At 39.1% G+C, this 144,179-nt stretch overlaps 1 protein-coding gene across 1 annotated transcript; it reads right to left on the bottom strand.

Moving 5' to 3' along the window:
• Window positions 1-28,875: 28,875 nt before the first annotated feature.
• Window positions 28,876-30,502, bottom strand: LOC141629156 (uncharacterized). The gene is made up of 2 exons (XM_074442202.1): window positions 30,417-30,502; window positions 28,876-29,725 (listed from the first exon to the last, which is right to left on the bottom strand). Exons 1-2 carry the CDS (start codon window positions 30,500-30,502, stop codon window positions 28,876-28,878), a joined length of 936 nt encoding a protein of 311 aa, XP_074298303.1.
• Between the last annotated feature and the right edge of the window lie 113,677 nt (window positions 30,503-144,179).

Consider the following 144,179-nt stretch of genomic DNA (forward strand, 5'->3'; position numbering starts at 1 on the left):
TCGTTGTTGAACCTAGTATTGTATTCTCTAATGCTTTCTCCTGCCCCCTGGGCGATTCGTCATGTGAGTCTCCTGCGTGCTTCGTGGCTTTCGCCGCTTGCGAACTGTTGAGTAAATGCGTTCACCAATTCAAAGCAAATGTAGATATCGACCTTTTGGGCAGGCTCACAAACCATCGAAGTGGCGGTCTGTTAGGGTGGACCGAATCCTTTGCACATGCAAGCCTCCTTGACTTGCCCTATAGCTTTTACCGTCATCATTTTTCGCTTATCTTGGTGATATGATCAAAGGGATCGATGTGCCGTCGAAGAGAGGCATATTTGGATTTGTGAATCCCTTTGGCATGGCTGTGATGGATATGGTGTCCACGAATGGGGGATCCAGTGTAACGCTTCTGAGCTTTCTCGAGTGGGGTGGTAGCTCGGGACCCTACTCAAAGCATCTCCTTTAGTTCAATCTTGCGATTGGTTATCTTGGTGAAACGGGGCCCGTCTCCAAATTTATGCCTCGCATATTTCCTCCGATCCGGTTTCTTGAAGGTTACGATAGCTCCGGAGCCGGGGGGTTTTAGTAACGATTGTCCCTGCTGCCGCGTTCACTTCTTTGGTTTTACTCGGATCTGCTACGGGTGTCGATCGATTGTTGCGGATGGGTGGGCTTGACGGGGAGGCCACCGTCTGCGTGTCCCTATGCGATTAGCCATTTGCCCGACTATCGGTGTGAGCTATCCTAACCCTCGTGGGGTTATTCTTCCATCTCGACGATCTTGTAGCCAAATCTAATCTTGTTATTAGTTAATTTGTATATCACGCCGATGCTCCCCGTGTCGATCTACCAAAGGAGATCTTCCTTCACTGTCCCACTACTTTGGAGTGACATGATCTTTGTTTTAGGATATCAATCGTGCCCGAGCTCTCTGTCTCTCCTTCTTGCTTCAGCATCTGCTCTCCTTTGGTCTTCTCTCATGTTTTCCATAGCTTTTTGAAGATTTTCCACGCCAGTGAGTAAGATTTGTGTGGGACTAGGTGGCGGAGTGAGGCCTGAACTTGTTGTTCCCTTATCTGACCTGGCCTGGGCCACGACAGCAGGAGTCCTGGGAGGTAGATAGGCATTTGTTGTCGGTATGATTCTTGAGGTGTGTCCGGGAGCCTGCGTGACCACTGTTGATGTTGGATTTTGGGTAGACGGTGGTGGTGGCGATGGTTGCCTGCTCCCTGACACGGCTTCAAATGCTTGCTTTTCCATTTTATATCTAGAATATCAACGATTGACGACCACAATGCCCCACGGTGAGCGCCAAACTGTTTAGGTATTTTTATCCAAGTCGATTAATTAGGGTCAATGTAGTCTTACTCGTTGGTTGGTTGTATGATCGTTCGTATGTCAATAAATAAATAGAAAAATAAAGTGCGTAGCGTAAATTGACACGTAAGATTTGGTGACGCGGAAAACCCAATGTGGGAACAACCGCGGGAGGGACGGTACCCTGCCAAGTATTGCACTATATGAATAGGAGGATGATTACAATCGTGGCACAAAGCTAATCCTGCTGGCCCTAGGCGTCAGGCCTGCAAGATCCTAGACGAACGTATATTTGAGTATGATATGTCGAGGTGTGATCTTGAGTGTGGATGTGTGAATATGGTGTCTTGAATGAATGCCTTCTTGATTTGCTCCTTGGGCTATTTATAGGGCAAGAATCCTAGATATGTCCTATTTCGAATATGGAAAGGGAATATAATTTCCATAAGAACTCTTTCCATACTTGGTCGCCTTTCCCAATTCTGCCTGATCTCCCTAACTTCTCCCTATCTTCTCCCTAACTCCCATTTCCTTAATCCGGACACTCTTCATGATGGGCTCCTGATCTCCCTTGAGCCCATTCCCCCTTTCTCCATCCGCGGGCTTCCTTCCTCCTTATCACTCCTTCCATAGCTTTCATTTTAATAAGTGGGCCTCCTTTGTTGTGCTAATTTTAGTCCAAACAACTCGTATTAGATTTGTGCTAAGGTAGAGTTTCTCTACTCAGTTGACTGTATAATTGATTTAATGCATTGTTGTGATTAATTGATTTGATTAATGCTATTGATTGATTGTTGTTGGTGTATTGGAGTATGGGGTGCTGGTGTTGAAATGGATGTTTATGTTTGCGAGGTGCGTCCTCGACTGAGTGGAGTCACTTGCGGGAGTGGCTTCACGCTCTTGATTGATTCGCCCTCTAAGGAACCTGCCACAGGAGGGGTTGTGCACATTAATGAACAGGGTTATCGCACGTGTGATGAGCGGGGCTTGGCTGGGCAAGGCTATGGTCCCCCACTGGCATGGCTACGCACTTTGTGTGTAGTCAGTTATAAGAGGTGATTGGGAGTTGGAGATGGATTGTGGAACAGCTGTTTGCCGCACTTTTTCTCACTACTACATTGTGATCCTGTAGCAACACTTCGATATTGTTGCATAATGTCGTATAAATGTTGCTTTAAAGTTTATGCAACACTTAATGAAGTGCTACATAAAGTCTTGTTGCATTAGCTCATTGCAACACTTAATGCAACACTTTTCAAACTAAAGCAACACTTTTATAAAGTGTTGCATATGTTATGCTAATGCAACGCTTTTTTCAATTTCAAAGGCAGCATTTTTATTTGCTAATGCAACACTTCTTGTGAAAAAATAGCAACACTTCCTGAACTAATGCAATACTTTTCATGTTGAAAAGCAACACTTATAACAAACAAATGCAACATTTTTATTTTGCAAGCGCAACACTAGTTACGTTCAATAACAACACTTGTAATAAACAAATACAACACTACTACTTTATCCAAAGACAATACTTAATTGTAATTCCCACTGATTGTGCATTCAATTGCAAATCATTCCAAAATTACAATAGATTCGGTCTCAAAATGAATGCCATTACATTTCCAAAAAGAATCAAAAGTAGAACTTAGCAAATGTTTAAGTAGAAAAAATGTAGCAAATGTTTAAATAGAACAAATGAGTAACGATTATTATATTAAAAGTCTTCATTGTTGTACTTTGGACCATATGTATGTTGCCACCCGAACAGAAAATCAACCCACGGCAAAATAATAATAGCTCAAATAATGCAACCTGTAACATAAAAAATGGAACACAATTAGATTTGAGGATCGCGGAATATTTAAATGTATGCCTACAATCATAGCCATCTCAGCCAACAAGTACTGTGAACGTTACTATAAGGTATGCCTAGGCTGCCAAAAGTAAGATCACATTGAATAATAACAAATGCACTTCCTGCCCTCCAATTAATAGAGCTTTTGCAACCTTGGTCAAGCATAAGCCATGTTAAATGTGACAAGCCTAGCCAACAAATCAGAATGTTAAATCTGATCTTTAACCAATTCTAAATGAAAAGGGTACACTTTAACCAAAATGTTCCTACATTAAAAACAAGGGGGCAATTCTCATCAGTAACTCCTCATAGTCATCGGCAAGACTTACGGGAGAAAAGAGAGAAAAATAAAGAATCAGCAATGAAGAAGATATATACATACGTCAAGATAAGTACTCCTTGACAACTTCTGGAGATAGCCTTTCTAAAAACTTTGTTAGTATTTGCTCTCTCATTAACTCTCTTTAGTTTTTAATATCTTTTTCCATGCTTTCTAACTCGGCCTTCCTCTTAAGATATTCTTCTTCCTGTTCTTTGTTTCGTCTGCTCATTTCGTAGTCCATGTCTTTCCGCAAATCTTCACGTAAACTAGTCTTTAGAGACTCCAAAATTTCCCCTGGAACCACATAAGACGTTTGTGTACCATTCACCTCCTTTAACTTTTTATTAGACACGCCCCTGCCAAATAATCTACGACGGCCGTCATATTCCTTGCCCATGACACCCAAAAAGGGGTCTGGTTGGCATTCCCCATCATCAGGTACATACGTCTTCATTTCTGTCTATAATTAGACAGTCACTTGTCAAAAAAATTTATCAAAGCATCATAGTAACTATAAACATGACAAGATTGATTTACTTACTATCTTTATTTCTGTATCGTCATACGACTCTTTGTACTTTTTTCCTGTTTTTATTTCACGAGTATGCTCAAACATCTTAGCAAGAGAAGGTGGCTCTTTGTCTGGATTTTCATTTGTCTGTAAATTGAGCAAAACTTAATTTATGCTTCAGTTAATATTATCTACGGTTCATATAATCGATGATGACCATTAAAATTACTAGTTCCTCGCGTATAATCGCAAAAATTTTTGGGGGCGGTGTGCATATTTTTTTTAGCCAACCAACGATCACGGTTACGAGAGCATCGCCTCTACACATTAGAGCAATTCATAGATATTGAAACATACTAGTGTAATTAAAGACGATATCTATAGCATATTAAGCTAGGCAAAAAAATTTCAGATTAATAAATTCAAGTATAAGGGGTTGAATATCACCTTCTCAGATTTCTTTTTCCATGTGGCAAGTAATTTTAGAAAGTCGTCATCAGGAACTAGGTTAGATCTGTTTCTCCACCTACTTTTATCATCTTTATGCCTGTAGAAATGCTTCTTCTTGAAACGATATTTATGGACTCTCCAAGCATCTCTAACAGTCTTCATCACCTAATCTTTACCTTCATCTGGTACTATATATTTTGTCTGCATAAAATAAAATGATTTCGTATAAGTTTGAAAAAAAAAAAAATAAATGGGCGCATGAATTCAAATAAGTTGTAATTTAAAGGATGCATACCAAGACATATGCCCACAATTTATATTTGTTAGGGACTTTCCGCCAAGAGTCAAAGACTAAAGGTGCATAGGTATAATCTCGAGCTAATGTACCTAAAAAACGAGAAAATTCACCTACAATGTTTTGTTTTTGAACTATGGGACCAATTGGTTGCCCAAACTCATTTAGAATAATGGCCACCCTTTTCTGAAGCGGTCGCGTGTGCACATCGTGTAACATGGTTGGTCCTCTTGTACCGCCTTCCGAGATAGCTAGGAGAAGTATATAAGATAAAACATCATATAATATACAATATTCATATATATATATATATATATATATATATATATATATATATATATATATATATATATATATATATATATATATATATATATATAGGGCGGGAAGTCGGTGCGGCCCAAAGACGGTGCAAACCGTACAAACTAACACTGTCAAAGTCACATCCTTGTATTGAAGGATTGAACGGTCCAAAATAAATGTCCAACAAAGCCACTCCACCCCATCTTTGTCTCTTCTCTTCCACTACCAGCATGCGTCCACTACCTCGGGCTTGACACCGTCTCCGTCGGCGAACACTTTTCACCGGCGGGGAACCTGACCAGAATCATCCCTCCGGCACACTTACAACTGACACACCATTGCACCACCCTCCATGCTCTTCTCATCTTCATTATTAATACCCAATACATATCTCCGGCAACTGAATATCACCGGAGCTACCGGTAGTCAAACACCGGCGGCGGCGAAGACAGATTCTTACTACACTCTCCCGGTCTATTCACATACAGATATGACGTTGACCAATATCTGCCGTCTCACAACCTTGGAACGGTATCCCGGTATTGGGTATCTGCACTTATCTTTCTCTTTTGCATCCTTGTCACAGTTGCTCCTTTATGTCCTTAGTTAAGATAGATGTAATCGTTCATCCGGCGAATGTGGAGGGAATGGAGGCTCATGTGAAGATCTTTCATCAGTACATTATCTTTTAATTTGGGTTTTAGTTTTTATGAATTGAATAATTAGTAGTTTTGGAATTAATATATGGATTGAGGTTGAATTAGTGTAACGAAGATGAATTACCAATAAGGATGGATTATCTGAGTTAAAAGATAGGCTTGTTAGCTGCTTTATATGTCAATGCAATCTTCTTTATGTATCTCTACACACAAAAGGGTGAACCTAAATTATGCATCCATGTGACTGCTATAAGTACTGGAATTCATTTTCAGACAGAGTACAGTTTAGTGAATAAAATGATAACAGAGGAGATAAATGTGGGTTAAAGTGGGTGAAAAAGAGTGAGGAGGCAGAGAAGGTGTTGAACAATGGTTGTGTTGTTGAAGACGATGGTGATCACTGATCACTGATCAAGTGAATTAGTGGATTGTGAGGTAATGATTGGAAAAGGGTAATTATTGTGAGTAAAATTTAACTTGGGTGGAAATTGAAGGTGAAAATACCAACAATTTTAAACAAAATGCATTCTGCAATTTGCAGTACATTGATAACCCTTGTATACATCAAGTGTTCAGAAAGTAATCGGTGGAATCAATTAGAACATACTAAATATAAAATACTATAAATAGTGCTAACTCTGTCGATAGGGTCATAGTCACAGTCCTCCAAATCATCATCGTTACGGCATACCGCCATTCCGTAAACTCTATCTGGGTCTATCCCGATAGAGAAGTTGTAGAATCCATTTTGTATATGAGTATTAGAGGATATGGTATTAAGAAGAGTATTAAGGTTTTTGGCGTAGGCACTATTACTAGTATAGTTTCTATTTGTGTCATTGCAGGAAGGGCAGGCAAGAACAGGCTGAGCAGCTATTAATGTTAGTTGTGCAACTAAAACTAGGAAAACAATGAGGAAAACAATGAGGACTAATTGTACGGGTGTTCTCATTTTGGAGAGAGAATGTTTTTGTTCAAACAAATTTAGGATATGGAGAATGAGTCTAAAGCGTTATTTTGTTATTTTTTCCAAGTGGGTGGCTAACTGCTACAAGTATTAATTTGATGGTTGAATTTTCAAACGGAAACAACAGAGATTGAATGAATGCATGATTGCATGAGAAAGAATTTGAACTTTAGAGATTGAATGTCCCTTGACTATGTGGATACATTTGATCCATCTTAAACAGGGGCGGCCCATAGAATTTGGAGGCCCTGTTCCAAAGTTTTATTTTGAGGCCCCGTTTCAAATCATTTGCACTTTGTATTGTTTGTACTTATATTTGTCGTCTTTTCTTTAAGGGATAATTTAAGAGAGAGCAGAAAAATATCAATTTTACTCAAAGCTTTGGCTAATAAATGTGATAACAAGAGTATTTATTTACATTAGATGGATTGAGCGAAAAATCGTCTTTTCCTTAAATATAATGTTAGATGTGACAGTAATTAATTAATTATAGCATGGGAGATTGGACGATCTTATACAGTAAGACGATATCATCATGTAAGAAAAAAAAACTCATTTGTTAACAATAAATGAATAATCTTGTTATAACTTATAAAAATGAACTTTGTCACGATATGAGACCGTCTTATTTCAAAATTTGTGAAAATCTGAAAGTTAAAGTTTGACAATTAATGAAGTAAAAAATTTCCGAGAGTAGCAACAGAAATATTTTAGGCCATAATCCATTTATACAAATTAATAAAGAAGCCCACAATTACAAACCAAATAAGTGGAAAAAAATGTCGCTCATAAGAATCGATCACGCGATCTCTTACAAAAAGAAAGTGAACTTTACCACTGTACCAACACCTACATCATTAGTTATAATTACAGCAATACAGTGATATAATGAGGCACTTCTCTTTCTTGGGCCCCGGTTCGACGAACCGAATTGAACACCCAACGGGCCGCCCCTGATCTTAAATTTAAGACAGATAATAAAGACGTGAATATCGGAATAAGAAATGTTGAAAAGTCCCTACTACCTACTCAGGTAACTAACTTTTCAGCTGATATTTTCTCCCCACGTAAGACGTAATATGTAAGCTCCATTTCGACGACCTTGACTTGTTGCCCATTCTATCTTTCAGCCACACTCACACCAATTTAGTCTTGAAGAAAAAATAAAATCTTTATAAATAATCAACCATTAGGTGTTAAGGACAAGGTTACATAAGTTGTGTAAATATTTGTATCTAGCAAGCTAAATGAGTGTATCTAATAAGGTAAAGGCTTGTATCTAGCAAACTAAAGGAGTATATCTACCTTGTTAGAGAAGTGTATCTAGCAAAGTAAATAAGTGTATCTATCAATTTGAAAAAGTGTATCTGACTTGCCAGAGATGTGTATATAGTAAGGTAAAAGAGTGTATCCAGCTTACCAGATATGCGTATCTAGTAAGGTAAAGAAGTGTATCTAGCTTACCAGTGATGTGTATTTAGCAATCTAAATGAGTGTATCTAGCAATATAAAGGAGTGTACCGAGTGTATCTAACAAGGTAAAAGAGTGTATCTAACTTACCAGAAGTGTGTATCTAATAAGGTAAAGAAGTGTATCTAGCAAGGTACAATGGTGTATCTTACACATTGTATTATTACTATAATGTGTATCTGGTAGTAATACCATATGTATCTGAGGGTATCTTTTGATATGCCATAGGCCGACCTGAATTACACTCAAGAAGAGTCCTTGCTAGTCACGTCGACCACGAGTGGATTCGAACCTGAGCTCGATTTGTCTAGTTGACACTCTGCATATAAACACACATTTGGAAGTGTTTTAGAAGATTTCCAATGGGTCGAATTTTCAACTCAATCACTAAAAAACTAGCACATTTAGATAATTTCAAGCAGCATGATGAAGGGTAAAAATTGGGTAGCTTAACTTGTATTTCTGAAATGAGGTCAAAAGAATCTTTTATCGATTTTGAGATAATTACGTATTCTATGAAGAAAATGGCATAGGAGTTTAATAAACTCCCACTACTTAGACCACATGTATGTTGCATATGATAATATGCAGTATTCTTTATAGGTTAATTTTTTCAAGGGTTGGAGCCATTTATGACACTCTCCAAATTTTGATGTTTTCCCTTTTCACGGAAAAATGAATTTTGATGTATTCGTTTCTCTATGGGTTAGTTTTTCTAGTTTTGTAGCCATACTAACAATGGGACCAACTCTCCTATTTTTCTTTATTAATACAATAACGGAGTAATTAGGTAGCACAATCATGGATATCTTCATTTTAGTTTTTAAAGAGAAAAATAGTATAATAATAATTTAAAGGAGTGTATCTAATAAGTAAAAGGTATGTATCTAACAAAGTAAATTAGTGTATCAAAGCGTGTCGTGATGTGTCTACCACTGCGAGAGATGTGTATCTATTAAGGTAAGGAAGTGTATCTAGTAAAGTAATTAGTGTATCTAACTTCCGAGAGATGATGTGTCTTAGTGAGGTAAATGAGTGCATTATCTAACTTGTCAGAGATGTGTATCTACCAAGGTAAATATATGTATCTTGCAAGGGAAAAGAGTATATATAGCAAGCTAAAGGTATGTATATGACAACTTAAAAGGGAAAATACTTGCGTCTTCCCGGAGAACGTCCTCCCTACACATAAAGGAGGAGCATCAAAATGAGAATTAAATATTATAAAATCCCCCTTTGAGTGTAGGGAGGACGTCCTCCAAGAGGACCCGAGAATTTCTCCTTAAAAGAGCATATCTAGTAAATTAAAGGTATGTTGGTAATTTAAAGAAGTGTATCTAGTAAATTAATGATATGTATTTAGTTACTTAAAAGAGTGTATCTTACAAACTAAATGTATGTATCTAATAACTTGAGCGTATCTAACAACTTAACATGTGTGTTTCTGATAAAATTCGAACAAAGTATTAAGGGATAAACGTGTACTCTTATTCTGCTTAAAAAGAAAATGAATTTTACAATTAGGAGCGAAATTGTTTTATTTGTCGTCTACTTAATTAATTCTGTACCGGTGTATGTTGCGTGTGTCTTCGTGGTTAATTTGTTGGGATTGGTCGTCTTTCCTCTTATCTATCTTAAAGCTGTGGGTTTGAATTAATAAATTGATCAGAAACTAAGTGATATTGTTGTTTGTTACTAATGTGTGTATAAATCAGTGGGGTGATTAGTAGTGTCTTGGATGAAATTTGCAAACTATTGTAAATAATAAAGATAATAGTGCAGCATCATTCATCATTCTTTCCTGGCATAAACATTTTAGTGGGTTCTTTCCTGGCATGGAAAGTGATAATTCAAATACACCAACGCAGACCACACAAGCAATTCCTCAGGCCATGAAATGACGTCGATGACTATTCCTCTTCCCATACTCATTCACGGCAAACTACCCCCATCATAACCACCATGCACCTTCCTTTAAACCCAATCCAACACTCGTCTCACACAACCATCCAATCACCCGCTAACCACAGTACCATGACAGGCCCATCGCAATTTACGCTAACAACCGCCAACAAGGCTAACCCATATCTGGGCATACTATTGAGGCTAGTGGCTCCGTGACCCGTGTGCTCGCCGGCGTCGGGAGTAGAGCAAGGATCAAGCAGATTAGAATAAGGGAAAGATCACCACACCACCAACAGAGTAAATGAAACCACTACAAAAAAACACCAGAGTTTTTGCTTCGACGATGCCGGATCTGGGTAAGGCGTCGTCATCACCGACATGTGAGGAGAGTGGGGATGAGAATAGATCACTAGATTGGAAGACAGGTTTGAGAAGTGAAGGGATAATAATTTGTTTGTTTTACACCGGCGTCGGCGCCGGCATGGACTTGTCGAATCTCCGGTGGTACGACGGCTCACCGGCGTGCTGGAGTGGTGGGTATAGAGTGTTATGGATGAGGATGTCAGGGGGTTTGGTAATTGGGTCTGTGGGAGATTTAGTTTTAGTGGCTCCGTTAATCTGGGTCGTTGATTTTTTCAATCTGACAGTCTTTAGTTAGTTCGTAAGTTCGCACCCAACTTATAGTTCGCACGAGATCCTATATTTCTATTGATGGGGCATATTCTCACCACCACTGACTGCTCAACACATGAGCAAGGTCAAAGATATCCACAAAGAAGTCAATGACTTAGACAAATTTAACCGACTCGGCTTCGGCTGTCTCTCAGGCCTCGGTTAGGACAACTAGCCAGCCGGGGCACACATCCGCGAACTCATATCCGAGACCCCTCGGCGGTGAGTCAACAGGGCCCGCCGGCCTGCCATGGGTCCCTCGGCCGAGGGTAGATCAGTCTTTCCACCTGTTAGCCACTTGGCCACTTGGCCACTACGTGACAAAAGGTGAAAGTTTATAAATACTCCTCAACTATCATGAGGAAAGGATCCACAATTTAAAGAAGTTAATCACTATTCATCTGGTGAATATCTTCCTTATCTCTACAATACATACTTCGCCAAGTAACCACAACTTACCTCTCTAAGTTACTAACTTGAGCGTCGGAGTGAGTTCGCTCGGCCCAAAGCCGAGCCCTCAGTTTGTTCACTGTTTCAGAAGACCGAAAGGAGAAGCCAACCAAAGACGTCATTCTACAAGCACGGGTGGAATAAATAATCGCTTGGAATCGCACCCGAACAATTGGTGCGTGCTGGTGGGAAGGAGATACTTGAAGCTAGTCACATTCATTCCCAAACAAAAAAAAAAAACAAAACAAAAACCCACCCAAAAAGCTAAGGAGATGTCAAAACAACAAGAGGTATTCGTGAATCGACGAAACCGAGTTCGCCAAGATGATATCGTCCACAATTCTCGGGAGTGCGCAACCCTCCACCCACGGGTAATTCAACCGAGTACGGATGCCAATAATACCAGATACGCCGCCGCTCGCCAACCAGGTCACCATCATGGGACATGTGGTTGATGTAGCAAAACCGAAGCTACTCCTGGACCTCATTGGTAGTACGTCGGCTCACACTGTCACACCGACAAGAGCGGCGGAACCCGTCCAGAGACTGGGCCTTAACGTGACTCCAAGAGACTTAAATGGAGCACTGGAAGAGGCTGGCCCTGTCAAGACGCCGGAGGAGCCCGGAATGCTAGTGGTAGACCTGAGTCCTTCCCGCACTCGCGGAAGGACGGCGTCGCCGCAAAGATCGACGAGGCACCCCCCAGGAGTGAGAGAAGTCCGACTCGCCGAGTCGAATAAGAAGCCCGACTCACCGAGTCGGAGAAGAAGCCCGACTCACCGAGTCGGAGAAGAAGCCCCTACCGCCACGGGGAGAGGAGCCGGACTAGGAATGCGAGGAGCCGATCGCCGCGTGTCGTTCGACACGTGGTCGACAGACCCCTCAATGCCTACGTCCTTGAAACCGCCGTGCCAACCAAGCTAAAGTTCACGGCGTTCACATACAAAGGGGATAGCGACCCCACCGACCATGCCGAGGCCTTTGAGTCGTACATGTCGGTGTGGGAGCAACCCGACGAAGTCTGGTGCCGAGTCTTCCCAACAACCTTGCATGGGATGGCTCAGAGTTGGTACAAGGGGCTGCCCGACGGCTCGGATATCGTTACGCCGACCTAAGGGACGCCTTCTTAGCTCAAGACTCTTGCAATAAAAGGAGGGCCGTGGAGACATCGGACCTCCTGACTATCAAGCAGGAGGGAGGCGAGTCTCTCCGAAGCTATGTAAAGAGATTCGACGCCAAGGTTCAAGCAGATTCGCTTGGTGAACAAGTGAGCCGGAAGCCTTCGCGCTGATGAAAGGCCTCCCAAGGGGAGACTTAAAAAACGAGCTCATCAAGTGCGGCGGCTTGGGCTTAGACGCCGCTAGGAAGATGGCCGACCAGGCCATCAAGGTGGAAGACTATCACAAGACTGGGTAGGCCACGGTGAGGTGGGCACTCGAGTAGAAGAGCCACCGGGAGGACAACCCGGATGAAAGACGCCGTGACAATAATAGGTCACGGTCGATAGATCCGCCCGGAAGCGAGCTCGGCGGGCGCCGGGGAGTTCGGGAACGTACCACCAAAGGCGGTACAGTGATCACCCCCCCGGTTGTATCCGCCGCCGAGGTCTTCGCCCGAGCAAGGGCGAGGGCCGAAATGGGAAAGGCCCCCAAGCCAAAGGGAGACGGTGACACGAGCCGATCTGCGAGTACCACGGCCACACCGGTCACCTTATCGACAACTCGCGGCATCTCGAAGAATGCCATTCAAGAGCTAATCCGGAAGGGGAGCCTCGGAAAGTATGTTGCCAAAGGCCAAAAGACTGAAGCCGGCGGTTCAAATAAGAAATCCGTCTTTGAACGGATAGGAGTAATCCACGTTGTCATCGGGGCAACGAACGGTGGGTCCGCTCACGGGCACAAACGGCATCCGAACGAGCATGTATCGGGCCATCAACTTTGTGCCCAAAACAGCGGTCCCCGCTTCCAACATCCCCGACATGACTATTGGGAAGAAGGACTACGAGGGAGTCATCGCCCCTCACAACGACCCACTTGTAGTCCACTTGGACATATCCAACCACCTGGTCAAGAGGTGCCCGATTGACTGGCGCCTATACGAACATCATATTCGGGAGTGCTTTCTCAACCTCGGTCGAAGGTTGAAGACTTGAGCCCCCGCACTAATCCGCGTTGTATAGCTTTTCCGGCCGACCTGGTACCCCGGGGTTGATCAAACCGCCGGTGATGTTCGGCGAGGGAATGCGGCGAAGAATGTCCTATTCGAGTTCGTAGTCATTGACGGCTAGTCCGCCACAACGTCCTCATAAGCCGCGTCACTCGAGCGAGGCGATGCAAGAATGTCAATCCGGCCCCGACACGATGTATGTCTCGGGACCGGGGAAGCGCATAAGCTCGTCTCCAAGGACGAGAAGGACGAGGTGGTCAACACCCAGATATCCGCCAGAGGGTGCAACATGCAGTCCCTCAAAGTGGCAAAGAAGTCTGGGAAGGGGAAGAACCCATCCTTGCAGCAGGAGGGCGACCCGATGAGTACCGACGTCGGCATGGTTGAAGGAACCCCGACCAACCAAGAAGAGCCGCATCCCGGTGTATGGGAAATAACTACTGACGAGCCCCCTACGGCGAACAGCTCAGGAGCCGGCATCCTTATCACCAGCCCAAACGGGGACGTGTTCAAGCACGCCTTGAAATCTACCTTCTCGGCCTCAGACAACGGATCCGAATACGAGGCGGTGATAAAGGGAGTCGAGTTAGCTAGGGCTGCCGAGGCGGAGCACGTCGTGGTAAAAACATGCTCACTTTTGGTGGCCAACCAAATCAGTGGAGAGTATGAGGCTCGAGATGACGGGATGGTAAGATACCTGGAAAGGGTGAAAGCCGACACCGCCAAATTAAAGTCCTTCCAGATACAGTACATTCCCAGGTCCGACGCTCTCTCAAGACACATCGGCTGACAGACGTGGAGGGTGCGCCTTTGATAAGCCATTGGGGCGGATAATCTCGGGAAAAATTTTGTATAGCGACGGAGGTGCCCGAGACAACTGTGGGCACCCCGACGCATGTTTATTTCTAATGAAGAATGGTCCCAAGTTTTCCATCAAAGTGTTCATTTCCCCATAGTCACTTTGTCAAGAAGGTGTGCGCCGTCATCACCCCAAGAAGTAGACGCTACTAGCGATCACCCCAAGAGGTAGACGCCGCAGAAATCACTCCAAGTGGTAGACGCTACACAGATCACTATCAAGAAGTGCGCCATCGCAGTCACCCCAAGAAGTAGACGCTACGGAAATCACCCCAAGAGGTAGACGCCGCAGCCATCACTCCAGTGGTAAACGCCACTAGCCACTATCAAGAAGCAAAGCGCCGTCATAGTCACCCAAGAAGTAGACGCTAGCGATCACCCCAAGAGGTAGACGCCGCAGAAATCACTCCAAGTGGTAGACGCCACGGTAGTCACTATCAAGAAGCGGCGCCGTCGCATCACCCCAAGAAGTAGACGCTACGGCAGTCATCCCAAGAGGTAGACGCCGCAGCAGTCACTCCAAGAGGTAGACGCCACATTTGGGTCACTACCAAATAAGATTGATACTGCAAAAGCGATCGCATGCCTCAGAACATTAAACACGGTTGAGATACGCATTCTAATCGCTCGGCCATACCGAGGTAGAAATAAAAGAAGCGCTCAATTAATAACGTAAGAAGACAACTCAGACGGAGACAAGAAAAGACCTCGGCCAAGCCAGAGGCAAAATAAGCAAGCTCTTATTAAAAATTATAACAGGTTACAAGGAGAATACAGACGACGGCCGTCCCCATAAGGATAAGCCAAAACACAACCTACCAAAGTTGTACAAAATACAAGGAAAAGAAAGGCAAAAGGTTACAGACATATCATTTAAGCGCCAAAAGATGGCAGGGAGGAAAGGCTTAATAATTGGCCCCGACACCTAAAGCTATCCGAGACGCCGGTGAGCTCGGTGACGACCGCCCGTCTCCCTATGCTCGTTCTTTGCTTGCCATCGGCAGCGTTAGCAAGATCGTCCAATGGGCGACCCAGTGTCTCGGCGAGTCTCGGCTTTCTCGGCGGCGCACCTCGGCGACCTCGGGTTTGCCTTCATCCTCTCGGCTTCCTCTTTGGCCGCCTTAGCCTCCTCAAAGAAGGGCCGCCTTCTCGCGCCGCCGCCCCCTCCTTCTTCACCCTTACCTCCTCCTTGGCTTTTTCCTTCGCCTCTTCCTCCTTAGCTTCGAGCTTGTCATCAAACAGCTCGTCAAATCTGTCCCACGGAAAGGAGCCATCAAGAGGGAAGAGCTCCTCGATCATTTCCCTGGCAGCTTCTTCGGCCAGGTCCCGGTATTGGGCGCACATGTTAGGGAGAAGAACGGTTTGGAGTCTCTCAATGTCCTCCTCCCTTTGGGCAATGATAGCATCCTTGTTCCGGACCACCTTCCCCCCGGACTCGGAACAGTCCCTAAATTCGTTCCTCTGTGTAAGGTAAAGGTCGGCGTGCTTCTGAACGAGGTCACGCATCTCCCGCAGCTTGGCAGCTTCAGCCGCCGCAGCCTCAGCCTTGGCCCTCTTAGCCTCCTTGTTCGCCGCGTCAAGTTTCAGCCTTAGCCGCTCGAGCCGTGGGGCGCCTCGGCCATGGTCTTCTCTTGCTCCATAATGTGGGAGCCAGCTAGCTGAGTCCATTTCGCCGACCTCTTGCCTATTCTCATCCCCCCGCCACAAGCTCGGTGGGAGAAACCTTCGAGGTAGGGGATCGACGGTGACATTCCTATCACCCGCCTTCTCAGTCGCTTCTCCAATTGCCGCACGGTGAGAACGGCGTGCCGCCGACTGATTGATCTACAAAAAGTCAATTAAAACATCCGTGTCAAGTATACATGGGCATATCGGAAAGCTCGCCATCGAACGCCCAATGAACCAAGCTAAGTTCGAGCCATAGGATAGATCGGATCGGCTTGGACTTCTTTGTCGGAGGGCCCATTTCCTTGTCGCCCTCGGTAGTTAAGCAGCATGAAGAAGAAAGCAGGGGTAGACCTTTTCCTCTTAAGGACAAGGGGAGACCCCTCCGCATCGTAGTCCTCCCCATTGGTGATGTCAACGATCTCCACCGTCTCCTTCCGGACCGAAGGGATGGGAGGTGAAGCGGACGTCGCGCCGTCGCCGCCGAAGATTTTGTTTTCCGCGTTCGGCGCGGCATGTTACTAGCAACCCTCGCCTGTGCCGCCTCCACATTCGGGCCTTTGTTTGTTGATCCAGGAGATCATTCGGCGATACCCCGCGATCACGAGCTAGAGCCCTAGGACGCAAATTTGCAACGGTCTTGTCCTTGGCCAGCCCCATTCTCTGGAGAATATCCTCGATGTGTCCGGTCCAAAGTGATCGCAAAGGAAACAAAGCAAAAGTTAAGTAGAAGAAATAAATCGAAATTCGAAAACAGAAACATTAAGAATAGAGATGGGCCTCACACCGACCCCACTCACCTTGTGCCAGGGTAGGTATGAGGCCGACATGGCAGAAAGCAGACTCATCCCGGAGAATGATCTCGCGTGGGGAATCCATTTCTTGGCACCCCATTCTTATCTCGCCTCAAAAAGCCTCATCTCCAGCCTTCTCATCCGCAGTAAGAAGGACCTTCTCACAAGGCGTCCATCTTGAGTTTATTCCGGTGACCCATCTCTCATGCTCCGCCTTAGTCTCGCAGCCGCAAATTAACTTGGTCTTTGGAAGGACGGGGCGGCGGATAGTCATCCAAGCACCTCAACATACACCCACCGATCTTTCCCTTGCAAGAAGAGAGCTTATCAACGGAGACATAACCCGGCTCCATTTGCACGCTGTACCATCCGACGCGACCAGAAACGACTACCGAAGATGGTGAAGCCGACGGAATAGGTTAATCGTTGGGACCTCCCCTTTGAAAAGACAGAGCGGACAAAGCCGACTATGGTCCTAATAGCCAAGGGGTGCGGTTGGGCCACACAAGAACATTCATGGCTCTAATAATAGCCATAACATATTCGTTCAACGGAAATCGGAGCCCGTACTCCAAATGCCGGATGTATACTACTCGTGCAGCCCCGGCGGAGGGCAACAGATGGTTTGACCTTCCCAGGGATAACAATTTTGTATCCCCTGCCGAAGTAGAAATGGCCCTCGAAAAGTGTTTCACGGAACCTTTGGCGAACTTACGGGTCCAAGCACGGTGAGGGCCGACCTTACAAACGTCGCCATGATCCATGACGTACTGCCTCCCCTCATTAGGACGAGTCCTCCCAACGTTATCACCGTCATCGTCACCGTCATCATCATCATCATCATCATCATCATCCTCCCAGTCCTCCAAAACTTTTTGGTCGACCTTTTGGAGAAGGAGACCTAGGACCCCGGACCTTAGCGGGACGGCTACCGTGCCTCCTCTTCATCCAGACGCGACAGGGAACCCCCCGGCGCACGGTTACTAGGTCCGGCCTCAGTAGAAGACATGGTAGCAACAATTATTTAACAAAATAAGAGATCGAGAAAAGTCCGTTTACCTTGAAGAAAAACACTAGCCGAAGTAACGACACTGAAGATTAGAAAAAAGAGAAGCCCTTGGAAATTTAGAGGAAAATTTTAGAGAGAATGAAATTGGTGGCCAATTTCAGGGACTAAGTACCCTATTTATAGAGGAAAGCCCATGAAGAAGGACCAATCAGGGCACAGCCCATGAAACGTCAGCCAATCAGCGAACAAACACGTGTCGACATGCGCAACCACGGAATGTCAATCGTTGCAACATTGAACGTCAATCAATGCAACAAAGGGCTGCCGCCTTCAACACGCCTTCATATCTCTCTCGCTGTTCATCTTCCTCAACAAATTCCTAAGTATCCGTTTTAAACGCCGCCACATGATCAACCAAGCCGTAAAGCACCGCCAGGGGCATCGTAAACAACCGGCACTCTCCACCCTGGTCTCGGCCCAACGTCGTTGCCTTTTTCCACATCGGATGTCCATTACACATCCATGTGGAGAGGGGATATGGTACGGCCTCAGCAGAGCCATGCCGGGGAAGAAGAAGCCGGGGCAGAAAATTTGTCTTACGCAGAATATACGCTCAACATACATCGGAGCCCATACCACGGCATAGACTACGCTGGGGGCAAATTGATGGAGCATATTCTGCACCCGCTGACCAAGTCAACACATTGAGCAAGGTCAAAGATATCCAAAGAAGTCGGCGACTTAGACACTTAATCGACTCAAACTGTCGGCTGTCTCTTGTGCTCGGCTAGGACAACTAGCCAGCCGGGGCACACATCCGCGAACTCATATCCGAGACCCCTCGGCGGTGAGTCAACAGGGCCCGCCGGCCTGCCATGGGTCCCTCGGCCGAGGGTAGATCAGTCTTTCCACCTGTTAGCCACTTGGCCACTTGGCCACTACGTGACAAAAGGTGAAAGTCTATAAATACTCCTCAACTATCATTGAGGAAAGGATCCACAATTTAGCATAAGAATCACTATTCATCTGGTAATATCTTCCTTATCTCTCTACAATACATACTTCGCCAAGTAACCACAACTTACCTCTCTAAGTTACTAACTTGAGCGTCGGAGTGAGTTCGCTCGGTCCAAAGCCGAGCCCTCGCTTGTTCACTGTTTCAGAGACCGAAAGGAGAAGCCAACCAAAGACGTCATTCTACAAGCACGGGTGGTAACAAATAATCGCTTCGGAATCGCACTTAACATCTATATATATATATATATATATATATATATATATATATATATATATATATATATATATATATATATATATATATAGAATCGGGATCCCGTACGAACCAAATTATGGTGCGAACCGTACGAACTGACTTAAAAAACCTTAGAAATACACGCGATCACTCACGCTGTCACGCACTCCACTATTTTGCCATTTCTAACACTCAACTAAATGTGGTCCACATACTCTCTCATCCCTACCAACTACCCCACGGCCTGGATCATCGGCGCCGGACTGTCTTTCCTAGTCTCAATACTCCGACAACTCAACCGACCATGTTCCCATTCTTCTCCGCCATCCCACCATTCCCTAATAGAACCACCACCATGTTCGCATTCTTCTCCTTCTCGTGTATCTTTGAGGACCCACATCTGCCGGAGCTCCGATCAAGCCGATGAGACTCGTCATTTTCTTTTGAACCTGCATACTTTGTCGTTTTCCGCCACATCCCACCATAAGGATGACGATCTTCGCTTTTCTTGTGTTTTTCCTTACCATTTTCTATATTTGGTGATTTAAATCGTAGATCTACTCAAATTGAAGTGGAATTCAAAAAAATAATCAGATTCACCATTTTCTATATTTGGTGACTTGATACTTGCTGTTTTTATCGAATCACTTTCCGCTGCTTTGATTCATGGTTCCTGAATTGGTATTCATTTGTTTCTGTGGAAAGTCTTTTTTCACTGCTTTGATTAATGTTTCCGATTTTTTTGAAGTGAATTAAATCCTCTGCAAAGCTAATACTTGGTTGCAATTTTTGACTGATGTAGTTGTTGAATTATAGAGTGTAAGATTGTGAATTATAGCCTGAACCCTTACGTAGTATTTTTGAGTCTTTGCACTTACTATTTCATGTATAATAATCGAAATAAACCCTTCAGCATGCCTGTTTTGTATAACAATAGAATGCCAACCACATAAAGCTATAGGACTACAGACGCAATCTTGCCCTTTGTGTTAACAACAGTGGGTAGATATATTTATTTGCGTTTCATGTATATTTCTTGCGATATTTAGCTCTCTATATAGTGTGATACTTTGAGGGTTCTTGAGTAATATAATTCACCAAGGGATGCAAATATAAAAGGTAAAAAGGAACAAAATCCGACTATTCTTGTGATATAACCTTCCTTGGGTCAATTGAGTCTGGCATTCTCAGTTCTCAGTTCTGGACATTCGTGGAGTGATTCATAACTTCATTCTGCTCTTCATTCAGCAACAGAGTGATTCACCAGGACTTGTTAGTTTATCGATGTCAGGGTGGTGCGATCGGAGCCGCTGTTCCGTGGTTGTTGTCGATTTGGTGGTCCCACGGTGATCTTACTGGATGAGCAGGTACGAGTCTCAAGCGGTGGTGAAATGGGCTTGTGGTGGTAGGAGATGGTGAAGTAGAGTAATGGATCTGGCTTGCTCTCTTGGTGGTCGGACTTGTTGATGAGGCAAAGTCGGAGGTTGCTGGTTTGTTGGTTCTAGAGAGGAGCAAGAGAGGGATCGCAGGGCGGTGCTCATGGTGTGAATGACGGAGATGGATGGAGGTTATTATGTATTATCCATGTTATCTCGGTCGTAATCACTAGGCTAAGGCGTCTTCAGTGGTGCAAATTTGTTCTATATATACTGAATAAGGACTGTTCTGGAATGCAGTGATACACAGTCCTTCAGGACCAGAAACAACATCACAGTATGAGCACTCTTCAATCCCGGCTACCGTCAAGAAAATATTCAACTTAAAGAATTTCCTAACCAAGAGAGATTCTTGGGCTGGTACTTTTGAATCTGTCATTAACAGAACCAATCCAAGAACTGATTGCCCAGGTATGCATTCAAATTAATCTGAAACAGATTTCTGAGAAATTCTTGAGTTGTGAAAGTGTTGCTGAATCTAATACGACAACTCATCATATACTGCATGCTGAATTATGTGTATCAGCCATGAAGATGGAGCATCAGGTGTCGAGTTAGGTGCCGAAATGGTGGTGTTAGTTGTATCTGGTGGTTGTTTGAAAAACTCGGATTAGGTGGCATGATTGTTTTGGGTGAGGTGGCTTGATGGTGGTATTTTTGGTGGTAGTGGTGATGGCGGTGACGGTGATGGTGTTGGGGGCTGTGATGACGGTAGTGCTGGTGGTGGTGCGTGTTGGTGGCGGCGGTAGTGGTGGCGGTGGTGGTGGTTGGTGGTGGTGGTGCGTGTTGGTGGAAGTAGTGTTTTGGGGCAGTGATGGTTGTTGGGGCAGTGGATACACAAAATACAACCATAGATACACATGGTATTACTACGGGATACATATACGTATCCCGTATTAATACCATGCGTATCTAGTAGTATGGCCGTAGATACACAAATGGATTTTGTGTATCCGGAAGTACTAACATGTGTATCTGGAAGTATGAACTTATGTATCTGAACCATGTGTATCCGTAGTAATACAATGTGTATCTGACTTTAATGACATGTGTACCCGTAAAAACTAGTGTTAAAAAAGTGTGAAATTGCATTTATAATTTAGTGTGAAAAAAAAGTGTATCTACTTGTATTATAAAATGTATCTGAATAAGAGGTGTATCTGGCAAGGATATAAAGTGTATCCTAAAAAAAAAAAAAAAAAAAAACTGGTTTTAAGCTAGTTCGTACGGTTCAGACACGTTAATGTAGTTCGACTCGAACCCCCCCTATATATATATATATATATATATATATATATATATATATATATATATATATATATATATATATATATATATATATATATATAGATTTAGGATCATATTGGAACCACCTTCCCATGAGAACCTTGTGTTCAGAACCTTTGTACCAAAGGTACAACAATATTATACTAAAGGTTCGGAACTTTTATACAAAAGGTACATAAGATAAAACAAAGTCATGAGTAATGGTTCATTTGTACTAGCTTAGATCAAGCAGGGTTCCGCTCCCCTCAAATAGCTTATTGACCCAAAATCATTAAATTTAAAGATAAGTACCAAATAAAACATGAATGCGTACCCTGCAAATAAAATTCTAAATTATTCTCATTCAACCTCGTTTTCGAAGTAAGCTACACAACAATACCTAATATGCTCACTCCAAAATGGTGTTTTTCACTTCTCTTTTCTAAAAATTATCTCACAGGAAGTGCATCATGGGCTAGATTATTAGAATTTCGTGTATATAAAGCTGATACACCCGTTAAATGTTGTGGGAGTATGGCCTTAAATATGGCATATGATAGGTCGATTTATCGCTTGAAGCAGAACGTAGTAGTGCACTGTACATTCCAAAATGAATATTTAATCAACTTGAACAAACAAAACTAGCAACTCAAGCAACGTTGAATGAAGAAGAAAAAGACTAGTCAAGTTTATAATCAAAATTCAAAGGTTGTTTTTGGTACAAAGGTTCTGAACCTTTGGTATAAAAGATCTGAACCTTTAGTACAAAGGTTTTGAACATGAGGTTCTCATGGTTCTTATGGGAAAAGGGTTCTCATAGGATCTCCCTATATATATATATATATATATATATATATATATATATATATATATATATATATATATATATAGGGAGAATGCACATGGTGCCCTTGAGGTTTGCCATTTTGCACGATATACCCAAAATTTTGATCCGGAAAACTTTAAGAGGTCATAACTCGTGTTTAAGAAATCGGAATGTGACGGGTTTTTTTTTTCATATCGATCGTCTTTTCGAGAACTACGATTTGTAAAAAAAATAGTCGTATTTGGATCCCGTGGCTAGGAGTTTTAGTATGTCAAAGTTTTTTTGACCGAATTAACTTTGAGTAACCATATCTCTTGGTAACGAATTCCAAACTTGAATTTTTTTTTTAAATCGTAGTTCTCGAAAAGACGATTGATTTGAAAAAAAACCTCGTCACATTTCGATTTCTTAAACACGAGTTATAATCTCTTAAAGTTTTCCGGATCAAAATTTTGGGTATATCGTGCAAAAGGGCAAACCTCAAGGGCACCATGTGCATTTTCCCATGTATGTATATATATATATATATATATATATATATATATATATATATATATATATATATATATATATTATTTAAACAAAACGTACAAGAAACAAATATTAATTTACAAAGCTAATTCAAGATCTCGGCTATCCAAGTTTATTTCCACACTCTCATCTTCGTGGATCTTCCTCTTCATCGCTATGTGACGTATCGAGTTCTCTCCTTCACTACTAGTATCGATTAATGCATCTCCTCCAAAACATTCTGCTATAAGTTGATCTCGTTCCAATTGAGATGAATTTTCATAGTGAACTGCATGTTTTGTTTTGAAATAGTTGAGTGAAAAAAATAAATAGATTAACTTAGGATAATTAAATCTTTAAATGATTATTACCTCCCATGTTATTATCTCCCTCAGTAGGGGTGAAATGTGATGGTTGATGAAAATCAGTACTCCTTTCTTCGTCTCTTTGCAACTGATTTCTCTTCAAGATCAACTCAGCCATAGTCATCCCTCTAACATCATTTTTCGGGTTAAGGTTTACATTAGATGCATCGTCGTGCCTTTGACGTGCCTGATCTTTGTCAAAGGGAAGCTGGAGCTCAAACCCTTGTTGGTGTTTGTTAGCTAGACCTTGATTTCTCACTCTGCTATAATTGGAGTATCTCGTCACTGATCCAGGAGGTATATATTATGCACGTTGTTGACTACCAGACTTAGAAACCTGCATATTCAAAAATAGGTGGACATAAAAAACCTGTATATCCCAGCAGAACGAATGACAGATATCAAAACTTTCGACAGGCAGAGTGATTCTCAACAAGAGAAACAGGGTTCGTCATATTTAGATTCATCAAACACATTTCACCAACAGCTTGACCTATTGACTGCTGAACAATATGGCTACGTTGTGCCACGAACACCTCATAACTTAATGGGGTGCCAGATGGCGTGCCATTTTTCCAGGATAATGCTTCTGGTGAAGGGATATTCATCGACTACTCCCAATTTAGTTATGCCGGCTGTTTCCTCTAGCATTCAGAACTAGAGAATCATCTACAAATCCACGCGCAAAGATCGACATAAATGATACCGTGAACTTCAAGTCTGCACCTGCTTAACTAAAACAATTTTGCTGTGTAACTCAGGATCAGTAGCAGAAAGCACAGTCCGCAATGGTAAAAGAAAAGAAAGTACATGAGATTATGAGAACCATGATGACAAGAAATTTTAGCAACTTTTGGTAATAATTTTGGCAGAGTTCATCAAATTAGATAAACTTTGTTCATCTTCTATATACAATGTTGCTCCAATAGCTCGTTTCCTTGGAGACTCCTGCCTATGGCGGGCAAAGAGGTTGGTTGTAAAGAGCCTTGCCCATGTTTTTACCGGAAAAAGATCACCGCTTTTGCATTGCCTACTTCATCAACAACAATCGTGTTCCTGTTTGTCAAATCACTTTATATCTAAAGTGAACAGGATAATGGGCCCCTTATGCACCGCTCTACAATTAAAATGAAATACAAGCAGGTGAATTGTACAAATGAAAAAAAAAATACACAAGCAACAAGAAAGAATACAGCTCTTAACTTTGGCAAAACCAGCAATTAGGGACTTTTAACAAGGTTGCCAATGTTTTACCTACGCCTTTTCCTAAAAATACGACAGTAAGAGATGAAAAATGTATAATTAGCATGTCATCGATGTTCTATTTGTTGAAGGCATAGCCACCATAAAACTCCGTCTATATCAGCCAGATCAAACCAATGGATGAAATATTATGCAGTCAACAAGAACAGATCTCTTGACATGGGTTGATATTAACATTTGTGGCAAAAATATCAACACTTTGTTAGCGGTTAGAAGAATGGACTAGCAGAACATCCACTGACCTCAACACCCAACTGGAGTCAAAAGGGAGCAGAAGGAATTGAAAGCAAAGCTTATTATCAACAATTATATACTTCGTAACTGCCAAGTCTCAGGCCATGGGATAGATAATCTTCCTTTTTGAAAATAAAGATACAAGGGACTGCGGGATTAGGTCTTAGGACTAAGCATAATGAGACTGCAGCAAATTAAATATAAATGATCTTACCGAAGAGATAGATGCATACTAGAGAAAATGAGTTCAAGTATCATAAAAATCCTATATTTAATGCTCACAAGTCACATGTATATAAAGATATAACTAATGAGAGTACTGAATAACTGAAAAATGGGAAGATAAAAAGGAATGAAGGAATCAGTAGTTTGTAAATCTGAACTCCAAGTTAGTAGAATTCTTGCTTATCATCACCACTAACATGAAACACGTATAGGGTTAATCCTTGGCAACTTTAAATCAGACATCACCGTAGGGGATGAGGCCATCTCGAACATGTATTATTTGCCTTCATAATCAAGCTTTTCAAATTGAAACCATTAAGAAACATCCAGTAAGAACTGCTAACACCAAATCATAAACAACTACATGAAATACCAGAGGGGATAGGCACCTATCATTGCTATTGATTTGATTATTCACTTATTGTAATTTATTATCAAGAACAAAAGTTAATTAATTTGTCATAACGCCCTTTATACAAAATTATTCACTTATTGTAATTTATTAGCAAGAAAGACTACTAACAGTAACTCGAAAATGAGCACAGGCCTTGCACATTTTTCACTCGGGTTTTTCGACCCCAATACAAGGAATAATGTTGGAATTCAGTTTCACAATGATGCATGGAATATGTTGCACATCTATTTCACATCCTCATCAACACTAACTACTTACAGAGTCATATAAATCAAGAAGTGCATGACAATACTGACATATCAATTACCTTTTTAGGAACATCCGCATGTACATGATCATCCTCTGCCTCATTGTTAGTAGGAAAATAATCCAGATCATCTTTGTCGGAATGACATGTTCTTCCTGATCTATTTTGTTTTCGTCTTTTACTTTTGCTACTTTCCACCAGGCTTGTCGACGACTGTACCAGATTCCGTAACCCAAGCTTTTCCAACCTTACCTGATTTTGAGCAATTCTTGCAATTCGAACTCTCTCATATTCATTCAAGCGTAATTGTTGATCGACTTTTCCCATTTTCAGGCTTGATATACTTCAATTGCATTCAAGTTTCCACAAAAAAAAGCATCAGACAAACAATAAAATTTATTTTTCAGGCTTGATATATTTCAATTGCATTCAAGTTTCCACAAAAAAAAGCATCAGACAAACAATCAAATTTATTATAAATGAAACTGCAAAATATCACATAAATTAGCACACAATAATCAAATACGACACACTACAAATGTATAAATACTAGATTGACACTACTCATAATTCCTCATCGTTACGTTCTTCCTCAGCTTGCATCCAATCCCATAAGGTGTCATCATTTTCACATCACAAGATTTAAATCAAACAAATTATTAATGTTACCCAAGACAAGATAGCATCAACAACCGTAGGATCTATATCTTCTCTTGACAATCTGATATTCTCTTGAGGTTCCACATGCCCATCACGCATTATAAGGTCATTATTAGGTTCTTCATTTTTAATGTTATAATCAAATATGTCTCTTGGAACCTTAGTCATGACATACTGCAACCCATCTACAATCGGATCGCCACATAAAATACTTGATGCACTTGGGATGGCATTACAAACGGATCATCCATCGAACAATATTTGTTTACATTAACACAAGTCATCCCATATTCGTCTTTCTCCACTTGATACCACTCACAACGAAACAAAACAACAAAGAACTTAGACCAATAGTTGAGCTCAATTATGTCTAGAATTGCACCATAATACGTAACATCCCCGTCAACAGGATTTTTGTCTTTAGAGCTAGCAAAACTTGAAGTTAAAGCAGAGAGAGTTACTCCACTATTTTGTGTTTTGCATCTGGCATCGCGTGATTTCGTATAAAAGTCATAACCATTCGCATAATATCCCTTAAACCTTTTAGTCGTAGGAGCAGGGTCCTTTAGCAAGCCAAAACATTTGGTCGAAATACCGGTTTGGGTCGCCTTTTCTTTCAACTAGTTTGGGAAATCATGACTATGATGCCGTGCACGTTTCCATTTACTTTTCCTTCGTGATGATTTCACAACCGCTTCATGTTCTCTACATAAATTCACAAATTAAAAATTAAAAGCAGACATATATTAATTAATGCCTATAAGATAATGTTAGTAATCAAATTATATGTTAAATTTACTTACTTTATGCATTGTTCAACCTCTTGACTATCTGAGTTGAATAATACGTAACGATGCGCCTGTGCAGCTACTTTGTCGTCCAGAGTAAACACCCGTCCATTTCTTTGTTTTTTTCCTCCCAAAGGATGACCACAACTTGTAAAAATTGACTTTGTCAAGTACTTGTGTTTTCATTAGCCGACATGTCAACCGTGTTTCTATTATCTCTTGTCTTGCCTCGTCCACGCATCGAGAGCCAAAATTCATGCATTCCTCAATCAAATAACCTTCTGCAATAGATCCTTCCGACGACCTCTATTTTCGCACATATGATTTCAATTTGCATAAATATCTTTCAATGAAATACATCCTCTCCCTTCGCACAGACCCCAAGCCTAATTTCCTCTACTAGGTGAATGGGCAGATGTACCATGATGTTGAAGAAGCTTGGGTGAAATATTTTTTCTAAGTCACATAATATTTGGATAATTTCAGATTCTAAGTAATCAAGTTCTTGTTGATTTAGGACTTTACTGTACAGTTTCCGGAAAAAAATTCCTAATCTAATCAAAGGAACAGCCACATGCCTGGGAAGGCACCTTCTCACAGCAACTTGAAGTAAGTAATGTAAAATGATGTGAGCATCATGACTTTTATATCCTGAAACTTTCCTTTGCGCTAAATTCACACATCGCGAAATATTAGAGCCGAAGCCATAAGGAAGTTTTGCTCCCTTCAAAGCACGACAGAAGATATCCTTTTCTTTTGTAGACATGGAATAAGATGCCTTTGGGAAAAAGACATGTCTTTGGTCTTCTGACAATTGAGGCTGTAGATCCTCTTTAATACCCATATCTAATAGGTCAAAACGAGCATTTGGGTGATCCTTACTCTTACCAGATATATCCAATAAAGTTCCCAGTACATTGTCAAAAAGATTTTTTTCAATGTGCATTACGTCTAGGTTATGCCGACATTTATTGTGTTTCCAGTAAGGCAATTAAAAAAATATAGACTTCTTCTTCCATGGGCAATCACTTTTGTTCTTTTGCTTTTCTTTCTTCCCAAAAGAATTCACAAAATCAGACAACTCTTCTAATACATAAATCCTGTCAGGGGTCTGGGAGGGGGTCTTTCTTCAAATTTACCATTAAAAGACTTCTTATCATGGCGCAAAGGATCATTAGCATCTAAAAATCTGCGACCACCCATATAACACATTTTTTTTTTGCTATGCTTCAGATATAAGGAGTCGGTTTCATGGTTACAACTTGGACATGCAAACTTCCCTTTTATTTTCCATCCCGATAACATTGAATTACCCGGAAAATCACTAATTGTCCATGTCAAAGTAGCATGTAACTTAAATGTTTCATTCCTAAATTTATCATATGTCTCGAGCCCTACATTCCATAAATCTTTCAATTCCTCAATTAAAGGCTGTAAGTATACGTCAATGTTATTCCCTGGACCCTCGGGACCGGGAATGAGCAGTGATAGCATAAAATATTCCGGTTTCATGAACATCCAAGATGGCAAATTGTAATTGACCAACACAACGGGCCATGTACTGTGACATACACTCATAGTTCGAAATGGATTGAACCCATCAGAAGCCAAACCTAACCTTACATATCTAGGTTCATTAGCAAATAAAGGGTATAGCTTAATCAAATTCCTTCCAAGTGACCCGTCGCCAGGTGTCTTAGATACCCATCTTTAGGACGTTTATCGCATGCCATGTCATAGCTTCAGTTTCGAACTCATATATACTCTTTGCAACCTAGGTTCTAGTGGAAAATGCCATAATACCTTTGCAGGTATTTGACGATTATTCTTAGTGTTTGAAGTCTTATTAGATGAATTCGCTTCGCATTTTTTCCACTTAGAGGCATGACATTTAACACACTCTTCAGCATTTTCAAACTCTTTCCAAAATAGCATACAATCTTTAGGACACGCACATATTTTTTTATAATCAAGATCCAAATCCCTCACAATATTCTTAGCTTCATTGAAGTTGACCGAAATTTTTGCCTCCGGAACCATGTCTCTTAGCAATTGGAGGAGATCATTGAATGTCACATTACTAATTCCATGAACTGTCTTGTACAAAAATAGTCGAATGACAAAAGACAGTTTTGAAAAATTCTTACAGCCCGGGAATAATTCATGTTGACCCTCTTCTACCAACTTATAAATTTTTTTAGCTTCATCATTCGGACCATTTCGTACGTTAGTGGGACCTTCAAAACAACTTCTAAATCTGTCGTCTAACAATGTGTTGGTATTGTCATTGAAATTTGGTTCTTCATCAAGGGTTTCAACTATGGATTTAGTTGATAAAGGAGACTCTCCATGAAAGGTCCAAACATAATAATTCTCAACAAAACCGAATGCTTTTAAATGATCATACACCTCATGTCTTCGTAACCAATATCGGTTAATACACCTATTACATGGACATCTTATTTGACTCCCATGAACACCCTTAGAAAATGACACATTAAGGAACTCAATGACTCCATTTTCAAACTCAGGCAAACGTCTAGCTATATACATCCAACTTCTATCATTCCTCATCCTCTGAATTCTGGCTTAAATAAGCACAAATCATATACATGTAAAAATAGCAACTGCTTGGAGAATGATAGGAATGATTAGAATTTTAGGCATTAATTTGTTTAAGCATGTAAAAATAATACATTTAGTATTTTAAATTTAAATAATAATTGTCTATGATTGCAAACAAGAAAAGTGGTTCATATATAATTCCAAACAAGAAAAGTGGTTCATATATAAGTCTACACAATGAGGCTTAACCAAAATGGGGACTCCCAACAATGAAATAGTTAACCAATCGTATCATCTTAGATCCTATCTTAACGGGTAGTGCAACAAAAATTAGTCAAACAGAATTACCAGCAATGGTCCAGCATCATATAAGAGCTTAATCCTAAAAATAAGCATGTTACTTGACGATGCTAGCTTTCACATATTTTGCTATACTTACTTAATCTATGAAATGAAAAATCCAAGGATTTAATGACACAAACACAAAAAAATAAGCTAACAAGAAATTTCCACGGAATCCCGAATACTCAGCTATGTCTCAGAAATGGCTATTTTTTCAAAAATTACATCTTTTTCGCCTAAATTAAAGTGGTGCCTTTTAAATGTTCTAAGTTGAATAAGCAATCAATCGAGTTTGTACTGTGTAAGTTACTATTTATACTCCTGGCAAAAAAAAGAAAAAAGAAAACAAAAATTGCCAAAGTAAATACCTGAGAGCAATCAGATAGCATTTCTCGTTGCTTTCTTTGTAGTGCTTAGCCTGATCAATTGAAACACGCAAAGCATAAGAATACATCTAAAGACTACACAACCTCCATAATGACGATCTTTCTTTTACTCTTACACTGATCAATGCTCACATTCAAATTAAATTTCATATCAGAAGAGGATAAATGAGATTGCTCATGCATTGTCAAATACAGAAAACAAATTGTCGATGGCAAACTAAATTGACCAAAATAGTCGTTGACAACTAAAACTATTCATAGTGCTGAAGTAGTTAAAAGTATTCAGGTCATTTTCCTCTCCAACCTACTTACGTCAGGATCGCATACTCTTTCATTCCAAATGAGCCGCTTTTATCCAATGAGTCATGTTGTCATCCAATTGTCCATCCTTAAGACACATATAGTAACAACTAACAAAAATATTCTACTTCAATGAACTGTCATGTTCCGTTTCAACCAACCTGCTAATAATATTAGAGTCACATTTTCATCCAATTAATGAGCTCAGGGTTTTGAGGTGAAACAACTCGTAACAAAATAATGTGTTATGATGATACAAAAAATTGGTTCTCGGTGGATGTGAAGGAGCCTCTTGCTTATATGCAAATGTGTGAGTTATCAAAGCAGCTGAAATGAAACCATCAGATCTTAATGGTCAGCCTACCCTTTTCTTCGGTTTAACTTGAGTGTTTGTGTGTTAATAAATAGTAGGAAGTAACGTGTAGTAATTTCTCAGGTTTGGCTGATCCGTATGTGAAAGGACATCTTGGTCAATACAGATTTAAGATTGAAATACAGAGAAAGACATTGACTCCCAAGTGGCTAGAGGAGTTTAAGGTTCCAATATGTTCCTGGGAAGCGCAGACTTTAATTAGGTTAACTAACCATGATTACATATACTGATAGACAGACACAAGGTTTCGCTTTACTTGACCTACCCACTCTCTTTGCAACCGCCCTCAAGTCGCTCATCAACGCCCACCACGATGTCACTCATCATTAACCCCCGACACCACCGCCGCCACCACCACGTTGTTCATATCCTATATGCTGGTTATTGACTACCGCACTTCCCTCGCCCTTTCCCACCACATCACCAGCCTTTATCACCATTCGAACACCACCGCTCAAACCCAACTTCACTTGACGACAACTTCTGACCTACTCATGAGTGGCTCCATCTTTAAAGTGAGCAGATATTTTTTTTCCTTTTTTTTAAAAGTTTCAATTGTTTTAATTAATTTTCAAAATATATGATATTACTGCATTTGTAAGTAAAATGTCGGATGTTGCGGGATATAACGAAGGTGTTTGATGAATTGCCGAACAAGGATTTTTTTTTCTGATATTTCTGATGGTTATTGTATGTGTTCTTAGCAGGTTCAAGTTCAAGTTAGTAGATGTTTTATACGCAATTAGAGTTAATTTATTGATCTGTAATCTTATTTTCTGCTCAAATCCAATAGGTGGATCCACGAACGGGATTCGAATTTGCATAATTGGAGATGGATATTATAGTAGCAAAGGTGATGTCAATGCCTTTTTGATTGTTTAATTGATTTTCACACATTTTTTAGTGTAGTTGTGGTTGCGATGCTGTAAATTTAACTTGAAATCATCATTGTTTATAGCTATCATTTCCTTTGTTCATATGTATGTCTGAATTCCACTATATGAATATAATAAGGCTTGACTAAGCTATAAAAACATAGCTGACTAATGATCGGTGCCTAAATATTCATTGCGACTATCTTATTCGTAGTAGTATTTTGTTGAATGTTGTTTGCAGTCAAGTAATTCAGGGACTTACTCAGTGAGCATTATGTATTGGATTCTAACATTAGATATACAGGAAAAAAAATATTAGCTTTATTTCCAATCATGTGCAGATAGAAGATCCCCTTACCCTGCCATAGGGGGAACTCAGAAATTTACTGAGGCGTTGAGGCAACAGTATAGTTGTTTCTTAATGGGCAGAGGTACTCAATGATTTGATCTAATAGTGAATGTTAGCAGGGTACGGAGCATAATGGTGAAGAAATGAAAATCAAGGGAGACCAACCAAATTTAACAGGACAAGTGCATCAGACGGGAAAAGCCGAAAGCTTGCTGATACATATGAAGCAATTGACGTGGAGGGGCAAACAGAAGCGGGGATTTGGATACATATATTCATGTCAGTTTGATTTAAAATCCTCTATCATTCATAACATTCAGGAAGAATCTTGTTAGCTAAACAAAGCAAGTACAAACAAAAAAAATGACCACATTAAGTATATTGTGATAATATCAACAAGGAACTATTCCCATCACTATTTAGAAATCACCCGCAACAATGGCCTTCTGTCAATGACCACCAAACATCAAGCACTAAAATTCCATATTTTTCCGTTTCGTATTCAATGAAAACTCAAAAGTTCCCAAAACGAGAGACCATATTAATTATGAGCAGTTGAACACCTAGAGTTAAATGACCATATTAAGTCAAATGTCATAACAAAGAATAAGGAACTACACCATCGAAACACGATACAGAGACAACAATAGGGAAGAAACGAGGGTCAAAGACTGTGAATTGAAAACACATGATTAAGCCTAAATTCAACTGTACTAAAATTGACGAACCTGTAAGGTTTAATTCCATTCAACTCAACAATTAAACATACATGACCATCACAACAACAATGAGAACAACAAAGCATCCAAAACGAGAGAAATGGATTAGATGCAGGAAACAAAATTCGAAAAAAATTAATTAACAGGAATGAAAAGAGATAATTAGATGCAGGAAACAAAATTCGAAAAAAAACAATTCAATAATGAATTTGAACAATGAGAAATGGTAAAAATAATTGAAATTGGATGAGTATCATACCTTTCGACAGAATCCCAATCAATTATACTGATCGACGTTAAAGATGAATCAAAGTTAAGATTGACTTCGCCGTTTACTAGTGAAACAAAGTTGAGATTGAATGAAGTGAATGAAGAAGTTGTGAAGGAATGAATGATTGAAGAATGAAGGAGTGAATGAAAAAATTGGCGCAACGAACGAACGAAAAATTTGGCGGTGGATGAATGAAGAATGTATGAGAACGAACGAAAAAATTTTAGGCGGTGGATGTGAATGAAGATGACGTGTGAATGAAGATGATTGCAATTCCCTAAAAAAAAATTGGCGCAATTTCATTTGGACTGAAAAAATTTTAAGGCCCAAAAAATAAAAATGAAAAAATTTTAGAGGAAATATATACTTATGTGACATAAGTGTTCCTCAAGTGTTGCGACAAAATGCAACACTTGTATAAGAACGTTGCACTTATAGTAATACATTGCAACACTTAATTTAAAGTGATGCCCTATGTAAGTAAAAGCAACATTTTTAAATAAAGCGTTGCTTAATTAACTAAAACTTGCAACACAAACCGTAAGTGTTGCACACGAAATGTTGCATTATGTCTACTTTTGTAGTAGTGTCTTATTTTGATTATGCAGTGAACTGACCCTGTTGTTGTTTTGTAAAATCTGTGGTGATCCATTCGGGGATGGTGAGCAGATTGTGACAAGTGATGATACTCTTTAGCTATGGGGACGAGATGGGGAGTCATCACTTCGAGTCTAGCTTCCGCTGTTACGAGATTACCTGTTTTAGATTTTAGTTGTTTTGAGTAGTAGTAAACATTTCTTTGATTTGGTTTTTGGAACTATGTAAACTTTAACTTATACACTTTAATAAATGTTGCGGAATGGTTTATTTTGATATACTATCCTCGGGCAACCGAGATGGTAACAGTCTCTCATGCTAGGGTGGTCCTTGGTAAGGCACCTTGGTATGTGGGGGTGTTACAAAGTGGTATCCGAGCGACGATTCTGGAACCCAAAACCAATAAACCTAATGAACATTGGGAGTCTAAATAAAATGAAACCGGGGAGAGTTGTTTAGAGCTACCGCAAAGACTTACGAGACTTCCCGAAATCGCATTGAGGCCCTTACAACTTTGAGCCGGTCACGATGGGGTGTCAAGGGATCGTTATCTGTTGTATGCCTTTGTGTATATGTTGGATGAAGTATATTTTGGGTTGACTGAAAGTGATTGGAGTATATTTAATGCGATGTGGGATATGTCTATATGATCATGATGATGTTAATGTTTAGTTTCTTGGTAGTAGCATGTGATTAAGGTCATGCGTGTATATATATATATATATATATATATATATATATATATATATATATATATATATATATATATATATATCAATGTTGTGTTTAATTTACATGTGGATATGATAAAAGTTCACCTATGTACTGGTTTTTAGAAGTATTGAGTTGTTATTGTTTGCCTTGTTCATGTTTAAGTTATTTTGTTAAGGAAAATTGATTTGTATGAAGATCGATTATGGAAGGGTTGTCTTAAAACTGTCATAGGTCGAGTTCTAGAAATGATATTGCCATGATTCTAATTGGAGGTGATAGCTTGTCCTCTTACGATTCTAACGATAGGTCAAATGCCCAAACTAACCAAGTAACGAGTGCGATATGACTGTTTTACGAAAACTGGACGTTGCTGAGAACTGGGCCGGTACTCGGCCAAGTAGGGCCTACTCGACCGAGTAACTTTCATACTTGACCGAGTAACCCATATTCGACTGAGTAATCTTCCTGTGATAATTTTGTTTAGCTTTTGGAGTAGAAAACTCGGCGAGTAGTCTCATTACTCGACCAAGTGTCCTGTACTCGATAGAGTACGTCATGTACCCGACCGAGTACCTCTTTGGGCGGTTGTTTTGCGTCAGCGGCTACGTTCTTACATATATTTTGAATCGTAGGTTATGTGCACACGTATGTTTTGGGTCTTAAAGCATTCTTTTACATATGTGACGGTCTTGATACGTAAGTTACCAGATGCTATGATGTGGGGAATGCCGACTTATGAGGGATATGTGTTGGGTATGGAGGACATGAGTTATATATGGTCATAAGGGATAGTGGAAAAAGAAAGGGAAGATTGATGAGCTTATCGAGGCTGGGAGCATGTTTTTTGAGATTTGGTGAGTGATATAGTTGCGTGTTGAGTAATATAAAAGTAAGTGTATATGGGCAAGGGTGATGTAAGTGTAAAGAAATGTGAGAATACAAAGATTGAGACGAGCGATGCGAATAGTGGTAAATTGGGATCATTTATGTAGGGAGACGGTTAGGATTGTATTGGTTAAGGATATATGTGATGGAAGGTCGTTATAGAGGGATGGAAACGAATGGTGTTTAGTGAGATCGAGTTATGCCGCGATGTGTAGATAGTGGTCGAGTTTGGGGAATTTGGATTATCAAGAGGTGAGCCTAGTGTGTAATTTTTTGGGCAATTAACGGTATGAGGTGAATTTTTGGTTTTCTAGGGATACGAAAAGGAGATACAACTAATTGAAGAGTAACCGTAAGTTGTGTGGACTTGATGGTGACAAGTGTGAGTGAGTAGTATGATGGGAGAGGATCAGTGATTAGAAAGAATGAGAAGATATTGATATGAATTAATGGAATTTGAGTTGTGGAGCAACAAGAAGGTAACTGGATTACTAAAGAATTTGTTAGAAAAAGGAAGGAGATGAATTATTAATTGGTATTATTGGATGGAAGTATGGTGGGAGAACGTTGACCAAAATTATAAAACATGAAAGTAAGGAATCATGAAAATCTACGATAGCATCATGAGAGGATGTGAGTTAATTGTTATATAGGAGTTCAGGACGACATGTTAGCCGTGAGTTTCGAGGTATCAAGGGAGTAAGAAGCTGGTAGAGTGTTTGCACGATATGAGATTTTGGTGGAGAGTTAGGTGACGATCCAATTAAGGATAGAATTGGAAAGAATGTTGAGGTAAATTTTGTTTATGGATTTGATGTTCGTTATTTGGGATGATAACCAAAGAAAGGAAATGAATTGTTATATTTAGAAGTGATAGTAAGAGAGTAGTTGCATGAAAGATGGTGGTGTCATAATGTTGTCACTAGTGGTTAAGGAAGATTTTAAATATGGAAGTTAGCCATTCTAAAGAGGTTGATTTTGTGGAGGCCTGATTGGTATGTATGGATGTGAGGGAGTATAAGATACGGATATAGGAGGTGTTTGCTATTAGTTGGGTTCTTATGATATGGTTATGTTTATCAGGTGATGATAATGGTGTGGATAGGAGGACATGTTATGAAAGGCATGTGAGTTAAGCTCGGGTGAGAGATATCTATTACCAAGTGGAAACTTACGTGATTAGGATTGGCAAGTTAGATTCGATTATGGGTCCATGATGTGTGTAAATGTTTGTGTGAGGTTCTGACCTCACGAGTAATGGTATGGTTTGATAGTTATAAGTCGTTATATGAGTGTCCCGCGTCATATGTTGTGTACGGTAACCTAATAGGATGATATTCAAAAGTGGTAATTTGGGTGAACTTGAATGGCTAGTTATACTTCTATGTGTATGTATGATATCTGTAAGTGATAGTGTGATGTTCCGGCCTCATGAGTAATAGTATTGATGAAATTCATAAGGTTATTATCTGTTTATTCCGTGTAATATGTTGCGTTGTGATCTAGTAAAGCGGTTTTAAGGAAGATTTCTGGTCAAGGAATTTATACCGAGTCAGTGTTTATGGGATTGTATAAGTTGCGACGACGATCAATGTGGTTGTTGTGCCTCGTGTGGCAATCCGGGCACGGTACTTCGTGTTGTGATATGAGTATTTTCGCGCTCCGATGCGGCTGTTGGTGGCGGTGTTGTGATGCCGTCATCGGTTGTGGTGGAGTAGGCGGGATACTGATGAGACAAAGTTTCGAAAGTATATATTAGTTATATATATTGTTGTTTGTTTACTGTTGTTTCCTGTCAGTGTCGGTCTAGGCATATAGATTGTTGCTTTGTTTATTAATGTTTCTTATCAGTTTCGGCTTGGAGTGAGGGTAGAGTATGATATGGAAGGAAGTTGCGTATATTTCCGTTGTTGTCATGGTATAGTGATATTCTGTTTATGGGACACAGTGTCGAGAAGTTGTTAGAGTACTTTCGATCTTGTTTTAGATAAGGCATTGGTTGACATAGTTGTGACAAGAGTTTTGTGGAAGGTGTGTGCGCTGAGCTGGAAGCGGCAAGTGGTTCGTAATATTTATTAGGACAATAAGTATAGGGTGTTGGGAACTAGTATTATGTTAAGTTATGGATGAGTTTTACGGTAATAAACAGGAGAACTTGTGGATCTAGTATGAGTGTGTGTAACAATTTTGGATCGTGAGTTATGATTGTGGAGATAAGTGCAAGTATAAAGAAGTATGTCATTTTGTGGTAATGGTTATACTAAGGATTTTGTGGTATAGGTTAGGTGGTGTGCCAAATGAATTGAGGTATGAGAATGGCTAGAGTAAGAGAGCCTTGGATATAGGAATGGATGTAAGTAGGTGTTGAGGCTATAGGCGGTTATCGGTGACATGCGGTGGTGATGAAGATAATGAGAAGATATAGCTAAGGATCTAGTATTAGTGAGTTACGAGGACGTAACATTTATCCTAAAAGGAGTAGGATGGGACAAAGAGAGTTTGATGGTTGTACATGTTGTAGAATAATTGCAAGTTTGAGTGGGTGTAGAATAAAGTGTGGATTTATGGATTTGTGTTGTGGTTGATTTTATTACAGGTAATGGCAGTGCTTGTAGTAGTATGATGTTTATGAGTGTGAGTAAACTTCCATAGTGGTGATGGATTGGGTGATGATGTTTATGTGTATGAGTAAACTTCGAGGATGAAGTTCGTTTTAAGGGTGGTAGAATATAACTTTCCGTTTGGTGTTGATCTTGTTTGGTTGATTGTCTTGGTATTGAGTTGCTAGTGAGCGTTATGGAAGTAAGACAGAATGCCAACACTTAGGTTGTTGGTATTCGATAGTTTTATGGAGTTCGGTGAGTTATTCTATGGTTGAGGTTACGTCGTGAGCTGCATTGTTAAGATAGATGTTGTTGATTAAGTTAGCGTTGAGGATGTAGGATGAGAGTTGAGTGATGTTGGTTAGCTGAGTGGCATGTATGTATACTATATAGGTATCGGTTTGAACTTCGGGGATGAAGTTCATTTTAAGGAGGGAAAACAGTAATACTACGTTTTTCTAAGTCTGTTACTCGGTCGAATATGGCTTACTCGGCCGAGTAACGCGTCGTGTTTTTCTGGTCAGGCTACTGTCTAGGAATACTCGGCCGAGTATGGGAATACTCGACCAAGTAAGGGATACTCGGTCGAGTATACTCTATACTCGACCGAGTATCCGGTCTGACGGAGATTATTTCCGCGGTTTGATTAAAGATGATTAGAGTTATAAAAACGAGATTTACAGTTTCACTTTTACTTGTTACAAAAATATATACCTACAAACGTAACTCTAATCATCTTTAATCTCTCTCAAGTTAGTTGATTGCTCGTGAGTCTTGTTCGTTCTTCTCTTGCGTCGATTGTGTTGGTAAGCTACTGGTCCTATGAGTTTTGTCAGTTTGTCTTTTAGGGTTCACCCTAGTTTTTTGATTTGGAGGAAAAGGGTTTTTGTGCATGATTGTGATTGGATTGTAGGGTTATTGTCAGGTGGAGATTTCGTAGAGGAGTCGTTCTAGCTTTCTTGATTGACTCGTATCAGATTTATGCTAAGGTAGGGTTTTCCTACTCAGTTGATTGTATAATTGATTTAATGCATTATTGTGACTAATTGATTTTATTAATGCTGTTGATTGATTGTTGTTGGTGGATTGGAGTATGGGGTGTTGGAGTTGAAATGGTTGTTGATGTTTGCGAGGTGCGTCCTCGGCTGAGTGGAGTCACTTGCGGGAGTGGCTTCACGCCCTTGATTTGCCCTCTGAGGAACCCGCCATAGGAGGAGATGTGCACATTAATGAACAGGGTTATCGCTCGTGTGATGAGCGGGGCTTAGGTGGAAAAGATTGCGGTCCCTCACTGGCAGGGCTACACACTTTAGTGTGTAGTCAGTTATGAGAGGTGATTGGGAGTTGGAGATGGATTGTGGAACATCTGTTTACCTTTGTTGCACTTTGTCTTATTTTGATTATGCAGTGAACTCACCCTGTTGTTGTTTTGTAAAATCTGTGGTGATCCATTCGGGGATGGTGAGCAGATTGTGACAGATGATGATCGTCTTTAGCTATGGGATGAGAAGGGGAGTCATCACTTCGAGTCTAGCTTCCGCTGTTGTGAGATTAGTTGTTTTAGATTTCAGTTGTTTTGAGTAGTAGTAAACATTTGTTTGATTTGGTTTTTGGAACTATGTAAACTTTAACTTATATACTTTATTAAATGTTGCGGAATGGTTTCTTTTGATATACTATCCTCGGGCAACCGAGATGGCAACGGTCATTCATGCTAGGGTGGTCCTTGGTAAGGCACCTTGGTATGTGGGGGTGTTATAGTCAATTAAAGATTATGTTACAAGCTTCAACACAGAAAAGGTGGCGATATGAGGCTGCGACACATGCACATCCATTAACGCTTTTCGGTAGGGCTTAGACAAGGATTCAGATTTATACAAAGAGCTGACTATGCACCCTTGTGAAAGATTCGAGGTAGTTCAGCAGTGGGCTACAGCAGCACTAAGGCTGAAAGAAGATATATTATCCAGGAAAGGAAGGCTAGCCTTCGATACAACAAGCAGAAAAATTTCCACGGAAAAAAAGGAGGATAAAACCAAACCCTACAGCAGACCTAATATCAGCAAGGTAGCAGAAAAGTCGCAGCAGGGGGATGGTTCGAAATACCCACCTAGATTAGCCTAATACGGGTTCACTACAAGTATTGAAGGTCTGCTGAAAGCGTTAAGGGACTTAGGCGACCAGGTAAGGTGCCTAAACCACCAAAGGAGGAAAGGCCGAACGACGATAGGGATCGCAGCAAGAGGTGCGAATATCACCAGGATATGGGGCACAAAATGGAAGATTGCTTTATGCTCCAAAAAGAAGTGAGGTTCCAGGTATGGAAAGTGAATCTGGACCACCTCTTATCACGTGGGGGCAGGCAGGACAAGAGGGAAACAACAAATCAGGTACTTCCCTCTACTACACCTATTTGCACTAAGATCATCAACATGATAACATGTGGATTCGAGTTGTCTGGGTTAACTTATTCTGCGGCCAAGAGACAGGCCATAGAAAATAAAGGGGGTCACCCAGAAACGTCATGTAAAGTAAGCCAGAGTGATCTGCCTACCGTCACATTCGACGAGACAGACGCACAAAGCGAAGCAGAACAACATCACGATGTTCTTACCATTACATTATCAATTGGGAATTGCACTGTAAAAAAGGCATTGGTGGACACTAGAAGCTCCATGAACCTCATCATGTTTGAAAATCTCAAGATAATAGGCTTCAATAAGGAGAACCTGACAAAGAAATCTGTACCACTGGTAGGATTCAGCGGCGAGACAACACACTCACTAGGAGAGATAACTATTCCAACTTATCTTCTGGGAGCCAACAAGTTGGTAAGGTACCTGGTTATCGAGGGCCCACCAACCTATAACATCATCTTGGGAAGGTCATGGCTGCACCAAATGAAAGCCATTCCCTTAACATATCATCAATGTCCCAAATTCCCAACCCCGTGGGGGGAAGTCAAGGTGAAGGGAGATCGAGAAGAATCCAGAAGCTGCTATAAGCAGGCCCTTAAGGCCAAAACCAAGCTCCCCTCATAGAAATTACAGAGCCGGTTCACGACGGAGGAACTAGACCAGGTCCACCTGGACGAGGCGCATCCGGATAGAGTAGTGCTAGTTGGAGCAACCTGTACAGGTAAACTTTGAGATCAACTAGTTTAATTTCTTAAAGCTAACATGGACTTCTTTGCCTGGTCTCACAACGATATGGTAGGTATAGATCCATCCATCGTCACGCATAAGTTAAGTGTGAACCCAGGCTGCACCCCAGTGCAGTAGAGAAGAAGGAAGTTTGCAGTAGAACAAAATGCGGTTATCAACAAGGAAGTAGACAGCCTCCTGACAGCAGGAAAAATTAGGAAAGTCAGCTACCCTAAGTGTCTTTCTAATGTAGTGGTGGTGCCCAAAAATAATGGGAAGTGGAGAGTCTGTGTAGACTTCACGGACTTGAATAAAGACTGCCCTAAATATTCTTTCCCACTTCTACATATCGATGCAATGGTGGACGCCATGGCCGGGCATGAAATGCTCACCTTCCTGGATGCCTGGAGTGGTTACAAACAGATCAAGATGCACCCGCAGGATCAAGACAAGACGACGTTCATGTCAGAAAGGGGTATATACTGCTATAATGTAATACCCTTTGGTCTTAAAAATGCTAGTTCCACCTGCCATCGTCTAGTGAACAAGATGTTCAAGTAGCAGATAAAAACAACCATGGAAGTATATATTGACTATATGGTGGTTAAGTCAAAAGAAGTTGGCATGCACATGGAACACTTGTCAGACACCTTCGAAACATTGAGGAAGTATAATATGAAGTTGAACCCATCCAAATGTTCATTCGGGGTGTCCTCGAGAAGATTTCTGGGGTACATAGTGACGCAGAGAGGAATCGAAGCTAGTGTGGAGGAGATCAAGGTGGTGCTCCAATTCGAGTCACCCCAGATGCCCAAAGATGTACAACGGCTAGAAGGAAAAGTGGCCGCATTAAGCAGATTCATCTGACAAGCTTCAGATATATGCAAGTTATTTTACGATATACTAAGAAAGAGCCAGAAGTTTGAATGGACGGAAGGGCATGAGAAACCATTCAAAGAACTAAAGTGCTACCTCAGCACGCCACCAGTATTAGCCAAACCAGAGAAAAAGGAGCCATTGTTCTTGTATTTATCAGTCACAGAAGTGGCAGTAAGCACCGTCGTAGTCAAGGAGCAAGATAGGGTACAACATCCAGTATATTACATCAGTAAGTCTCTGCTTCCTGCAGAGACCTGTACACGTCCTTCGAAAAATTAGGTCTTGCTTTAGTCACTGGTTCATATAAAGTACGTCCATATTTTGAATCTCATACTATCCACGTAGTAACTAATTATCCTCTGAAAAAAATCCTGAGGAAACCTGGTCTATTAGGGAGAATCACCAAATGGTCAGTCCACCTGAGTGGTTATGATTTACAATTTGAACCTCGAACGACAATAAATTCCGAAGCACTAGCAGATTTTGTATCAAATTTCTGCCCTGCTACACAGGCGGAGGCAGAATAGGGGGTATTAACTTTATGCGAAAACCAGGAAAGTGACACCTAGACTTTATACATCGATGGGGCCTCAAATGCCAGGGGAGCTAGCGTGGGGCTGATCCTTCGGTCCCCGAAAGGAGAAATGATGGTCCAGGCAATCCGGTGTGAATTCAAAGCCACCAACAACGAAGTAGAATATGAAGCGCTCATACACGGGATGCAGATGGCGCAGGGAATCAATGTCAAGAACCTGAGGATATACATTGATTCACTACTTATGGTAAACTATGTGAACAATAAATACGTGGCACGTGATTCTAAAATGGTAGCCTACCTGAAAGTAGCCACCAATCAGAAACTGAAATTCCAGTCTTTTAAGATCAATCGGATTCCGAGAGACCAAAATATGGAAGCAAATGCCTTAGCTATGCTAGGGGCTACTTTCAAGCCCACAAAATTATCAAATATAACCATTACCCACGTACTAGCCCCGGCAATACAACAAGAGGTGAAGCAGAATGAACAAGGGAGAACAGCTCAAGCGCAACATATGAACGGAGCTGAAATCCTGGTATCAAAAGAAACAAGTGGGTTCAGATTAGCGAAAAGCTTACATAGAATCGCTGAAAGACGGGAAGCCACTAGAAGACGGGAAAGAGGCTCAGAGTTTCAGGATTAAGGCAACCAAATTTGTGCTAATAGAGAGTGTGCTTTTTAGGAAATCTCTAGCAGGACCATACCTTAGATTCCTGAGCAAAGAGGAAGCCAGTACGGTATGGAAAGATATACACAGTGGCGAATATGGGAATCATGTTGGGGGCAAAAGTCTATCTAACAAAGCCCTAAGACAGGGGTATTACAAGCCTACGATGAGAGAAGATGTCATGGACTACTTCAAACGATGCGACTCGTATCAAAGAGCAGCTCCAGCCATTCACCAACCAGCAGAACCACTGCATCCCATCATCTCACCATGGCCATTCATGATGTGAGGGATGAACATAGTGGGGAAACTACCCAGGGCGCCAGGAAACAGGGTATACATGCTTGCCATGACAGACTATTTCTCAAAGTGGATTGAAGTAGAAGCAATGACTGAGGTAATGGAGTCCCAGGTGATCTCTTTTATAAAACGTAACATCATCTGCAGGTTCGGAATACCATCCGAAATCATATGTGACAATGAATCCCAATTCATATTTGATAACACCGAAGGGTTTTGCTCACGGTGGAACATAACGTTTATAAAATCTGCTCCCTGGTATCCCCAGACAAATAGACAAGCAGAATCCAGCAACAAAATCATAGTAGAAAACCGCAGAAAAAGGCTGGACGAACTTGGGGGCAAGTTGACAGACGAATTGCCACTAGTACTTTAGTCAGATAGGACGAAACCGAAAACAGCATTGGGGCAGACACCATTCTGTCTGGTGTTCGGTGCAGAAGCGGTAATTCTATTAGAATTTCTGGTACCAATGCATAGATACGGATGTCAGACAGCAGAATGGAACAAGATAGAAATGACCAGGAACCTGGACACAGTTGACGAACCGAGAGAATGTGCTTACATACGCATAACATCATACAAACAATCAGTAGTAAGGACGTAGAACATAAATGTCAATGTGAGGACCTTCGCCGTAGGGGACCAAGTGCTAAGAAGGGTGTTCGAAAACCAAGAACCATAAAGCAACAAAGTTTGCTTTCAAATGGGAAGGATCGTATCAGGTTGAAAGCATTGTTGGGAATGGGACATACAGGTTATTGATGACCATGCACGGTCAAATCCTATACAAACCCTGGAACATTCGCCAACTGAAACAGTACTTTGTCTGACAAGGTGCTGGAACTTAGTGTACATATGACCTTTCAACAGTCCGTGAAGCAAAAAAAAAAAAAAAAAAGAAAAAAAAAAAAAGGAAAAAAAAAAGAGGGAGGGGGGGGGTAATATATACTGTACTTATTAAGTTATGGTTAGTTTTTCTTTCATTTTTTATGTTTTTAATTATTTGAACAATTGAGTCGTTTTGAAAGCCAAGTAGTGCAAGCTTTGGCTTCCTGGATCCAGTCGTTGCCCTGTAAAACCATGAGATAGCAGCAAGTAATTTATACTGCTTGGAATTTTTTTGCTTCTTGGAAGAAAGGCTTTGAGTACTAACGTCAGTTGTCTGTCAGGCAGAGTAAATCTTGATGGTCTAATCCCTGCCATGTGGGGTAACCAGACTCGGCAAAGTTAACCATATGGAGGGCGTACGAATTGGAGATGGTAGGGCATGGCGATACAAAGACCACCTGCATCTCAACGTTAATCCCGCATAAAACATAGCTACGTAGAGGGCATTGAGATCCCAGGGCCATATACATAGGTGCGTGCACGCAGTATAACGCTGGAACCACAGGGGATGCAACAGCCCCTGTAAACTAGAAAAGGACAACGAAAAGGTACGCTTTAACTAGCTATCCTATTGATAAAATATTTTACGTCATGGTTAAAATACTTTATCAAACATCCGCATTGTAAAAACTGACCAGGGACTATATGCCTGATACTAGGACAGTCGCTTGGGAAAGCAGGAGGTGGGTTCCCAATCCCAAACTAAGAGGACATACGACCAAGAAGAAAAAAGCAAAGTACGATAAAAGGGGCCTGAGAGCCAGGCCTAAAGTGTTTCAAAATAAAGGCATCTGCTACCCAGAGCAGACACCAAAAGTTCCAGCCTGCACACCGGCAGGCACAAGCGAAAAACAACAAAAATAAAAAAGTTTCTAATTGTCATTACAAAACTTGCACCACACCGGGCCAAGTCGCCAGAAACATGATTAAAAAAATTTAAGAGAGGTCAATCCTCTCAAAAACAGCAGCCTAAATTTTACCCTGCCTCCCATGCTCTACCTGGCCCTCCTGTACAGGTACCTGAACAGCCTCGAGAATTATAGCAGTATCACCACCAGTCTTTTGTGCCAGGACCTCCTCTAAGACATTCGTCCAAGAGATGGCTCCAGAGGTATCCATGGCGAGAATTTCAGGCTCAGGCTCAGCAACCTCAGCCTTGGGGGGCATAGAGCACTCAAGTCCATGCCATTGGGGAAGGCACGGGCAAATTCAGCCTATTCCTCCTCCAAGTTCCAGATGGTGTGCCTCCCCCAGTATATGCCCTGATCCAGTCAATCCTCCCCTTGAAGATAGTGTAGGCTCCAACATTTCTGGCTAGTTCAGCCATCTCCTCAGCACGAGCCTCAGCTTTTGTCATCCCCGTGCTCATAACACAATTAGCCTCCTGCGTCCGGGCCAGCTGGTCGCACGCCACCTCCCTCTCCTTCTTGGTTGCATATAGTTGCTCCCTCACCTTAGCACAGGTAGCCGACATCTCTTTATTTTTCCCCACTACAGCCAGGCATTCAGTCTTGGCCCTCTTCAGCATGTTAAGGAGATATAGATAAGATTGTAGAGCCTAAGGTACACGGAAAGCAATCAGCAAAGAAGCAGCAAGATGCTAGTAAAAGCGAATGAGAGAGAAAGGTAGAGCAGACTTACAACAAAACTATGTTCAGTAGCTAGATCAGCCATCTCCTGGGAGTCTGTTTTGTCAAAGATCTGGGAGCAGGCAGGCATCAAGAAATGCTTCATCAAGGGCTAGTAGGCAATGTGATCCGCATCGCCATATCCAGCAGGAAGGCGAATCAGATGGTCATCATCATGAGGAGGGGAGCCAGGAGCGCGAGAAATAGGGGTGACCACTATCGGTTCAAGTACATGAATGGGAGCAGGTCTTCTTTTCGAAGAGGCAGAAGATGGGGTAAACTTGGCCACCATTTTTCTTGCCTGACGCACCAAGATCTCAGAAGCGCTGGGCCTGGTACTTCCTGCAAATTTCAGGATGCAGGTGAAGAGTCACAGGGACAAGGAAACAAAGGGTCAAGGCTACCAGAATCAACATGGCTAAAGAGGCAGATACTTACCGGAGGACATGGTTTTTTCAGAGGCAGAGGTGACAGGACCAGAGAGCAGGGCATGGAATCTTCTTTGTTCCTCAGGAATGGAGAATAGCTTGGCAACAGAGGTCTCCTCGTCTGCTGACTTTGCAGGGTTCTTGAGTTCTACAGACAAACAAAGGGTAAGGAGCATAAGCAACAAGGGGAACTAGAGAAGGAACGTGAAAATGCACTCACTTTTGGCTCGGATCCAATGCTCAAAAAGGTAATCGACATGCATAGGGATGGAGTCAAGCATGGCATAGAAAAACCCCTTATACCAGCCATTATCCATGCCTTTGGCCACGGATTGGAGGAAGTTCTTTGTCTTATCCATGGCCCTGAAAGTATATTGGCCGTTCCCCAAAGACCGACACTAAAACCTATGAGCCAGATCAGCTAGCCCAATCTCAGCACCCAAATTATTATTCAAGGCGACAGTGGAGAGAATAATCCTCTATGCATATGGAGCAATCTGAGCCATGGGGAGGGAGTTCAAACGAATGAACTCCTGGACCATCGGTGGAAAAGGGAATCTGAGGCCAAGAACGAAGGGGTATGTATACAAACAAATCCAACCCTTGCGCATGCCGTCAGCCTTCTGACCAGGATCGGGGATGTGAATCACCACATCATTCCCCAAACCCAGAAACGCCTTAATCCTAGGGATACCGTATTGAGTAAGGGTGGAATCACAGAAATAGGGTTTTTGGAGGATACATTGGCAAGGAAAGGTCTCATCAGGCGAGAGGTCAATAGGTGCAGCTGAAGGCGAAGACTAGCGGGTTTTAGCCATGGAGAATCGAGAGAAAAGATGAATGATAAGGTACCTGAAAGACAATGGAGTTGTTGCAGCGGCGGCAGCAAGGATAATCGGAGGAGACGTTTGGAGTACTGAAGGTTTTTGGGGATTTGGAGAGTTTTGGGTGATAATTGATGAGAGAGAAGGGGGAGACGAATGATGAGGAGTAAATAAAGGGGATTTGAGATTTAAATGAGGGTTTATAGGGAGTAGTGAGGCGTGTGTGAGAAGTTGCTCAATGATACACTAAAATTTCCTGCTCAATAGTAGAGGACGTCTTTTGCGAAAAATTGGAGGCAAACTGTTAGGCCCAATTTCTAACTATGGGCCGAATTCAGGAGAGTAGGCTCTAAAGTGCGCATCCCACGTGCGATAACAAGTGATGAGGAGTCTGATCTGGGCTGGAGTGTCAGCAGGCCCAAGTACTGTGTATTGGAGCTCTGAATCTCATCAAAGATCGGAGTCTTGAGGAGCAAGCAAAGAACCCTAGCTGAGGAGCTCCCATAAATAAGCAATACAACGTAAGGCCTAAGATTCATTCAGAAATACACAGAAGAAACCGTAGGACGCTAAAAGACGCCATCGTTAGCTTTGCTCTCTACTTGTACTCCAAATTCGATTATAGTGCAAATCTTGGTGGGATTTCGTCTCCCCCCGCACTGTTTCCCACATCGGGTTTTCGCGTCACCAAAATCTCTTGTGTTCATTGTTAATCTTTAGCCAAATATCATACACAAATCACTACAATATATAAATAAATGGTTAACATAAAACCGTAATATGGATTAGGCATTAAGACCACTTTATCCCTAATTGGTAGAAATATACCAAAACACTTATATGTATAGTAATTATAAATGTGTCTTGTGTTGGATTAGTCATGATTAGTAATTATTTTTCTTTACTAGGGTTCGATTTAACCCCGACATGTGTAAGTTACATGATTAAATCCCATTTTGATTAATTATCGAGTAATTGGTTTGGGTTAAATAAAGGACTTGACTTGTTATTTTCTATTTGGGATTGTTGTTGACTTTTGACCCTTGACCGTCAATGGAAGTTGGCTAGGTTGGGAGTTAACTCACCTCATTTACACTAGTTGCCAACTTGAGTTGAACCCGGGAGGGAGAACTTGAGATAGGTGCCTTTAATTTTCGGTTTGAAATCGAGCCTTAGGAGAGCGAGTGGGATGACTGGGAAGATAACGTGAGCTTATTGACCTTAGCTTAAGATAAGGGATTTCAATTCACGAACCCGGGAGGGGGGTGAGTCGGGGATACTAGTCTCATATTATGAGCCCGGGAGAGAGTTAGTAGGTGAATTAGAGGTGTTTTCCCCCTTACACTTCACCTTAACGACTAATTAACGGGAATTATCATAGTAAATGAGCATGTTGGTGGACAAAATCGAATCCTAGGCCTTTATTTGTTGATTAGACCATCACTGTTTCTATTACTTGCTTTCTTACTTTAGTTGTATTAGATAGTTATTAATTTAGTTAATTAGTTTAATATCTTCCAACTTCTTGATTCGAGTAGCTAACTTATAATCTAAGACGAAAGTAGTACTCAAACTTGATCTCCTTGTGGTTCGACCTCCACTACCCTACTACATTAGTTGGGTTATTTGTTTGATTAGGTACGACGACCTCTACCCACTATCATACATCCAATCGGATAGTGATCAGAGGTAACTTCGGCGTTACTCGGTATTACACGATTTATTTGTTGTATTTGCGTGTACTAGGAATTTCGTTGATGTTTATGAAATTATTTTCTGGAATGAATAATTGATTTTTAAGATACCGTGAATTTTTTTTGTAATTAGTTTGGAGCTATAGTATTTGTTTTGGGTTTTATAGTGTTGATACAGTTTTTGCGATTATAGTGATGTTGAACAGTTTTAATTAGATTTAAAATACTAATTCAAATGCTTAATTCACAAAAATTTAGTATGTGGCAGAGACATGGAGTATTATGTTGTGTGTAAAATTTTAGGTCCTGAAACCTTCATTTCGATTTTATAAGTAATTTAGAACTTTTGGCAAAATCGTTCGTTAATTCTGCTGAATCTGACAGCCTGTTTTTAAAAATTATATCTCCAGTTTTTGTTACGAATATGCACAAATGTTAAAAAGAGACTAATATTAATTTAAAACCCAGAGTCTGTACAAAAACTTTCATAAATTTCCGATTTACGGTTTGTTCAGAATAAATTATTTGTGAACAGCTCGCCTGTAAACTGTAATTCTTTCTTTTGCCCAAAGATTATTTCGTAAAATAACTTTCTTTTGTGATACAGTGGCTAATCATTTTCCTCTATATACTTTGGGATGTCTAGTCATGTTTACAATTTTACCTTGCCTTCAAATGTTTTCTTATAGTCATTTTATGAATTAAAATGCTCTGAATGTCGTTTTATGTCAGCTTTTAAAAATGAATTTTAGACCCCTGATATTTTCGTCTTTTGAAGTTGGTTATTAAATTAAAGTTGTAGCTAAGAGCTACAGGAAACCATGAAATTTAGCCTTGTGTTAGGTCGATTTTTCTGTATTTAAATATGAATTTTACAGCACTGATGTTCTGTTTTATAAACTGTTTTATAACTGCGTCTCATTAAGGTCTAAATAATATATATTTACTAAAGTATTTTAACAATTGATGGTTCTAAGTTTTAAATACAGTGATTAATCAAATTATAATCCTTAGACTAATTTTATACTTTTGGAAGTGAAATTTAAGCTTCCTATTTTGAAGAAATAAAAGTGTAGTTCACTTACGAACTTTTGAGATAATATACTTTGAATAAGATACTATCTTTGAGATATTTTTAAGTTTGAAATAATTAAAGGAAGGGAAAAGAGTAATGAACTAAGGCATACAGGTTCTTATACAGCTATATAATTGGGTACCCTTGTGAGAGGTACAGATTGTCGTAGAGTCACGTACATGTACTTAGACTGGGACTACACACTGCGTGGTAAGACGAGCCCTGTTATAGTTTGTTGTCTAGTGATTGGACTTGGAGTTGATCATCTTTGCATGATACTGGGTTTCCGAAACTAGTATAAGATGTTGCGGTGTCAAGGAGTATAGCTAAAGTTATATTCTGGCCTGAACTGAATTGTTTCCCATTCTGTCAATTGAGGACTTTTGGCTTCTTAAGCATACATCACGTTTCTTTTTTAATGTGATATTGGAATCGTATTATTGTTACATATGTTTTTAATATTTCAATCTATTTTTGATATATTATTGCTTCTGTAACATTTATATTGTGTGATGTGGCTGGGAGAACGTCGAGTTACTCCCCACTGATTGTGGCTGTTATGTTTATAACATGACAAATATTTGTTTGGCTGGCGATATCAGTGTGAGCTAGCCAGTAGTTTGCAGATCCAACGATGTTTTTCTACTTTCTTTTATGGATTTAGTTTGAACAGTTTAGAGGAATTTTATTTTCCCCCTTTTTATAAAAGTGGCAATTGTTTAGACTTAACCATTTGTTTTTACTCTTAAGAATTTTCACATTCTCGTTATAATAATACTTAGTTTATTTTATCTTTGTGTTTTTAATTCCAAGTCAAAAATGATTCCGCCATTGTATTGCATTAGATTTAGTAGGGTATTACATTTTGAATTGATTTGATGATATGAAATGGATTTGAAAATGGAAACAATTCATTAATACCAAAGAAGTTTGACATGACTGTAGGAAAACAAATCTTAGACTCGACTCGTACTAAGACTCGAATGCAAATTCTGACTTGTAATTGTCAATCTTGGTTTTGAACTTTTCTCTTTTCTAGAGTCGACTCAGATGTTCGTTTTGAAAATTTGCCCACTTTTGCAACTCTGCTTGACCCGGGAGGAAACTACGCGACTCGGGTTCAAAATTCGACAGGGTTTTGATGCTACTTGTAAAAATGATAGAGGTTTCACTCTATTTAACGACTCGAGATGCAAATGGACTGGATCATATTGGACATGGAAATGAACATTGTGGTTTATTTGTGAAAGGTTCAATTGAATTGGTTCAGGTCTTCGACTCAAATTGGTTTGACCTGAATTAGATGGACTTGACTTACATTTTGACTCATACAAAGACTTGGCTTAGACTCGACCTAGCCTAGACTCAGTGTTACTAACCTGTGCTTGCACCAACATGGACCATAGGTTCGAGAAAAAAAAACACCCTAGTGACCCCAGGGGGCGTTTTTTTGGTTGTTTGACTCGGATCTAGTGGTCGACAGATGTGACTCGAACCCAAGTGCGGACCTGGGTGACCCAACTAGATCATTTAAGACCTCTAAGATGACTTACACATGACTACAACTCTACTATGACACAAGACACAAGACACAAGGCGGGTTCAGGTTTGGATATGGTTTGAAGAAATTGAAAACCGTTTTGGATCGATTTGAAAACAGAGGTTACGATTTAAAATGAGAATTCAAATGGCAGCATGTCGGCTATAAATGGACTGTTTTGGCCGAAAATCCTAGTCTAATTGGGCAGCTTTTCGAGTTAAAAACATGCTATTTTGAAAAATGGCTAGTTTTAAAAAACAGTTTTTGAAATGACACTGGAATTTTCGAAAATTTTGACATAGAAGCCGCATTTAGTACATTGTCCTCATGTTCAATCGTGTATGCAACTAGACTCTAAGTCTCAGTCATTCTTCTACTGGGGGTCTATGCCAATGAAATCACCTTGCCAGTTTAGTCAAGTAGCCCATACCTAGAAGTGTGGAATATGGTAGATCTTGCTTGCGCCAAGTTGATTCCCCACTGAATACAAGCAATGTGCAAGCATTCGCGGCATAGTGGACGTCACCTCCTATCCATCCTCTGACGAGGAGGGATGGCCCAAATCCTAAAGTCACAAGGGTTTATGCATGCAAATGAAACGATCATAACTCTATTCAATTGGCCATCTTTAATAACCCGATTCTAATATTAAAACTTTTATTAACCTTAACGTAGAAATTTTTATTCGACTTAAGTTGGCATAACGTATAAATGATTTTCGCCTCAAAGATACTAATTTATTAAGGCATATTATTTCACCTAACTGGTTTTAGATATTTTGAATCATAAATTTTTGGAGTTTATTTAGTTAGATTATTTTAACAATAGATGGGTATAATCTATTAAGAACATTTGACTATGTAGTATTATAGAGGCACTCCAATAGTACACGACGTAGCATGGTAGAATACACATATGGCATAACATTATTTGTAAACCGCCTTAGGGATTGAAGGATATAAATAGCCACACCATTTATGGTTGTTAATACACACAATTGAGGAAAAATATGAGCGAGCTCGCCATAATTCACATACTACATCGTACTTCCTACTTGAGCCTCATCCATAACGAGGTATGATTTCGGGACATTTATCGATATAGTTAATTAGTTACCTTTGAAACATGATATTAAAAATAATCGGTTATATTAGTTTTATTTAATTTCATTTTATGAATGTTATACCATTTCATGTTATATTTATGTTTTATATCTTATAATGTTTGTTATGATGGTACTTCTGTTATAATGCATAACTGGCCAATTGTAACATTCGGTATACGATTTTTTGTTTGAGATGACATTATTAACAAAATCAAAACTGTGTACACAGTAGGGACGTTAGCTCCATATAAACTATAAGAGGGCGTTGGCTCCATGTTAATTAAATGAGTGTTAACTCTAGGGGCGTTGGCGGCATATGAATTAAAGGAGCGTTGGCTCCATGTGAAATATGTAATGTCTATGTCTTCAGGAATGGTATACAGGCATTAATATGATATGAATATATATCCTTTTTGTATGGTAGTCATATAATTTTTGGGATACCAGGTTGGTCCTTGGGAGGGAATACTGTATTCTGGTAAGTTATTGTATTAGGTGATATATGGTAATAAGGCTTATTAAATAAAGGAATGACATAAGGCCGGTGGAGGCAACTGGAGTCATACTCAGCCTGTGGTTGGCTGATTCTGTTACGTTCACTCTTTTTCTGGTACAAGTATCCGGGAAGGTCAACTGTGACGAATTTCACCGTGAAAATAAAACGTATAAGATGTATAGTTGTAGAGTTATTAGTTTTAGTTTTACAAGTCTATTTATTTTAATTGTATAAGCCTTGTATTTTCCGGAGGGGAAATAGGGCGGTGACGCCCTATGATTCCGCTGCTATATGTCTATTATTAATAAAAAGAGCTATTTAGAGCAACCTGCTTATTTTTCGGGGCGTTACAGCTTGGTATCAGAGCAACCCTGCAACCACGTATTGACCCTTCCGCCATACGTCTAGCGAGGTAAAAGATTTTTGGGCCTAGTACATAAAACTTGAGACAAATAGACTAATATAGAAACCGACTAATAGAGTGAGTGGGTAGATTTTACGAGGATTAGATATTATTGTAAGACTAGAGTTCTTTATACATATTTTTATGAGATGTGTATTTGTAACTTTGTGTGTTCTATTTTACGTAACGTAAATTGCATGAGTTACTTATCTCATATTGTTAGTTATATATATATATTAAGGTAATATGTTAGTCAAGTTTTATTTATTAGAATATGATGGGTTAAGCAAGTTTCTGGACATTTTATTTTTGGGAGTTCTACTCTCTGCCCTTCCACTCATTATATCTTGATATTGTTTTCATGGTTTTAGAGTTTTTAATTTATACTGAAACACTTTCACGAATAACGAAAATTTTTAACTAGTTCAAGTACGTGCTTGGTGTATTTTGTAAATTTAGTGTATATTTTACAAAAAAAATGTTACCTTTCCTTAGAATTAGAAAATGAAATTTTCAATTTTATTTTTCTTTAATTCTGTGCCGTTGTTGGGATGCTAAGACTTGTTATTAAAGACGTCTAATAACCGGTTAAGCGCCTACTAAAGCATAATTTGAGTTCATTTTTAAATTGGATTACTTGAATTCTTGTTCGCAACAGAAATTCATGTTGGAATATGTGTCCTCCGACAATAATGCGATCACAACTGTTGACCATGATGATCACATGTTTAAGTCTCATTATAAAGAATACAATTGGGAAGTAATATTTTACTGTCAACTGGTCCACACATATCGGTAATGATTGGCTGACTAGAGTTTGACATTACTGTCGTGCGACGGTGGTGATCAGTTGATCCCCTAGGTCATACCTAAAGGGCAACACTCTTAATTGATCAATTAATTGATCGTATAATGTTACGAGTCAATTAATTTATTTAAAATTGACTGACGATTTTGGAAGTAATATTTACGTATCTCATTGAAATTTGATTAAATGAGATACGGTCTGAGTAATCGAATTGTATCATTACTCAGATGAAATTATTGTTTAAGGAAACAATTGAATTTGAATGAATTATTATAAATACAATTTATTGTGATTTATAATTGGTAAAATATTTTGGTACTAGTAATTGCGAATTACTGAGTCGATTTTTGTATATGACGTATTTTATTAATACGTTGATTTTTAATATGTTAAAAATACATAACAAATTTATGTAACATATGACATGTGACATAAGACAAATTGACATTTTGACAAAGATAATATGGAGTCCATATTATCTATGAGTACCGAAATTAAGGGAGAATTAGGATAATATTGTGTTTATTATTTGAGTGGTAAACATGATGATTACCCTAATTGACTAGCCATGCATACCTAGTGTCCATTGTGAAGAGCAACTAGAGCATGCATTGGCTCCCTCTACCCCCCCCCCCCCCCTCTTCCACCTGGTTTTTGGAGAGGAAAAACCACTTTGGTTTTTCCTCTTATTTTACCTTTAATACATAAAAATGTAATTGTTGCATTTTTTTTCATTCATTCATTCATCATAAAAATATTTTAGAGAGATAAAATATTTTTCTTCTTTCTCTCCTTTCTCCTAACCGGTTTTATGAGATCAAACCAAATTATTTTGGGTCAATTTTTCCTACAAAATTAATATTGTCTAGTATACATAATATTAATTTTATTAAGAGTGTGCCTTGGGTATTAAGCTTTGGGAGAGATCCTATAGTTGGATCTTAGTTCTTCCATCAAGGAAAGCACAAGAACAAGAGAGAAGGAGATCTCTCTAGTGCCCTAATAAACAGAAAATCCAATGTAAGATAAAGATTTCTTCTTTATTTTGTTTATAGTTTGCATGCATAAGATAACCAATTAATTTTATGATTAAATTAACTTAAAACATATATGAATATGTTGAGTATATAGATCTACTTTTCCTTCAATCGGTATCAAGAGCCTTGGTTGTTTGCATGCAAATCGGTTAAAAGTTTTTCCGAGTTATACGATTAACATATAAAACTTGTTAAATTTGTGTTATTATGATATCACGAAAATCATTATGCATGTTAAAATTTCTGGTCCTAAAATGTTTTTAGGATATTTTGGTTAATTTATGGATTTTTATTGTTCATATTATATAATAATGGCATTAAAATATGATTTTATGAATAAAATGTCATTTTCGGACTAAAATTAGCTAACCTTCGAATATTTCAGTGATTTTTGGATATGTTGTCACATATATTATTTTGAGATGACCTGTAAATTTTCATAATTTTTGGACTTCTTATGCTCGAAAAATGGATTTTTCATTATTAAAATCGGATTTAGATGAAAAATAGGTTAATATGAGATAAATTTCGAATCTGGTCATAGAAATTTAGTATGTTGTCACATGTAATTTTACAAGATGTATGTAAAATAATAGGCTATATTGAAGTCTTTCTGCATGATTTATGATTTTTTGAAGAAAAATAGCATAAATAGTGACTTAATTAGTGAAATATTAATAAAACATACTCTATGACTAAGGAAAAACATAATATGTTGCATTTTATTATCTTTTTCAGATCTAAAATTGAAAAGTTGTTGGATATAATTTTTATCATGTTTTTATGATTATTTTTGTTAAAACCGATAAACCGCAACATTATTTTTCCAGATAAATTTCGAAATTTTTAACCTAAGTTTTTTTAACATTATGAGTGTCTTGGTATTTTTCCAGAATGTTCATGAGTTTAAATTTCAAATTTTGTATTTATTTGAAATTTTGTGATTTATTTGAAGTTTATAGCTTTTTATTATAATTTTTTTTTTGTTTTTTTTGTTTTTTTTGTTTTTTTTTTGACGAGGAGGTTGGATCCTCCTCGGATACAGGACCCCACCCTGCTAGGCGCCTAAACCATGTGAGTTCTTTCCCGCGGGGATTATTCCCTCTCTGGGCGTCAGGTCCCCAGGAAAGTGTTCATCTAGGGAATCGAACCCAGGACCTCGCAATTCCTCCTTAGGAGGCTTTGAGGTTACCCTGGAATTCCACTAGACTCACACATCTTGGAAATATGAGTTAATTGTGGTCAAATTATTAGTGAAGACTAAATTATTAGTGAAGACTAAATTTTGAGTCCTAAGAGGTTAGGCTAATTAACTTATGCATAAATATGAATTTATGTAATTTTGGTGATTATAAAATGTTGAATCACGCAAATCCGTAAAAACCGAGTAATATACGATATTGGCTATTTAAAGGCGATTTAGCATAAAATTGGGCATGTTCATACATATTATAATGCTGCATTTTCTTTATGATTGTCATAATTTTATTTTATGTAATTTTGAATTATGTAATTTTTACTTAGTATGGCCTTAATTTTTAATTGGTATTACCCGAAATGTATGGGAATATCGATTCGGTTGTAATTTTATTGTGATCTCGTATCACTGTCTTGTAATTTAATAGATTTATTTTATTATAGTTACAAATGTATAATAGGAAATTATGTAATTTATTATGTAATTTTATTTATTCCGGAGTTCCCAAAGACGGATTTCTTCAAGATGGCGATACATAAAGACGGTGTTACCTCGAGATGCGTGCCACAACCGAAGTTCAAGGGACCAATGGAGTTGGTTTTCGAATATGTAATAGTTAAATAGTTTTCTATTTTAGGAAGGCCATACTAGGATTTTTTTTATGCTTTGCATTTTATTTATATGTCGCATGCATCGCTAAATCGCCATAACTAAAACATGCATCATCATCTTATCGAGTTAATCGACCGTGTCAAATACAATTATCGTAGTTCACCGCTTTAGTTCACTTAAAACGTGATAGATAATAAATTGACATGACCTCTCGCTAAAACAAATCAATTGAGACATAGCCTTACCAAATAGTAGAAACCATGAAAACCTATTTCGTGAAGGAGTGCACTCGGTCCTACCGGGGTACAAACCTTGTTACGTAGGGGAAGTGGGTGATAAATGTCTATCCACCGAATTTATATTAATAATGGGTATTTCGGCACACCGTGCCCTAAGTTGATATGGGTTTGGATTATGGACACATTTATTCGAAATTTGGGTTGTACTCAACGAAAGTATTCACGACGATTTCCGGATGTGTTTCGGGCTAAAGATAAATATTAATGTAAATTTTATCGACCAAAAGTTCTAAAAGTAGAATCGATTAAAAGGTTAATCCACCGAGTTATGTTAACAAAGGGTATTTCGGCACACCGTGCCCTAAGTTAGTATGAATTTGGGTCTTGGAATCATTTATCTAAGTTGGGTAGAGGTCACTAGATAAATGCAATAAAACTTGTTTAAATTAGTTTTCACGAGTATTATTATTAAAACGACATTTGTTTTACTCCTTCTATTTTGTTTTGCAGACCACTTCTTTTCTCATAACAAATGGCAACACCAACCCCTAACGCCACGCCTCTCGCTAATTCATCATGGCTCCGATCCTTCATGGATCGATTTAAACATGAAACGAATGAGTCAAATTTTTCCGATTGGGATACCCAACTCAAACTAGCCGCCCAAGGTGACGACAAGCTTCGTTACCTAACCGAGGCCTCTCCACCCGAACCTACTACTAGGTCGACCGCCGCCACTAGGTAAGCATATGAGGCTTACCATAAGGAGTCCGCCGCAATGAAAAACGTCTTGATATTTGCGATGGAGGCGGATCTCCAAAGGAGAGCCTTTAAAATGGGCACCGCTAATGAGATTTACTCCAAGCTTGTGACAATGTTTTCACAAACTCCGCGGATCGTCCAATATGAGGCGGCCGCGGCATTATTTGATCTCGACTTCAAAGAGGGCCAAAAGGTTAGCCCTCATGTGCTCAAACTTATGGAGCTAGTCGAGACCTTGAAGATTCAAAAGGTTGAAATCCCCAAAGAACTCATTGTAGATAGGATTCTACACTCCTTATCCAAAGTCAAAGCGTATGTTCAATTCCGGGTGAATTTTAACATGCAACACAAGGATGTGTCTCTTGAAGAATTGCACAAGTTACTTGTGCAAGCCGAAAGGGACATGGGGTTAAATGTGAACCCACCAAAGGATGTGCTTAACATAAGCACTAAGAGCAAGGGGAAGTTCAAGAAGAATGGGAGGAAGGGTAAGAAACAAGCTCCCACTTTCACCAAAGCTAAGGCTAATGATGCTAGCACTTCAAAAATCAAGAAGGGTCCTCTTGATAAATGCCATTATTGTAATGGTGTTGGACATTGGAAAAGAAATTGTTCCAAATACCTTGGTGATATTAAGGCTGGAAAGATTACTCCAATAGGTAAATGACTATCCTTTCTTTTATGTTTCTAATTCAACTATGGTATTGTGATACAAAGTTGTGATAATGTATCTCCCTTTTTATTGTAAATAGGGCCTCCACCAAGCAAAGACAAGGGAAAAGAAAAGCAAGCTTGAGAAATCATTAAGAAGCTAAGAATAGCTTTCATTGGAGCTTTGCTTTTTATTGTCTTATTTTAATCATGTTTTGGATTTTTAGAACCTTTAAGTTTCCGTGTTCGACATGGAAAGGTATTTTGGATAATTGGTTGTAATTTGGATAATGGTGGCTTGGTTTGCAACCCAAGTCACCCGTTTTATCATTTTATCCTTTGTTCTAAAATTCGTATTTAAATGCTTGCTCTTAGAAACATATGTTTATTCACTTAAAATGATCTAATAGACAACTATAATGATGGGATTCATTATATGTCCACATGCTTAAGGCTTGTGTATGATCATTTATAAAGTGATTTTGAGTCTATGAACTCTCTTAAAGGAATGTCAATCACCAAGTACACTTACGAAATCTAAAACTATTAGTCAATCTATGAGATAGTTCTCCTTATACTTCAACATCATTATTTGTGCCTCATATGCTATCTTTGAATCTCTAGTGTATTTATTCTAAAGATAGAGTGGGAGAAAAATGAGGACACAACTCACACCAAGATAAGTTTGTGTACTTGTGTAAATGAGATCTATGCAAGAGAGAATGATTTGAATGAAGGTATATCTATTTATATAGTATACCCAATAGATGAGATCTATGGTCTCAAGTAAGTTCTATATGACTAAAGAGACCAAGTGAAGTAATCATAAGAGTATGTTCTCAAGATAACTACATGAAGAGACCAAAAGAAAGTTTTGGAACAAAATGACTAATATAAAGTCTTAACAAGAGTTTTGTCTAGTTTATGAAAAATTTTGACCAATAGTTTCAACCTTGAGATTTACTTAAGAGCCTAAATGAATCAAAGTAACATCCTAGAAAATAAACAAGATTTATGACTAGAGGTTGCAAGGATTGATATACCGATATCTTCAATAGCCAAGTTTTAACCACGCAGATGTCATTACTTAACCTCATTATGAAATGGTTAAACCTCCTTCCGAAAGGGTATTTCGAAGGACGTGTTCTAGATATTATTTATATTTGAATAATGACATTGCTACACATCATTATGACATGTGTGAGTTAGAGATTAAAATATCTTTTAATAAGGTTAAGATGAGACCACTTCAAAATAGGTATTTTGAATGGATATGATGGGAACATATATGGTTTTATCTTAATAACTTGGCAATGCAATTTATATTTCAATTCTTGAAATGTTTCAATTAAGAAGTAAATTTCGAAACATGTGGAATTGAGTGGGAGTTTAGAAGTTATCATGTGAAGACATGGAATTTAGTGGGATCTATCATCCTTTGAATGTTTACAACTCATTACTCATTATGAATGACGAGCTAATATCTTCTTTCACAAAGAAGTATTTGAGTTTTCAATTCTGGATGATTATGGACTATGATGAATCCAATTACATCAAGAGATATTGGATTAGTATTAAGAAATACACATCGTATCAACATACACATAGGTTATTCATGTAAATGAAAATGGAATTGCCATTAGAAGTCATGGTCGTTCATTGAACCTAAGAGCGGTTGATCACATGATCATTAGTAACTAATGTTTCCGCCATTAGAATAATCATGCACATGTCCAATGGTGAATCATATGCATAAAAGCATGATGATTCATTCGTAAGCCATAATAGAAACGTCATGAATTCTCGAGTAGAATCCGATGAGCGATTTCGGTGTTTGATAGAATGCTCTATTATGTGACAAGAGGTTGCACATATTAATAAAAATCCGAGCACATGTAAGGATTTATGAGAATCCTAAGCCTTTCAAGCTAAAAGGAGAAATAAGAAGTTTGGAAAGATACTTAGTTGAATAAGAAGTTGCACAAAACTAATCTTTCCTGATATGCTAGGACTTATGAGAAGTGCTAGACTAATCATCTTGACAAATTGTTGCAAGACTCTACAAAACATTTACCTAGTACATTGTGTGTGGATGAAGTACTTGATCAGTATAAGTTATATCATTCACCACAAATTCGTTCGTTATGTGATAATCGATAAGGAAGTTCTTTCAAGATAAAGAACCAAAACCAAGGTCGGGAACCTTGATGTGTACTTGGTAAGGTTCATGCTATAAGTGATAACATGAATGTAAAGGATAATACGATTAAGAAGTTGGAACACATGGACACGTAACATGTTAAACTTCTATTGAAATCAACAAGTGTTTACACACTTACGATATGCATCACAAGGTTGTATTCTTGTATTGACTACTCGAGTGTGATGTCGACATTTGTCGTTTGAGTTATTAGTAACTCACCTTATACTTTGTTACATCCAACGGGTTGTAGAGACAATTGAACCCCGTTTAAGTGAACACAGATTAGCATTGTATTTGCCCATAGTTACTTACATGAGGTGACGTCTCGAAGTGACTAGAGTGTGATGCGATTGATGGCAAGTTCAAGTGCCATAGAGTCATGTGAGATGACTAGTCGATCACATAGGCAGACTGTTAGGAACATTTTGTCGGGCCTTATGACCGCTTATAGAGTTCTGGCAAATTTATATAGCCTGGTCGTGGCGAGAGCTGCTATAGTATTCAAATGAGTCGATTCTTTTGACTAAAGACTATTCGCCTAAGATGGCACAGTTTCAGATTAACTTTGATTTGTGTTACTACGACTTTCATAAATGGGGTCAAATGGGCATATTTTGGGTTATGATGGCTGTGGCTAGTTGAAGGTAATGAGTGCGATAGGAATTGTCCACCCCTAGTCAGGGTTATAACAATATCTCAGGGCCACTCGAGGAGTAATGAACTGGAAATGCGTGGCCACGCCCGGAATGTTCCATGGTGGATAAATCCGGTCAATCAGTTATTCTCCATATCGAGGAAACCACTCTCGATATGATCACTTGCAAGTACGACCTGAAAGACACCTTGCATTGAGTGGGAGATAGTAATAGGACAAGAGAATTGGTGACGCACACTTGTCGAGGACAAGTGGGAGATTGTTGGAATATGTGTCCTCCGACAATAATGCGATCACAACTGTTGACCATGATGATCACATGTTTAAGTCTCATTATAAAGAATACAATTGGGAAGTAATATTTTACTGTCAACTGGTCCACACATATTGGTAATGATTGACTGACTAGAGTTTGACATTACTGTCGTGCGACGGTGGTGATCAGTTGATCCCCTAGGTCATACCTGAAGGGCAACACTCTTAATTGATCAATTAATTGATCGTATAACGTTATGAGTCAATTAATTTATTTAAAATTGACGGACGATTTTGGAAGTAATATTTACGTATCTCATTGAAATTTGATTAAATGAGATACGGTCTGAGTAATCGAATTGTATCATTACTCAGATGAAATTATTGTTTAAGGAAACAATTGAATTTGAATGAATTATTATAAATACAATTTATTGTGATTTATAATTGGTAAAATATTTTGGTACTAGTAATTGCGAATTACTGAGTCGATTTTTGTATATGACGTATTTTATTAATACGTTGATTTTTAATATGTTAAAAATACATAACAAATTTATGTAACATATGACATGTGACATAAGACAAATTGACATTTTGACAAAGATAATATGGAGTCCATATTATCTATGAGTACCGAAATTAAGGGAGAATTAGGATAATATTGTGTTTATTATTTGAGTGGTAAACATGATGATTACCCTAATTGACTAGCCATGCATACCTAGTGTCCATTGTGAAGAGCAACTAGAGCATGCATTGGCTCCCTCTACCCCCCCTTCCACCCGGGGTTTGGAGAGGAAAAACCACTTTGGTTTTTCCTCTTATTTTACCTATTATACATAAAAATGTAATTGTTGCATTTTTTTTCATTCATTCATTCATTCATCATAAAAATATTTTAGAGAGATAAAATATTTTTCTTCTTTTTGTCCTTTGTCCTAATCGGTTTTAGGAGATCAAACCAAATTATTTTGGGTCAATTTTTCCTACAAAATTAATATTGTCTAGTATACATAATATTAATTTTATTAAGAGTGTGCCTTGGGTATTAAGCTTTGGGAGAGATCTTATACTTGGATCTTAGTTCTTCCATCAAGGAAAGCACAAGAACAAGAGAGAAGGAGATCTCTCTTGTGCCCTAATAAACCGAAAATCCAATGTAAGATAAAGATTTCTTCTTTATTTTGTTTATAGTTTGCATGCATAAGATCACCAATTAATTTTATGATTAAATTAACTTAAAACATATATGAATATGTTGAGTATATAGATCTACTTTTCCTTCAATTCATGCGTTCCATTATATAAGATATAAATTTTCTACTAATTTCATATATATGATTGAAAGATTTTATTAAATTAAAATCTTGTAACTCTCTTAAGTTTTGAAAAATTGAAGTTTTAACTCTTTCAATTTCTATTTTCAAGATTCGGAACGAAACTTATTTTAAGGAGGGTAGAATATAATAACCCGATTCTAATATTAAAACTTCTATTAACCTTAACGTAGAAATTTGTATTCGACTTAAGTTGGCATAACTTATAAATGATTTTCGCCCCAAAGATACTAATCTATTAAGGTATATTATTTCACCTAACTCGTTTTAGTTATTTTGAAGCGTAAACTTTTAAATTTTATTTAGTTAGATTATTTTAACAATAGATGGGTATAATCTAGTAAGAACATTTGACTACGTAGTATTATAGAGGAACTCCAATCATCACGTAGCATGGTAGAATACACATATGGCATAGCATTATTTGTAAACCGCCTTAGGGATTGAAGGATATAAATAGCCACACCATTTATGGTTGTTAATACACAAAATTGAGGAAAAACAACGACAGCGCTCGCCATAATTGACATACTACTTCGTACTTCCTACTTGATCCTCATCCATAACGAGATATGATTTTGGGACCCTTCGTCGATATAATTAATTAGTTACCTTTGAGATATGATATTAGAAATAATCGATTATATTTTTTTTAATGTTAATTTCATCTTATGATTGTTATACCGTCTCATGTTATATTTATGTCTTATATTCTATACTGTTTGTCATGCGGGTACTTCTGTTATAATGCATAATTGGCCAATTGTAGCATTCGGAATACGATTATTGGTTTGTGATGACATTATTAAGAAAATCGAAACTGTGTACACAGTAGAGGCGTTGGCTCAATGTAAACTATAAGAGGGCGTTGGCTCCATGTTAAGTAAAGGAGTGTTGACACAAGGGGCGTTGGCTGCGTATGAATTAAAGGAGCGTTGGCTCCATGTGAAATAAGTAATGTCTATCTCTTCAGTAATTGTATACCGGCATTAATGTGATATGAATATATATCCTGTTGGTATGGTAGTCATATAATGTTTGGGATACCGGGTTGGTCCTTGGTAGGGAATACGTATTCTGGTAAGTTATTGTATTGGGTGATATATGGTAATAAGGCTAATTGAATAAAGGAATGACATATTGCCGGTGGAGGCAATTGGAGTCATAATCAGCTTGTGGTTGGCTGATTCCGTTACTTTCACTCTTTTTCAGGTACAAATATCCGAGAAGGTCAAGTGTGAGGAATTTCACCTAGGAGGTAAAATGTATAAGATGTATAATTACAGAGTTATTAGTTTTAGTTTTATAAGTGTATTTATTTTAATTGCATAAGCCTTGTATTTTTTGGAGGGGAAATACGACGGTGTCGCCCTATGATTCCGCTGTTGTCTATTGTTAATAAAAATAGCTATTTTGAGCAACCTACTTGTTTTTCGGGGTGTTACACCATCAATTTCCTTTTCAAGTTACACTACTCCCCGGCGGAGTCGCCAAAATGTGGATGTGGGAATTTGTATCCACAAGGGTTTTGTAAAAGGAGTCGCCACCAAGTTTTAAGGAAAACTCAGAAACCGTTTTAGAGAAAAGGATTCGTGTGTGGGTACGTGTTAGGAAGTCCGTTAATATGACATCTAACCCCGTCCGTCGCAATGACAGCTTCTACTTGGCAAAATGATGGCTATATGGATTGAACTATGATCATTTATGAATATGCAACCATTGTTTTAAACCCCTAACATATGAATTCGTTCCTATGTCATTTTAATGCATGAATTATTCTAATTCGTCAAAGTTGCTTTAGCATGTGAGATTTATTGAGCTATTCTTGTAAATAAACAAACAAAGAAGATAGAAGAGTATTTCTTACTCGAGCGGGACAAAGATTAAATAATAGTTAAGGTTAATATACAATAACAATTATTGCAATAAACACAACTCGATTTATATACAGTTGTACTAACTTATTAACAAAACTAGTTACGTTAATAAATGCTAAAAATGACCCATAAAATGCTCTAATAAAACTTAGACATGATGTACATAAAATAAATACAAAAACGAGTTAAAGGAGATGGGAATTGGGACATGGGGTCGTGCATAATATATACATTAAGCATTTTCGAAAACAATAGCAACATTTCAACTAACTGTCGTGTTTTGAAGGTGGAAACGAAGTCCAATATGGGTATTCTTGGACTCATTGGAATCGTGAGTGTGCGTAGTTTGCAGGAATGGTCAAAGGGATGGTCAAGGGTGTAACATCCATTTCTTACCCGGCCAAGGTAATGGGAGGATGTTTCCATCTCGGTTTCCCGAGGCGGTGAATCGGAGTTGCAATTAAGAAACAAGTTAAATAAATAAAAATTTTAATGATTTACAAATGAATAAATAAATGAATAATAAATGTGAACTAGACATCATAAAACTTGTATACCATCTAAGTTATCTATCTATGTTACTCGACTCCAAGTCCGATACTCGTCCTGTCTCCCTGGTGACATCAAACCAACCTGTACTTAACCTGCTCCCCATATAATCGAAAATATCACATAGATCGACAACGGCCACCTCGAAAATAGATGGCAATTTACACAGACACACAACTTGTCAGTTTTAATAAATAAACGTACGACACAACATGATTGTTAAATATGCAACATGCCAAAGATATGAATTAGTTAATACTATACATTCACCACGCCGGTACTGGGACTTGCCCAAACATATCCACAACCACCGGTGCCAGGGACACGCCCACGACACCACACCTCAAAAATAGGTACTCGGAACACGTCCGTGGTACTCAGCTCGAGAGCGACTCGGATCCCCTGCCAGACGTCTTTCCTCAACCACACGAGTCCCTCCGTAACTCAAGTCATTAATGTGCACATCCCTTTTGGAGTGGGAAGCTCCAAGATGGTCTCCCAACCGTCTTACGTCTCCTCAACAACAAGTATCACCACCAATAATTTCCAACCACCACATATATCACTAAATACATACAATATGCCAATATGCCCATTTCACAATGAATATGCATAACTCTTACAAATTGTGCCTTTTTCTCATATATCATGAATGCTAGTCATACCAAATACCCATGTATATCAACAACCACATGTTATAATGCAAATTTAATGACATTATGAAACCAACTCTAATGACTCATTATCATGTTATGAAGAAATCCCAACAATACTAAGAGACTAACAATAATTATCCACAAAAATCATGTCATAATGCAATAACAACACAATAATGACACATGCAACTATTTACACTTATTGAAACCGAGTAGGATTAACCTACCTTTTACGATACTCCATAAGAAACTCGAAACCACCAAGTATCCATCTCATAAAATTTCCCATCCTACATAATTACATATTAGTTATCACAAAATATTCTACCACAACTAATAATACTAATTAACCCTTAATTACCCACTTAGTTACTTATATTACCCATAATGATTACTAATTAATCCACCCACCAAACCCCCTAAATTCTAGGGTTTGTGTCTTAAATAAAAGTGTCTAAATTGAAGAGTAAAGGTAGTATGTCACTCACCAAGTAATAAGGAACAAGGGAAAGTGGTTGAATCTTTCTAATTTTCACCAATAGTTTGTAGATCTTAAATTTTGGATGGAGGAGTTTAGAGAGTGTTTTGTGAAATTTTGAGAGATAAGGGGATAAGGTTTTGTGAGGGAATAAGGGAAAGAAATCTGAAAAAGAGTTTAAAGGATAAGACCTAATCATAAGGCTTACACGCGTAATTAGTGACAGCGACGGGTCAATCAGTCGAGTGTGGCTCCACTCGGTCGAGTGAACCAGCCACTCGGTCGAGTGACTTATTCCAGAAGCTGATATGAACTTCACATGGTCTACTCGGTCGAGTAGACCTACGCTCGGTCGAGTAGGATTCAACTCGGTCGAGTACTCGGCTGTACTCGGTCGAGTGCACTATACAAATATGTTAGGTATTACAAAGGGTTACTCTATGGGTGGTCAAATGGACGGTTTACAGGTGCTTGGGCAGGGGGTCCTTCGAATGTCTTTTGATGGGGATAAAGAGGTCCTTTAGGTCTACAAATTGGTACGGTTTTAGTTTAGAGTGTAAGGATGAATGTGGTTATGTCGGTTATGGCGTATGATGGTGTTAGGTGGCAGTTTCAAGAGCGAGAACATGGGCTGGTCACGAGAATAGGGGGTGATTGTTACAAATTGGCTAAACTACGTTCATTAACATGCTTCCTATCTATGCTACATCATGACTATTAAGCTAAGTGAATTTACTAATGGATTTTACATGCTAAAAAAAGTCATAAAGCTTGATAAACAAACGAATGAAACTAAACCATGCTAATCAATTTACATGCTCATGCTACGAAATGGAAATGATCTTTAAACTAACGTCACTGTCAGATTATAGTAACACATTAGGATGGTGATTTACATGTGAATTACAATGCTAACAATGATAATAAGTGAAAGGCAAAGCATGAGGAAAGGGGAAATTAGCGAAACAAATAAACGATAAAAAAAACATGCTAAAAAGTAAATAAAAGAAAGATGCAAAAGAGTAAAAGGAGTTGTTGCACCCTCAACATACATGTATATGATAGGACGCCTGACTAGGAGTCGATATCAATCTCGAAATGTGCTTAAGTTGACAGAAGTTACGACTTTTAAAATCGGTTTTTCGAAAATAGGATACTTTGTTTACAACGGTCTTTGCTGAAGTCGCTGGAGGGTCAAACTATAAGGAAAATATGAGTGCTTGGACGACCCTTATTCTTGTCTAGGCAAGAAGGGGAATTCCGCGATCCTACAGTGTTTCTACCACCATAAGGAGACTACTCTTCACAAAAGCATTTAGCGATTGAGGATAAAAGTACCCAAGTTTGACACAACTTGGAGGTGATTTGTTGGTATCCTTTTAGACTTAGTAGCTTGGAGAAACAATATCTATGATGGAGTGTGCATCCTTAAATCGCTTCCCTTGTAGATGATTTCCGCCACTCAGATGAGGAAAGTGGCTATTATTTTGTAGATGCATCCATTACTTGTTTTGAGTGCTTAATGCTTGGATGTATCGCCATTTTGGCAAGCCCCACCTTGCCTTGTAAGAAGGCATCTTACCTCATAGATGTCTTGTTGTGAGTTGAAGGGGCAGAGTGAGACCCGCTAATTGTCTCACATCGGCTATATTATTAGAATAGTCTAAATAAAGGTCTAGTTCTAGTCACCTCTTTACTCGGGACGAGTAAAGGTTCGGTTTGGGGATGTCGGATGTGACTCTTAATTGCGCACATTTAGTCCCCTAATTAAACCTATTTTGCATACTAATATAGCATTTCATGGCCATTTTATCCATCAATTCCTTCATATTTTGCTTCTCTAGTGCATTTTATATGTTTTATAGAAAATGAGATAATGAGGCGGAATTCCCGTCTCCCGTGCATACTTGGAAGTTTGATGATAATCTTGGATGGACTAGTGTGAAGGGGAGGCAAGAACAATGACGAACAAAGTAGGAATAAAGAGTATGCAGAGATCATAGGCTTCTAAAGCAAGATGGTGGAAAACTGAACCACGATCCGTGCGTCTTAAGCACAAGATGGGCGGAGTCCCCTGTCCAGATCCGAGCGGCCCGAGCACGAGACGGGCAGATCCAGGACCTTTGATCCGAGTGTCTCCCTAGCAAGACAAGCGGATCCCTTCACAGACTGGCCGTGCTCCAAGTTGATCCGAGCGGATCGTGGTAGGACTAGCTGCGTGATATGTGCATCTCCTTCGGGACTTGCAATTCCCCACTTAAAACTTAGCATTGTTATTTACTAATCCACCCGTGCTTAACCTAATGATGTATTACTATATATACCCCATTTTTAATAATCAAGAAGGGGGTTCCCTTAGATAAAATCAATCTCTCTTAGATTAGATTAGGAGTAGATTAGAATAGATTATACTTCAATCTTTCCACTAATTTCACATTAATCTTTCCTTAATTATTATTCAAATTTATTATTGAGTAATTCAAGTTTATTATTGGGTAATTGAAGATTATTGGGTTATTATTGGAGAATTGACAACTCTTCATCAATCAATCAAGTGTTCTTCTATTATTCTTTCCTTTCCAAATATCCATCTTAAGTTTGGTATAATCTCTTTACTCTTTATTATTTATTTCCTCAATCTCTTATCATGTTTATACTTGTTGTGATGATTGATACCATTAATGATATGTTTTCCATGATAATGAGTGAGTAGTTCTTTAGCTAGGATTAATGGGAAATTAAGGGAAACCAACATGGGGATTGATTCATGCTTAATCTAATATGTCTTCATAATTAATTTGCTTGCTTGTTGTGATTTCAACTTATGCACATGTTATGTTTGATGAAATGCGAGACTATGAATCCTTGCATTTTCTATCCATCACCTATCTTTTCAATGGGGCTTGTAAGCTTATACACCAACTCGAGCTTCATTAGACCATGCATATAGTTGAATAGGAAGGACTAAGTCGACTTTTAGGTGTTGTACAATCTAATCGATTCGGCTCCGGGACCCAAGCCTTCTTAGGGATTGTAAGCTTATACACCAACTCGATCCCATCACAACAATTAAGTGCTTGCATCTAATTGAGAACATGTTTGTATAATCTACTCCCATCAATCCCCTATGATCCCATGACATCCTAGTATCCTTTATTATTTGTCAACACTTTTATTTGCTTGTTATACTTTGTTGCTTGCATTAGAACACAACTACAAACCCAAATCAATCGTGACAGTAGCATAAATTGAGATAGATAGACTTAGAACCCAAAGCACACCATCCCGTGGATCAACCTCGACTTAACCACTAACTAATTGTTTGTTGAGAATATAAATGTGTTTGATGGAGTGAACAACGACTCGCTACCACCATCAAAATGGCGCCATTGCCGGGGACGGTGTTATGTTATTAAGTTCTTGTTTGTTTGTCTATTTTAATTGTGCTTTAGCCTTGAGGAACTTGTTCCTCAAGGATCGCTTTTATCGTTTTATTGTAGTTTCCATGTTTGTAATATTATCTTTATCTTGGCTATAATGATGAACCAAGACTTGGTACATGGAGTATGTGGTGGATTTTTTGAGTATGACTACGGGTATGGGGAGTTTGAAGAGCAAGTCAACACAAACCTACCTTACAACTCATATAATGAAAATCCTAACTACTACCTCAAATTTTCCCACCAAAATCACCACATCCAATATCCACAACAATCACCCTCCCCATACCCACTTTGCAACCAATTCCAAATACCACAATACAACCACCTTCACACCCACCCACAACAAGAAGATGTGCATGAATTTGACATTCAAAGTATGATTCTCCAAATGATGGGAGATCAACAAAACTTCTTCAAACAAGTTCTAGAGGAGAGCCAAAATAGAGACAATGTTCTTCAAAATATTATTACCCATGGTGAGGAGTTGGCAAATTAAATTGCCCAAATGAAGGGAGCCCAAGTGGGTACTCTCCACCAATCCTTCAACATTGTCCATGAATGCGAGTCTGAAGAAGTGACCTTTGATATGGAAGATGCGAAGTGGAAGAGCTAATCCCCTTGAGCTCTTGTGAGTACGAAAGTGTTTTGTTTGATGAAGAAGACATGAGGTTGAGTACGCCAAATACTCTTAGCCTTTGTGAGTATGAGGGTGTGACTTTTGATGTGAACATTGAGATGGTGGAGGATGAATTATTGAAGAAAGATGAAGCCCCCATTTATGATTCTTATGAAGATAGCCATGATGACAAAATCGTGAAGGAAGCTTATGAAGAATATGTGTTTTCCAAGGACCTTCGGAATAGGGAAGAAGAATGGACTTGTGAAATCACCTTACTTGAGGAACCCATCCTTGAGAAATTTGAGATATCATATCATGAAGAAAATGAATACCTCTCCCGTATTGCCTATGAAGACCATTTCACACCCACCATAGAACCTATGATTATTGGAGATGACATGGTGGACCTTCTCCAAAAAGTCAAATCATCATATAAAGGGTACTTGGTGGAAAAGCTCAAGAACAAACTCGCTAATAAACTTACTTGTTGAGGTTTGGCACCCACAATTTCAACTCCTAAAATATCCGGTCATCAAATTTATGAAAATTCTCCTACTACCTTGGAAGGATTGAATAATCAAAGAGCTATCATCATCACCGAAACTAGAAGAGAAGTCAGTAAGTGGAAGTCTCCGGATGAAAATGAACCATACTTCATTGCTCATGTTGACAAGAATCATGGGCTCATTGGGTTGAAGCATTTCAAATACTCAAGTACCAAGGGCAAGGTGAAAGAGAGAATGGACGACAAGTTTTCTTGGCCAAGCTTTATTTTGAGTTGGAGCAAACCATACTTATGCTTATTCGGAGCTTGTTCGCAAGCCTTTGATCTTCTTCTAAGAGCCCTGAGCTCTAAAGACAAAGAATTTTGACATTTCAAACTAGTTTGGTGGATTCCTATCTCAAACCACCATTTGTAATATATTCCTTCCCAGTATCTTTACATTATATAATATTGTATATACATTTATTTTTCTTGCATTTTCCTACATGAGAGTAGTAAGAGAGGGTTGCTTACCCATTTATTTATTGAGCATATTTTCAGAAAAAGATAATAAAGAATCACACAAGGGTGCAATGGAAAGAATTCGAATGAAAGAAATGAGGGATTGACAAAGGACGGCATGAGACGCTCGTCCCGATAGCAAGACGCTCGTCCTGAGTCTTGCTTCAAGCAAAAATCAGCACTGTGTAAGAATCCGTCCGGATTGTGGAGGTGACACTCGTCTCAAAAGAATCCACTCAGATTGGCCTTGGAATGCTCGTCCTGGGAAGTGCTTTGGGAACATTTCTGTACTGGATGAGAATCCGCTTGGATTCTCAACAATCGCTCTTCCCAGCGGATACGCTCGTCTCTCCCATGATACGGTGGTTCCCAACTAGATTTAAAACACCCAAACTCACTGACTTTGAATCCGCGCGTCCTCCCAGCAAGACGCTCGGATTACAGCTTCAAGACGCTTGTCTCATGCACGGGACGCTTGGATTGACACACCTTTTTGCTAAATCCCCGAATTATCCGCCCGAGCCCGGCCCTGGATCGCTCGTCTCCCACCCTATTTCCTTTATATAAACACCCCCACCATCCCTCATTTTCCTTATCTTATCTACTAAAAATCTCACATCATCATCTCTCAACAATCCCCATCACAAAAACACCCAAAACCCTAAATTTCTTAATAAAAAATGATGAACCTAAGAGGCAAGGGCAAGAAATCCGCCGAGGCCGCACCTAAAAACCGCAAGGGTACTTCTTCATCCACCCCAAGGGAGGTAAGGTTCCACTACAATGTGGTGATACAAGGTGTTGAACAACTCGAATACTTCCCCGAGGTAATCTATACTTGCGATGAACACCGCCAAAAATTCATACATTTCCTAGGTAAGCATTACGAGCCCACTCAATTTATTGATACCGTTGTTTTAGAAGTTCTTGGTATAAGGTATCAAACCGAAATTTTCTTCAATGGTTTGGGTCTCGGGAAGTTATTCTATGCTCATGAGGATACCTACCTAAGTCTTACCCTCGAGTTTTTGTGTAGTCTCTGCATCGTCACTAATACTCGGAAAAATGTTTCTTTGGAGTTCCGACTTTGTAATCAAGACCATAGATTAACCCTTGACCAATTTAAAAACATTTTTGGTCTTGAAGTGCCGAGGTAAAACACCGACAAGCCCTCCGACTTCACTGTTAACAAAATTTGGAGAGCCATCTCCGGGAAGGAACTCTACGCCTTCTAAAAATGTTATACCTTTCTCATCCAACATCCGGTGATTCGAATCACCGAGCGCTTTATAGCCGGAACCATCAATGGGAGGCTAGAATAAGGTAGGTGCACCCTTCTTTACTTGACCTTCTTAGAGTCCTACTTAAATGTTCAAGGGACAAGGGCTTACAATTTCAACACGCCCCTTGAGATGCTCACAAGGCTCTTTGATTATGCTCAAGTGAATTCTAACATTAAGTCCTTTGTGATGGGAGGACTAATCACAATATTGGCAAATGATCTTTGCCCCAGGTTTAACCTTCATGGGGCCTATGAGAAGCTCCAAGGGAGCACTTTGATTGACGAAGATGCTATCTTCAACCACCACCGGTGGTGCACTTACAATCAAGCCGGAAGTGTGGAGTGGTTTACAAAGGGATGCACTTCAATTGTCCTCATGGGGTGGAACGTACCACCTATCGAGCCACGGTTGAGTCGGTACTCACCTACACCGAGATACCTCCTCCCCATTGAGATTCACCCCAACCCACCACAAAGAGAAGAAGCACCTCGTCAACCTCGTGAGTTGCCGCAACGGGGTAATGCAACACCATCATATGTGCCCATTCCACCCTACCCGACACCACATGTACAATTCACTCCCCAAGATCCAAGAGCTCCAAACATGAACGATTTAATGAAGCTCATGCAACGTGTCGATCTTGGAGTTTACGATAGAAGGGTTGACAACTACTTGGCTCAATACCCCTCTTACTACAACATGGCTCAACAAGGTTACATCGACCCTGGAGGTCCTCACCCATATTGGGTTCAACAGCACCTTTTATTCCCTAATCAAGGGAACCAAGACGGGAACTTTGGCAACCAAGGTGGAGGATTCTTTGGCCAATGAGGAGGGTGTGACCAAGGAGGCTCTAGCGGGCGTGGATACCGCAATGATGATGATGATGACGAGTTAAAGGGCAGAGGTGTTTACCACACCACCTCTAATTGTATGATACTCTTTCTTTTCCTTTCTCTCATGTATAGTTGTATTGCATTTTCAATTATCTTGCATTTAGTCGCATTTGTATTATATTCGATATTGCATTAGTTATTTCATATAGTATAATTGCATTGTAACATAAATAGATTAGTTTGCATTGTGATATATTTCATATAGTTAGTTGCATTCACAAATGACCAAACCTATTCATTTCTACACTAGAGATAGTGTTTAAATCGGTTTGGGGAGGTTTGATCATAAGTGACCCAAGCATCTACATATAACATGCATCATATAGTGTAGTTTAGATTGCATTCATTTGTTATATATGTCATATAGAATTGCATTTAGTTAGAGCATGTATTCATTCATATCATATCATTGCATTTGTACTTTAATTTCCATAAAAACATTAAAAATCCAACAAATGTATTTCTTTTTCATTCATAGCCCTACATGTACATTGAGGACAATGTCCAAAATAAAGTGGGGGATGGGAATTTATATTCCAAAATACAAAAAAATTGAAAAATTTCGAAAAAAACCCAAAAATATATTCTTCAATTTCATAAAAACAAAATCTATAAAAATTTGAAAATTTCGAAAACCAAAAACATGTTCTTTAATTTAGTTGTGTAGAATTGTATATACTTGTGTTTTTGTTCTCTTCTCACATAGATACAACACTACGTTTGAGGCATTATCAAGGGAATGTGAGGGCCGCTTGGTATGATCGCTCTAATCTCTATTTCCTTTCCATTTATTTTCATTATTCATATGAGGAAGATGGGTTTACATGTCAAGGAGGATGTGGTGTATTTTTTTGTTGCGGTTTGTGTATTTATGTGTTGTTAGGAGTTGCATTTAGTTTACATGACATAATAGTTGATAGAAGCATATGCATTAAAGTTGAGATAGTTGCATCATGGCATGTAGTTGTATGGTTAGAAATGTTTGTGAAAATGCCTATTTGGGAAGTTTGGCAAGTGTATATAAGGCCCTTATAGATAATTTTTCTCCTTAAGACTTTGTTTGCTAGAATACCCTCAAGACACCCTAGGATGTGTCATACTAGTATCTTTTGATCCATGGACTAAGACCTAGTCAAGAGTACCTTGTGGTGTGATAACTCCTTGGCTATCATTTATTCCTAGGTGACCTTTGAAGCCATGCAACCGTCCTTACACTTCTATCATTATATTTTGTCAACAAAAAGGGAATGGGCACAAAAATCTCCAAATTGACTTCAAGTACCAAAATCAAAACAAAAAAAATAATTAAAAAAAAAAGTTTGCAAAATGCATCAATGAAAAGAGGAGCAAAAATAGACTCCTATGCTTCAATAAAAGTACCCTTGCTACAAAATGGGGTTACTTTGAAAAATGTTTAAAAATGCAAAGATTGAAAAACTTGCCAAGTATCAAAATACCAAACACCAAAAATGGCAAAGAAATGTTCTCAAAAAGTCCAATGCCACAAGAAATTGGGGGGAAAAACAAATAAAAATGCAAACTACCATTGTGAAACTCAAAGTACATTGATCTCTTTTTCCATTTGAACCCATTTTTGTTGCATGGTAGAAAGGGGACGACCCTTCTTCTTGTCTAGGCAAGAAGGGGAATTCCGCGATCCTACAGTGTTTCTAACACCATAAGGAGACTACTCTTGACAAAAGCATTTAGCGATTGAGGATAAAAGTACCCTAGTTTGACACAACTTGGAGGTGATTTGTTGGTATCCTTTTAGACTTAGTAGCTCGGAGAAACAATATCTATGATGGAGTGTGCACCCTTAAATCGCTTCCCTTGTAGATGTTTTCCGCCACTCAGATGAGGAAAGTGGCTATTTTTTTGTAGATTCATCCATTACTTGTTTTGAGTGCTTAATGCTTGGATGTATCGCCATTTTGGCAAGCCCCACCTTGCCTTGCAAGAAGACATCTTACCTCATAGATGTCTTGTTGTGAGTTGAAGGGGCGGAGTGAGACCCGCTAATTGTCTCACATCGGCTATATTATTAGAATAGTCTAAATAAAGGTCTAGTTCTAGTCACCTCTTTACTCGGGACGAGTAAAGGTTCGGTTTGGGGATGTCTGATGTGACATTTAATTGCGCACATTTAGTCCCCTAATTGAACCTATTTTGCATACTAATATAACATTTCATGGCCATTTTATCCATCAATTACTTCCTATTTTGCTTCCCTAGTGCATTTTATATGTTTTATAGGAAAGGAGATAATGAGGTGGAATTCCCTTCTCCCGTGCATACTTGGAAGCTTTATGATAATCTTGGATGGACTAGTATGAAGGGAAGGCAAGAACAACGACGAACGAAGTAGGAATAAAGAGTATGCGTAGATCATAAGCTTCTAAAGCAAGATAGTGGAAAACTGAACCACGATCCGTGCGTCCTAAGCACAAGACGGGCGGATTCCACTGTCTAGATCCGAGCGGCCCGAGCACGAGACGAGCAGATCTAGGACCTTTGATCCGAGCGTTTCCCTAGCAAGACGAGCGGATCCCTTCACAGACTGGCCATGCTCCAAGATGATCCGAGCGGATCGTGGTAGGACTAGCTGCGTAATATGCGCATCTCCTTCGGGACTTGCAATTCCCCCCTTAAAACTTAGCATTGTTATTTACTAATCCACCCTTGCTTAACCTAATGATGTACTACTATATATACCTCATTTGTAATAATCAAGAAGGGGGTTCCCTTAGATAAAATCAATCTCTCTTAGATTAGATTAGGAGTTGATTCGAATAGATTATCCTTTAATCTTTCCACAAATTACACATTAATCTTTCCTTAATTATTGTTCAAGTTTATTATTGGGTAATTCAAGTTTATTATTGGTTGATTGAAGATTATTGGAGAATTGACAACTCTTCATCAATCAATCAAGTTTTCTTTTATTATTCTTTCCTTTCCAATTATTCATCTTAAGTTTGGTATAATCTCTTTACTCTTTATTGTTTATTTCCTCAATCTCTTATCATGTTTATACTTGTTGTGATGATTGACACCATTAATGACATGTTTTTCATGATAATGAGTTAGTAGTTCTTTAGCTAGGATTAATGGGAAATTAAGGGAAACCAATATGGGGACTGATTCATGCTTATTCTAATATGTCTTCATAATTAATTTGCTTGCTGCTTGTGATTTTAACTTATGCACATGTTATGTTTGATGAAATACGAGCCTATGAATCCTTGCATTTTCTATCCATCACCTATCTTTTCAATGGGGCTTGTAAGCTTATACACCAACTCGAGCTTCATTAGACCATGCATATAGTTGAATAGGAAGGACTAAGTCGACTTATAGGTGTTGTACAATCTAATTGATTCGGCTCCGGGACCCAAACCTTCTTAGGGATTGTAAGCTTATACAACAACTCGATCCCATCACAACAATAAGTGCTTGCATCTAATTGAGAACATGTTTGTATGATCTACTCCCATGAATCCCCTATGATCCCATGACATCCTAGTATCCTTTATTATTTGTCTACACCTTTACTTGCTTGTTTTACTTTGTTGCTTGCATTAGAACACAACTACAAACCCAAATCAATCGCGACACTAGCATAAATTGAAATAGATAAACTTAGAACCCAAAGCACACCGTCTCGTGGATTGACCTCGACTTAACTAATAAATATTTTTTTGTTGAGAATATAAATGTGTTTGATAGAGTGAACAACGACTCGCTACCACCATCAGTGGCGACTCCGAACATCTTTGCATTGTTTCGATACCTTCATCGAGACGAAACCGAGAGATCTAAAGCGATCCGGTCGAAAGCATTTCTTCGTCCCCGAAAATGGCTTTCAGACCGCTGCATGTCCGCAGACCTGCTTGAAGGCTCCCATGTGTACAGATTCACTCGTAAATAAAGCCTTGAAAAGTCGATTTTTACGCCTGTAATTCAGTCCCAAAATTTCGTCCCTAATCACTGTTATTAAATTAAGTGAAAGTGGGTAAACCGGATTAGTAGGGAATACAAGGAAGCCATGCACCACATTTGAGTTCATATAATGTATTAGACTCGTAAATAAGCCCTGAAAAGTTGAATTTTACGCTTGTAATTCAGTTCCAAATGTCGTCCAAAGTCACTGTTGATGAATTTAGTGAAAGTGGGCATAAAGGATCATTGGCGAATACGAGGAAGGTATGAACCTTATTTGAGGTCATATCATGTGATACACTCCTAAATAAGGCTATGAGAAGTAAATTTTTACGCTTGTAATTTAGGCCCGAAATGTTGTCTAAAGTCAGTGTTGATGAATTTTGTGAAAATGGGCATAGAGGATCATTAGCGAATACAAGGAAGGTATGAACCATATTTGAAATCATATGATGTGTTACACTCCTAAATATGGTCATGAAATGTCAATTTTTACGCCTATAATTGAGTCCTAAAATGTCCTCCACAGTTACTGTTATGGAATTAAGTGAAAATGGGCAGACAGGATCAATAGAGAATACGAGGAATATATACACCACATTTGACGTCATGATGTGATATAGGCGCTGAAAAGCCAATTTTTCGCCCTGTAATTCTGTCCCAAAATGTTGTCTAGAGTCGCTGTTGATAAATTAAGTGAAATTGGGTAGAAAGGTTCATTAGGGAATACAAGAAAGGTATGCCCCAGATTTGAGTTAATATGATGTGATATAATCCTAAATAAGGCTCTCAAAAGTTAGATTTTTCCACGTATAATTCAGTCCCAAAATGTCATCCAGAGCCAATGTTGATGAAATAAGTGAAAATGGTTAGAGAGGATCATTAGTGAATACTAGGAAGGTATTCACCACATTTGATGTCATATGATGCGATACACTCATAAATAAGGTTGTCAAAATTTGAATTTTATGCCTGTAATTAAGTCCCAAAATGTCGTCAATAGACACTGTTAAAAAATTAAGTGAAAATGGGTAGACAGGAAGAGTAGGGAATACGAGGAAACTATTGTAACACCCCGTATTTTATAATAATGTTTTATAATAAAAGTATTTTATTAAATTGATCATTTCAGAATTTAATAATGTATTTTGAACATATATGTTTATCGCGTCCGTTCTCTATTTTATTTTCTCATTTTGACCAACTTTGAATAGGTTAAAATGTTTGGGCACGATTTAACTATTTTAACTTTGAACGTGTTGGAGACAAGGCTTTGTTGGTCTTTTCTTTATGGAGGTTTCCATTAATTGCTAAAAATGTAACTAGGTGTTTCTTTTTTAAGTGTGTTTATGCCAATTGATATAATTAATATGATTTAATGATTGTTTTGTATGATTAAGTACATGTTTGATGATTAATTATCATGAATAATATGTTTCATATGTTTGTGCATGTTTTAATGTCCTAATTATGATGCGTGTGTGGTTTATGCGTTGTTATGGGTGTCATGTGCGCGGCTAGGGTTCACGAGTGAAACCAAAAAGGCGGCTTGACCTGCGGCCAAGAGTGATGCCCAGGGTTATAACTAAAGTTAGTATAACTTTGAAAATATGATTCAAACTTATGGCTGAAGTCAGTACAACCTTTAGTTATGAATCAAGTTATGGCTGTTTGAGGTATAATCTTGGAAATATGAATCAAGTTTATAGCTGGAACTAGTATAACTTTGGACTACGAGTTATGGTTATAGCTGAAACTAACGTAACCCTGAGATTATGACTCAAGGTTATGGTTGGAACTAGTATAACCTTGAGTTTTGTGTCAAGGTTATGGCTTAGGTTAGTATAACCTCAAGTGGTTTGTTGAAAGTTATAGTCTAGGTTAGTGTAACCTCACACCCAGAGTTCATGTTATGACTAATGTTACTATAACCTTGATTGTTTATACTTGCTTCATATGATGTGTTGTATGCAATGTGTTATATCCTTGTGGGTTCATTTGTTGTTGGTTACTCTTGTTCATATGTTGGTGGGACAGTCAGTTAAACTGCTCTACTATGTTGAGTCGTAATGTTATTCTCGCATGTATTGTACGAAAAGTTAAACTATGCATTTGTATGAGTTGGATAGTCAGATAAACTGTTTTACTGAGTTTAGTCGTGATGTGGTTCACGCATGTTGTGTGCAATTGGTTAAACTGTGTATTTGTTCTTGGCTAGTCGAAAAGACGACGGTAGTATCAGTAATATACTCTCGGAATGAATTAGTGCTGCCCTTCGGGGGTTTATTTGGACTATTTTCCGGGGTGGCCAGATTTGTCGGATAAACGTTCTGGGTCCCGAGTGTCATTCGATATACAGTTAATGCATCGAGAGGTCTAGCTAGGTCTTAGGCATATTAGCAGTGATGATACATTATACGTAGTACCGTGGAGGCAGTGGTTGTACGCTCCACAACCGATGGAGGCAGTGATGATATGCTCTAGCGGCGTTCGCTCTATTCGCTATGCTTTGATGCTAGTATTGTGCCTTATATTGTTATAGATCATGTGCTACTTAGATTTGTTGGTGTCCATGTTTACTGGTTTTATATTTCAATTGTTATTGACTGTTGGTTATATTCAATTGTTCTAAAAAAGACTCGGAGAGCATGTAGTTAATCCTGACTGATTGTCAACTCCCTATTCTCTGGTTGTTCAGATTGAATGCTCGTCGCTGTTTGGATGATGTTTTTTGGGAAGCATCGAGGGGCGGAGCGAATAATAAATTAGGAGTTTGTTTTAAATTTTGAGAACCCTTGAATAATGTACTAGATTTGGTTTTGGTTTTAGTATCGATCTGGATTTGGTCGGGTGTTTCCGCCACCTTAACCCTATTATCATTATTATACTATGATAATTCATTTAATATACGTTTTTCCTTTGTTTTATAATCCGGGTTCTTACAGTTGGTATCTGAGCAAACACGCTCCCAACTCTCACGTAGCTAATGACTAAAATAGAATGGCTTAATAAATGAGTGAGAGTAAATGGGGTAGAAACAATGAAGGACATGTTTGATTATGCGTTAATGTTTCATATCATTATTAATTGTGTTACATGTGTTGCTTATGGACCTGTTTGTTTATGTCTTAGTGTGTCGTATTGTTATTAATTGTGATAAATGCGTTGTCTATGTATTTGTTAGTTTATGCCTTAATGATCATCGTTATTAAGTGTATTAAATGTGTTGTTCATGTATGTCTTTTTCGAATATGCTTTGTTGATTTAAAAGAGGTTCCATTTTTAAATATTCCATGCATGTTATGTATCGTGCATTGGGTCATATATTTGTCAAAACTTTTAGTCCTTGATAACCCGAGTTTTACTATTATCGTACTTTCGTTCCTTTTGGATTACTTGGTGGTGTCGTCACTGCTTGAGGTGATTTTGAAGTTTATCGTCTTATGGTTTGGGTCTTGAGGAATGAAGTTGTGATTGATTGTTATTAGGGATGTTCAAGTATGATTGGAAAGAGCATTTATTATTACGAGTTTGGTAACGAATCAGTTTACTTTGGGATTAAAGATTTTTGAGATGAAGTTACCTTTGGGATTAAAGGTTGTTGAGATGAAGTTGACTTTAGGAATGGTGGTTGTTAAGATAAAGTCTCATTTGGGATAAGGGGTTGTTAAGTCCTTTTATGTATTTCAAGAAATCGTTACTGGTGATAAAGGGATGTCATATGTGGCAAAAGATGGGTGGCTGTGGTTTTTTAGTTTCACAAGAAGTGAGCGTCATAATGAGTAGGTTTATCTTATGGTATTATTTGGGAATATCGTGACTTATGCTCTTAACCGTTGGAGTTATTTAATTTTGTCTTGTGTTAAAGGAAAATTTATGTGAGTATTTAAGGATCGAGGATAAATAATGGAAATGAATTGAATGTTATTGTGGAGTTTAGATTGAGCATGTTGGGAATTTTGGAGATTATACTCGTTTTTAATTGGGATACCATATTTGAGGAGTAAGAATCCTTAATGGTAATTAGTGAGTTATGAAAGATTTTATGATTTATCTGTTGAGGAGTTATTTAGTGATCATACCATATTGAGGATTGACTAAGAGGGATGAACTGTAATTTTTGGACTTGTGAGATGTTAATGTTAAAGTGTTCTAGTGTTGAGTTAGTGAATGACCATGTTGACGATGATTATAATGTATCGTGCTGGTCATCTTTTGAGGGTATAGAGATTGCAATGGATTAATTTAGATGGAGTTCTTGAGAGTGGAGGGACTTGAGAGTTGATGGTCGTGAGAATTTATGATCTTGAGAGTTGTTAATATGAGGAATGTAGTGAGTGTAAAGAGGCAATTATATAGAGATTTGTTGGTCCTGAGGTATTATAGATATATGATGAAAAGATATTACGAGACATTGTTACCTTAAGCGATAATTGTATGAGAATTGTAAGACCCTGGTTATCTGTTTTATTCATTTTATCTTAAGGTATCGTCTTTGGGTAGATAAACTAGTTTTTGGAGTCGTCTATTCTTGTCATCCTTGCACGTGTTAACAATACCTCTTCTATTTGAGTCTTCAGACCAAAAGTTTCTTTTTATCTTTGTCCTTTGTCTATTTTATTTATCGTTATCTCTATTTGTTTCTTTATTTCAACTCCAGTTCCTTTCTTCTTTGACTGTTTATAAATTACCCTTTTACATTGATTTTTCATATAGCTTATGGTTCCTAAACTCTGCGTTTTTTTGCTTTGTTGTATTGCACGAAAATGTTTTGTTTTGGTTTGCAAGTTATTTATTCGTTCATCGTAACTTGAAAATTTTTGAACTCTCTTTAAAGCTACTTGTGATCATCTCGTATTGGAAGCTTGAATCCTTTTGGGAATAATGTTATATACTTCGAGTTTGATGTTTGATTATTTGAGGTTGATAACATAGTGACATAGTTGTACGTGAGTATGAAGTGGGACAACGTATAGAGTTTTGGAGAAGGAGTATTAAAGGTGTTAGACAAAGCTTAGAAAGTTGAGGAGGTTATTAAATTTCAGGTTATCTATTTGAGGTTTTATGTTTGGTGGTTATATAGACATTGATGATAAGATTTATATGGTGATATTATTATGCTTTGATGGAAATGCATTATCGATGGCAAGTGTGTTGTTGTACAATAGGTACCAGCTTAACTAAAGGTGTTTGGTTCCTAGGGGGTTTAGGAAAGTCGTGGTCATAAGTGTTCAGAGGAAGTGATTGACTCTTACGAGTGCGACAAATGATTTTGTCATGAGATTGAGGTTGCATAAACTTATGACAGTTTAGTCGAAGTTTGAGGTTTAAGATTGATGACTCTGGATGGTAGATATATATCGAGAATCATCGAGATTTTAAAAGGGTTTTGTAACACCGCCTTCTTACCCGGAAATGGTAATTAGGGAATGTTACCATCTCGGTTTTCCGAGGCAGTGAAATCGGAATTACAACTAACAAACTCTTAATAACATGTTTAGTGATTACATAAATGTAAACAAATGAATAAATGTGAACTATACAAATTACAAGTCGACTACCATCTATGTCATCTACGGTATGCTACTCGACTCCGAGTCCAAGGCGCGACCCAAATCCGGATCACGTCAACAAGCAAACCCGTACTCAACCTGCTCCCCATATGATCGGAAATGTCATATGGATCGACACAGGCCACCCAGGAAATAGGTGACAATTACACAGACACACAACACGTCAGTTTCAATAAATAAAGTGAGACACGACATAAGTGTGTGAATATACAACATGACTATGATATGAATAAAACGCTATCAAACAACCACCGGTGCCAAGGATGTGACACCCCGCGATAAAGCGGAAAATATAACTTATAAATTCAAGCGGAAATTAGGAAATTTTTGAAACTTTTAAAATTTAAAGCGCGGGTTCATCAAAATCCAAAACATAAATAAAGAATGCGGAAATAAAGTTTAAATTATACAAACGTGATAGTCAAGGTGAGGGAAAAGATATCTCTCGAATGACACTACAATAAAAGGTGAGTCTAAACAATCCTAATAAATCGACTAAAAGGCCAAAGTGCTCGCTAGCTCACACATGTCTTCACCCCATGAATGCACCAACTAATAATTGTCATTCATGTAAACATGAACGCCACAGTCAGTGGGGAGTAACTCAAGGTTCTCCCAGCCACAAAATGTCGAAACGAACATAACAAAGAACTAAAATAGGTAAGTCATGTAAGATACTTACAAAAGATATAAATATCAAGTTTAGATTTAAGCATGACAAATAAATGAGATGGAATATGATAGATCAATATTAGCATAATGGAGATTCAACTAATCATGTGAGACAATTAAATAATATGAAAGACAAGAATACGGTCATTTATGCAAAAGTACGCATTTCAAGGAATTACAACATAGATATGAGATTAGAAACCGTAGTCATTATTTGGAAAACAACTTAGCAAACATTGCACGGGACGTGGCTACTAATGTCATATTCATACTTATGGCTTGCATCTCACCATAAGAACGGATGGGAACATCAATCCCGACGATCATATCGCAACTAGAGGGCTTATAGCTCACCCCTAGTATCCGATAGGACCAAGACGAACAACAGACAAATACCAATATATATAACCAAGCAAGACCTTTACTACTCATATATCAATATATAATTCCCCTGGTAGGACGACAATGGTACTCCCAAGACTCAGTCCTAGTCTAAATCGGCGAGACTCTCGGGCGAACGGTCCCCGATTCGACATGCGGCGAAACAGTCCGCATCCAAGACTCGATCGTTTAACGGAAGTCGAGAACCCACAATCGGCAGAACAGTCCGAAAGAGGCGGAAAAATATGAGCTAAACCCACAATCGGCAGAACAGTCCGAAAGAGGCGTAAAGACACGTCAAGCAAAATGTATAGCATAAAGGCATTGTCACCAGAATACGGTATGAGGTGACCCACAATCGGCAGAACAGTCCGAAAGAGGTGGGAAAAACATAAATCAACCAACCCCCGGCAGAACGGCACGAGAGCGGCGTAAACTAATACTTGGCAGAACGGCACAAGTAAGGCGTAAATGTAAACCAAGCATATATGATAATATCATGACATTTCTACAAGAACACGACTCTTACAAGTAATTATTATAATCATCTTTTCATACTTGTAAGATATAAAATAAACATTTCATTTTACAATTATACATGCCGGTTAAATAAAATATAACAAGTAGTAGTGAATAATTTACGTCAAAGAAAATTTACGGATTAAAATGAAGATCCACACAAGTAATTCCTTCATGAGCCTACTACTAAGCATAAGGTTGGCCCAAACTATTTACTCATACAAGTCCAACAAAATAGACATGGTGAGTCCAACTAGAATTTTGTGGTAAGCCCAAAACTTAAGTCATCAAAATTGTGAAGACAACTAGAGTGAAAGCATAAAGAGTCACAAGGTATTCAACCATTTTCATGAACTCGAGTCACCATCCTCTCGCACCAACTATGGGTCGTGGCTTACACCAACAACCCACGGCCAGCCCCTGTTCAGCCCCACCGTGACCCATCCTCCAAAAGCAGTCCAACACACGACACAATCCCTCATCCAAAGCACCCATTCAAGTAAGCGATACAAGAAGCCTTTAAGTATAAAGGAGACGGAAATTTACGACGACAATACGACCTAAAACAGCCGCACTCAGCCCCAAAACAGAATGTAACCCTTCCAAAGTTCGTCCCGACAACCTCTACCGTGACTGTCCCAAAACAGTCCCAAAAGGACCACAAACAAATCACTCCAAAACAGAGTTCAAACAGTCCACACGGGTCAAAATAAGACGGGAGTGTAAGCAAGGTTGAGACGGACATATTTGACGGGTTGTAACATACTACCCCTGCTTCCTTTCCGCCTGTAACATACTACCCCTGCTCCCTTTTCGCTGAGTAAAACAGCCTACTTGGCCACTATAGTAAACGTCCCCAAAACAGCCCACCACTGAGGCGAATTACCGCCCTAAAACAGTCCCATTTCAAGACACTTTAAGACAAAATGTAAAGCCTGAAAACATGAAATTCTCTCCTTTGAATTACCCATTTCGTGCACCATTATCACCATGAAGCTTAAAGACACAAACTTTCTTCACAATAACATGTAAATCTAGTATAAATTTGACATATACTACAATAACACGAAAATTGCACCAAGGTTCATGCTTTCTAATATGTAAGAGTCAAACACAGCAAACAAGCACTCAATACCGACATATAGAGTAAAATTTCGACTACTTGTTGAGTAACCTATCACCGTTACCTGTTTTTGATCTCTGAAAGTCCAAGGAATCGCCCAAGGATGATCTTAAACCCAAAAATGGCACAGAAAAGCTCGAAAACCGCATCCTTTGAAAGACGGACGAAATGAAACATGAAGAAAGTCCGGCTCTTTCTTACATACAGAGGAGGAGAACGAGAAGAGGAAGCTAATGGTGTAAAATTTATTGAATTTGGTTGAGCAATGGGGGAGAAATCGGGGTTCGAAGCTTGGAAGGAAAAATGGCGATTTGTTGTTGATTGTTGTTGTTGCAGTAGGTGACGTGCAAAGGAAGAGAGGAAATGGGGTAGGGGAGGGAATAATAATAATAATAATAATAATAATAATAATAATAATAATAATAATAATAATAATAATAATAATAATAATAATAATAATAATAATAATAATAATAATAATAATAATAATAATAATAATAATAATAATAATAATAATAATAATAATAATAAGTGTAGTGTGTAATAAAGTAGGTGGGGTGTGTGTGTGTCGAAATCGGGTTGGTCCGAATTAATTTAGACCTTATAAGAGAAATGTGACGATCTTTGCTAAACGGAAATATATCTATTACTTAGACGGAATTTATTATTGTTACTATTATTATCCGACTAAAATATATATATTCTTTTATAAACAAGCTTAAAATGTAACCGGTAGAAAATCACGTTTAAAACGAAATTAATTTAATTAAATACTTTAAAACATAAAGTAAAGTAATTGAACGGTTAAATAAATTATAAATGTCAAAATGAGAAATTCATGGGTGTTACAATCACCCCATCTTTTAAAAAGTTTCGTCCTCGAAACTTGAAAGTAGAAATGAAAGGTTACATAAAATGAAACTGGAATTTTGGAATCGGTAACCACAACATTTAAAAGGTTACTTATCGTAAAGATTATAATTCCTTCAAAAGTTTCAAATAAAGTTTTCCGACAGAACCAGATTCTCATCAAAGGAACGAAAGTGCTCTCGTTGCGCATTCAAGAACATCACATTCCAAATCAAAGATAAGGTAAAAAAAATCATATTTATAAATCGAAAATCAAAATACTTTTAAAAACATTAATGAAGAGTTTTCAAAAGTAAAAGTCTCATTCATGGAACGAAATTGCTCTTGTCGTGCACACAAGAACGCTAACTTTCCAAGTCAAAGACAAATTTAAAACAAAAATCTCTCGCCGACAAGTGTAGAACAAGTTATTAAACGTCTCTAATAACGAGTTCTAACATCCGATCAACGTCAAAATCAAAAGAAAAAGATAATCCACTCAAATTTTCTTTTGCAAAAGCCAAAATAGAAATGAAGGTTTCATCTTTAAACTCAAAAGGGAGTTAAATTCCTGGAAATATAATATTAAACTTTGACAAAGGAATCATAAATAGATCAAAGTTAATAGAAATTAGATAAAATTTAAAGAAATATCAGGTTTAGCAATTAAAATCATGATAAAGTAGTCTATATTCCAAGTACAAATAGGAAATTAAACCAATTTTTCATTTTCAAACCTTTAAAATGGGTAAAGGTTTTGCAAAAGTATCATAAACTTTTAACAACGAATCAAAACTGGTAGCCTGAAAATTTAGAAGTTGTATGAAATGAAAAGCAATTTAGACAACATAAATACCAGGTACATTAAGAGAGCTCAAACTTAACTAATCAAAAGAGCTATGATGAATTTCATAGGGATAAGATTCGAAGTCAAATCCAGAAGGATGTAAACGATAGAGTTTTATAGATTACCAACATCAAATTGTAAGGAGTAGCATGATGAAGCGAGGAGATGGGGTATGAACGGTAACACTTATGGTCACAGAAAAAGATGAATTAGACAACAAGGAAATGCCAGGAACTCGAATCTCAAACAACAACATCATCCAAATGGTCTTGAAAGCTCCCTAACCACAAAGCTTATAATCACAACACTTCCAAAGATTTCCTCAAATCACTTATGTTACTTCACCCTAAGCAATTCCATGAAACAAGGCACTCCACTACGAGTGTAATCCCATCACTCCAAATCCTCAAACATCCACAAACAACTTCCATAAGATCAAAGTCACAGTTTCCAACAAAGCTATACTCATATCCAACTAGTGTCAACCAAGGGTTTCCCAAAATGGTAAAATCCTCAATCAAGGATCCTAATTCCAAGCTCTAAATTACCAGAAAAGGTTCCTTAAAAATTCCACAAGGTTCTTATTTCAAAACAAGGTATAACCTGCCAACCCAAAGTCTTCTTTCATGAAAGTCCACTCTATTACACTCTTTTGAGAAAGATGCATAAACACTCAACTTTGCCAAATCAATAGGATCTCGAGTCCTTCTATGTTTTACTTATTACGGATTCCCAAAAGCGGAACTACACTCGACTACAACATCATCCCATCATCTCAAGTACTCAATACCACCGCAAAGTTTCTAAAACCATAGGGTCAACAAAGACTTCTCAACAATGTAGCTTAGTCTCATCTCACTACCTAAGTCTTTCTTACATCAAATCCTTTCAAAACTAGGGTTATGGGTTAACCACAAACAAACTCCTCAAAAGTCAAATTTTCCAACCAAAGTCAACATTCCTCAATAGAAAGAGTACCATCAAAAGGCTTTAAGGGAGGATAAGTAAGGAACAAAGCACAAGTTAGGGTACAAGAATAGCTTTCACGGTAAAACCGAAGAGAATTTAGAAGAAGGATAAGCACCAAGAGACAAGGAAAAAGGTAAGATACCCCAAGAATGAGAAACATCTTCGAGGAAGTAGAAGCATTATTCAAAGGTTGAACAAATCTTCAATCCTTGGTTATAGGCACCAAATCTTGTTCTTCACGTTGGTAGGTTTACGGTAATTATTCCAAGGGCACAACAATTATTAAATGACAATCAACAAACATGTTAGAACCTAACAAAGAGCAAACACATTAAAGACTACCACCTTAGGTCCTTAAGTCTACCCATCTCTCATTCATTATTTATGGTCAAGTTCTTATTTAAGTTCGGGGTACACGTGTGTGCGTCGGGAGCAACATAGGCTCCGATACCAACTGTGACACCCCGTGATAAAGCGGAAAATATAACTTATAAATTCAAGCGGAAATTAGGAAATTTTTGAAACTTTTAAAATTTAAAGCGCGGGTTCATCAAAATCCAAAACATAAATAAAGAATGCGGAAATAAAGTTTAAATTATACAAACGTGATAGTCAAGGTGAGGGAAAACATATCCCTCGAATGACAGTACAATAAAAGGTGAGTCTAAACAATCCTAATAAATCGACAGAAAGGCCAAAGTGCTCGCTAGCTCACACATGTCTTCACCCCATGAATGCACCAACTAATACCTGTCATTCATGTAAACATGAACGCCACAGTCAGTGGGGAGTAACTCAAGGTTCTCCCAGCCACAAAATGTCGAAACGAACATAACAAAGAACTAAAATAGGTAAGTCATGTAAGATACTTACAAAAGATATGAATATCAAGTTTATATTTAAGCATGACAAATAAATGAGATGGAATATGATAGATCAATATTAGCATAATGGAGATTCAACTAATCATGTGAGACAATTAAATAATATGAAAGACAAGAATACGGTCATTTATGCAAAAGTACGCATTTCAAGGAATTACAACATAGATATGAGATTAGAAACCGTAGCCATTATTTCGAAAACCACTTAGCAAACATTGCACGGTACGTGGCTACTAATGTCACATTCATACTTATGGCTTGCATCTCACCATAAGAACGGATGGGAACATCAATCCCGACGATCATATCGCAACTAGAGGGCTTATAGCTCACCCCTAGTATCCGATAGGACCAAGACGAACAACAGACAAATACCAATATCTATAACCAAGCAAGACCTTTACTTCTCATATATCAATATATAATTCCCCCGGTAGGGACGACAATGGTACTCCCAAGACTCGGTCCCTAGTCTAAATCTGGTCGACACTCGGGGCGAGAACGGTCCCCGATTCGACATGCGGCGAACAGTCCGCATCCAAGACTCGATCGACGTAACGGAAGTCGAGAACCCACAATCGCGAAAGTCCGAAAGAGGCGGAAAAATATGAGCTACACCCACAATCGGCGTAAAGTCCGAAAGAGGCGTAAAGACAAGTCAAGCAAAATGTATAGCATAAAGGCATTGTCACCAGAATACGGTATGAGGTGACCCACAATCGGCGGAACAATCCAAAGAGGCGGGAAAAACATAAATCAACCAACCCCCCCGAACGGCACGAGAGCGGCGTAAACTAATACTTGCGTAACGGCACAAGTAAGGCGTAAATGTAAACCAAGCATATATGATAATATCATGACATTTCTACAAGAACACGACTCTTACAAGTAATTATTATAATCATCTTTTCATACTTGTAAGATATAAAATAAACATTTCATTTTACAATTATACATGCCGGTTAAATAAAACATCACAAGTAGTAGTGAATAATTTACGTCAAAGAAAATTTACGGATTAAAATGAAGATCCACACAAGTAATTCCTTCATGAGCCTACTACTAAGCATAAGGTTGGCCCAAACTATTTACTCATACAAGTCCAACAAAATATACATGGTGAGTCCAACTAGAATTTTGTGGTAAGCCCAAAACTTAAGTCATCAAAATTATGAAGACAACTAGAGTGAAAGCATAAAGAGTCACAAGGTATTCAACCATTTTCATGAACTCGAGTCACCATCCTCTCGCACCAACCATGGGTCGTGGCTAACACCAATGTGACCCATGGCGCCCTGTTCAGCCCCACCGTGACCCATCCTCCAAAAGCAGTCCAACACACGACACAATCCCTCATCCAAAGCACCCATTCAAGTAAGCGATACAAGAAGCCTTTAAGTATAAAGGAGACGGAAATTTACGACGACAATACGACTTAAAACAGCCGCACTCAGCCCCAAAACAGAATGTAACCCTTCCAAAGTTCGTCCCGACAACCTCTACCGTGACTGTCCCAAAACAGTCCCAAAAGGACCACAAACAAATCGCTCCAAAACAGAGTTCAAACAGTCCACACGGGTCAAAATAACAAGGGAGTGTAAGCAAGGTTGAGACGGACATATTTGACGGGTTGTAACATACTACCCCTGCTCCCTTTCCGCTGAGTAAAACAGCCTACATGGCCACCATAGTAAACGTCCCCAAAACAGCCCAACACTAAGGTGAATTACCGCCCTAAAACAGTCCCATTTCAAGACACTTTAAGACAAAATGTAAAGCCTGAAAACAAGAAATTCACTCCTTTGAATTACCCATTTCGTGCACCATTATCACCATGAAGCCTAAAGACACAAACTTTCTTCACAATAACATGTAAATCTAGTATAAATTTGACATATACTATAATAACACGAAAATTGCACCAAGGTTCATGCTTTCTAATATGTAAGAGTCAAACACAGCAAACAAGCACTCAATACCGACATATAGAGTAAAATTTCGAATACTTGTCGAGTAACCTATCACCGTTACCTATTTTTGATCTCTGAAAGTCCAAGGAATCGCCCAAGGATGATCTTAAACCCAAAAATGGCACAGAAAAGCTCGAAAACCGCATCCTTTGAAAGACGGACGAAATGAAACATGAAGAAAGGCCGGCTCTTTCTTACATACGGAGGAGGAGAACGAGAAGAGGAAGCTAATGGTGTAAAATTTATTGAATTTGGTTGAGCAATGGGGGAGAAATCGGGGTTCGAAGCTTGGAAGGAAAAATGGCGATTTGTTGTTGATTGTTGTTGTTGCAGTAGGTGACGCGCAAAGGAAGAAAGGAAATGGGGTAGGGTAAAGTGACGGGTAGGGGAGGGAATAAGGTAATTATAAAAATAATAATAATAATAATAATAATAATAATAATAATAATAATAATAATAATAATAATAATAATAATAATAATAATAATAATAATAATAATAATAATAATAATAATAATAATAATAATAATAATAATAATAATAATAATAATAATAATAATAATAATAATAATAATAATAATAATAATAATAATAATAATAATAATAATAATAATAATAATAATAATAATAATAATAATAATAATAAGTGTAGTGTGTAATAAAGTAGGTGGGGGGTGTGTGTGTCGAAATCGGGTTGGTCCGAATTAATTTAGACCTTATAAGAGAAATGTGACGATCTTTGCTAAACGGAAATATATCTATTACTTAGACGGAATTTATTATTGTTACTATTATTATCCGACTAAAATATATATATTCTTTTATAAACAAGCTTAAAATGTAACCGGTAGAAAATCACGTTTAAAACGAAATAAATTTAATTAAATACTTTAAAACATAAAGTAAAGTAATTGAACGGTTAAATAAATTATAAATGTCAAAATGAGAAATTCACGGGTGTTACAAAGGACACACCCACGACACCATAACTCACAAATAGGTACCAGGACACGCCCAGACGTCCCGGGCCCGGAAGCCAACCGGGTCCCCTGCCAGACGTCTTGTCTCAACTACACAAGTCCCTCCAAACTCAAGTCATTAATGTGCCCATCCCTCTTGGAGTAGGAAGCTCTAAGAGGCGACCCGAGCGTGAGACGGTTTCCCAACCGCCTCATGTCTCCTCAACAACAAAAAACCAACCATGTCCTCTAACATACAAAACAACACCAATATGCAAGATACCATATAACTTGCCAATTACCGACTCATTCCATGCAATTAATGATAAATGACTTATTTAGCAAATATACACAATATCGAAACTGAGTAGGATAAACCTATCTTTTAGCATACTCCGTAAGTAATCCGAATAATAATATTCTTCCACAAAACATCACCGAAATAAATAATTAAATACATTTAATTAAATATAATTAAATTACCATTATATACTTTAATATAATTAAATTCAAATCCCGACTCGTACTCACACCCGAACACCCTCTATATCCACGACAACCACCGCCACCTACTACCACCTACTGCTGCCACCGTGGGACACCACCACTGGAAATGGTGGTTCACGGCCAGCGCCTAAAGCCGCAGCAACAACAACAACAACAAAGCAGGACAACAACAACACAAACATTACACACCCGACACCCGTCCTTTAACACCACCATAACCACCAATGCAGCCACCACCGACCACCACAACCGACACCAGCTACCACCGTGTCTCCCCTGACCACGGTGGACCCAACCACCAGCCCTCAACCAAGGCACCAACAATAAGAAGCCGACAACAACGATAACGTACTACACGACACCCTCCCCAAAACAGCCCATTTCCGACAACCTAACGCCACCCATTCCATCACCCATGACCACCACCACAACTCCCCACTCAACCCACAACACAACCACCCACTATCACCCTAGGTCAGTCACGGTAAGAGGGGTAAAAACCCGTCTTAATATGGTATTACCTTACGATCTCGAGGCCGAGGGACAAATCTCCCTTTTCTTTTCTCCCTTTCTCTCTTCTTCTCTCTTCTAAAATCTTGGTGGTGGATTGTTTTTGGACAAGGTGGGTGGATAAGGTGAGTGGAGTAGATATAGGGTCTTTAGTATGGTTGTATATATATATATGTATATATATATATACATATATATATATGTATATATATATATGTATATATATATATGTATATATATATATATATATATATATATATATATATATATATATATATATATATATATATATGTATATATATATATATACATATATATATATATACATGTATCATATATTGTTAAAATTATCATTACTAACTAATTATTATTATTATTATTATTATTATTATTATTATTATTATTTTATAATTCCGTCTCATTCATAACTCGTATAAATGCAATATAATATAATTTATAAAATATATTTACTCATTTACCATTGATTAGCCTTTGACCAAGGTAATAAGATATGGGGTATTACATCCTTCCTCCCTTAAAATGAACTTCGTCCCCGAAGTTCGCCCGACTCTCTCCTTTCTCAAGTCTCATCACTTATTCTCATCCACTCTTTCTCGCCTCACATGCTTGTCTGCCGTATACGTTCTTTTATAAACATCACACTCATCCCTAGGTTCTTTGTTCAACTCTCATTACTTCTTCATATTCTGTACTTTCTCTTTCCTTAATTTCTGAATTGTTACATCCACTCTCCCTAAAAGAGAACATCGTCCTGAAGTTCAACTATCAAACCTCATAGTGTGCTCTCATATGGTCATTACTATATTCCGCAAATGACTATGTTCCAGGTTCAACACTCTCTCTTACTCATTGCAAATCTTTAGTCAAACCTCATGTAGTTATAATTCCATCGATATAATCCCTCATCTCCAAGCCTCTCAAAGGTCAAGTGACAGGTCAAACCCACGGTTCTAATTTATAATGTAATACTACGGATTTTCTTTGGTGACTACTCGACCGAGTAGAGCCTACTCGGCCGAGTAGTGTTGTTGTTGTGGGTTGTTTTGCTTCTGCCGATGAATACTCGGCCGAGTATAGTGAATACTCGACCGAGTAGAGGATACTCGGCCGAGTATAACTTTACTCGACCGAGTATTTGGTCTAGCGAGTGTTATTTTGACGGTTGATTAGGGAGTGTTTAAGATTATTTTTATATCCCGCGTCAGTTTTTAAAACATCATTTCAACTTCATCATTTCTACGTTAACCCTAATCTCTCCCTAATCACTCCCTAATCATCCCATAGCATTGTTGTGTGTGTAATCTTCGGAGTTCTTGCGTATAATTCCTCATTCTACTGTTGGTAAGTTCTATTTCTATGTTATTCGTATTCGTTGGGGTTACTGTGTACATTTGCGGAATTGGGAATATGGGGGTTGTGCAATGTGTAATTGTGTTATATGATTATGGTATAGGAGAAGACTTCGTAGAAGAGCCTTTCTGATTGTTCGAGTTCATTCCACTGTTGATTGCTAAGGTAGGGTTTCCCCACTCAGTTACTGTTCTTTGTTAAGACATGTTTGTTGTGTGATTATTGTTATCTGTTGATCATCGGAGTATGGAGATTGTCGTGACGATGTTGGTGTGAGGGTGTTGTGACGGCTGTGATGTCGTGTGATTGTGATTGTGGTGGAGTCACTTGCGGGAGTGGCTTCACACCCTAGTTCGCTCTCCGTGGAACCCGCCACGGGAGGGGATGTGCACATTAAGGGACAGGGATTGTTTGTCGCTCGTTGAGGAGCTGGACTAGGTGGGATCGGTTGCGGTCACCCACTGGCGGCGAGGATTACCTGTTGCGATGGGTAATCTGGCAGGGCTACACACTTCGGTGTGTAGTCGATTCTGATGTGAGAACGGAAGATTGGGATTGGACGATGATCGATTGATTATTTCGTTTGTTGTCTTATATTGATTGAGTAATACCGACCCCGTTGTTGTTTGTGGAATCTACGGTGATCCATTCGGGGATGGTGGAGGCAAAGCGAGGTATTGCTAGTGTGAGCTTGGGGACATTCATGGAAGTGTTGTCATCACCAGTCATAGCATCACCGTCTGAGTCTTATTTTGATTTCCTTTATTGTCAGACATTGGAGTTGTATTTTGTTGAATCAGTATTTGGATTTGGATGTTGTAAACTTTATACTTTACAGTACTTTAATAAATGTGCTCAGTTCAGACGCTTTTGATATGTACTAACCTCAGGCAACCGAGATGGTAACAAACTTTCATGGTAGGAGGGGGTGTTACAAAGTGGTATCAGAGCTGAAGATTCCGGCACCTAAACAAATGAATTTAATGAACCTAGGGAGTCTAAATAAAATGAACTCGGGGAGAGTTGTTTGGAGCTACCGCAAAGACTCGTGAGACGTCCCGGAGTCGCAAATTGGCCCTCATTAACTCGAGCCGGTAACATGGGGGAAGTGTGATGAGAGTTGGGTTTTATATGTACATGTATGTGAAGATGCATGCTGGTAATAGTTGATAATTGAAAGGGTATGTGTTGAAATTTGTAAGTGTGGTGATTGGAGAAATGGTGGAGGTGACGGGTTTGTGAATGTTTGTTCTGTTGGATTTAGAATATGCATGAATTGTATGTTGGTATGATTATAACGTGGCATTTAAGTTCTTGATGTTATGTATTTGCTGTGGGAATAGTGAGCATGATAGAGGACTTTGTCGTATACTGTCTATTGCGTGACTCTGTAGAAGCGGAAGCAGGTACTCGGCCGAGTAGGAGCACTCGGCCGAGTAACCAAGCACTCGACCGAGTATTGTTGGGCGGTGAGTAGCGGTGGCTATCAGTATGTGATAACTCGACCGAGTAAGTAAGTATACTCGACCGAGTAGTCACTACTCGGCCGAGTGTTGTTTTACTCGACCGAGTGTTGTTTTTGAGTTTTTGACGTTTGCTTCTGGAGTCGAATACTCGACCGAGTATCTAGGATACTCGACCGAGTAGTCGTTACTCGACCGAGTAGTCGTTACTCGACCGAGTATGATTGTATACTCGGCCGAGTGTTCCTTTGGCGGAAGGTTGTTACATTTTGAGCCGTAGGCTTTTGTGTTTACGTTTCCTTGTTTCTTGTCAGCTCAAAATGCCGCCCAAAATAACTCCCGCGCAGATCCAAGCTTTGGAGATTACTCTTGATGAGGTTGCTCGCATGATTGAGCAACAAGAGGCTCTCCTTGAAGCTCTTAAAAATGTGGGAAAGGGGAACGAGAAGTCGATGGATGCTACTCAGCTCAGCATCATCATTGCTCGCTTCAACCCTTCCACATATGATGGGATAGGTGAACCAAATCTACTCGAGAAGTGGCACCGTGAGATCGAAGCTCTCATGGAATTGGTTAAGTGCCCCGAAGACATGATCGTCGAGTAGGTAGTGTACTACCTAAGAGGTGAAGCTGCAGTTTGGTGGCAAAACGTCAAGGAAGATGCTAGAGCTTTTTACCAGGCTGAATGAGCTATTCCTTGGTCTGGGTTGAAGAGTGCTATGAGGGAGCAGTTTGTGCTGGAGCATATCCGACACAATATGAGATCCGACTTTGATTCCTTCACCATGACTGATGAGATGATAGTCACTGACTACTATCATCGGTTCCTGGAGCTATCTCGTTATGTTGAGGACATGCAGCTAGGACAGAGAGGTTTGGCGCTCCGTTTTGAGAGGGGTTTATCTGCTAAGATCGTGAGTCGTATGCCAGCCGGTGTTGCTACTGACCTCAAGGAAGTGTATCTGAGAGCGGGTCAAGCTGAGAGAATGGTAGATCTCTCAAGAGAGATCGATGAGAAGACTGCCGCGGAAAAGAGGAAGGCTGACAATGGAAGCAACAGTCAGTTGACCAACAAGAAGGGGAACTTCAACCATGCTAAGGCTTTTTCCGGTGGAGCTAGTTTCTCGGGAGGATCTCGTGGTTGGGGAAAGAATGGAGGTCGGAGTGTGAGTGACAACTCTAACCTTACATGCTTCAACTGTGGTGGGATAGGCCACAAAAGACGGGAATGCACGAGCTACAAGCCCGGCACTGGTTCAGGAGCTCGGTCAGGGAATTTTTCTCAGGAGCCGACTCAGAGTTTTGCTAGTAACCGACCGGGAGGTTCATGGGGCAACAGAGGTGGACAAGGCAACCAGGGCGGTTACAACCGCAGTGGTGGTGGATCATATCAGCGCCAGAACAACAGCGCCACCCAGGATTCGACAGCCAAGCCAAGTACCTCTAATGCTTCAGTTCAGGGTGGAGGACAGAAAAACAGTGGGAAGCTTTTCATGATGGACAAGCAGGAAGCACAAGATGATGCTCATGTAGTTACCGATACCTTTCTTGTTCATAACGTACCGTCCTTTGTTTTGTTTGATTCAGGGGCTACACACTCTTTTGTGTCTAAGAGTCATGCTGTGTCTATGGGTTTGGGAAGGTTTGAGGTTGTAAAAGATGATGTGTTCATACCTTCGGGGGAGTCTGTGTCGTGTCTCAAATGGTATAAGGGAGTATCCATGGTAGTTGGAGGGGTAGATTTACCAGTAGACCTGTTAGAGTTTCCTATGGGTGGGTTCGAGGTGATTGTCGGGATGGATTGGCTGGGTAAGTATGATGCCAAGATAGATTGTCGGCAAAATAGGGTGTCCTTAGAGGGTCCCACGGGTGTTAGGGTGTCCTATAGAGGGTTTGTGGTAAAGCCTAAGTGTAGGTTTATAGCTGTGATGACTTTAAAGTCAGGTTTATGGAAGAAGTGTCCCTTGATTCTCTGTCATGTGAGAGACCACCGAGTAGAGCCACCGACAGCTTCTGAGATATCTGTGGTGGGAGAGTTCGAAGATGTTTTTCCTGAGGAGATACCGAGTTTGTGTAATACTCCGTACTTATAAGTCTCTGGGTACTCTATCGAGTAGGCCTTACTCTGTCGAGTAAGGGTGAGTTGCGTTTTAAAATAGTTTCTGACCTGTTGGGTACTCGATCGAGTAACTATGATACTCGATCGAGTAAGGGGCACTCGATCGAGTACCTTAGCTACTCGATCGAGTAGCCGGTTTACGGGGAGTTATTTCTCGGGTTTTGTTAATTATGCGATTAAGGTATATAATACTTCCGTCATCATTCTTAAACACTTTTCAAAACATAAATTACTGTCAAGAGAGAAAGCAAAGTACGTTCATCACTTTAATCGCATTGTTAGCAAATCCCGGAGTTTGGAAGGTCGGATGTCACCTTTCGTTATACCGTTGAGATCCTTGCGTCGAGGGTAAGATCTATGTACCGTTTTTATAGTTTTTCCTTAAAGTTGGTTAAACCCTAATATGGGGATTTGGGGGTTTTTGTGTAGATTGTGATTTGGTAGTGTCTATGTGTTTGTATGATAGGAGAAGGTTTTGTAGAAGAGGCTTTTTGATATTTTGTTGATACCGTCCGATTGTTGTGCTTTCGGGTAGGATTTCCTACTCGGTATTAGTCCCATAATGAGATGATTGTTGATGTGTTGAGATTGATTGTTTAATATCGTAATTGTATTGTGATTGTGATTGTGATTGTTTGTCTCTGGTTCTCGAGATGCGTTCTCGGTTGAGTGGGGTCACTTGCGGGAGTGGCTTCACGCCTAGTTTCGCCCTTCGTGGAACCCGCCACGGAAGGGGATGTGCACATTAATGGACGGGGTTATCGCTCGGTATGATGAGCGGGGCTTAGGTGGGAACGGTGCGGTCCCCCCAGCTGGTGGTTCGGTGGACGGTCGGTGATTGAGATTGATGGGACTGGTGTGATTGTGTGTGTGTGTGACGGTGTAAGTCATCATTTATCGTATTGTTGATATATATAAGTTGTGTGATTAGATCGACCCGGTTGTTATTTTGTAAAAACTGCGGTGATCCATTCGGGGATGGTGAGCGATAATTGAGCGGAGTTTGAGTTAATCGGGATAGCCGGGATGTGCCACCGTCTCGACGATAGAAGTTTTCATTTGTAGCTTTACTAGTTTTATAACATTTCGTTAACTCGGTAGAGACAGTTGGTTTTGAGAATATGTATCGTATTTTGGTATTTGGTTTCAGTTGTAACCTTTCACTAAACTTATATTATTTAAAGTTGTTTCGTTATTGTCTTATGAATATCATGCCTCGGGTAACCGAGATGGTGGCATCCTTATACCTGAGTGGTCCTGGTAAGGCACTTGGAGTATGGGGTGTTACAAATGGTATCAGAGCGACGATCCTGAAACCCGTAACCAATAAATCCAATGAATATAGGGAGTCAATTAAAATGAACCTGGGGTAAAGGTTGTAGGAGCTAATGCAAAGACTTGGGAGACGTCCTAAAGTCGCGAACTCGCCCTACAATTTTGAACCGGTCACCATGGGAAATGAGTCAGGATCGCTATGTGTTTATCTTGTGAATTGTGTACCTATATGGTGATGTGTGGCATGAATCAGTGGATGTATGTGTATGGAGAATGGGGAATGTGTAGAAAAGATGGTGATGATGTGATTTCGTGTTTGTTGATTGAAAGCATGATGGTTTACAATGTTGTTTTGAATTGTAGGAAAAGTATATGAGAATGATGAATGATGTGGTAGAAAAAGGAAGTAGTTCATATGTGATAATATGTGATGAATGATGATGTTGCAGGATGGATGATTCGTAATGTGGCATAATAATAACATGTGCATAGGAATGTTGTGTCGTATGCGTATATTTTGTTTGCATAAAGTTGTATGATAAGTTTATGTACTTGTTCACTATTGTTCATGTGTATATGTGGTAAGAAGTGTGTAGCTGTAATGGATGAATTGGTTGGAAGAGATTAAGTAAGGAATTGCATAAGAATATGAAATTCATGTGTGGAGCATGTTTATGTGGGTAATGGATTGCATAATGTTGCAATGTTAGTAACATGTGAATAGGGGATTTTATGTCGTATATTATGTTATTGTGTACGTAAAGTTATAAAATAAAAGCATGTGGGTAAATCGTGATTGACGAGTTAAACAATCTATGTATATGATGAATGTTGTTGCTTGGCTTTTGAAAATAGTAACATATGATTAGGAATACTGGTGTTATGAGTTTTGGATTGGTTTTGTTTGCTTTGTTGTTGTTTAAGTTGTTTGGAAGTAAAAATCAAATAGTTATGTCGTCTGATTATAGCAAAGTTGTCTTTAAACTGTTATAACTCGAGCTGCATAAATGATTTTAATGTGATTCCAATTGGAGGTGATATCCTGTTCTTTTACGATTCTAACGATAGGTCACACGCCCAAAACGACCAAGAAATGAGTGAGTTATGACTGTTTTATGAAAACTGGACAGTGCTGAGAAATGCGTAGGTACTCGATCGAGTAGCCTTGGCACTCGATCGAGTATGGGGGGACTCGATCGAGTACGTTAGTTACTCGATCGAGTTGCCCTGGTAATTTGTTTTACGTGCTTCTGATCTTCACCTACTCGATCGAGTAAGTCACTTACTCGATCGAGTGGGCTGTACTCGATCTAGTGACCCCTGTTTTGGGTCATATGCTTATCTTTTGACTTCGTTGCATATTATGTTTAATTCAAAGATGTTATTTTACTTCTTTATGCATTGTCTTACATGTATGTTGGTCTTGATACGTAAGTTACCCAATCTTATGGTAAAGTGAGTGGCACCTGTGGTGAGTAGGAGTTCGATGGGAGGATATAAGTTATATGTGTTGTGATAGATAGTGGAAAAAGAAAAGGAAGATTGGTATGGTTTATTGAGACATAGAGCATGTTTTGTGAGATGAGATGAGCGATATGTTTGTATGTTGAGTAATGTAAAAGTAAATGAATGTGGGCAAGGGATGATGTGAGTTTATGGAACGTGAGAATGAAAAGATTGAAAAGAGGGACGCAAATGGTGGCAGCTTGAGATGTGTAAAGAATCATGGAGGGGGATGGTTAGGAGTTGTGTGGGTTAAGAATATACATAGTGAAAGTTCGTTTTAAAGGGGTTGAGAAGAGTGGTATATAGTGAACTTTGTGGAGACATGTCGCGAGGTGGATTTGTAGACAGTGAGTGAGTTTGGGGAGATTTGGTTTATTAAGAGGTGGAACCACTGTGGGATTTCCTTGGGCAATTAACGGTATGAAAGGAATTTTAATTTCTAGAGATGTACAAAGGAGATGCAATTGTCAAACAGTAAACGTTGATTCTATGGATGGATTAGTGGCAAGGGTGATTAATGGCATAATAAGAGAATATTTTATGGTAAGAAAGAGTGAGATGATATCGATATGAAATAATGAGATGTGGGTGTTGGAGCAATGAGAAAGTAACCGGAACACTAAAGAGTTAGGTAGAAGGGATAAGGAGTTGAATGGTTAATTGATTTTGTCGAGTGTAAAAGAAAAGAATAAGGGGAGTAAAACTAGGAAAATGTTGACCGGAGTTATGTGACATAAAAGTAAGGAATCGTCGAGATATATGATACTATCAAGAGTAAGTAAGTTAATGATTATACAAAAGTTTCAGGACAACATGATTAATCATGAGTTTCGAGGAATTAAAGGAGTAAGAAGTTGGTAGAATATCTGCATGATATGAGATTTTGAGTAGAGAGTTAGATGATGACACAATTAAGGATAGTATTGGGAAGAATGTTGAGGTAGTGTTGTTGATGGATTTGATGTTCGTTATTTGGGATGCTAACCACAGATAGGAAATAAATCGTGATGTTTAGAGATGAGTGTAAGAGGTTTGATGCCCGGACAGTGGTCGTGTTATGGTTTGTGACTAGTGGTTAAGGGTGACGGTATATTAGAAAAGCAGCAAATCTAAAGAGGTTGATTTTGTAGGGACCAGATTGATAAGTATGGTTATGAAAGAGTATAAGATGTGGTTATATGAGGCGGTTGTTAGTAGTTGAGTATTAATAGAGTGGCTACATTTGGCAGAGGGTGATGGATATGCAAATGGGAGAATATGTTATGAGGTGTATACGAGTTAAGCTCGGGTAAGAGGTAACTTTTATCAGGTGGTAACTTACGTGATCAGGATTGACTGGTTTGATGTGATTACGGGTCTGTGATATATAAATGTTTGTGTGAGGTTTTGACCTCACAAGACGTGGCATGGTGTGATTATCATAAAGTTGTTATTTGAATATTCTGTAATGCATGTTGAGTACGCTAATCTAATTGAATGATATTCAAAAAGGTAATAATTTGAGTGATCGGCATGGTGGCTATACTTGTATGTATTCATGATACATGTCAATCTGTGATATGGTAAGGGGATGATATTCACGAGGTTATTATCTGTTTAATTCATAAAATATGTTGTGTTATGATTTAGTAAAGTGGATTTGAGTAAGTTTTTCTTGTCTGAGAAGTTTTTCTGAGTCAGTATTTATGGGAGTTGTATGCAGTTGTAATGACTATCGATGTGGTTGTGGTGCCTCGGGTGGTGATCCGAGCACGATATTTAGTGTTGTGATGCGGGTATTTTCGCACTGCGGTGTGGCTGTTGGTGGCGGTGTTGTGATGCCGTCACCGGTTGTGGTAGAGTAGGCGGGATAATTATGATTCGAGTTTTGAAAGTACATACCAGTCATACATAGATTGTTGTTTTGTTTGATGTTGCTTCCTGTGAGTTTCGATTTTGTACGAGATAGACGGTTGTTTTGTTATCGATGTTTCTTACCGATTAAGTTTTGGAATGAGGGTAGAGTATGATATGAAAGAGCGTTGTACATGTTTTCGTTGTTGTCATGGTATAGTGACATTCTGTTGATGGGACACAGTTGTGAGAAGTTGTTACAGTAATTTTGATCTTGTTTTAAGATGAGGCATCGGTAGTCATAGTCATGGCAAGTGATTCGTAGAACATGTGTGGTAATGATCTGATATATGCAGGTGGTTCATAATCCTTTGTTGAGACAGTGAGTGTAGGGTGTTGAATAATAAGTGTCGTGTTAAGTTATGTATGACTCTTGGTCGATAGATTTCCGTAAATCCTATCTATAGTCCACCATAATCACAGGATCGTACGAGTGACCATAGTGTTGAGATAAAATAGGTCAATCGGTTCCAACTTACCCGACGTAGAAGGGGTCATATTATGCCTACCGACGAAGAAGGGACTCATTGGAGTTTGACCTATAAAGACCGTTCTCAATTTTAGTTTATACGAGGAAGATCCCATCAACAAAATTATAATTCATTTTAAGTGAACGAATAACTAGCGTCTGTCGTGAATGAATTTATTTGGAAGATGGCTTTAAAACGTGTGACATGAGAATGTCAATGAAAACTAACTCGTGACCTCTATATGTGTCAGTTTTCATGCAATTACTAGGTGGTTTGGTTTTTAGGCGGAATATGATGCATATTATCGTTACGAAAATAAAAATTGAATGCAATACGTAATAAAAATTCCTAGTGTGGCCTATCCTAGTAAAACAAAACATAAAACAACTTTGGAATCCACCGTTGGACCCGAGAAGCTTGTCTTGATGTTCCATCTTGATCCAAGTAGCGGGAGTGAGCTTCCGGTCTCCATCCTTGGTCTTCTCAAAAATTACAATTTAAAATTACAAATATAAACCTATTTACATTCTAATTAAAAACTGTAATTACAAGTGAAAAATCCAAAACGGAGATGCGAGATCTCAAAATACAACCAAGACCGTGTTCCATCATTACGGTAACACGTTCTACTAAGGCCACACTAAGTTACAACCGTTTGCAAAAAAATAAATAAATACGTAATAAAAAGCATTCAAGGCATTCAACAAAACGATAAATAAAAATGCATCAACTAAAAACAAATTCATTCGTGACATAATTCCGTAATTATGTTAAATTTATCCAAACCACCTTTTAATGATTAAAATTCATGTGATAAAACCGCTTCTATCATTTAATTTTAATCCATTATAATCCGTTACTTTAAATACGCTTTAAAATAACTTAATGGTACGTGTGTGAACCGTTTCACAATCATAGCGAGTGTACAATATCCGTATAATGTACATTTTATAGCCAAAAGAAAATTTAAAGCAAAAGGAATAAATTTTCAAAGCTGTCAAAACAGAAATCCCTCGATCCAGGGACACAGGTGCTCGATCGAGGAACGAAAGGGCTCGATCGACTGAACTGCAAGTCGATCGAGAGGGTTGCCAAACAGGAAGTGCTCGATCGACTAAACTGGTGGTCGATCGAGTACTTATATCAGCAAAGCTGCTCGATCGAGTACGAGGACTCCTCGATCGAGCAGTGGGGTTTTGAAAATGGTCGATCGAGTACAGCAAAGCCTCGATCGAGTGAAAACAAGACAGAAAACCACTCGATCGAGTACAAAACTTTCTGAAAACTTCAAACCCTCGAGAAAACAGTTTTGTTGAAGCAAAGCAAATGCAATTTTGATCAAAACCGATTAAAATCAATTTGACAATTGACAAAACATGACACATATTGTTATAATCTCCGTATAAAACAACAATATGCATAAAAACAAAACGAAAAAGATGAAACAACCGTGCATAACATGTCACGGTTTCAAAAATTTCTGCCGTGTATACAAGGCACGGATTTCGAGACAAAACACAACCGTTTCAAAATCGTTTTATGAAAAACACATAGAAAAATTTACGTGGCCTCGCTCTGATACCACTTGAGGGTTAATATCCGTATAATACCCTTTAAATTTAGGACTATAACGTAAATTTAACATGCGAATATCGTCATAAAACATAAATACATTATAGAAACGATAAGGAATTAGAATCAACCTCGGGTCCTTATAGTGCGGCGTAAAGAACAGAAATCAAATGAGATTCCCTCCTAATTGTTGCACCCAAGACCTTGTCCGAGATATGCCCTTGTGCTAGAAACGTGTTCTCCGATTGCCTTGCAATATTGGGAGAACTTGTTGTAAGTTTTCTCGAGATGTGAGATCTCGGTTTCAGAGAAAAACTTTATCTCCAAAACCCTAATTATTTTTCTCTAATGATGATTAGGTTAGAAGGGAGGAGAAACCCTCCCTTTTGTTCCCTCTCACTCGGCAAAACCGAGACCCACACAAGGGAAGTGGGCTTCCACTTCCTCTTGGTTTTAACTCGTGGTCCGGTTCGTTAAATGCTAAAATGTATATGACGGGTTTGTATTATAAACTGTTATCGGTTATCGGAAATTAAGGCATCGGCTAATAATACGGGTTATTTGAATTATTAATACGTGTCCGACAAAAAACGGTATTGTATAATTATATTCAATATACATTTAATTAAATATAAAACGCTTATATTTAATTTTTACGAATTAACTGGTTAATTCGCCTTAGCCCATGATATTTAATCCGTATTAAATATAATATCTCCACATCACATTTTGACTAAATATTAGTCAAATAACTCAGACTAACTGGTTAGTCAAATTTGGCATCTACATATTTTGTATTTTCATACCGTCACATGTCTCGAACGTATCCTATAGGTGTGACTTTTAGGGACCAGTTGATCACCGCCATCTGTATGACAATAACGTCAAACTTATCTAGCAAGCCAACCGTTATTGATAAACGTGGATCAACTGATAATAATACCAAAAGTATGCCCTTTGATCCTTTTAGAGGTTTATAGGTCCTTGCACTAACTGTTAAGGACACCAACCCCAACAAGCTCCCACTTGTCCGTACAAGTGTATGTGCAATGACGTTATCCGCACTAACTGGAGGACACAAGCTCCAACAAACTCCCACTTGTCCGTACAAGTGTATGTGCGATAACCGATTCTCATATTCATTTAAAAATCTCTCCCACTCAATGTAAAACAATTTGCAGATCTGGATCCACAAAGGTCGTATTTTACAATCGATCTGTATCTAGAGTGGTTTCCCCGACTAGAGAGTAACTTAACTGATAAAACGAATCCGTATCCGAGCATGGCCATGCATTTCGATTCTGACTCCTCGAGTGGCCCCGAGAAATATCGAGTACCGATAAAGGCTGAATATTTCCTTCAACTCGACTCCTTCCGATCTAAGCACGACATGAAATGACCAGAAAAAATCTACTTGGCCCCCGTTACGGATGACCGTGAGAAAGAAACCAAAGTCACCCAAAATCTGCCTTAGTCTCAAGAGACAGTCGATAGTCAAAAGAATCGACTCTTAGGATCACCATGGAAGTCCTATCCACGACCGGGCAACGAATGTTATAAAACATTTAGGACTCCACGTCGATGTCACAATAGTGTCCTACGAAATATCCGTATAAATCGCCTTTGTGATTGGTCAGTCAACCGGTTGACTTATGGCTCGTTGAACCCACCATCAACCAACGTCACAAAATAATTGCCAGAGTTATCAGCTCATGTGGGCAATTAAGGACTAAAAAGATATGATGTTTGTTCAGTTCACTTTGCGGTGTTCAAAATTGTCGTACAATTCCACATGAAAAACAAAATATATATATAAAAATTATCAAAACGATGATGTCGTATAGAGTACAAAAGAGAATGAATCTAATCCATAAAAGAGTACTACAACTTAGGAACACGTTTAATTCCCATGGAATTTACATGCCCTTCATGCTTATCTTGTCGTAATGGTTTAGTGAGAGGATCTGCTATGTTATCATCAGTAGCAATCTTTTCTATCACTACTTCCTTTTGCTCCACGTAATCTCGGATTAGATGAGCTTTCCGTTGTACATGTCTAGACTTGTTACTAGACTTTGGCTCCTTAGCTTGGAAGATGGCACCATTATTGTCGCAATAGATGGTGATCGGGTCATTCGAACTAGGCACTACAGATAGCCCATGTAAGAATTGACGCATCCATATCGCTTCCTTTGTAGCTTCGGACGCGGCATAGTACTCGGACTCGGTCGTAGAATCAGAATGTAACAGATTTGTTTGAACTCTTCGGTGATCAGCGCCATTAAGAGTAAAAACGAATCCAGACCGAGATTTCGAGTCATCTCGATCCGTTTGGAAGCTAGCATCTCACAGAATCGGTTGCGCATAGCGTTTGAGAGCCTCCATAAGTCAATGCCCAATCTTTAGTCCTCCGTAGGTACTTAAGAATGTTCTTGACAGCCACCCAATGTGGTTCACCCGGATTTGTTGGAATCGACTTGTCATACTCAATGCATATGCCACGTCCGGACGTGTGCATATCATGGCATACATGATTGATCCTATAGCCGAGGCATAAGGAATCCGTGTCATGCGCTCTTTCTCTTCCGGTGTCTCCGGTGCTCGAGGCGGCTCAAATGCACCCCGGAGTCATAGGAAGGAACCCTTTTGGAGTTAGTCATACTTGAATCTCTCTAGGACTTTGTCTATGTAAGACTCTGATCGAGAGATAACATCCGTCGTGATCTATCTCGATAGATACGGATGCCTAGAATTCTTTGTGCCTCTCCCAGATCTTTCATCCGGAAATGGTTTTTCAACCATACTTTCACCGAAGTTAAGAGAGGTATGTCATTCCCAATCGGGAGTATGTCGTCAACATACAATATTAGGAAGACAATCTTGCTCCCACTCGACTTGATATATAAACATGGTTCCTCGACCGATCGAGTAAATCCATTTTCTTTTATCACTTGGTCGAAGCGATGATTCCAACTCCTTGATGCTTGCTTAAGTCCATAAATGGAACGCTTAAGCTTGCACACTTTCTTAGGATGTCTTTGGATCGATGAAACCTTCGGGTTGTACCATGTACAACTCTTCCTCCAAAAAGCCGTTTAAGAAGGCGGTTTTCACGTCCATTTGCCAAATTTCATAGTCATGAAAAGCGGCAATCGCTAAGATAATCCGGATGGAACGCAGCATGACTACGGGTGCAAAAATCTCATCGTAGTGCAAACCTGGCACTTGGGTGAAACCTTTAGCAACTAGTCGTGCTTTGTAGATATCTTGTTGACCTTCCACAGAATGCTTTATCTTGTAAAGCCATTTGCATTGAAGGGGACGAACCTTAGCAGGTAAGTCAACAAGATCCCACACGTTGTTCTCATACATGGAGTCCATCTCGGATTGCATGGCCTCAAGCCATAGCTTTGAGTCAGAACTGGTCATGGCACCTTTGTAGGTTGCGGGTTCACTACTCGTTAAGAGTAGAACGTCATCTATGTCATGTTCCTCGACCATACCGATGTATCTGTCCGGAGGAATAGAGACTCTTCCCGACCTCCTAGGTTCCTCAGGAATATTTACCGCAGCCGGGATTGAAGGAATCGGTTCCTCCAATGATTGCTCGGTGTTTGGTTCTGGAATCTCCGACAGGTCGAAGGTTCTATCACTCTTTGCATTCTCGAGAAATTCCTTCTCTAAGAATGTCGCACTAGCCGCAACAAAAACGCGTTGTTCGGTTGGCGAATAGAAGTAATGACCAAGTGTTCCTTTAGGATATCCTATAAAGTATGTCTTGACCGATCGCGGGCCGAGCTTATCCTCGTGTCTCCACTTGACATAAGCCTCGCAGCCCCAAACCCGTATAAAGGACAAGTTAGGGATCGTTCCCTTCTATAGTTCATATGGAGTCTTGTCAACAGACTTTAGACGGACTTGTTAAGTATTAGAGCGGTGACGACAAAGAGCATAACCCCATAATGAATCAGGTAAAACCGTGTGACTCATCATGGATCGAACCATATCAAGTAAGGTTCGATTTCTCCGTTCGGACACACCATTCAGCTGAGGTGTTCCAGGTGGAGTTAACTGTAGGGCAATCCCACAATCCTTTAAGTGTTGATCAAACTCGTGAGAAAGATACTCGCCACCACGATCTGAACGTAGTGTTTTAATCTTTCTACCTAATAGGTTCTGTACCCTATTTTGGTATTCTTTGAATTTCTCAAAGGATTCACTTTTGTGCTTCATTAAGTAGACATAGCCATATCTACTTAAATCGTCCGTGAAAGTGATGAAATATCTATAGCCTTCTCGTGCGGTGATTGACATAGGGCCACATACATCCGTGTGTATGAGTCCTAATAGGTCAGCAGCGCGCATTCCAACACCTTTGAAGGAAATACGAGTCATCTTACCGATGAGACATGATTCACACGTGCCAAATGATTGAAAATCAAAGGCCGAGATAGCTCCATGTTTAATGAGCTGTTTTACGCGTTTCTCATTAATGTGTCCCATACGGCAGTGCCATAGATACGTTTGATCTTTGTCACCAACCTTTAACTTCTTATTCATTACGTGTAATATTTCCGTGGTCTGATCTAAAACATAAATTCCGTTCATGGAGAGCGCTTGTCAGAATCATATCGTGTAATGAGAAAATGCAAGTATTATTTTCTATTACAAATGAAAAACCAAGTTTATCAAGTGCAGAAACTGAAATAATGTTTTTCGAAAGACTAGGAACATAATAGCAATCATATAATGACAACTCAAATCCGCTAGGAAGCTGGATCATATATGTCCCCTTTGAGATGGCAGCCACTCTTGCTCCATTCCCAACACGCAGGTCCACCTCACCCTTTACGAGGGGTTCGATGTTTCGGAGCCCCTGCACATGATTACACAGATGAGAACCACAACCAGTATCAAGTACCCAAGTTCCGTAACTTGCGTGGTTAATCTCAATCATATGAATAAAAGTAGAAGAAGAGGAAGACATACCAACAGGTTTAACACGACCTGCCTTTAAGTCCTCATGATAAACAGGACATGTGCGTCTCCAATGCCCAGTCTTGTGGCAATGATGGCATTCCATGTTTTCATTCTTGCTCTTTGTCACGCTTGATGAGGTGCTCGACTCACCAGGCCCACTCTTACCTGAACCCGACTTCTTGAACTTCGCCTTACCTACTGCTAGGTTTGCCTGAGCTTTGCCCTTACCCTTTCCCTTGTTTGTCACAACGAGAACATCCTGTTTCATGCTCCCACTGAACTTCATGTCCTTCTCGGTCTGTACGAGGAGGGAGTGCAGTTCATGGGGAGTTTTCTTCAAATCATTCATATAGTAATTCGCTCTAAATTGCGAATAACCATCGTGGAGTGAGTGAAGAATGCGGTCGATAACAATGTTCTCGCTGATCTTACAATCAAAGGTCTCCAGCTTCTCGACATTCTCAATCATGCTGAGAATGTGTGGGCTAACTGGTTGGCCCTTCTGGAGTCTCGCATCAAAGAAGCGAGTGGTATGCTCATAGGTCACGATTCTCGGTGCTTTCGAGAATTCCTTAGTGAGCGTGGTGAAAATCTTGTTTGCACCATGGGCTATGAAGCGTTTCTGCAAATTGGGTTCCATTGCAAAAATGAGTACGTTTTTAATCGCACCCGCTTCCATACAGAAATCATTAAACTTGGTGATTTCAGCAGCTCTAGCCGTGGGACCTGGGTTTGCCGGGATGGGCTCTAATAGATATTTGAGCTTCCCGTCAGCAGCGGCAGCATTCCGTAATGCCGCCTCCCAGTCCGCGAAGTTGGATCCATCATTCTTCAGTCGAGTAGACTGATTCATCTGATTCATGAAGATCCTAAGCCAGGACTCACGGTCCAATGTGGCACTTGGCATTGGGTTATCAGTAGAACCAGCCATTTGTTATTTGCAGTTTTAATAAAACGTGATCTACACTGAAAAAGGAAGAAAAACAAAACGAAATAAGCAACTCATCGAGGTGATTTAAGTCTATTTTAAAATTCATTTTAAACATGTAGACTCTCGCACTTGCATAATTGATCTCCCTCAAGAATGATACAAGTGATCCCAAGACTCAATTTCTGTAAATTGATAAGCCAACTGTTTAGCTAATTCTTCCGGAAGAACTCTTGGTCGATAGATTTCCGTAAATCCTATCTATAGTCCACCATAATCACAGGATCGTACGAGTGACCATAGTGTTGAGATAAAATAGGTCAATCGGTTCCAACTTACCCGACGTAGAAGGGGTCATATTATGCCTACCGACGAAGAAGGGACTCATTGGAGTTTGACCTATAAAGACCGTTCTCAATTTTAGTTTATACGAGGAAGATCCCATCAACAAAATTATAATTCATTTTAAGTGAACGAATAACTAGCGTCTGTCGTGAATGAATTTATTTGGAAGATGGCTTTAAAACGTGTGACATGAGAATGTCAATGAAAACTAACTCGTGACCTCTATATGTGTCAGTTTTCATGCAATTACTAGGTGGTTTGGTTTTTAGGCGGAATATGATGCATATTATCGTTACGAAAATAAAAATTGAATGCAATACGTAATAAAAATTCCTAGTGTGGCCTATCCTAGTAAAACAAAACATAAAACAACTTTGGAATCCACCGTTGGACCCGAGAAGCTTGTCTTGATGTTCCATCTTGATCCAAGTAGCGGGAGTGAGCTTTAGGTCTCCATCCTTGGTCTTCTCAAAAATTACAATTTAAAATTACAAATATAAACCTATTTACATTCTAATTAAAAACTGTAATTACAAGTGAAAAATCCAAAACGGAGATGCGAGATCTCAAAATACAACCAAGACCGTGTTCCATCATTACGGTAACACGTTCTACTAAGGCCACACTAAGTTACAACCGTTTGCAAAAAAATAAATAAATACGTAATAAAAAGCATTCAAGGCATTCAACAAAACGATAAATAAAAATGCATCAACTAAAAACAAATTCATTCGTGACATAATTCCGTAATTATGTTAAATTTATCCAAACCACCTTTTAATGATTAAAATTCATGTGATAAAACCGCTTCTATCATTTAATTTTAATCCATTATAATCCGTTACTTTAAATACGCTTTAAAATAACTTAATGGTACGTGTGTGAACCGTTTCACGGTCATAGCGAGTGTACAATATCCGTATAAAGTACATATTATAGCCAAAAGAAAATTTAAAGCAAAAGGAATAAATTTTCAAAGTCTGTCAAAACAGTAAATCCCTCGATCCAGGGACACAGGTGCTCGATCGAGGAACGAAAAAGGGCTCGATCGATGAACCGCAAGTCGATCGAGAGGGTTGCCAAACAGAAGTGCTCGATCGACTAAACTGGTGGTCGATCGAGTACTTATATCAACAAAGCCGCTCGATCGAAAGTACGAGGACTCCTCGATCGAGCAAAGTGGGGGTTTTGAAAATGGTCGATCGAGTACAAAGCAAGGACTCGATCGAGTGAAAACAAGAGAAAACCACTCGATCGAGTACAAAACTTTTCGAAAACTTCAAACCCTCGAGAAAACAGTTTTGTTGAAGCAAAGCAAATGCAATTTTGATCAAAACCGATTAAAATCAATTTGACAATTGACAAAACATGACACATATTGTTATAATCTCCGTATAAAACAACAATATGCATAAAAACAAAACGAAAAAGATGAAACAACCGTGCATAACATGTCACGGTTTCAAAAATTTCTGCCGTGTATACAAGGCACGGATTTCGAGACAAAACACAACCGTTTCAAAATCGTTTTATGAAAAACACATAGAAAAATTTACGTGGCCTCGCTCTGATACCACTTGAGGGTTAATATCCGTATAATACCCTTTAAATTTAGGACTATAACGTAAATTTAACATGCGAATATCGTCATAAAACATAAATACATTATAGAAACGATAAGGAATTAGAATCAACCTCGGGTCCTTATAGTGCGGCGTAAAGAACAGAAATCAAATGAGATTCCCTCCTAATTGTTGCACCCAAGACCTTGTCCGAGATATGCCCTTGTGCTAGAAACGTGTTCTCCGATTGCCTTGCAATATTGGGAGAACTTGTTGTGAGTTTTCTCGAGATGTGAGATCTCGGTTTCAGAGAAAAACTTTATCTCCAAAACCCTAATTATTTTTCTCTAATGATGATTAGGTTAGAAGGGAGGAGAAACCCTCCCTTTTGTTCCCTCTCACTCGGCAAAACCGAGACCCACACAAGGGAAGTGGGCTTCCACTTCCTCTTGGTTTTAACTCGTGGTCCGGTTCGTTAAATGCTAAAATGTATATGACGGGTTTGTATTATAAACTGTTATCGGTTATCGGAAATTAAGGCATCAGCTAATAATACGGGTTAGCTGAATTATTAATACGTGTCCGACAAAACAGTATTGTATAATTATATTCAATATACATTTAATTAAATATAAAACGCTTATATTTAATTTTTACGAATTAACTGGTTAATTCGCCTTAGCCCATGATATTTAATCCGTATTAAATATAATATCTCCACATCACATTTTGACTAAATATTAGTCAAATAACTCAGACTAACTGGTTAGTCAAATTTGGCATCTACATGACTGTATTTTCATACCGTCACATCTCTCGAACGTATCCTATAGGTGTGACTTTTAGGGACCAGTTGATCACCGCCATCTGTATGACAATAACGTCAAACTTATCTAGCAAGCCAACCGTTATTGATAAACGTGGATCAACTGATAATAATACCAAAAGTATGCCCTTTGATCCTTTTAGAGGTTTATAGGTCCTTGCACTAACTGTTAAGGACACCAACCCCAACAAGGTGTGTCATGTTGCGGTAATAGGGAACAAGTGAAGTTTTGGGTTAAGCTAAGGATTTTGTGGTATAGGTTAGGTGGTGTGGCGAGTGAAGTGAAGTATGAGAGTTGTTTAAGTAAGAGAGCCTTGGATATGTGCATCGCGAGTGTTTAGATTATAGGTGGTTATCTTTGACATGCGGTGGTGATGAGGATAATGAAAAGATATATCTAGGAATTAGTATTAGCGAGTTACGAGGACGTAACATTTATCTTAAGAGGAGTAGGATGCGATAAACGAGATTTTGATGGGTGTTCATATGGTAATATATTTGGAAGTTTGAGTCTTGATGTCGAATAAAAGGTTGATTCGTGTTGTGGTTAATTTTGTTAAAGGTCATGACTGTGCTTGTAGTAGTTCGATGTTTAGGAGTGTGAGAATATTATATTTCACCAGTGTTGACAGTTGGATGTTGATGTTTATGAGTGTTAGTTAACTTCGAGGACGAAGTTCCTTTTAAGGGTGGTAGAATGTAACATTCCGTTTGATGTCTATGAGTGTCTTGATTTTGGATTTGATAGTGGATGATACTATGGAGCTAGCAGCGTTAGAGGATGGTAGTTGGTTATGTATGGAGTTGGTGTCGTGAGAAATATATATGTGGTGGATACGATATCGTGAGTCATGTTAAGGAAGTAAACATAGTTGGTGGAGTGGGTGTTAAGAGTTCATGTTTTATGTTTGGTCGAGTTCTTGAGTTCTTAGTTATGTTGTTGTGTCTTGGTCGAGTTAGCATGGTTGTTTCATGTATGGGTTGAACTTCGGGGACGAAGTTCTTTTTAAGGAGGGAAGATTGTAATACTCCGTACTTATAAGTCTCTGGGTACTCTATCGAGTAGGCCTTACTCTGTCGAGTAAGGGTGAGTTGCGTTTTAAAATAGTTTCTGACCTGTTGGGTACTCGATCGAGTAACTATGATACTCGATCGAGTAAGGGGGCATTCGATCGAGTACCTTAGTTACTCGATCGAGTAGCCGGTTTACGGGGAGTTATTTCTCGGGTTTTGTTAATTATGAGATTAAGGTATATAATACTTCTGTCATCATTCTTAAACACTTTTCAAAACCTAAATTACTGTCAAGAGAGAAAGCAAAGTACGTTCATCACTTTAATCGCATTTTTAGCAAATCCCGGAGTTTGGAAGGTCGGATGTCACCTTTCGTTATACCGTTGAGATCCTTGCGTCGAGGGTAAGATCTATGTACCGTTTTTATAGTTTTTCCTTAAAGTTGGTTAAACCTTAATATGGGGATTTGGGGGTTTTTGTGTATATTGTGATTTGGTAGTGTCTATGTGTTTGTATGATAGGAGGAGGTTTTGTAGAAGAGGCTTTTTGATACAGCCGTTGATACCGTCTGACTGTTGTGCTTTCCAGGTAGGATTTCCTACTCAGTATTAGTCCCATAATGAGATGATTGTTGATGTGTTGAGATTGATTGTTTAATATCGTAATTGTATTGTGACGGCTGTGATTGTGATTGTTTGTCTCTAGTTCTCGAGATGCGCTCTCGGCTGAGTGGGGTCACTTGCGGGAGTGGCTTCACGCCCTAGTTTCGCCCTTCGTGGAACCCGCCACGGAAGGGGATGTACACATTAATGGACAGGGTTATCGCTCGGTATGATGAGCGGGGCTTAGGTGGGAACGGCTGCGGTCCCCCACTGGCAGGGCTGGTCCAGTGGACAGTCGGTGATTGAGATTGATGGGACTGGTGTGATTGTGTGTGTGTGACGGTGTAAGCTGTCTGTTTATCGTATTGTTGATATATATAAGTTGTGTGATTAGTACTGACCCCGGTTGTTGTTTTGTAAAACCTGCGGTGATCCATTCGGGGATGGTGAGCAGTAATTGAGCAGGTTTGAGTTGAGTACTGGGATAGCTGGGATGTGCCACCGTCTGACGATAGAAGTCTTCCGCTGTAGCTTTACTAGTTTTATAACATTTCAGTTAACTCAGTAGACAGTTGGTTTTGAGAATATGTATCGTATTTTGGTATTTGGTTTCAGTTGTAACCTTTCACTAAACTTATATTATTTAAAGTTGTTTCGTTATTGTCTTATGAATATCATGCCTCGGGTAACCGAGATGGTGGCATCCTTATACCTGAGTGGTCCTGGTAAGGCACTTGGAGTATGGAGGTGTTACAGTTTGCCTCCCAAGAGGGATGTTGATTTCAGCGTGGAGCTTAAGCCGGGAACGGGTCCTATATCTAAACCACCTTACCGTATGGCACCTAAAGAGTTGGCAGAGTTGAAAAAGCAGATACTTGAGTTGCTTGGCAAGGGTTACATTAGGCCTAGTGTGTCACCGTGGGGAGCTCCAGTTCTTTTTGTAAAGAAGAAAGATGGGAGTATGAGACTGTGCATTGATTACAGAGAGCTCAATCGTGTCACAGTGAAGAACAAGTATCCGTTACCTAGGATTGATGATTTGTTTGATCAGCTAAGTGGAGCAGGTGTGTTTTCCAAGATTGATCTGAGGTCGGGATATCACCAGCTGAGGATATCAGATGAGGATATTCCTAAGACAGCGTTCCGATCTCGATATGGTCATTACGAGTACGTGGTGATGCCTTTTGGGTTGACCAATGCACCAGCAGCTTTCATGGATTTGATGAATCGGATCTTTACACCGTTTTTGGACAGGTTTGTGTTTTTTTTCATCGACGACATCTTAGTCTATTCTAAGACTAAGGAAGAGCATGAGGAGCACTTGAGGATAGTCTTGCGGACTTTGAGAGAGAATCAACTATATGCCAAGCTATCTAAGTGCGAGTTCTGGTTAGAGGAAGTGGCTTTTCTAGGCCATGTGATATCTAAGAAGGGGGTCTCTGTGGATCCTAGTAAGATTGAGGCCGTAACCAAGTGGGAATCGCCGAAGAATGTTGCTGAGATTCGGAGTTTCTTAGGCCTTGCTGGCTACTACAGGAGATTCGTGAAAGATTTCTCTACCATAGCGCGGCCTATGACATCTTTGATGAGGAAGGAAGTCAGATTTGTTTGGGATGAGAGTTGTGAGACGGCGTTTCAGACCTTAAAGGAACGCTTGACCACGACCCATATCCTAGCCTTGCCAGAGGGATGTGAGAACTTTGAGGTATATACCGATGCTTCAAACAATGGTCTTGGTTGTGTTTTGATGCAGGAAGGGAAAGTCATAGCTTATGCTTTGAGGCAGCTGAAGCAATATGAGGAGAACTACCCTACTCATGACCTGGAGCTGGGTGCAGTTGTTTTCGCTCTTAAGATTTGGAGGCACTACCTTTATGGAGCAACTTTTAAGGTGTTCTCTGATAATAAGAGTCTAAAATATATCTACACTCAGAAGGAGCTTAACATGCGACAGAGACGGTGCATGGAGCTGATTGGAGATTATGATATGGAGATCATCTATCACGAGGGTAAGGCTAATGTTGTTGCAGATGCACTGAGTAGGAAGAGCGTCCATTCGCAATGTACAGCCATATTTTTGCTGAAGTTGAGGGATGAGATGTCTAGGATGGGGATCTTTATGATACGAAAGGGAGATACCATCGGGGATTTGACGATCGAGCCAGAGTTGTATGAGAACATCAAGAGTAAGCAAGAGCTTGATCCTAAGATTCAGGAGTGGAAGTCAAGGGTAGAGAGTGGAACGGTTTCCAGGTTTTCTATCCATACAGATGGGAGTGTTCGTTTTGATGGGAGATGGTGTGTTCCTGAGGATGCAGAGTTGCGAAGAGTGATCTTGACGGAGGCTCATTGCACTCCCTGTTCAGTTCACCCGGGTGGTGACAAGCTTTACAAAGACCTTAAGAAGACTTTTTGGTGGCCAAACATGAAGAGAGATGTAGCTGAGTTTGTAGCCATATATTTGACCTGTCAAAGGGTCAAGGGTGAACAAAGGAGACCACAAGGTAAAATACAGTCTTGGGAAGTACCCGAGTGGAAGTGGGAGTCGATCTTCATGGACTTCATTGTGGGGTTGCCTAGGTCACAGCAAGGTAACAACATGATTTGGGTGATTGTTGATCGGTTAACCAAGTCATCCCATTTCGTTCCCATGAAAGATACTTGGTCTAAGATGCAGCTGGCATTGGGTTACAAGAGGCATGTGGTTCGGTTACATGGTATACCTAAAGATATCGTTTCTGATCGTGATGTGAGGTTCATATCCATGTTTTGGCAAGAACTGCAAGAGTTGATGGGTACAACTTTGAAGATGAGTACAGCCTTTCATCCGGCAACAGATGGTCAGACGGAACGGACTATCAAGACCTTAGAGGACATGTTGAGGGCATGTGTTATGGAGTTTGGGGGCAGTTGGGAAGATAGGCTTGATCTGATCGAGTTTTCATACAATAACAGTTATCATACGAGCATCAGAATGGCACCTTTTGAAGCTTTGTATGGTCGGAAATACCGAAGTCCAGTTTGTTGGGATGATAGTTCTGAGACAGTGCTTTTAGGGCCACAGCTGGTATAAGATATGGTTGAGCAAGTCCAGTTAATTCGGCAAAAGATGAGAGCAGCTCAAGATCGTCAGAAGAGCTATGCCGATTTACACCGCAGGGACATTGAGTTTGCAGTAGGTGACAAGGTCCTTTTGAAAGTGTCACCTATGCGAGGTGTTATGAGGTTTGGAAAAAAGGGTAAGCTAAGCCAAAAGTTTATAGGTCCTTATGGGATTTTGGACCGTGTTGGCGAGGTAGCTTACAGGTTAGCGTTACCACCAGCTTTGGATAGGGTACACAATGTTTTTCATGTATCTCAACTTCGGAAGTATGTGAGCGATCCGTCGCATATCCTTGAGATGGAGAACATCGAGCTTGATGAATCCTTGTCCTACGCCGAGATTCCTAAGGAGGTTCTTGATCGCAAGGTTCGTAAGACCCGGAATGGTGAGACGGTCTTACTCAAGGTCCTTTGGTCTAATCATAATGTGGAGGAAGCCACATGGGAACCCGAGGAAGCTATGCGAGAACGTTTTCCTACCCTTTTTGATCAGGTATGTTTGGTTACGGGGACGTAACCGTTGTCTTTTTAAGGGGGTAGGAGATGGTCGCGGTCGTGTGTTGTCTTGTTTTGTTTTGAGTCGGGGTAGAGAATTTTATGGTGACTTGTGTAGCTCTTTGGCGTTGTTACATGTGGTTAGTATAGTCTTGTTGCGTTGTGTTGTGCCGTGTTTTAGAGTGGAGTGTGAACTTCGGGACGAAGTTCTTTTTAAGGGGAGAAGACTATAATACTACGGATTTTCTTTGGTGACTACTCGACCGAGTAGAGCCTACTCGGCCGAGTAGTGCTGTTGTTGTGGGTTGTTTTGGTTCTGCCGATGAATACTCGGCCGAGTATAGTAAATACTCGACCGAGTAGAGGATACTCGGCCGAGTATAACTTTAATCGACTGAGTATTCGGTCTGGCGAGTGTTATTTTGACGGTTTGATTAGGGAGTGTTTAAGATTATTTTTATATCCCGCGTCAGTTTTTAAAACATCATTTCAACTTCATCATTTCTACGTTAACCCTAATCTCTCCCTAATCACTCCCTAATCATCCCATAGCATTGTTGTGTGTGTAATCTTCGGAGTTCTTGCGTATAATTCCTCATTCTACCGTTGGTAAGTTCTATTTCTATGTTATTCGTATTCGTTGGGGTTACTGTGTACATTTGCGGAATTGGGAATATGGGGGTTGTGCAATGTGTAATTGTGTTATATGATTATGGTATAGGAGAAGACTTCGTAGAAGAGCCTTTCTGATTGTTCGAGTTCATTCCACTGTTGATTGCTAAGGTAGGGTTTCCTACTCGCGATTCTTCGTTCTTTGTTAAGACATGTTTGTTGTGTGATTATAGTTATCTGTTGATCATCGGAGTATGGAGATTGTCGTGACGATGTTGGTGTGAGGGTGTTGTGACGGCTGTGATGTCATGTGATTGTGATTGTGGTGGAGTCACTTGCGGGAGTGGCTTCACACCCTAGTTCGCCCTCCGTGGAACCCGCCACGGGAGGGGATGTGCACATTAAGGGACAGGGATTGTTTGTCGCTCGTTGAGGAGCTTGACTAGCTGGGATCGGCTGCGGTCACCCACTGGCGGCGAGGATTACCTGTTGCGATGGGTAATCTGGCATGGCTACACACTTCGGTGTGTAGTCGGTTACAGTGTGAGAACGGATGATTGGGATTGGACGATGATCAGTTGATTAGTTCGTTTGTTGTCTTATATTGATTGAGTAATACTGACCCCGTTGTTGTTTGTGGAATCTTCGGTGATCCATTCGGGAATGGTGAGCAGGCTTGGCAGGTATTACTAGTGTGAGCTTGGGGACAGTCATGGGAGTGTTGTCATCACCAGTCATAGCATCACCGTCTGAGTCTTAGTTTGATTTCGTTTATTGTCAGACATTGGAGTTGTATTTTGTTGAATCAGTATTTGGATTTGGATGTTGTAAACTTTATACTTTACAGTACTTTAATAAATGTGCTCAGTTCAGACGCTTTTGATATGTACTAACCTCGGGCACTCGAGACGGTAACACACTTTCATGGTAGGGTGGTCCTGGTAAGGCACCTTGGTATGAGGGGGTGTTACATATAATCCCATAAATAACTCCTCATTCATGTTGGTTATGTATACGTATCTATCACGGGGTATAACTCGATTATTAATACATATCTATATCACGTCAAATCTCATACATTTACATGTATGCACATCAATCACGAATATGCGGACTCCATGAAACAAACAAATAATGCAAAATTTCTCGTTATGTGACTTAACCATAATCAACATTCCCATTTCCGAACATCATGCCACGCATATACCGCGCCAAATCCACCACATGATCACACATGTGTTTCAATATCCATTGCCATCCATCATCAGCAATTCCGCTCACGTCGATTAATACACATCAACCAAGGTTATCATATCCTTTCTTTCATCAATCCACTCATGTCGAATCAAGATTTCCATTCACTTGCAAATTGCCACATCATATAATTAAACGTAAAAAATTCTTAAAATATCACCCATATAAGGTCAACATGCTCATCCAAACACAAAGTCAACTAATATAAACCGCGAAAATAAGGGTATACAATCAATAATTGGTCGAATATAAACAAAACAAGGGTCAAGGCAGGCCACTTGGTCGAGTGTTAGAGGTCACTCGGTCGAGTAGGCGACCACTCGGTCGAGTTCATGATGCACTCAATCGAGTGTCATCTAGGCAGAAGGTTTTCATTCTGAACTCGGTTCCAAAATTTCTTATTTCATCACACAAATGCTAATAGACTCCGGTGGTGACTAATACACCATCAAATAATCAAATTAAAACAAACTCACTGTAACACCCCCATACTCCAAGTGCCTTACCAGGACCACTCAGGTATAAGGATACTACCATCTCGGTTGCCCGAGGTACTGAATATCATAAGACAATAAAGAAACGTACTTTTAAAGTAATTATAGATTAAGTGATTACATGTTCAAACCAAAACTAATAAAAGGAATTACAAGCTTCTCATACGGTCTACAGCTAAAACTATCAAAGCTACTAGACTTCGTCGACACGGAAGACTTCTAACTGCCACGTGATGACTCATCCCAGCTATCCCATACGCGTCATATCACACCTGCTCAATAACTGCTCACCACCCCCGAATGGATCACCACAGTTTTTAAAACATTTAAACGGGGTCAGTACTAATCACACAATTCAATACATATATCAACAATAAGATAAATGACAGATGACTTAATCACACACACACACATGACCAACCAATTCCCATCATCTCAATCCGATCGACATCCACCTGGACCCGACCCGCGATGGGGGACCGCAGCCGTTCCCACCTAAGCCCCGCTCATCATACCGAGCGATAACCCTGTCCATTAATGTGCACATCCCCTTCCGTGGCGGGTTCCACGAAGGGCGAAACTAGGGCGTGAAGCCACTCCCGCAAGTTACTTCACTCAGCCGAGAACGCATCTCGAGAACAAGAGAACAATCAATCACAATCACAATCACAGCCGTCACAATCAATTACTATATCAAACAATCAATCTCAACACATCAACAATCATCCCATTATGGGACTAATACTGAGTAGGAAATCCTACCTGGAAAGCACAACACGCAGACGGTATCTACAGCTGTATCAAAACGGCTCCTCTACGAATTCTCCTCCTATCATACAGCACATAAAGACTACACATCACAAACTACACACCAAAACCCCCAATTCCTAAATTAGGGTTTAACCAATCTTAACAAAACATTATAAAAACTATATTAAAAGCTTACCCTCGACGCAAGGAATCCAACGACACGAAAAACGACAAGAACCGACCGTCTGAACTCCGGGAATTGCTAAGAATGCGATTAGGGAGATGAACTTGTTGCTTTCTCTCTTAAACAGGGATTTAGGTTTTGTAAAAGTGATTTAAAACAATGACGACGAAACTTAAATACCTTAATCGCATAATTAACAAAACCCGAGAAAACTCCCCGTAAAACCGGACACTCGATCGAGTACCCGAGGTACTCGATCGAGTACCCCCTTACTCGATCGAGTGCCCCAGCTACTCGATCGAGTACCCAACAGGTCAGAAACTATTTTATTTCGCAACTTGCTCTTACTCGACAGAGTAAGGGCTACTCGATAGAGTACCCCAAGACTTATAAATACGGAGTATTACAGTCTTCCCTCCTTAAAAGGAACTTCGTCCCCGAAGTTCAACCCATACATAAAAGAACAACCATACAGACTCGACCAAGACACAACAACTTAGCTAAGGACTCAAGAACTCGACCGAACATAGAACACGAACTCTTAACACCCACTCCACCAACTATGTTTACTTCCACAACATGACTCACTATACCGTATCTACCACATATATATCTCTCACGATACCAACTCCATACATAACCAACTACCATCCTCTAATGCTGCTAGCTCCATCATATCATCAACTATCAAATCCAATACCAAGACACTCATAGACATCAAACGGGATGTTACATTCTACCACCCTTAAAAGGAACTTCGTCCTCGAAGTTTACTCACACTCGTAACCTCATCATCCAACTGTCAATACTAGCGAAATATTCTCACACTCCTAAACATCACGCTACTACAAGCACGGTCATGACCTTTAATAAAATCACCCACAACACGAATCGATCTTTTATTCTACATCAAGACTCAACTTCCGAATATATTACCATATGTACAACCATCAAAATCTGTTTTATCGCATCCTACTCCTCTTAAGACAAATGTTACGTCCTCGTGACTCACTAATACCAAACCATATCTATACCTCATTACCCTCTGTACCACCACATGTCAAAGATAACCGTCTATAAACCAAACACTCACCATTCTTATATCCAAGGCTCCCATACATAAACATTTCTCATTCCTCAACTCATTCGGCATAGCACCTAACCTATACCATAAATTCATAGCAAATCACCATACCCACTCTTCATTATTGCTGCCAAACAACATACCTCTTTATGTAAGGCACTTATCTCCCAGAAGCATAACTCACGATCCGCACTCATTACGTACACGCACACTAGATCCTCAAATTCTTTCTTTCATTACCGCAAAATTCATACACAACTTAACATGACACTAATTTCCCCAACACCCTACACTCACTGTCTCAACAAAAGATTATGAACTACCTGCCGCTTTCAGATCATTACCACACATGTTCCACGAATTATTTTCCATTACCATGTCTACCGATGTCTCATCTGAAAACAAGATCAAAATTACCGTAACAACCTCTCACAACCGTGTCCCATCAACAGATTATCACTATCCCATGACAACAACGAAACATATACAACTCTATTTCACATCATACTCTACCTCATTCCCAACTTAACCTGGTAAAGAAAACATGAATAAGCAAGACAACTGTCTATCAAAGACAAACCGACACTCGCAGAGCAACATCAAACAAAACAACAATCTATGTATAATGGTATGTACTTTCAAACTCGAATCATAATCATCCCGCCTACTCCACCACAACCGGTGACGGCATCACAACACCGCCACCAACCGCCACACCGTAGTGCGAAAATACCCGCATCACAGCACTATGTACCGTGCCCGGATCACCACCCGAGGCACCACAACCACACCGATAGACATCACAATCGTATACTATTCCCATAAATACCGACTCAAAGATAACTTCTCGACAAGAAAACTTACTCAAATCCACTTTATTAAATCACCACGCAACATATTATATGGATAAACAGATAAGCATCTCATGAACATCATCTCTACCATTTCACTAATATACATGTGTTATCAATACACATAAAATTATAACTAGCCATGGCCAATCAATCAAATTATTACCTTTTTGGATATCATTCAATTAAATTACCGTGTCCAACATATATACTACGTAACATTCATAAAACAACTTTATAATTATCACACCATACCACTTCTTGTGAAGTCAGAACCTCACACAAACATTTACACATATCATAGACCCGTAATCACAACCAACTAGTCAATCCCGACCACGTAAGTTACCACAAAAAAGGTCACCGCCGCCCGAGTTTAACTCATATGCCCCTCATAACATATTCCCCCATTCGCACAACCATCACTTCCTGCCAAATATAACCATACCTTCACTATTCAACTAATAGCGTCGGCCTCATCTAACCACATCTTATACCCTCTCACAATCATACACAACAATCAGGTCCCTACCAAATCAACCTCTTTAGAATTGCTACCTATCTAATATACCATCACTCTTATCCACTAGTGATAACACCACAATGCCACCGCTGCTCGTATATCAAATCTCTTACACTCATATCAAAATAACATGGTTTTTCTCCTATTTTTGGTTAACATTGCAAATAACGAACATCAAACCCATCCACAAAATTACCTCAACATTATTCCCAATGCTATCTTATTTGTATTGTCATCCAACTCTCCACCAAATATCTCGTATCGTGCCAATACTCCACCAACTTATTACTCCCCTAATTCCTCGAAACTCATTACCAATCATGTTGTCCTGAAACTCCTATATAACCTTTAGCTAACATCCTCGTGATACCATCACATATTTCGATGATTTCTTATCTTTATATCACATAGCTCCGGTGAACATTTTCCTCAGCTTACTTTTATCCTTCTTTTTTCTTTACACTCAATAATACCAATTAATAGTTCAACTCCTTATTCCTTCTAGCTAACTCTTTAGAAATCAGGTTACCCCTTCGTTGCTCCAAAACTTAATTCCATTATTTTCTACCGACATCATCTCACTCTTTCTTACCATGGATCTTCTCTTATTATGCTATCACTCATACTTGCCACTAATCTATCCATAGAACCAACGTTTAATGTTCAAACAATTGCATCTCCCTTTTTACATCTCTAGAAATCAGAATTCATTTAATACCGTTAATTACCCAAGGAAATCACACAAAGAGTTTCATCTTTTAATAAACCAAACCTCCCAAACTCACTCACTGTCTACAAATACACCTCGCGACATGTCTCCACAAAGTTCACTATATATTACCCTTCTCAACCCCTTTAAACGAACTTTCACTACATAAATCCATAACCCACACGACTCCTAACCATTTCCCTCCATAACTCTTTACACATCTCAAGCTGCCACTATCCACATTCTTACTTTCAATCTTTTCATTCTCACGTTCATTATACTCACATCATCCCTTGCCTATATTCACTTATTTTTACATTGCTCAACACACAATCATATCACTCATCCCGTCTCGCACAACGTGCGCCATGCCTCAATAAACTATACCAATCTTCCTTTTCTTTTTCCACCATCTATCGTAATCACATATAACTCATGACCTCCCCACCGAACTCATACTCATCATAGTGCCACTCTTTACATCATAAGCTTGGGTAACTTACGCTTCAGGACCAACACATACGTAAAACAATGCATAAAGAAGTAATACAACACCTTTGAATTAAACATAATATGCAACGAATGTCAAAAGACAAACATATGACCCGAAATACGCATATGACCTGCACAGACCCCACTCGATCGAGTACGTAACCTACTCGATCGAGTTGAGGCTACTCGATCGAGTGCCCAACATGCTCGATCGAGTGCCCCGACTACAGAACCCAAACAGACCTTCGATCTCGACTTACTCGACCGAGTAGCCCGGCTACTCGATCGAGTGACCCAATACTCGATCGAGTGCCCGAGGTACTCGATCGAGTGCCCAAAAACACGATTCTCGGGTCAAAATAACGACAAGTACCCACTGATCGAATTATGGACTCGCGAATACTACCCGCATGTTATCTCACATACCCCAACGTACTATGCATTCATTATTATTTCAACGTTATGATTACAACTACGCATTCAAATATGCGCGACTCCTCATACAATTAACAAAATAATCTACTTCGTGTTATCAAGTGCCACGTTATAAACATCCATCATGCTTTTCATCCAATTCGTTATATAAAACACTTATCATTGAACCTCTATTCTTCATGTTACTACTTACCAAAAGCCAAACACTACCATCTATCATGCTCATATAACATTCAACTTTCTATTACCCGCATGTTTTAAATTTTCATAACTTTTCATAACACAAACCACACCCATACACTACAAATCCTATTCCCATGTTGCTAATACAACAACATTACAAATCCACTTCATCACACATCATCATATAAGAACTACTTTCTTTTTCTACCATATCATTCATCATTCTCATATACTTTTCCAACGATTCCAACCAACATGTAAGCCAACTATCATGCAACATGCTTTCAACAAACCATATACAGCACAATTAACATACACGTCGCACATATACACACGGACTCCACGTTCCCATACCATGTGACTGGCTTAAGTATAATGGGGCCAAGATTTTAAAGTGAGGGCGCCTACTCACCCAAAACCTAGCATCAGTCGGGGCTCCCATTACACATACACCAGGTTCATTTTATTAGACTCCCTATGTTCATTATGTTCATTAGTTACAGGTTCCAAAATCGCCGCTCTGATACCATTTGTAACACCCCCATACTCCAAGTGCCTTACCAGGACCACTCAGGTATAAGGATACTACCATCTCGGTTGCCCGAGGTACTGAATATCACAAGACAATAAAGAAACGTACTTTTAAAGTAATTATAGATTAAGTGATTACATGTTCAAACCAAAACTAATAAAAGGAATTACAAGCTTCTCATACGGTCTCTGCCTAAAACTATCAAAGCTACTAGACTTCGTCCGACACAAATAGGAAGACTTCTAACCGCCACGTGATGACTCATCCAGCTATCCCATACGCGTCATATCACACCGCTCAATAACCGCTCACCACCCCGAATGGATCACCACGAGTTTTTAAAACATTTAAACGGGGTCAAGACTAATCACACAATTCAATACATATATCAACAAGAAGATAAAAAGACAGAACTTTAACTTCAACACACACACACACACACACCAACCAATTCCCATCATCTCAATCCCGATCGTCCACCGGACATTACCGCGCTGGGGGTCCGCAGCCGTTCCCACCTAAGCCCCGCTCATCATACCGAGTGATAACCCTGTCCATTAATGTGCACATCCCCTTCCGTGGCGGGTTCCACGAAGGGCGAAACTAGGGCGTGAAGCCACTCCCGCAAGTGACTCCACTCAGCCGAGAACGCATCTCGAGAACCAGAGAACAATCAATCACAATCACAATCACAGCCGTCACAATCAATTACTATATCAAACAATCAATCTCAACACATCAACAATCATCCCATTATGGGACTAATACTGAGTAGGAAATCCTACCTGGAAAGCACAACACGCAGACGGTATCTACAGCTGTATCAAAACGGCTCCTCTACGAATTCTCCTCCTATCATACAGCACATAAAGACTACACATCACAAACTATACACCAAAACCCCCAATTCCTAAATTAGGGTTTAACCAATCTTAACAAAACATTATAAAAACTATATTAAAAGCTTACCCTCGACGCAAGGAATCCAACGACACGAAAAACGACAAGAACCGACCGTCTGAACTCCGGGAATTGCTAAGAATGCGATTAGGGAGATGAACTTGTTGCTTTCTCTCTTAAACAGGGATTTAGGTTTTGTAAAAGTGATTTAAAACAATGACGACGAAACTTAAATACCTTAATCGCATAATTAACAAAACCCGAGAAAACTCCCCAGTAAATCAGGACACTCGATCGAGTACCCGAGGTACTCGATCGAGTACCCCTTTACTCGATCGAGTGCCCCAGCTACTCGATCGAGTACCCAACAGGTCAGAAACTATTTTATTTCGCAACTTGCTCTTACTCGACAGAGTAAGGGCTACTCGATAGAGTACCCCAAGACTTATAAATACGGAGTATTACACTCACGGCCTTATGACCATTATTAAAACCCAACTAAAACAAAACGGTATACGACATGATATTTCAAAATCTGTTTCAAAAGCATTGCATTCCCCATATACCCGGTGATGGTATCACCATACCATTATCAACAACCACAATAGTCACATTGGTACCCACAACACTTACACTATCTCATGGACACGGCCCTAACCACCTATTATTCTCAAGTAATAATAATAACATCACCCCTCAAATGGACACTAAAACAAGATCACGATGTATACCATGGACGCTTTACCTGACGATTGGGAGGCAATTTTACAAGCAACATCTATACTACCACTCATAGGATCGTAGTCCCACACAATCACTTTCACACTTCATGCATACACACTTAAGTTAAACGGTTACACTCTATAACACGAATGACCAAATACCTCAACAATATGATTGAATCCTCAAGCATTACATGCCACACTCGTACTCTCACGATCGCAAAAACCAAACTTGGTAATACTAAATCCATCATCATATATCTCCATTATTTATCAACCAAAGTCATGTTCAACAATAATATTCCTTAATATGCAACTCATACTTCATTCACTATCCATAAATTCAAACACTCAACAGATATTCAACTTAGATCACACATCACTCATCATCCACGATTACCTCATACAATTATCTTACTCAATTCAAGACACCTTACGCAACCTAAAGTCACACTCTTCTACTCCTAATTTCCAAACATAAATCATACACCTACCTATTTACACGGTTCAAATCCAAATCAAACGAATAACTTACATCAGTCCTAATAAAACAGATGTTTCACATTCATAACTCTCAAGATACAACACCATTCATCACACATTATTAACACTTGCCTCTTTATCCTCATAAGCTCGTCAACTCGCTCCCGTTTCACATCCTCTCAATTATCGCCACGTGCGTCTACACATCTTTACTCATCAAAAACATACAACCCACAAGGTAAACAAGGCATTGGGACCCATATGAGCAAAACAATACATTATTAACAAAGATCGTAATATTACGAAACAATGAAGCTATGTTCTAAGTGCACAATCTAAAATTTAATCACTTACACCATGATAAAAAAATTTTGGGCAAAATTTTAAGGTAAGGTTCTCGATTCAAGACAATACGTAGCATTATTAATAAAATTGAAGTTTTGTTACTCAATTAAATCAAGAAAAACTATAAGACAAGATTTTCAAATTTGCAGACCATGTTTGACATCATTAAAGAACATTTGAATCTTTATAACATAATTAGACAAAAATGGGATATAGAAATCGGATTTGTCGGTATAACTAATATAAATGCCAAAACATGAAACATTTTGTAAGGCAAAACCGCTAGCTTAATACAACACAATACAACATCAACAAGCACTAAATACCAAGAAACAACTGGATCAAGTATTGAGTGCAAGGATCAAAATAATTCGTTTTAAAAATGAAATTTTAAAAGATTTGGACAACATTTTAAGGTGACATTTTGATTCAAAGTGATACATGTTTACCAACAAAGAAAAATCAAAACTTAAGCGCGAGAATATTCTTGAGCATCATTAGTCAACTAAACTAAAATTTTAAACACGAAAAATCAAAACTTACGTTTAAACATTAAGATTTCAAAATTTTCAAGACAAAATTACAAACATATGGCAAGAGAAAGCAATAACACCCAAACTTTAGTCCTTGTTAAACAATCAACCATGCAACAAACACAAAATTAATTATTAACTCGAGATTACATATTTTCGGATTCATAAAATTTTTGGGCGAAATTCAATATAAAATTTTACACTTGACATCATAAATGGTATAAAAAGGTGATTAATATCATGAATCAAACAAAGCATGCAATTAATTGACAAAATTTGGAGGAATAGCGTGGATTTAAACAAAATCAAATTGGAACAAATTAAAAGCAATGAGAAAACCACTCACATTGTTTAATTAGTAAGAATTAAGAGAATAAAATGGAGTAGAAAGTTTAAGACTAAGCAACAAACATCAACAATGGAGTTTTGGAAAAAAAATTAAAGATATTTTGGTACTTTTGTTATGAGAAATATGAAGAAATGCATGAAATAAGGTAATGATACAAATCTCGCGAATTTCACAACCCAGAAAATGGCATTCGGTCGAGTGCTGAGTCCACTCGATCGAGTGACCCACTTCCAGAAATTTTCATGTTTCTGGAAAATGGTCCACTCGGTCGAGTGACTGGTACTCGGTCGAGTACTTGCTCGCACTCGGTTGGGTGCGTCTCTATGGTTTGCAATCTCCGACCAAGAATTACTATTCTTATACTAGCGACTACTTACTAACAACTATTACTAATCACACCCTATTATGGCACTAGTGAAATCCAAACATATATGCGGTATTGAAATGCTAAAGGACGGGGCTAGTGCCCCTCACACACCAACACGTAATAACCACTTTCAAAATATGTTATACACATTATTCTTTTTCATCCAATTTCTAATGTTATCACATACCATATGAACAATTATATCATGCAAGAAGCCTATCAACTAGCTATAACACACATGTAGTTTATGGCTTTGAAACTCATCGTATTCAACCACACAACGCTGATACAAATAAATGCATTTCATATGAAACAATCCTCTACTCATATAAAATATACCTCACTCAAGTAAACATTTCAATTTCACCTTTTTCAACTATCGTATATTATCATACGCCAAACGAAGGGTTATGTCAAGAAAGAAAATAAGTCTATAAACTCGTATCAACACATACAAAACCACGTCATGCGATGACTTGCCAACTTAACATTGCACATATAAAATGACACAACATTGCAATTCACGTTTCTCGACTCATACCCACCCACGTAGTGACCAACCGAAACAATAGGATCTAGTTTTGAAATGAGGGATCCTACTCACCCAAAACCGACCTCCTATTATGCTCAGGTCGGGTTTATTTTATTAGACACACCTACATTCATTTTGGTTCATTGGTTTAGGTTCCGAAATTGTCGCTCTGATACCACATTGTAACAGCCTCTTCTTACCCGGCCAAGGTAATTAGGGAATGTTACCGTCTCGGTTTCCCAAGGCGGTGAAATCGGAATTACAATTAAGAAACTCTTTAAATAAATAACAGGTTTAGTGATTACAAAAATGTAAACAAATGAATAAATGTGAACTATACAAATTACAAGTCGACTACCATCTATGTCATCTGCGCTATGCTACTCGACTCCGAGTCCAAGGCGCGGCCCAAATTCCGATCACGTCAACAAGCAAACCTGTACTCAACATGCTCCCCATATGATTGGAAATATCATATGGATCGACAGAGGCGACAACAAACATAGGTGACAATTACACAGACATACAACACGTCAGTTTCAATAAATAAAGTGCCACACAACACAAGTGTGTGAATATGCAACATGACTATGATATGAATGAAACACTATTAAACAACCACCACGCCGGTAACGGGACACACCCAGACATAACCGCAACCACCGGTGCCAGGGACACGCCCACGACACCACAACTCACAAACAGGTATCGGGACACGCCCAGACGTACCAAGCCCGAAAGCCAACCGGGTCCCCTGCCAGACGTTGTGTCTCAACTACAAGAGTCTCTCCAAGCTCAAGTCATTAATGTGCATATCCCTCCTGGAGTGGGAAGCTCCAAGAGGCGGCCCGAGTGAGAGACGGTTTCCAAACCGCCTCACATCTTCTCAACAACAAATAACCAACCATGTCCTCTGACATACAAAACAACACTAATATGCAAGATACCATATAACATGCCAATTACCGACTCATTTAATACAATTAATGACAAATGACTTATTTAGCAAATATACACAATATCGAAACTGAGTAGGATAAACCTACCTTTTAACATACTCCGTAAGCAATCCGAATAATAATAATCTTCCACAAAACCGTCACCTAAATAAATAATTAAATACATTTAATTACTAACTAATCTAATTAAATTACGAATATATTTTTTAATATAATTAAATTCAAATCCCGACTCGTACTAACACCCGAACTCCCTCCTTAGCCCCGCCAACCACCGCCACCTACTACCACCTACTGCTGCCACCGTCAGCCACAACCATCGGACATGGTGGTCCATGGCCAGTGCCTAAAGCCGTAGCAACAACAACAATAAAGCACGACAAAAATAACACCAACACAACACACCCGACACCCTTCCACTAACACCACCATAACCACCAATGTAGCCACCACCGACCACCACAGCCGATACCAGCCACCAGCGTGGCCTCCCTAGCCCACGGTGGTGTTGGAGCTTATGTCCTCCACAGTTAGTGTGATAACATATATAAAAATCTTATAGGTTCACAAGGGTATACTTAGTATTTTATCAGTTGATTAACGTTTATTAATAACGGTTGGCTTGCTAGAAGTTTGACGTTATTATCATACAGATGGCGGTGATCAACTGGTCCCTAAAAGTCACACCTAAACGATGTGTTTGAGAGATGTGATTATATGAAAATATAATCACATTGATGCCTTATCTGACTAAAAGGTTAGTCCATGTATTTGACTAAAAGGTTAGTCAATGTGATGATGAGACAATTATTTAATACAATTAAATGATATTAGATGAGACGAATTAATTGTTAATTCGTAAATTGAATATAAACTGTTATATTTAATTATTGTATATAATGTTAGCTTAAACGAATTAAGATGTTAATTCGTAATTAAACGTAAACGGTTATATTAAATAAGCAAATTATAAATATGCGATATTTATAGTTAATGTATATATTATACGATATTGTCATAATATATGATGACGGACCGGTATTAAGTGTGTGGACTTATTAATACAGGACGACATAAATGATAATTGATAAATAATACACATTATATACATTTTTTACAACAACCAAAAATAAGAAGATTTTCTCCTTATTTTTGGTGGTTGGTGAAACCGAAAATAGAAGAAAAAAAAGGAAGAAAAATATCTTCCCATTTGACTCCATTTACACGGTTATATGAGGAGGAAAAAGGGGATCATTTTTCTCACTTGTTTTTCCCTTCACACTCTCATCAAAACCCTAAAAATAATTAGTGAAATTAGGGTTCTTTCTAGCAAAAGAGAGGCATTTCTCAAAGCATTTTGGGTGCAACAATTAGGAGAATATCGATCTCGATATTTGTTCTTAGGCCAAATTGCTAGGACCAAAGGTTGATTCTAATCTCTACTCTTTTGTTTATGCAATTTCGTTTATGACTAGCAATTTCATAATTATAATTTCGTTATAATCCGAATTTCTTGATGAAGTATACAGATATTTCCCACAAGTAGTATCAGAGCATAAGTCACGAAATTATTTTATATGATTTTCATAAATGAATTTAAACAAAAATTTGAAAAAAAAAAGGGGGTTCGGCCGTTTTAAAAAAAATTTCTGCCGAGACAAATTTTTTTTTTTTATGATGTTTTTGTTTCCATTTGATTTATTGATATTGTTGTTTTAAGATGTTAAGATGATAATATGATAAATTTGTAGATGTTTTGATTTAATTAGAATTAAATTGAAATGTAAATGGAAATAGTTTTGCTTTATGATGTTCATTTGTTTTGCTATATAGTTTTTGGCATACATGGTTTTAAATTGTTGTTTAGAATCATGATTCATTAATTTAATAATGTTCAAATCAATTGTGATGAATCTAATATTTGGATATTCGATTTAATCATAATTTAGATATTCATTTTAAGAAGTTAAATTGAATCATCTAGTTTGGATCTATATTAAATTAAAAGTTGATGATTATGCCAATCGTGTTATTATAGAAATATTAAACAAATTTGTTCATCTAAAAGGGTATGTTTTTCGAAAAGAAAAAAAAAAGTTTTTTTTTTTCGATATTGAGGGCTAAATGCCGAGTAAAAGAAAAAAAATCTGTTTTTGGTTTTTTTGGGCAAAATGCCGAGAGAAAAGAGAAAAGAAAATTCTGTTTTTTTTGTTTTTTTTAATGCCGTGTTTTTTTTTAAATAAATAAAAAAAACAGTTTCGGTTTTTGTTAGTTTTTGGCCAATAATTATTATACATTAAATTTATAATGTATGATTGTTTGTTGTGAAAAGGTTCACAAATTTTAGATACCTAATTATTTTAAAGAGGTTTAAAATAATGTTGGATTAATTCATATCACTAGTTAATGTGAATTAAGATTGGAATTTTTGTGAGTAATTGAGGAATTGTCACATAATTTTAATATTTTTAAAATAGGTGGTTTGGATAAATTACTCTACATAATTAAGGAATTATGTCTTGAATGGTTAATTTATAGTTGATGCATTTTTATTTAGTTGTATGAATTCTTGAATGGTTTAATTTACGTATTTTTGCAATCGATTGTAATTTTGTATTACCTAGTGTGGCCTTAGTTAATTATGTTTTCGTAATGATGGAAACATAATTTTAATGTAATTTGGAGATGTCGAATCTCCTTTTGGTTTTCTTTAGTATTATGTTTTTAAAATTAGAATGTAAATAGGTTTATTTTGCAATTTTAATTGTAATTTTGAGAAGACTAAAGATGGAGATTGGATTGCTCACTCCCGCTACATGGACCAAGATGGAACATCAAGACAAGCTTCTCGGGTCCTAAGAAGGATTCCAAAGCTGTATTTATGTTCATTTTGGTAGATAGGCCACACTAGGACTTTATTTTGTTTTACGTTTTTCATTCTCGTTGCTTTTCATTCGCATGATAATTAGTGCATCATATTCCGCCTATACCAAACCACCTACTACTTATATGCATGAAAATTGACTCATATAGATTGAATGTTAGTTATCATGGACATAAAGATGTCACACCTTTTAAGCCATCATCTTAGTTTATTCATTCTCGCATGCTAGATATTAGTTCACTTAAAATGAATTAAAATAAAGTTGATGGGATCTTCCTCTAAAACTAAAATTGAGACTAGTCTTTATAAGGCCAAACAACTATGAATCCCTTCTTCGTCGGTAGGCATATAGGACCTTACTCTCCATGTGACCCCTTCTATGTTGGGTAAGTAGTTTGTGTTGACTTATTTTACCTCAACACTATAATCCGAAGAGTTTCTCGATTATGATGGACTATAGATAGAATTTACAGAAAAATATCAACGAAGAATTCTAACAGTAGAATTAGCCAAGAGGTTGGCTTATCAATTTATAGATAATTGAGTCTTGGGATCATTTATATAATTCTTGAGGGAGGTCAATTGTATAAATGCTTGAGTCTTCGCTTATAACAGTTTTGCATTAGACTTAAATCATAACGATGAGTATGCTTATTATGTTTTTATTCTTCTTTTCGCAGTGTAGAATTCGTTTTATATTGATAATACTGCTTACAACAAATGGCTGGAAATAACGAAATCCCTATGCCAAGTGCCACACTTTCACGCGAGTCCAGGCTCAAAACTTTCATGGACCACATGAATCAGTCCACACGACTGAATAATGATGGGTCCAACTTTGTGGACAGGGAGGCATCATTATGGAATGCTGTCATTGCTGACGGTAAGCTCAAGTACTTAACTGAGCCAATACCGCCAAACCCAGGCCCTAATGCAAGAGCTAACGAATCAATTGCTTATAGTGACTTCGTCATGGAAGCGGGTGCGATAAAGAACGTACTCATTTTTGCAATGGAAACCAATTTGCAAAGACGCTTCATTGCCCAAGGTGCAAACAAGATTTTCACCACGCTCACTAATGAGTTCTCAAAAGCACCGAGAATCGTTACTTATGAGCATACCTGTCGCTTCTTTGATGCAAAACTCCAGAAGGGCCAACCGGTTAGCCCACACATTCTTAACATGATTGAGAATGTCGAGAAACTGGAGGCACTTGATTGCAAAATCAGTGAGAGCATAGTCATTAATCGTATGCTTCATTCACTTCATGATGGTTTTGCCCTCTTCAGGGCAAATTACTACATGAATGACATGAAGAAAAGTCTTCATGAGCTACACTCACTTCTCGTACAGACCGAGAAGGATATGAAATTGAGTGGGAGCATGAAGCAAGATGTTCTCATGATTTCCAACAAGAATAAGGGTAAGGGCAAAGCTCACGGTGACCTAACTGTAGGAAAGTCAAAGTTTAAAAAGTCAGGAAACGGTAAGAGTGGGCCTGGTGAGACTAGTGGCTCACAAGGCAAGGCAAAGACCAAGGACGGTAACTTTGAATGCCACCATTGTCACAAGACTGGACATTGGAGGAGGAACTGTCCCGTGTACCGTGAGGACATAAAAGCAGGCTGCGTGTAACACCCCCTCATACCAAGGTACCTTACCAGGACTACCCCAACATGAAAGGTTGTTACCATCTCGGTTGCCCGAGGTTAGTATATATCAAAAGCAACAGTCCAAACACATTTATTAATGTACGGTAGTTATAAAAGTTACATAGTCTCCAAAATCTAATAAACGAATTATCCAAATGGCAACAACTACCAAAACAATAACTAAGGCTCATGGTGGTGTCATCTAATCCAGCGTGGTGACTCTCCCATAATCGCCTAAGCTCAATAAATGTATCACTGTCACAATCGCTCACCATCCCCGAATGGATCACCGCAGTTTTACAAAACAACAACACGGGGTCGACTACTCAATCAATATAAGACAAAAACAATACAACCGGTGATCACCGATTTCACACACAAGAACCGACGACACACCGAAGTGTGTAGCCCGCCGATTACCCATCGCAACGGGTAATCCTCGCCGCCGATGGGTGACCGCAGCCCATCCCCACCTAGTCCAGCTCATCAACGAGCGACTAACAATCCCTGTCCCTTAATGTGCACATCCCCTCCCGTGACGGGTTCCACGGAGGGCGAACTAGGGTGTGAGGCCACTCCCGCAAGTGACTCCACCACAATCACACAACACCACAGCATCTCAGTTGTCACAACACCACTACCGTCACAACACAACCACATCACCACCGTCACCACATCACCCATACTCCGATGATCAGCAGATAATAACAATTACAACACAAGCACAGTCTTAAATCAATTAACAGAATCGAGTAGGGAAACCCTACCTTTTCGCAATCCGCTTACGCTGCAATCAACCATACAAATGCATAACAATTACCACATCGTCACCTACAACAACAATCATATAGTTCCAATCACTAACTGCAAAACCCCATTTCCCCCAATTCATGAACAAAGACAAACCCTATAATTAATCATCAACAACATAGGGATAAAGACTTACCGGCGAAAGAAACAAAGGATGAATGCACTTGCTATGATCACACACACACACACACACACACACACACACACACACACACAAGGGGAGATTTGCAACTACCAAAACAATAACTAAGGCTCATGGTGATGTCATCTAATCCAGCGTGGTGACTCTCCCATAACTGCCCTAAGCTCAATAAATGTATCACCTGTCACAATCTGCTCACCATCCCCGAATGGATCACCGCAGGTTTTACAAAACAACAACACGGGGTCAGTACTACTCAATCAATATAAGATAGCAAACAATACAACCAGCTGATCACCGATTTCACACACAGTAACCGACTACACACCAAAGTGTGTAGCCCTGCCAGATTACCCATCGCAACAGGTAATCCTCGCCGCCAGTGGGTGACCGCAGCCCATCCCCACCTAGTCCAGCTCATCAACGAGCGACTAACAATCCCTGTCCCTTAATGTGCACATCCCCTCCCGTGACGGGTTCCACGGAGGGCGAACTAGGGTGTGAAGCCACTCCGCAAGTGACTCCACCACAATCACACAACACCACAAAGATCTCGGTTGTCACAACACCACTACCGTCACAACACAACCACATCACCACCGTCACCACATCACCCATACTCCGATGATCGAGATAATAACAATTACAACACAAGCACGGTCTTAAATCAATTAACAAGAATCGAGTAGGGAAACCCTACCTTTTCGCAACCGCTTACGCCGCAATCAACCATACAAATGCATAACAATTACCACATCGTCACCTACAACAACAATCATATAGTTCCAATCACTAACTGCAAAACCCCATTTCCCCCAATTCATGAACAAAGACAAACCCTATAATTAATCATCAACAACATAGGGATAAAGACTTACCGGCGAAAGAAACAAAGGATGAATGCACTTGCTATGATCACACACACACACACACACACACACACACACACACACACACACACACACACACACACACACACACACACAAGGGGAGATTTGGAGAGGATTAGAGCGTCGTTTGAGTGATTAGGTTTTATGAAATGTAATAGAAAACTGTTTTGCGTTTATAAATAACTCCAATCCTTTCTAAATCAATCGCGGAAAATATAACTCGTCAGACCGGATACTCGGTCGAGCAAAGTGTATACTCGGCCGAGTATCCTCTACTCGGTCGAGTATTCACCATACTCGGCCGAGTATTCCTCGGCAGAACCCAAACAAACTACACTCTTGGCACTACTCGGCCGAGTAAGCTTTACTCGGTCGAGTACTTAGCTTATAAAATCCGTAGTATTACAGTCTTCCCCCCTTAAAAAGAACTTCGTCCCCGAAGTTCCAACCCAACCTATAAAACATGCACACTTAACACTAACTCCACAAACCACTCTTCCTTCCGCAACATGGCTCACGATGTCGTCTCAACTATAGCATAGGCTCCCAATACTGACTCCATAACATTACCAAATAACCACAATATAATGTTGCCAACCTTGTCTCACTTCCATAACACTCAATCCACAAAAGAAGATCAATTATCAAAACGGAATGTTACATTCTACCATCCTTAAAACGAACTTCGTCCTCGAAGTTTACTCAAACACATAAACATCATCTTCCAACTGTCAAAACTATTGGACTCATAATCATTATCATTCAACTGTCAACACTGTTGAAATATTCTCTCATTGCTAAACATCGAACTACTACAAGCACGGTCATGACCTTTAATCAAAACAAATATCCGACTTTTATGCTACACCAACACTCTAGTTCCAATTATACTACCATATGCACAACCATCAAAATCTCTTTTAGCGCATCCTACTCCTCTTAAGATAAATGTTACGTCCTCGTAACTCACTAATACTAAATCCTAGCTATATTTTCTCATTATCCCTATCACCACCGCATGTCAAAGATAACCACTCATAATCTGAACTGTCATCATGCATATATCTTAGGCTCTCTTACTTAAACAACTCTCATCCTTCAATTCACTCGTCACACCCCCTAACCTATACCTCAAAATCTTTAACTTAACCCAAAACTTCAACTCTTCCACATTACCGCAACATGACACACCTCTCTATATAAACTATATAAAACTCATATCAGCAAAAGCATAACACACACTCTACACTTGTTACGTACACTCACACTAGATCCTCAAGTTCTTTTCTTTCATTACCGCAAAATTCATACATAACTTAACATGACACCAATTCTCAATATCCTGCACTCACTATTTCAACAAAATATTATGAACCACCTGCCGCTTTCAGATCATTACAACACATATTCCACGAATCGCTTGCTATGACTATGACTACCGATGCCTCATCTTAAAACAAGATCAAAATTATCAGAATAACTTCTCACAATCGTGTCCCATCAACGAGAATATCACTATACCATGACAACAACGAAAACATATACAACTCTCTTTCATATCATACTCTACCCTCATTCCCAAACGAAACGGTAAGAAACATCAACAAACAAAACAACAATCTACATGTTCAACCAAAACTCACAAGGAATGCAAACAAACAAAATAACAATCTATGTTTAATGGTATGCACTTTTGAAAACTCGTATCATAATCATCTCACCTACTCCACCACAACCGGTGACGGCATCGCAACACCGCCACCAACGCCGCACCGCCATAAAATGCCCGCATCACAACACGAAGTACCGTGCCCGGATCACCACCCGAGGCACAACAACCACATCGATAAACATCACGCCCACATATAATTCCCACAAACACCGACTCAAAAGTATAACTCTTGGACAAGAAAACTTACTCAAAAGCGCTTTACTCGACCATAACACAACATTTTATACGGAATAAACATACAAGAATCTCATGCCTATCATCCATACCTTTTCACGGGATAAACATATATCATCAATACACATACGATTTTAACTATCCATGCCAGATCAATCAAATTATTACCTTTTGAACCTTATTCCATTAGATTGTCGTACCCAACATATATCACAAACACTTATATAACAACTTTATGACTATCACACCATACCGCTTCTCGTGAGGTCAGAACCTCACACAAACATTTATACACATCATAGACCCATAATCACATCCAACTAGTCAATCCTGATCACGTAAGTTACCACCTGTTAAAAGTTACCTCTCACCCGAGCTTAACTCGTACACCCCTCATAACATATTCTCCCATTAGCATAACCATCACCCCCTACCAAATGTAACCATACCATTAATACTCAACTACTAACAACCGCCTCATATAACCACATCTTATACTCTCTCACAACCATACATATCTATCTGGTCTCTACAAAATCAACCTCATTAGAACAACTAGCTTCCCTAAAGTAACATCATCCTCAACCACTAGTGACAATACTATGGCACCAACATCCTTCATGTGACTACTCTCTTACTATCACTTCTTAATATCACAATCCGTTTTCTCTCTTTGGTTATCATCCCAAATAACGAACATCCAATCCATCAACAAGATTTACCTCAACATTATTCCCAATTCTATCCTTTATCATATCGTTACCTAACTCTCCACCAAAATCTCAGATCGTTCAAACACTCTACAAGCTCCTTATTCCCTTAATACCTCGAAACCCAGTGCTAACATGTCGTCCTGCTCTCCCATATAACCATCAACTCACACCTTCTAGTGAGGCTATCGTACATTTCCATAATTTCCTACCTTCATGCTCCTTAACTCCGGTCAACTTTCTCTCAACTTACTTCCATCCTTCTTTCCCCCTTTTTACTCAATAATACCAATTAATAATTCATCTCCTTTCTCTTTCTACCTAACTTTTAGTAATCTATTTATTTTCCCATAGCTCCACAACTCTAATTCCATTAATTCATATCAATATCTTATCATTTTTCTTATCATTTATCCTCTCTCATCTTGTTTCTCACTCACCCTTGTCACCATCAACTCCACACACTAACAGTTACTCTTCAATTAGTCGTATCTCCCTTTCGTATCTCTAGAAAACCAAAAATTCATCTCATACCGTTAAATCGCCCAAAGAATTACACACTAGGCTCACCTCTTGATATTCCAAATTCTCAAACTTGGTCACTATCTACAAATCCACGTCGCGACATAACTCTATCTAAGTTCACTATATACCCCTCTTCTCCATCCCTCTAAAGCAACCTTTCATTACATATATCCTTAAGCAACACAATGCTAACCGTCTCCCTCTATAAGTCCTTACACATCCCGAAATGTCACTATTCGTATTCCTCATCTCAATCTTTCAGTCTCACATTTCTTTAAACTTACATTACTTTTGCCCATATATACTTACTTTTTTATTACTCAACACACGACTATATCACTCACCATATCTCACAAAACATGCTATTTACCTCGACTAGCTCATCATTCTTCCCTTTCCCTTTTTCCACTATTTCTCACAACCACATCAACATATGTCTTCCTTATCCAACACTTATCTCTCATAACCCTAAGCATTCTCCCTATCATAACATTTGGTAACTTACGTATCATGACCGGCGCATATAAAAGAATACTTTAAGACCCAAAACATACATGTATACATACCTTACGACTCAAAACAACCGTAAGAACATAGCTACCGACTCAAAATGACCGGCCATTGAAGTACTCGATCGAGTACATGGCATACTAGGTCGAGTATAGGGTACTCGGTCGAGTAACTATATTACTCGGTCGATTTTGCGACTCCAGAAGCAAACTCAATCACATAGAAGGATTACTCGGTCGAGTATTAGGAATACTCGGCCGAGTAGACCTTACTCGGTCGAGTATAAGACTACTCGGCCGAGTTCACGACTCCAGACGCTAAACAGTATTATCACGGAGAGATTACTCGGCCGAATATGGAATACTCGGTCGAGTATAAAAGATACTCGGCCGAGTAGGGACTACTCGGTCGAGAGTATCGGCTGCGATTCTCAAGCACCGTCCAGTTTTCGTAAAACAGGCATATCTCACTCGTTACTTGGTCATTTTGGGCGTGTGACCTATCGTTAGAATCGTAAGAGGACAAGCTATCACCTCAACCTGGAATCACAGCAATATCATTTCCAGAACTCGACTTATGACAGTTTTAAGACCACCCTTCCAAAATCGGTTTGTATACAAATCAAAATTTCTTATCAAAAAAACTTAAACATGCATAAAACAAACAATAACGACCCAATACTTCTAAAAACCAGTACATAGTTGAACATTTATCATATTCACATTAAAATTAAACACGACATTTACATATACAGACGCATGACCTTAATCACATGCTTTTACCAACAATCAAGCATTAAAATCATCATGTTCATATGCACATGTACCACTACCATACTTCATGCTCAACATTGTATTAAACAGATAACATGATCACATTCTTCATACTCAATATCAATCAGATACAGATTCACAATTCACCTTTCCTATTTTACCATGTTCCAACACTTAACATGCCAACATATTCCTTCCCAAAGTTTAACATGAACAATCCTCGATGCATCTTTCAACAACTATCACATTCCACTTCTTTCATCATTTCATCCAACCATGCACAAGGTTCAAACTATAGATATCAAACTCACATGACTCAAACATACAACAGTTTCCCCCCATGTGACCGGCTTGAGATCGTAAGGGCCTTAATGCGACTTCGGGACGTCTCCCAAGTCTTTGCGGCAGCTCCAAACAACTCTCCCCGGGTTCATTTTATTTAGACTCCCTAAGTCCATTGGGTTCATTTGTTTTAGGTGCCGGAATCGTCGGCTCTGATACCACTTTGTAACACCCCCTCATACCAAGGTACCTTACCAGGACTACCCCAGCATGAAA

This window comes from Silene latifolia, chromosome Y (genome assembly GCF_048544455.1).
Source record: "Silene latifolia isolate original U9 population chromosome Y, ASM4854445v1, whole genome shotgun sequence".
Lineage (NCBI taxonomy): Eukaryota > Viridiplantae > Streptophyta > Magnoliopsida > Caryophyllales > Caryophyllaceae > Silene > Silene latifolia.

Coding starts and splice junctions, on each gene's coding strand:
- LOC141629156 (XM_074442202.1), bottom strand. CDS start 30,502: ATGTATTCTTATGCTTTGCGTGTTTCAATTGATCAGGCTAAGCACTAC. Junction 29,726..30,416: donor TGCTATCTGATTGCTCTCAG/GTATTTACTTTG, acceptor TATTTAAGCCAG/AATTCAGAGGATGAGGAATG.